Source organism: Aythya fuligula, chromosome 2, assembly GCF_009819795.1.
Source record: "Aythya fuligula isolate bAytFul2 chromosome 2, bAytFul2.pri, whole genome shotgun sequence".
NCBI lineage: Eukaryota > Metazoa > Chordata > Aves > Anseriformes > Anatidae > Aythya > Aythya fuligula.
The window spans coordinates 38,903,203-39,047,381 of NC_045560.1; the positions used below are offsets into that span (position 1 = coordinate 38,903,203).

Below are 144,179 nucleotides of genomic sequence, written 5' to 3' on the forward strand. Positions count from 1 at the left end.
GCTACGTGAATGTAATTTCTCAGTGAAATTATTCCTTCCTCTTCTTTCAGATAAGGTCTTATTTTTATTGTTTTAATTTCCATTTAGCTACTGGAATGAGGAGTGAGCTTTGAAAACATGTGCAATACCTCCAAGATTTACTATTTAGGTACCATAGAATTTGCCACCTAATCTACAGTATAATTTCAATTCACACCTGCATATACTTAAAATCTGAGGAATATGTATTTTCTATGCGTGTGACAAGCTATTTGGAAATCACAGGAACCTGGACCTAGAATATACAAGTTTTCTAGCTACTCCAAGATGCTCAGAGATACCACATGCATTTGGCAGAAGTCAACAAGAACATCTCTTAGCAAACTGGAAAACAAAGAAGACTGTTTTAACCTTTCCCTGTGCAGATTAACACTGGTCAAAGAAGCCAAAATCTTTCCTGCAGGTTTGCATAATCTGTGTTGGCATTTTCAAAAATTAATACAATTTTAAACAGTAATAAAGAAATGCACATCCTATCCCTACCACATTGCATTTAGTGGTTCTTTGCCATGCTCCAAATCCTACCCATCTGTTAGAGAAGCATTCTGGCCATTCAGCAAGGTAAAACCACACGGGCAGATGGTACCCAAGAATACACTGTCAAACATAAATAACCACTTTCTAAAGAAACACCTCCTAATGCAAAACACCAACTAATTAAGCCATACAAGTCATTACAAAAACATCCTACCTATTCACATTTGTTAGCAAGACGAAGACTTAAATTGTATTTCTGAGCACTTTGCCCTGATAACCAATTTTCTGCTTATAGAATACTTTAAAGTATTCAGAGAAAAAAAAAAAAAAAAAAAAAAAAAAAAGGCCTTTCACTCATGAAAATGAGTTCCAGGACTAGGAAATTTACTTAAGTCAGGTATATCACTGAAACTGGCAATCCTCAGTAATTTTACTTATGGGAGGAAAAAAAAACTTTGAAGTTTTTAATCCTTGTAAGACATATGTTACATAGTAATGGTATTGAGGCAAGAACTACACTTACTTGTAGATTTCTGTGAAACAGTGGATTGGATTTTCCAGCATACCAAACATGAGCCATTGCACAGTAGGATTTTTTCCATTAGACAACAATAAAGAGAATAATTGAGTCCAGCAGCTGCTTTAGATAGCAGAAGTCACTGCCAAATGCCACATTAACTGTAGGCTTATCTATGCTAATATTCACACTTAGAGATTAAAAGTCAGAAATATAAAAATAACAAATATTTTTGGCACATGCAAATCTTCAGCCTTATCTTTTACAGGTTAGTATTTTCCACTATTGAAAGTCAGTATTTCTGGCATGGGTTTTTAGGGAAAGAAATTGCTCTATAGAAGGAAAAACTCTCTGTCACTGGAAAACAACACATTTGCTCTAAAATAAGAATTCACTTGACAAAACCAATTAAAAATGCATTATTTATTAAATCTGCTGTTCTTTGAACTACTCTTTGGGGTTGACACATAGGTAAAATGAAAGGGGAAAGAGCATATTAACATCTGAATGTGCTGTGTATTTTAGCCAGTGCCTACTTTTAAGTAGGCACTCTTCTATGAACAAAATTTGGTCACACAGATTTTTTTATCCAAACATATATCTTTATCAGGATTTTCTGTTTACTTGTTATGTCTACAAAGTCAACATACATATAATCCCTGTGATTTTGTAATGTAGCTGTTAACAAAATAAATCGACCTGAGTGCTAAATTCGTGTGTTTGTTCTTAGAATGTGTGGTTTTTAAGTCATAGTGAAGGTTGTTTTGCTGACCATTTCCAGAAAACCTTGCCTTGGATACGACCCACAGTAACCACAAAGTCATGAACACAACTTGGTGCTTTAAAAGCTTATAAATGTATCTTTGAATTCATACACATTGTAAAGACAAAAATGAAATATAAGAATCTTCACCAAGTCTCTGTGCATAAAGCATTTAACAAAAGAAAACAAAAGGATTCAGGAACTCCACAGAATTAACTGGCTGTATCACAGAAATTAAATATTTCAGAGGTCTCATAAGCATGTAATGGAAAACAAGAACCTGTTAAGTAGAATTTACAGCTCTGTGCAGTGATTAAGCCTTTATTCTTCAAAAGAGTCAAGTTTAGGGGAACAGCACTTCAAGTTCATATAAAACACAAACTCAAAAGGAAACCTTTAGCATGCAGTTAGAAACGTAGTTGCAAAAAAAGCCCAAACTGGTCTTTTTTTTTATTATTATACATTTATTTAGCTGACTGCCCAAGAACAATGTTAAATCTGTTTCACTGACAAAGGAAAATATTCTACTGAAAGTAAAAAAATGAAAGTGGGTATTTTTACAGTAGATTCAAAAATATGGTATACAGTTTTTAGCTGCTGAACAAACACAAATCTCTTCTATGAATATTCACATCTGATTTTTTTCCCCATTTTTCTCTGAAGTAAGCTTAAACTTTTCACCCAAAATTTTCTGTTGAACAAGAACAGCAATATGTTCTTTAACAGTAATTCTGTTTGATGCTTTTGGAATTGGACCACATGAAGGTAAAAGTTTCTTTCCTCCCACCTTGTATGAGCAGAGGAGCTTTAGGGAATTGCACTGAGGTGGTTAAATCCTGACACAATAAATGCAATTTTAAATTAGCAGTACATTCATCTTTCTGTCATGATTTCACTTCATACCGTCAGTCTGCTTTCTGCACACTTCCCGGTGCATGCAGGGAGATCCAGAAGGCAAGGCAACAAAAGCACAGAACAACTTTCATTCACAGCAGGAAAGATTTCCACCAACTGCTCCCTGGTGCAGAAAGCACATTCTTTCTACTTGATGCAAGACAGCTACTATTAAAATGCTGCAATGATGATTAAAAAGATGAGTCACTGAACCCTTTGTTGCTAAAACCTCCGAATTACTTGACTCAGCATTTTCTGTTGTTACGTGATCCAGAAGGGAGATGTTTTTGTACAAACCAATAAATTACAAGCTCCTAGAAAGTCTGTGAAGGAGTAAGCTCAACAATCACAAGTGCCACGTGAAACAAAGCAACACAACTAAACTTTAAACTGACATTAGACATTCATTGTTAGTATTTAAAATAAATAGAACTTTTGCTTACATTTTAGAACTTGGTAACAATTTTGGCCACCAACATTCAATAATCCTTTAAATCTTGCTATTGTAACATATTGGAAGCACTGATAGGTGAGAAAGCAATATCATTCCTGAAATCCTGTATTCTACTATCATATTGGGCAAGGATTTTTCTTTTCAATTTTTTTTCAATTAAAAAGAAAAAAATTCTAAAAGCAATTATTCTCACTGCCAATACCAAACACTTTCCATTTGTTTCATACCAAACTCGGTAAAGTAGGTAAAGACTGAACAATTCAATTCACAGTTGCAGATTTTACTATTATTTACTTTCCATTGTTTATTCTTACTTTACTTCATAATATATTCATTGAGATTTCCACAGTGATTCACAAGGGTTTGTCTATGATCACTATTCCCAAGAAATTGCACTAGCCAAAGGTGAACAGTTAGCACTCTGAAAGACCTCCCAAACTTCTCTGACTACTTAGTCTGTATTTTTATGTAACATGCACATATTCTTCTAAAAGCCCATTCTTTTTTATTGTGAAAATTCAAAGCTAGTACCTAATAGCCATAAGCTGGGATATAGAATATGAGCCCTCTGCCACACAATTGGGCATTTATTTTTGCACTTAATAGATTGATTACTATGATGTCTGCTTCATGAGAATGCATTAGACCCCACACACACGACTAAGTATCTTACTGTAAAGCACTTTGTCGCATGGATTTTTAAAAGCATCAAATAGCACCCTAGTCAGTTCTCTGTTTGCTACCATTTTACTAACAAGGAGTTATAGAACATTAGAAACAAGGCTAGATATTTTTCTATGATAATTATCTTTAAGAGGTCTTGCAGAGAGAAAAAAAATCCTAAATGCACAAGTGTCCATTTCTAAAGTATTATGTAAAAAAAAATGATAGAATAAAGAACGTAAGATAAAAATTTGAATTCCTTTCACAAACATTGTACATGTATCCTCTTTTCTTCATATGGACATCGGTTCCTAGTAACTGCAACTAGGGCAGAAACATTTATATAAATTTGTGGTAAATACAGTATTCAGAAAGACAATAAACAGTGAACTCTAGTTATATAAAAACATCTTATTTTAAATCTTTATTGTATTCAGCACCAGAATTATGACTGATGTCAATTTAAATATATGCATCACATGCACACAAAACAATTGCTAATTCTAGTCTTCGGGCGTTGCGTTTATCTCATCCAGTATATTCCTGACATTTTGTACACAAACCTCTTCTTCCTGTTGTTTCATACAGGCTTGCTTCCATATCTCTTCAAATCTTTCATCTGAAATGTTCATACCACTGTTGCGGAGAATTTGTGCAACCTACAAAATAATACAACTCAAGTAATTCTGGTTTGCATTTTCTTTAAACTATAGAGTCCAGCTCTTACATATGTTGGCAATCTATTTGCCAAAGAATATTTTTCCTCTTTTAATTAAAACTACAGACCACATCCTGCATCCTTAAAAAAAAGAAGTTCCCCCAATTTAAGTGAAACAATCTTATTGGGATGAAAGCTGTACTATATACAAAACTGACTTCACTTAATAACATTGAAACAACTTCAACGTTGAAAAATCAAATATAGCTGACACCGTAGGGACCATAAAGAACTGCATGTTCTTGTAACTCATCATATTAAAATAGTATTCTGTCTTAGCTCATCAACAGCTGTAAAATAATCACTGACGATTGAGTTCACAGACAGGTTAATCTGGCCCTTACCTATTGTCAACATGATCATGTTGAATATAAATTACACGCTACTACTAAGTTAAATAACTTCTATTCTCTTAAATGATGAATTCCACTGAAGAAAATAGAAGGCCCTACCGACACCCTGACTATAAAGCACTCTTTAAGCACTCTGACTGTAGAGCATCTCTTCATAACACAAAAGAGAGTTCTCATTCATTTCTACAGGTCATTTCAAAAACTAATAGTATGACATGACTCCGGGTTTTCAAATACTTTAGTTAGCTATTACACATTTGAAAACATTAGGTTAGCTACTACACTTTTGAAAATATTAATATTCCATATCAAAATACTGCAGTGTCAGTGATAGTCTCTTGATTTAATCTATTTCACAAGTATTGGATGATTTAACACACTCAAAGATGGTTCAGTGCTGCACGCTGTATAGCCTATATAGCCTACAATAGAGTATGACATCTCAGGCCACATTATAACTTCAGAGAAGAGCTCTATCTAATGCTTGACAGGTATAATGGGCTTCTCAATGAAGCATGAATTCTATTTACTGTTAGCTATATTCTGCATGCATGGATTTCCTGCTTCAGAGCTGGGTTATAAAATGGTAAGTGTTCATGTTCACGACATTCTGACAAGCCATTTTACGGATATTTATAGAACATGACAATAGGCTTTTATACTTAGCACTTTTACTTCTCCAGCCACTAATTAGCAACACCTTTTTCTGTAAAACATACACACAAGTTTCAGACCCATTTTTTTTTGACTGAATCTTTATCTAATAAAGTGACTAATAGAGATGGAGAGGTTGTCACAGCTTCTTTTTTCATTTTAGATTGGAATTTATTTATTTATTTTTTTAGCATTGTCTCATAAGTCATATTTCAAATGATGAATCTTATAAATCTAATATCTCTTCAAATAATGATTAGTTTTTTTTCATTAAAAAAGCATAGAAATAAAGAAGCCAAACAGTAAACAATACTGAATAAGGAGAAAAACACCTTTCACTTATGATTGAAGAACTCTGAGCTGTGAGGTAAGAGTGGTAGCAACCCACAGAGATATCAGACATAAAAAATTTTAGTAATTTGCCATTAACAAAATGTGGGAGTTTGAGGGAAGACAGCCTGGGTAAAATTTTCCATTGAATATTCCTGTGTGATAGAAACTAGTTTTATACAGGTGTAAAATTCTTCCTTTGGGGCTTTTTTGTTTTGTTTTTTAAGACTATGTATTCTATCTACTTATAGAACCATACAATAATGTCTGTTGAAAGAGATTTCTGGAGTTAAATCTGTCTAACCATATTATCAAAGCAGGACTAACTTCACCATTAAACTATATTACCTAGGTCATTGCTCAGGAATTTGAATATATTCAAGGATGGAAATATCACAGCTGCTCTGTTCTTCTCACATTGCAGAAACTAGGAAGACAGGCTGCAAAGCCCTAGATTAATTACCAGCCCTCATTCAATACAGCATGTGAGCATGTGAGTAACAACTCAACATACTTCCTTCTATTACTTAAGGAAGTCAGATCTCAATAAAATGAAGATCAACCATCTTTATGAAGAACTTTGAATGTGAAGACTATATACTTTTCAAGTGTCTGAATGGGTATAAAGAAAGATGGCAATGTTGGAACAACGAATTTTACAACTAACTAAATAATACAGTTTTCCACTCCCACATATTACATTTGTCTTGGAAGAATGTTCCGAAGAAAAGTACCATACCTCTGCCCTTGGTCTTGTTTTAAAGAAGTCATTTTCATACACTCCCTTTTGACTGAAGACAGAAGGGAACAATAATGCATAAGCATTGGCCTCATCACCATAGTTAGTTCTGTCACTGATGCGGCGAATTCGAGGAGCAGGAATATCTGAACGAATAGTTGGAATGCCACACACTGGATAATCTGTGGAAATCAATCAATAGCTAATATGGAAAAGCCTATCTGTAAAAATACTGCAAGGGAGGATATAACATTTTGCATTAGATGAGAGCAAATTTGATTTTTTGTCTACACAGCTTCAAGAGTTTCCTCCCCTTCTCTTTTTTTCTTATTTTTAGAATTCCTATCCCAAACTACATCATGTAGCTTGAGAACAGGAAATACTGCAATAATATCGGAGTACTTCAGTGAGAAACATTTTTAGATGATTCCAAGATGATCTTATCCTAAAATTACCAGCTTAATTTCTCAAGAGCACAGAACCATGGAATGGTTTGAGTTGGAAAGGAGTTTAAAGATCATCTAATTCCACACATACACACCATGGGCAGAGGCACAATCTCCTAAATCAGGCTGCTCAAAACTTCATCCAACCTGGCCTTGAACACCTCCAGGGATGGGGCATCCACAATGTCTCCAGGCAGCCTGTTCCAATACTTCACCACCCTCATAGTAGAGAGTTTCTTCCTAATGTCTAATCTAAATCTACCCGCTTTTAGTTTAAAGCCATTACCCATTGTCCTATCACTACTCTCCCCATCTTTCTTATAGGCTAGCTTTGGGTAGTGGAAGGCTGCTATAAGATCTCCCCAGAGCCTTCTCTTCTCTAGGCTGAACACCCCCAGCTCCTTCAGCCTGTCTTCATGATCAGAGGGCTGGAGCACCTCTCCTATCTTTGTGACCGTCCTCTGGACTTGCTCATACAGGTCTTTGTCTTTCTTACATTGGGGGCCCCAGAACCGAACACAATACTCCAGGTGAGGTCTTATAAGAGCAGAGTAGAAGGGAAGAATCACTTCCCATGACCTAATGGCCACACTTCTGATGCGGCCCAATATACAGTTGGCTGCAAGCATACATTACCAGCTCACATTCAGTTTTTCAATCGTCAACACCCTTAAGTCCTTTTCTGCCAGGCTGCTCTCAACTCACTCATTGCCACGCCTGTTCTTGTGCTAGGGATTGCCCTGACCCAGGTGAAGTTCAAGAAGGCCAAGTAAAATGTCCTGCATAAGGTTCATATGGGCCCACTTCTCAAGCCTGTCAAAGCTCTAAATCCCACTGTCCTTGTCACCAACAAAGATGTTAAATAATACTGGTCCCAGTACTGATCCTTTAGGAACACTACGTGTCTCTGGTCTCCACCTGGACAGAGTTGTCGACTGCATCTCTTTGAATGTGACCACCTCAGCAATTTTTTATCCACTGAGCCTTCTATCCACCAAACCCATGTCTCTCCAACATACATGTAGAGACAAAGATGTCATGTGGGACAATGTCAAAGGTTTTGCATATCTAGACTAAATTTCAAATTTTGAATGGATTATCCATGCCAAACATACAGGCCATGGCAACTTCCAAGCCACTATCATAAACAAACCTAGATTAGATAAATTATTTCACTATTGTGCATTAGTAGTATCAGCACCAGTGTATTCTTCAAACCTGTTTCTGATTTTGACTTAAATAATGCTTAGAAGTGAGTGGTACAGTCCACTGTACTTACAGGTTGTTGGGAGACCACCTACTACAGCATTATACTGAGAAGAAGTTGTTTGATAATCTGCAAATACACTGTCTGTTGGTCTTGTAAGTGTTTTTGGTGTCTTTTCTGAGCTTCCTGGTTCTTTTAATACAAGATCTTCCTGCTTCAGCAGTGGTTCATCATCTGTATTTGTGCCAGACAGAGCAGGAACATTCATTTTTTTCCCTGTAAGCAAAAATTATGGAACAACCAGGATTTATTATCACCACATTATAAAGCAAGAGGTAAAAACAAACAAATAATAATAATAATAAAAAAAAAACATCATTGTTTGAATCCTTGAGAAACTATAAGGTAGGTGACATAGAATAATTAATCTGCATATTTTATAATGATTCTTCGAAATTTTTACTTTCTCCAAATGGAACAAAACTCCTGGGTTCTGAAATACATTTATATCTAAGGTTCTCCCATCTCCTGCTACCACTGGCTGGCAGGAAAGGACTCTCAACATCCTGTTCTTCTAAAGAAGCACCTACTCTGCTTCAGCAGGGTCCTTTCAATAGCTGTTGTAGGAACAAGATCATCCACACAGTTTTCCAGTATTAACTCACCTACCTTCTGTAATTATTTTTTCTTCAAATTCTTTAACAGCCATTTTGTCTTTCCAGTTAAGAAAGTTTGCAAACTCCAGATAACTGATCAGACCATCTTTATCCAAATCACAATAGTCAAATAAGGAATCCAAGAGCTCATCATCTAGGTTCAGATTAAGCTGAAAACAGGACTTCCGCAGGTCATCTTTGTCTATCATTCCATCAACATTCTATTATAAATAAAACAGTTGTTACAACAGCTATTATAAAAATGTACCAACATGTATATTCAGCTATATTAATTTAGAAGAATAACGTTGTTTTTTTTATATTGACACACTTTTTTTAAAATCTCAAATCACTATTTGCATTGAAAATTATTAACTATTCTTGTGTTCAGATTTTGAATTTAAATTTACTCATGGTTTCTTTTTGTGCTCAGCAATCTAATCATACATCTTGAGGCAAAACCAAGATTCCTTTTGAAAGTCATGCATCAACCATTCCATTATTACTATGTTTCTTCATGTCTGTATCTCCATGACACAGAAGAGCTAACATCAAACTTTTTTTTTTAAAGCACTAACCTTATCATAATGCCTAAATGCTTCTAGCAACATATCAAAATTTTCATAGTTAGCTTTCTTCAAACTTTGCCGAACTGCAGCTAGCACAGCTCTTTCTCTGTCTTTACCACGGAGGAACTCACTTGGAGCCCTACAGTGAAGAAGATCACCAACTCCTATAAAAAAATAAATACTTCATCAATTAGTTGCACACATACAGAAAATGGACATTTTAAAAAATGGCTTAGAGACCTGAGAAGAACTTCAGTTTCAAGATGCTGATTTTCAGCACTACTGAACGTTTGATATAGCCATCCAAAGATTAAATGGTCCACTTGATGATTTCACTACTCAAATGCAGTTAACATTGAACATTTTGAAACATTTTAATATAGCTTCACAAATCTATTCATTGCTTCCAGAAGTTTCTGAGAGAAATAAGAGTTATTCTATGTCCAGGTAGTTGAGAGCAAAAAAATATATATATTATTAATCTATCATTTCAAATCTGTCATGTTACAAGATACTTGCAGGAATCAATGGAATATTCAATGTAAATATTTCAAGTACCTTTATATCAGTGATTTCTAAAAAGACAAAGTACTATTTTTGTGTTATTCTTACCATTTCTTATGTATACTAACACTGTTAGGTAGGTTTCAAACACTTTGATACACTGATCTACAGTTTTCATTCAAGTCCTCACCATTACATTGAAGTCACTTTCTGGAGCACAAGAAGTTAATTCAGAGTCCAGTTATTATACAGTAGTAGTTCATCTAATCCCATGCAAACAGAAGCATGCATGCATAATTCTCTACTTGTTAAGAATGATTTATCTGTCATTCTGCCTTCTTTTAACTTTGTTTGACCAGTTCTTCTGAAGTTTCTTATAGGACAACCATACCTACACATTCAATATATTTAACTTTATTACCTTGCATAGTAAAGCATGTAGAATGCTTTATATCACGGGCTTATGTAGAATTTAAACAAAGTTCTCTGGTCTTGACCAATTAAATAATTTTGAGCCACTTACATAGTTTGCTTCTTAATTATTCACTGCATTTCCAAACCATTAGTAGTTACATTAAAATATCATCAATTCCAACAACTGCTATTTGAGTGGGGTAGCTTTCAAAATTTCACCATAATGAAAAGTTTTTATTGTTTTGTCTACCACCTTCAATAAATTCTTATTTTAATCATCTATTGCTTGTTATTTTTACTCTTTTTCTAGAAATACTAGAAAAATCATTATGAGGAAAGACACAATTTAACTTTGTCACTTAAATGTCAATATGAGCTTCCTGCCTTCTTCTTTGCTTCCTATTTCATTTCCATTCAGATACAGGGGCTTAAAAAGCAAAAATTGCCAAACCAAATTTTCTTTATTCTTTCTCAAATTGCCCCTCAAAAAAGTTAGTATTATCTCTAAGATTATAAGAAAATTATTCACTACACAATTAACAGTAACTACTTTAAATTCATTTCATCAACAAGATAGGATTTTATTCTGCTGCTACAAGACTTACCACATTCATCTGGACGGAGTAACATTCCAAACGTATGGCCTGGGGGAACATTCATAGTTTCTGCTATACTGCCAATATGCACATTTCTTTGTTAATTGTAAAGTAGTTTATTAACAGTAAAAATAAACCTTAAGCTATTAGTAAAGAAATGTGATCATCTGTCATATAATTAGGAATGACACATATAGTTAACCTGAAATTTTTCATCACTACTTGAAGTTGCAACTGCAGAAAAGCATCCCTTTATAAACCTACTTAGAACATTTGCTGCTAAACACAAACAAATGTAAACATTATTCATTAGAAATGTTTAAAAAGGTAAAAAGCAAAAACAAACAAAAAAAATTCTACTGCTAAAATAGTTTCTCTATGAAAATGACAGAAATAAGTGAGCAAAAACCCTTACAGTGCACCTGTCAGATAATAATAATGTTTAATTTTTGGACAAACCAGATCTCCAACTGAAGCAATGCCTCTGAATAAACTACTTTTGGCTACAGTGTGAAGGTTTAATCACATCTCTGCTTTTTCATAAGCAAGGCTGTATCTACAAAGAATAGTAACCAAGCCAATTTCCTCTAGAAAATTTGGCCCCATTTTTTTAAACAGAAAATTAAGATGATGTTGTTAACATTAAAAATTTATTCCTTAATTTGAAAAAGATTCAACATTAATTTTTCTGCATGTTTAATAATTAAAGCTTTGTTACATGAATCAGAAAACACCATCGAATTTGAAAAGAGTTTTTTGTTGTTTTTTTTTCCTAAGCAAGAAAAGAAAAATCCTACTGAGAGATGGAAGCACAGTAATCTAAATACTACTAGGTGCAATTTTCTCTAATCATTTTCCTATAACAAACAGGATTGGGATGATGTAAAATTCACAAAAGAAACTGAGCTTTGTTTCTAACTGGTAATATTAGTGCTGAATTTGAGCTTGCACTGCAACCTAGATTCCCTGACTAATTACACTGCCTCATGTTGCTCACAATCCAGATCTCCTTGACAGTAAGCACACCATGAAGGACACAGGAGAAAGTGACTCTCCCTACAGAAAGGAGAAACATTCACCAAGGGACATAGGTAGCAAGGGCATAGTCTCCAGAGTCACTTAAGCCTGTGATCTTGAGCTTAAAATTAAGTTTGGCTACCAAAGTCAATAATGTTGTTTGTGGGTCTCCAACTATACAGAAATACAACTGCAAAGACAGCCTTTGTATACATTCAGTATATATTCAGCAGTATGGATATAGACAGACAGTATACATTCAGGAACCTCAGACTTACAGCATTGCTGGATCCTGACCACTATTTGCCTTAAGACAACTGCAATGCTCCATAAACATTGTTTTGTGAACTTAAAAAACTGTTACAGATCACCAGTTCATGAAGCATTGTAATGCCTCAACTGAGATTAAGACATGCTGCTAGATAATGTTACAATTTAGTGTCATGTCCTTTTCTATATGAATACAGGTGATCTAAAACAAGACATTGGAGACTTGGCATATGGGAGTGAAATTTTGTTCTTGGAAGGTATCTTTGCTTACTTACGGATCAAGGACTTTTCCAACTTGAGGTTGAAATTTTTCCTTGAAATCATCACTTCTTTTAGATACAATTTTTGCTGCTTTTTTCCTATAAAATTTGAATATAATTCTCAAACAGTTGTTTAATAGTATTCAATAACTGCTCAATAACATTCAAAAATACTATATGCTAGAAGAAAACAGACACTCTTTCACATGAAAACCAAATTGAGTAATTGATAAGTTTTGCTATTTCAAAAATCAGAGGCCTTACCTTTAAAAAAAAAAAAAAAAAAAAAAAAAAAGTTAAAAAATTAATAAAGAGGCCCAACTTAAAAGTAATGTTGAAGAAATGCCAAGCATTGTGCTGCCATACTATGGTAGAACTGATTTGGATACATTATTCTGAAAAATACTTCTTGCATTTTCTATTCAGTTCAATAGGTCTAACAAGCCAAAGGACAGGATTGCAAGATGTAAAATTATATTCAAATATGAAGACTATTCTTTAAAACTCACGCCTTTAATTAGTTAACTCATGGCAACTTACCATTGCAGATCACAGAGCCAATTTAAGGATTTGGATACATTTCGTCCATCTTTGAAGTGAGGGGTTTCTATTCCATATGCAAAAGACTTGTTGAAGTTTGGTGAGTCATACTTTCTATTTATAGCTTCTCCTGCGGTGAGGGGAGGTGGGAAGGGAAACATTTTGATTTGTTTAAAATACTTCAGCAAGAGAAATATACTAACACACTAAAATAGGTACCTTCATTCATAAAACAGTAAATAAAAGCAAATAACTAATTAACAATTCTTTTCAAAGACATAAAATTTGTGTAACACATGCACTACTTATTAAGTAATTAAGATTAATTTCATTGTCAAAAGAGAGCACAAAAGGCAACAAAAAAGCCTCAAACTATCCAAGTTATAAAATAGCTGGATATCCTTTACCCTTTGTTCTGAAGTAAAAGAAGGGGTAAAGACAAGTCCAACAGAATTAATGAAAAAACACCAGATTGCTTAATCATGTAAACAAAAACACCTTATGTCTGTACTCAGGCAAAAACATACATCAAATACCATCAAATTTATTGTTAAAAAAAAATACTAAAAAGTAAAAAATATTTTGATCTGCTGCACTTTTAGATATACTCTTGCTATATTGATTTCAATAGGAATATTTCCACTGACTTCACAGTAAACAAGATGTTGCCCTACTTTTTATTACAGCTATTAATACAGCTTTGCCTGTAAAATGAAGTTTCACATACTAGAACGTCACATGCTTGTAGTTTGCTTACACAAAGTATTTATTTTTCCTGCACTTTCAATCACCTTTGGAAAAGAATTGCAATTAAAACTTTCAAAAAACATTGTTCATGCACGCTTTTTAAGAAAGGCTTCTTCTGTCTATATTTCAGCATGGAATTTTTGTGTTATTGTTCAAAACTGGAACACATAGTTGAGTTTTTTTATTCCTTCTACATAAACAGTCTTCTAGCTGCTCAGTTGGCTTGACCTCTCCATGATCTTGTGCATAGAAGTTATGAAAGAGACAGAAACAGATAATTCCACTAGAACACCTAATAAAGTTAGGGAGGAGGGGAAATAACATTACAAGTTTCACCAATTTAGAGCAATAGCACCATATTCTGCACAAGCAGAGTTTCTCAGTGAGAGAACAATGTACCATAATTTCACTTCTCCATAAGAGCATCCATATGAAGTTTACATTATTACAACTGAAATATTTGTATCACAGTTTCTTACAGGTTGGGCCTCCACCTTCAAAATTATTGGTAATAGCACAATGGGTAATTTTATTGTAATGCTAATTTTATAGACCAGCAACGTAAGTCTCACAGTGTAAGTGGAAAAAATAGAAGGGGCAGCAAAAGTAACACGTCCTGCATATTTGTCACTCTGTTACCATGATAAAGGGTAACCTACAGTGAGCAGACCACTTTAAGTAAGTATAGCCTCCAAAGTCTGAAGCAATTCTTCAGACTTTGTAAAGCCCACTGGAAGGGCAGAGACCAAGACTGCAGGACAGACGTGCAGGCACTGCAAGCTGAGGAACTTGCATTCCTGAGAGACAGGCAGCAGCCTGAAATTCCTTGATGTAAACAGAGCTTGATGTTGAGCTTCCTGTCAAGAAGTCTAGGTGACCTGAAATTTTGTTTAGATCCTAATAAAACACAAAGGTATAAAGTAATAGGGTGAGTTAGGCTTACAGTGTGTGATCTAAACCTGATTGCTCTCAAAGGCATAGACAATGGCAAACTCACTAACCAACTAGAGCACAGAGTTTTTTCCTTTTTGAAAGTAGCCTGCTTTTCAAATTGCACCCAAAAGAAATCAGTCTTTCAATTCCATTAATAATCTCTTACACTACCTACTACACCCATAACGAAGTGACCTACCATTATAGGTGTTATAATAAGTGTTCTTTCAGCTGTATATCTGATTTTTTTCACATCTTTACTTTTTAAAATAATATTAGTAATGAAGTAAATAATAGTAATATAGTAATAGTAAAGATGTAAAAAGAAGTAAAAGTAAAAAGTAATAGCTTATATCTAAAAAAAAAAAAAAAAAAGTAATTCCCAATAAGTTTTGAAGACACAAAGAGGTTCAATTAACATTATTCACATTAGGTCTTTTTATAGGACTTCTTACTAGCCTTGAACATACCTGCATAATAATCATTGTGCGACACAACGTACAGATCATGTCCTTTTCTGGTTTCTTCATCTACTTCCTCAAATGTTTTTGGTGGATTTATAAGCTCTCCAGCTGGTGCATCTGAAAAGCAAGGAACATATATATGGGTTTGCTTGTTTTTAAATTTTAAACAATATCCTGTTAGAGAAGATGCTAATAATGTGGAAGTACGATGCTTCCACCAAACTAGAAAAGCAGTATGAATCTCACAGCATGATAATACGGGACTAAGTCAGAGAAACTGAGATGAGCCTAATTGTTGCAAGTAGATTACATTGTCAACACATATGTTACTAGCTCCTATCTGTGGAGGATAGATTCACAGGTCAAGGTAATATCTTTTATTAGACCCTTAAAAAAAAAGCCCTAGTAGCTACAAAACGTTTCAGGAGCCTGTTTTTTCATCATTACTGAAAGATACTAGTATATTTTTATCCATTTCAATACCCATTATAATAAGTTTCCTATTAAACCAGAACTGTTGGAAGCATACAATATATGCTAAATGTTAAGTTACAGGTTATCTCATACTTAGGAGAACCATTTTTAACACTAAGTTTTCCTACCTTGGATGATTTTTGTTCCAAATGTGGTATTAGTTATATCTAAGCCCTGAGGTAACATAGGAGATTGATCATGTGATTTGCCCAAGGGTGCTTCACGGTTACTAAAGTAGATTGCTTCTTTTCTATCTTGTATTTTTTGTTGAAAATTAGTTTTAGGAAGTGGATTTATCAATGAAGCTGCCTAAAAAGGTCACAAACAACACAAAAGGCAGAAAAACAAACAAATTTTAATCATTCACACATCAATACGGCTACCTCCTCAAACACACACAAGAACAGCAGTTTGATGGTAAGAGTTGCAATGAGATCTTAGATGATCAGAGTGACCTAAGTTTATCTACCAAGTTGCAAAACACAACTGCATTGTGAGATAAGGTCACTAATAATAAATGGTATGTTAAATCTCCAGAAATAAAATACATATTATAAAACAGAACTTTTTAAATTTATGCAAGTTTTTTCCACTTGTTGATAAACAAAATTCCAGACTGCAGCCTCTCAGAACAAAACAACAACAAAAAAATGTTTAAAAATGTCAAAACAGGGAACTTTGATCTTCTCAAGTCATTTTATTTTTCAGACTACCCATCAAGGTAATCCAAAAGAGGGCTTTTTATTGACCTGCTGCCAAAATGAATGAGCAAACTGTATTTACTAAACAATTGTTATTTTTAGAGATGAATTATTTGAACAATAGTTATGAACAATAGTCATCAATGAGCTCTTTGGTTGTTTGATTACATCTTAGAAAAATAAGTTGTGAGGACTACACACAAAACAGGCTGCCATATCCAAAATAGCATTTTTTATCTAATAAAATCATTTTCAACTCAAAAGTTAGAGAATACAGAAAAATTATGCTGAGAATATGAGTATATTCTCAGATTATAGTTCTCTTGTTAAGAGCTCAACAAATTTTACTTCTGTTGTTAGGAAAGAGAAGAGCAGAAAAATTTGTGGGTAGAAGACAGTTAAATGTTGAAATGAAATGAATAATTCAGTAGTCATTGCAAAAGTTATTCAACAGAAGTGATTGAACTTCAACTACTTTCCAATTTCAATTATACTAACTAAATCTTATGAATTGACCTCAGACTTCACATAATTCACAGCAGCAGTGAAATGCCACAAAGCTATCACTCAGCTACAAACCTTTATCCCTGATCACGAAGAAATCAGTTGCTTTTACTAAGTACATTCTTAAGCAGTTCATTCTTAAACAAAAGGAAACAAAACACATCCTTACACCAAGTGAAGAACGTGACTGTATGCCATGTGTCAAGTGAGCTGCAATGTCAGGATCATCTGCTCTGCCATAGAATATTCTTTCAGCACCAGGAGCTGGATTTGTCGTATTTCGAAACTTTCGCACAATAGTTGGAGTAACAGGCTATATATAAGGCAAAGAAAAAACAGTTTTACGGCATTTTTCCATAAAATATTAATGAAAAGAAAACATACCACAGCCAATTCAGTGTGACTCCACAAATGTAAGAGCAAAATAGAAAGACATTTTAAGACAATAAAACATGCCTGCATTCCTGCAGATCTTAACGTTCTGAACGCAAGGCCTACACAGCCCAGCTTAAATTTAATCACACCACCAACAGAAGTCACGAGAGAATGCCTAGATTTCACATTTCTGGTTTAGGCTTTAAGATGAACTACAGCTTCTTTACGTGTGTTATGTTACAAGCTTCAGAAACATTCAGCATAATTCACAACAAGTCCCTCATCAGTGTGTCAGTTTCAGAAATGGCTTTAACCACCGTTTTGTTTATTAAGCACATTTAAAAGGATAGACGACACTGAGGGGATTCTTGCGTTTCAAAGGCCTCTGCCTCTTCAGGAACACCGGGAAGGGCCAGCAGGGATCACAACTCAAACAGGGCAGCCTCAATAAAGTAGAAGGTCCTCCATCAGAAGTCATAATAATCACTATAATTGTATCAACAGCAAAAAAACAGTAAAATAATTCTCTTTAATCCTGCCTAAGGAGGCATGTTGAATTTTGTAAAACACACAGATGGAAAAATAACTATCAGAAACATCTTGGAATCCTAGTAGCTTCTTTAGCTAGTAGCTTCTTTCCTTTAAATAAAAACTATTAATATCTAAAAAATTGAAGTTAGCAGTTTCTAAATAGATGGGAAAAAATTGCCAAGGTTTCACCAATTATTTATAAAAACGGCATGAACAGAAGTAACATATTTTGGGCCTGTCTATCATATAGGCACAATCAGTCATATGAAATTATCACAGAAGCTTAACAAGGAGCATCTGAAAACTCACCCTGGGTACAATCTCAGTGAGGCAACGCGCAGCCGTATCGCCGGTAGAAAGCAACTTCCCAGCCTATGCAACACAACCGAAAAATAAGGTGTAACCAAGTCAAACTGGTCAAACTGGGTTGTGACACCTCACACGAGGTGTTGTCGAACCGTCCACACGATGACACAACGGAGCCCACAGCTTTATTTTGGGGGCAAGGTGGGATCGCAGTGAGTGCAGCCCACCGGCTGCCCCCGCTGCAGCCTTTTCCCCCAGCCCACAGCCAGACCGCGGTGCTGGGAAGGTGCAGAAAGCGGGCGGGCAGCACCTAGGGTCCCCCCCAGCCCAGCGCTGGCACTCACGGCCGAGATGTGTGGGAACCTGTCTGTGAACCGCCCCTCGTACACCGGCCGCAGCGGCCCCGCCATGGCGGCGCGGGGCCCTCACCGCTGGCCTGGTAACGGCCGCGCCCCGGGCGGCACCGCCGGCTCCTGCCGAGCTTCCCTCACGGCCAGCGCCCGCCGGCGGCCTCCTGGCCGCAGCCCCTCGGGAGGAACACTAATGCGGGCGTTAATTTGCCTTGTGGAAACGGGCAGGGATTAGCTCAGAAAAGCAGCTTTGGTAAACCCGACCAACTTTCACTGCTGCTTACAAGCCCAGCTCCTTTCAGTAAGCCTAGCTCGCTCTCAGGTGACGCTTAGTGAACGCTCGCTTTCCTCCCAGCGAGACATCTAAATTTAATCGCATCCTGTTCCATTCTCCATCCATCCATGTTCCATTCTCCATCCTCCTTTGATGGCAAAGCTGATTTTTCGGTAAACATGCAGACCTTACCCATAATTAATTAACAAACATTGCCAGCTGTTGCTATTTTAGTCCCAGCTCTAACATTTGTTTGACAAGGATTTTACAGGAAGGTGGCTCAATGACTGCTGGGCTCTCTGGAGCCTGCCCTACAAGCTCAAGATTAGAGACCAGCAATGACTGCTCTCTGGTGAGCCCCCAGCCAGACATCAGGGACAGTTGACAACCTGCTCCGATGGTCAGGGACATCAGCATTACATGCCCGCAGTGTGATCAGCTTGCACATGTGAGAATAGTGTTATCTTCACCAGGTAACATACATTATCTTTGGCTCTTATTTAGCTCTGACCATTGCCGGTGCCCTTTTTCATGAATAGAAACCACTAACATAGAACATACGCAACCATTTGGGGAATAAGCTTTAGAAAATTCTTAAAACATTTCATTCATTTATACTTCCTTCAATCATTTTTGTTGCTACCTTTAAATTTAGAGTGCTTCTGCCAAATAATATAGTAATTATTTGTAATCCATTAAGTGAAAGAACGCGATTGGCTATGTCTTTGCTTGTGACCTGTTATTCTGTCCGGTACAATTCTGTCTTGGAAAGGCTAAATTGTTAGGTGAACAAAACTGCAGGTGATAGAAACCAGGCACAAATTTGATACGATTGAAAGGACTAATTTGGCATAGGCAAAGCTGCCAGTAAACTACTTCAGAGGAAGAGCAGTGTAATATTACAAAAAATATATGGCAAGGGGAGGGAATCAAATAAAGCTGAAGCCAGGACTTAAACTTTTATTGTCTTGTTTGTTGCATTTCTACCTAGCTATTTTCCTGTACTCAAGGTATACCACTTTGTACGTTGTTATTTGTGACTTTATTTTAGTGTTTTTCCCCAGTAGGTGGCCACACTTGCTAATTGAAAGAATCCACTCAGCCCTGCTGGAGTGGGTTGTATCAAAGTCAGAAAAACAGCACCTGGCAATATGAAAGCAGTAACAAGTAGAGCTTTTTCTGTTTTGTTCCCCTGTGTTTTTCAACAGAGATGAGGGTTTCTATGAATCAATTTGAAACCTACTAGCAATACACATGCTTCGCTGAGCTATCTTACCTGATCTTAAAAATGCTCTTGCTAGCCAATTTGTGGAAGAGGATGATGCCTCACTGACTGTTTTCCATAGAGATACAACCAGTTGCCAATGAAAGCAGGAAAACGTTTTTATCTGCAGGAGCTGCTTCTATCATAAATTATTAAAAAGTCAATACTATAGAAAACTTGCTTCTAAAAAGATAGAGATGAGTACATCCCTTTCACCTCCTACCACTAAAAGAAACTCCAACTATTAAGTTGAAATAAGTGCATAGATATTTTCATTCCCTGTTAGGAAACCTATTCAAGGTTCTTTAAAATGTGAACCTTGAGGTAACCAAAATAGTACTAGATGAATATGGAGACAGTTTGCTTTCATATGAAATTAACTCAAGATTCATCCTGGTAGAAGCCAGGTTGAGCGCATTCTCTGAATAATATGCTGTAAATTATGAGTAGATACACAATAGGAGAAAGATATTTAAGTGTGTTTTGTTTGTTTTTTAACCTGTATTTTCATTCATTATGCAGATACAAACCGTGAATTCAAAATTTATTCAGATGTATCCAATAAAAGGGGTGCCCCTTCTCCCTATAATTCTGCTTATTTTAGGAATCAGTGTCACATTCATACTTTCATAGATTGAAAGTTAATTGGTGTGTAGGAAGAACACTTGCAGGGTAGGAAAGATCTATAATTTTTAAAGACAAGCTAACAAATTAACAAACAAACAAAAAAAATGCTCCTTTTTAGGGAAAAAAGATTAAATCTTTCTTGAGTCAAATTAGTTTCAGTGTGAAGTTGTCATCTCCTGTGTTAAGGAAAAAAAAAAAATCTGATCTCCAGGGAACTGTTTTAAAAGAAAGTTGAAAAATATTCCTTTCTACAGAAGTACTATTTATCAAGAAGTGTTTGTCATCTGAACGTTACTGCTATGGATGTTTGGACGTTTGCTGACATCCAATACCCGCAGTACAGTGCCATCTTGCACTGGCTGAAACAAAGGAATGGAAACCACATAAAATGTGTATTTCACTTTCTTTATGAAGCACAAAGAGCCAAAGTTCTGCAACACAGTTCTCATTCTGTGCTCCTGATGGAGATGGCCATCACAGTACTCTAAGTTTGTAAATTCTTTGAAGTCTCTGAAGACCAGAGAATTTGATGTAAAATGCTTTAAGTTTTGTGAAACTCTTGATGGACACTAACTGTGCTGATATCCCTCACTGTTGTTAGTGCATGGTTACTTTCAGTTTATTTGCTTTTATTCAACTCATTTACAGATAGAAAAATATGGCTTTTTGTGTGCTGCACACATTCTATATGCTATGATATGGCCAAACCAATGGATGATATGATTAAAGAAAATGCACACAAATAGCGATAGAGGAAAGACAAAAAGGAGGATATTGGAACAGATGGATGCATGAAGGGAAAAAAAATGGAGAAGTGAAACCAAGAAGAAAATTCAAACAGAATAAAGAGATTATGCACATCTTCTAAAGACAGCCTCATTTATTATTACACATCTATATTTAGATTTAAATACAAAGAGATCGAACAGAACATATTATTAAATTCTATGAGAAATGCTGAAAAATACAGAACTCCATCTGGTGAAATCATGATCTACTTACATATTTTTTAACATCTCCCAAAGTTTCACTTTAGTTTAACAATGACATATGACCCTAGATGTCAAAAAATATGAAAACATGATCACTGGAATGGCTATCCTGGTGATTTCAGGCCTTTTGTTACATGGCTATTAATCCAGACTACAACAGAAGAAACTCATCTTCACTGCTAACATTCACGGACTCACTGAGCCTGAAATATGGTAAATGAAACTTACTCATTTAATTACTGCTGCATGCTCTCCTGCCTCTATTTCATACATTCACAGTGAACCTCTGCTGTTTTCTGACCAGCTGCTTGACAGCAATTCCTGCTGTCAGTTTCAACCAGCTGTGAGTGATCTGGAGTTTCATAGAGCAGGAGGGAGACTGTAGCTCTGTGTTACAGTCATAGGGTTATCCAGCAGGCACCTGCAGCCACATAAGTATTTGCTCTCTAAATTCTATTTAAGTTCACGTCATTCTAAAGATTTACTGTGTAATATTTTAATTTGTTTTCATCTAAAGATGTTTTTGTGCAAGCTGGATCCGGCTAGGATGGAAATAACCTTTTCTCATGTTGTTGAACTGAAGTGTATTTTAAGAGGACAACAGTATCAAATTTTGATTCAATATTCCAGCGATGGATTATCTAGACAACTTTCGTTTAATGATACTTAATCATGGGTACAATTTTTGATGTTAAACACCTTATGGATTCTGCTTTGAATTTCCTTCAAGATCTCATGGTTGGCTTTCGTTGAATATAGTTGATTGAGGAATATTTCTTGCTGCTGTTTTGCTTCTAACACGGACCACTTCTCGGTCCCACGCATGGCACCACGCCACCCACACCCTTCTCTTTTATGGGGTCAGCAGGTCTTCGCCTCTTCTGCTGTGAGGCAGGTCTTCCAGTCATTTTTGCCATTCCTACAGGCATCACCTCCTAACCTTTCCACATTCCTCTTGGTCTAGACACTGGACAGGCACGTGGGGCTGCCACGACGCCCCAGTGGCACGGAACGTGGATGACTGTGCCCAGTGCCTTGTAGAGCAGGGCGTGCCTGCTACTAGCAGGGGAGACGCGCTGCGTTGGCACTCGATACTGGGGCGATCTGTGAGGCTTTACTGCGGAGGGCTCAGTTTAGAGGAGCTGAATTCCCCGTTGGGCTGAGGGACGCCCCCGCTGGCAGGGAGGCAGGGCCGGGGCGTGCCCAGCCCCTGAGCGGGGAGGGGGCGAGAAAATGGAGGAAGGGGGGGGGGGGGAGAGAGAGGGGAGGGCGGGGCCACGGCACGCGCCGCGAGCCGGAAGCGCACGCGGCGTGCGGGCCGTGACGTGGAGGCGGCGGCGGAAATACGTGTGCGTGGTGTGTGTGCGTGCGGGTGTTTGGGTCGGGGCGCAGGAGGCGGCGGAAGTCGGCGGCGGCCTCTGGGTGAGGCCCGGCTGCGCCCCCGCCTCTCGCCCCCACCGCGGGGCCGCCTCCCCCTGCCCTCCTCGCGCCCTCCTCCTCCTCCTCCTCCTCCTCCTGCAGCCCGGCCGGACAGACAGAGGGACAGAGGGACGGGCGGACAGACGCCGTGTGTGGCCGGGTGAGGTGGGGCAGGCCGGGCTGGGCTGGGCTGGGCTGGACTCCGAGGGCGTCCCCCCACCCTCCCCCCCCCGCCGCCGTGAGGAGCCGCGGGGCGGCCGGGCCGCTGAGGTGCGGGCCTGCGGAGGCCGCTGTGTCGGAGGCGCCTCGCCGCCTCAAAATGGCGCCCCCGGTTCTCCCACTTCCCCTTATTCCCGTGCCTGGAAGGGAGCCGCGGGGGAGGGGAGGCGGCGGCAGGGCCCCGAGGGGCGGGGAGGGGGCTCCTCGGCCGCGGGCTGCCTGCCAGGGCAGGGTCGTGTCCCGCCAGGCCCTCGGGCGGTGTGCGGCGGGAGGTGGGGTGGTAGGGCCCTCGCTTTCCCTTTCGCTTGTGCATGGAGAAGGGGGCGATGGGTGAGGTGGGAAGGCGAAGACAGCGCGTCGCCATCCCGGGGACACCGGCGGGCCTGGTGTACGGCGTGTGCGCTGCCTGCGGCTTAGCTGGGGATGAAGGCATCGTGCCTCTGTCCTTATGCGTTTTCCAGGAGAGCTGAATTGTTTAAGGACTATCAAAATGTTGCTCCAAACAATAGGCCCGTAAAAGGCCATTATTCTCTCAACGTTTTCCATGTTTTTTTTTTTTTCCCTACCTTTGTCTCTTTCATGGTCTGTCTTCCATCCCCAGGCTGAACTGCTAGCTAAACTGAAATTACAGAGCTCCTTCCACACACTATTAAGACTGAATAAAAAGCATGGCATCTTCATTTTTTTTTCTAATTTGGTGGTGATTTCTCAGCGTTGCAGGCAGGATAGATGGCCTACCTAGATGGTATTTTTATCCTGTAATAAAAGATGTCAGTAAAAGGTAAATACTAGCTAAAGTAAGGTGACTAGAAACAATGATAGTACAGTCATCATTGCTTATGTTTCCTGTATGATAAACCAGTTTATCACAAAGCAATCAGTACTATCCTTCATTCATATGAGCTGATGAGATGGCTATTACATTTAATTGGAAAGCCATGATCTTCTTGCAGCGACTGTTGGTTCAGTTCTGTAACTTTACTGTCTCACTATGTTTCAATATAAACTGTTTTAAATACAACAAATATTTAGATAGTGACATGCACGGCTATCTTGAATGTTGCAGTAAGATGCCATGTTAATTCTGTCAACCCTGGAAGGGAATAATAGAAAACTTTATTAGTGTGAGTGCTTAATAAATAACTTGATCTAGATATTGTTTTTTTAAAACAGTGAAGGTAGTCATTATAAAGAAATTAGATAATGGCTGCAAACTCCCTGTTACACCAGTCTTCCTCTGTTCATGAATTAGAAATTACTACAATATTACTTATGATAAGAAATGTTATTTGCTTTGAAATGTGAAGTCTTTTCAAGTGGTTGAATGTTCCAGTTTTAAATCTATCATTTTTTTTCTTGTGGTCTTTGTGTTTGATTATGCACTTAATCGCATTCATTGTAGGAATGGTGTTAGCTGTCTTAATCCCTTTAGTAGGTTGGCTTTTGACACAAGTGTTATTTTGATACTTCTCTATTAGTCTCTATCAGCTTTCTTGTTGTTTAAAATAGGCACTGATCTGAACACTTAAATAGCTGTGAATTATTCCATTAAGTTGTGAGTTTGTAGATATTGGTTAGGACTGATGGAATTCTGCTCACAGACTCAAACATAAGAAATTTTATGGGAAGTTCTATGAATATAATTACGATTCTTCTCTCCTTCCAGTAAATAAAAATCATTAACAAGGAAGGATTACCTAGCAGAATAGAAATTTCTGAAGGGATGGGAGTACACAGCATCTGGTAAATTGCTTAGTAGGAATACTTGGTAACAGAAGTACGTTCCTAACCGTATGCTGTAAACTTTGTTATTCTGACATTTCATCACGGAGATGCTATCCCACTGGGGATATTCAGGAGAAGAGTGGAAGTTCCTACTCCCCAGAAGGAGCTATTTATTTGTAGTACCCATGACTGCAAAATGGTCCTTGCCTGATAGTATATGATGGAGTTCTCGCATTAAACTCCATACAAGTAGGACAATCTGTTCCATTTCTATTCATATGAGGATGTACACACTTAAAAATTTTCATAGTATTTTCCTCAGCAGATTCTTACATAAAAGTAACTTCACATCCATATGTACCAGTTTAAGAAGTTGGTTTAAGTGAAACTGTTGTATACTTCTTTTTGTGTAGATGAATGGAAATGTCTTAAGGTTGTCTTTTTTCAGGTATTCCAAACACATCAGTAGATGACAAAATTTACTCGGTACACAAAGCTAGCAGGGGCAGGGTTGAATGGGGGCAGTTTGGTGGGATCTGTTCTTGGAGACTTTGACTCAAGCTAAGAGTAAGAAATAGGTACAGCTGCCGAGCTCTTGAAGAAAGTGTTCAGAGTTGCCTTGAAAGCAATTTGTCAAAAAAGAATTAAACTTGTGTTTGTAGGGTACTGAAAGTAGTGTTCCTGTCTTCTGCTTGGTGCTTTTTTTTGGTTCTCAAAGCCAGTATTTTACAGATGACTTAAAGAACTGGAAAATAAGTGTGGCCTGAGGCTTGGAGCATATGTGGGGTCTGTAGTATTGAAGTCTACTTTTACATCCTATTTCCTAGTACATTCAGCACACCAGTCTAAAAAGAAAGTTCAACATCATTCTGTAATGGCTATGTCATACGTGGGCTGTGTCTCTTCAGATTAAGGAAGTATTCCTCATTTTTCACGTTTGTATGATGATTTTGAATTTACTGAACAATTTCAATATAATTTGAAACTTTAAAAGATGATGACTTCCATGCATTCCTATAGAAGATGATAGTGACTTTTATATATTGAAGGCAGTTGGGTATTCTCTGTCAGATTTTTAGTCTTTTTTTTTTTTTATCCTAAGTTCGTAAGAACTGTGTGGTACAACTGTGGTAGGTAGGTTTTATGGTTAAGTTGCTAGACACATGGATGCACCTATTGAATGAAGAATGTTTGCAGTATGTTTTCAGGACTCAATGGCCTTGGAAGTAGTGTGATGTCTGTCAGCTTGACAAGTGGTTATTTTTGCACAATACCTGAGTGTCCAGAATGATTTCTGATAAAGGAGGGAGAGGTGTGTGAACTTTGAAGATTTCTGGTTGAACATTCATAAAAATTCAGTATTTGCCTTGACAACTTCTTTCATCTCTAGGTCCTGAAAGAGTTTTGCAAGGGGTAGTAAAAACTGCTTTGTAAGTGTAAGATAAATAGTTAAATTAGATAAATAGTTAAAAGATAAATAGTTGGTCACTGGATTTAGCCCTTATGTCTTAATGCTCCAGAGTCTATAAAACATAAATTAAGAGTAAAGATTTAAAATTATTTCATAGTTACCTAAACATACTAGAATGCTACAGTGCAAACAGTTGTTGCATTTTTAAAACAGAAAATACTTAATTGTTTTCATCACTTTTCCAAAGGAAAGGATAAACAAATCACTAACAGGATTCTGGGCTACCTATTTGTTGGCCATGCCTTGCTGCTTCCTCTTGTACGTAATTTGGGAGAGATTAACTCCTTGTTACTGATCCACTTCTATCCAATGCTTTGATTTCTTACATAATGCTTGTGAAACTTGAGTATAAGGGAGTATTTAGTGGAGGATGGAGTTCTGCTAGAGCTGTGAAGCAGTCTGTTCAGAAATTGTCCTGAGTTTACAGAAGGAGAGTTAGGAAGGAGAATGAAGGCTTATTGTCTGAGGCAGGTGTATAGCAAACTGGAATCCTCAGCTGCCTGCTATATGATTATTTTAGCTGTCCTTGATGTTTTGAAATGGGAAGATAGCTAAGGCTACTACTTGGTTCAAATTGTAGTAGCTTTACCATAACAAAGAAAGAGCAAGACTTTTTTTGAAGGTAGTAAATTTGCTTAATTTTGCAGTATTAAAACCATTCTCTTCACTTGGAGAATATGCTCTAAACTAACTTGTTTGTATCCTAGATGCTAGAAAAACTGTATCTTCAACATGTGTATCTAATTCAAATATGTAACCATCTGCAGTAGGACAAAGTTGTAGGCCAAGGGGTTTTTAGGCTTGTAGGCCAAGCTTTTTTTTTTTTTTTTTTTTCCTGAGAGTTGAGTAACCATCACTTGGGTATTCTTCCTGCAGACTTGCTTGGAATTTTGTTTTGGGAAGTAAGAAGAAAGGGAATATAGAAAATATTATTCCAGTCTTTCATACGTTAAATCTTTTCACATGTAGACACTAATCTCCACTATTAAGTGTGTAAAACCGTGTGTGTTTGGCTTGGAAGTGAGAATAGCAGAGACTAAAGGCTTCTTTGTCCATATGAATAAACATTGTGATTTTTTTTTTTTTTTTTGAAGAAGAAGAAGCTTACAAGAAGAGTAGATATACCAAGGAATACACTGTTAACACATCTTCTTAACAAAGGTCTCTTATATGTATTGATTGGCTAGGATGTAGAAATTAGATCTGGAAATTTCAGTTTATTACCATTTGATAATTCTCTGGCTTGCACAAAGTGATCTGGATTTCTTAGTTGTCAAAAGACTAAATTTTTCTACATGTGAAAAGCTTTGTGGTTTTATTTCTAAAAGTACATTTTTAACTAGGAAAGGCATTAAAAAGTACAGATCTTGATGTACAAAGCATTATATAAGGAAACTGCATTTGTTATAAATTATAAATATGAATTGATAAAGTGTACTTGCAGAGAACTTGATGCGGTGATTGGGATTTCCATAAGTCTCCTCATTTTTTTTTTTTTGCATTCTTTATTGTTACTGACTTCTGAGTATTACTTAGCATTAGTAAAATAAATCATATGTAATCCATGGTGCATTGGTGAATTAGATTTTTCTTGCTTGCTAACACCACCCACTGTCTTTTCATAACCAGGCTGTTACCAGCAGAAGCACCCCTGAGTTCTGAATCCTGGACTTGCTTTCAAGAACTTGAAACAAAGGACTTCTTTCTAGTTTGGGCATGGCTAATCGAGGAGCAACAAGACCCAATGGGCCAAATGCTGGAAATAAAATTTGCCAATTCAAATTAGTACTTCTAGGAGAGTCTGCAGTTGGTAAATCAAGTTTGGTGCTTCGTTTTGTAAAAGGACAGTTTCATGAGTTTCAAGAAAGTACAATTGGAGGTGAGAAAATTTACCTTTTTTATTTATTTCACATTGAATTTATGTTCTTGGCATTGATAACCTTGAATGTGATGGCACTTTGAGAATGGGTCATTGACAGCAAGGATCAAATCTGAGCCCTACATCTCTCTATTTGAGAACTGTAACTTAGTAAGATGAAAACTGTAGTTGGCACGGGGCTGTAGGAAACATGTATGTCAAAGTGGAGAAAGTAAACATGCTTGAACTGCATAGTTCTGAGAAGTGGACTTCATGTTGAATTTTGTTTGTAGGTGTGTGTGTGTCTCTTTTAATCATGCTGTATGCATTTTTTTCACAGGGTTGTGGTGGTATTTATGCAGCCTGGCTCTGCTTTTGAACTGGGAGAACTTGCTATGTCTGCATGCACTTCCTTTGTCATTAATCATGAGATTTAATATACTATTTTTACGTTTTGTGACATGAGAAAAATTTTGTGTTGACTGTAAGAAGTCAAAAAAAAAATTCAGTTTAACTATGACACGTTTTCATTTTTCCCCCCGTTTTCTTCTGCTAGCTTGCGTATTGAAATTGTTTGTGCTTACTGAGCTTCCTTGAATAAACTTAAACACATTCTTAAAACAGTATAATGGCATACGGACTAAAACAAGATATGGATTGATTAGTATTGTCCTGTAGCCCCTTCTGCTGCTTGCATGAATCAGGTTGTTTCACTATATTTATGGCAAGCCCTTCTAGTCATCCATGTCTTTACATATGAACAGTTGACAAAACGTAAAAATCTACTAAGCTTACAAAAGTGAAGATAAGCCAAATCTCACTAGGTGTTAGATGTATTTATTTTGTATATCTGTCAGCATAAATGGAGAACCACTTTTTTCTCCTTTAACACCTTACTAATGCTCATTTTTGTCTTTGTACTTATTATAATGGTTTTGGGATAGGTGTTAGTGTCAAAGATTTATGTATTATTACATATGTTATGTGATAATATAGAGAACATTCCCAGTGATACATTGACAAGCTAATTCACTATAGCTGCTTTTTTAAAATGAAAAAATAAACAACACTAAATTCAGTGAAATTCATTGTTAAAGTTCAGTAATGTTTAATTCATTTAACCTCTTTTTTGTTTTCTCCTGTTTCAGAGTCTTGGTAGAATTAGAGAGAACTCAAATTCTATTTAACTGTTTAAAAGCTATACAAAGGTTAAAGAAGACTTAACTCCAAGCTGAAATATGTGCACGTTAATGTAATTTTATATTAATTTATTCCTCTTCTGTGCTAAACAGAAGCAAGGAAATGCTGTATAATACAGCTGAGAAATATAAAGTGCATCAACATTGGGATTCTGAAAGTTTTCTGTAGAGAAAGCTGTGCAACTGTAGCCTGTATTTGCTTTAGGCGTAGTTTTCTTTGTATACAGAAGGGGCTTCTAACAAAGGGAGGATTATGTGCATTGAGAGTCTGAATAAGAACTTCTGAAAGAGTGCAGTTCAAGGCAGACATGTTGGACGGTGGTCATGTTTGATAACTGGACTTCTCTACTTCAGACTAGTGCAGCAGTGCCTGTTAGTTGCTTAAGATAAAAGTATTGATGTTAATTATCTTGAAAGTCTATCATCCTTAACATGGTTGATTATCAATTAAGTATGGCCTTGCAATACAGAAGAAAGGTACCTTGTTTGCTGAAATTAATTTTTTTTGTTGTGGTTGAAAGCTTCCTTTCAACAAAAGCGAGAGGGTGGCCCAGAATAAAACCGTTGTTTTAATTCTCTTCCTGAATATATCCCTTCATTTATGGAGTGTAAGTACATTCTTATGTTGAAGAGAATATCTGTAAGAATGTCAAATTTCACTCATTTAGTATTCCTGTCTCTGTCTTGGAGAAATATAACCTTAAGCTGGTTGAGGAGGAAACCCTTAGTATGGTGCAGAGTGTTTTGTGTTTTTTTGGTCTGTCTTCTGGTTCTAGGCTGCTTGGGGAGCTACCAAGCGGAGCCTGTTTTACCAGTGCTTGGATATTTAGCCCTTAGAAACTTAGTGATTTAACATTGGAACATCAAAACCTTTCCCTTCTCCAACCTGCTTGCTCATCTCCAGTGGATGCTAATACCCCTGAAGCAGGAACATCTGACCACTGACAGGTCAGCTTCGCTATGGTAGTTACTGTGTCCTTTGTGGAGCAAGGTTGACTTGCTTTTGTTTTACTGTAATAAGTTAGTCAAAAGTTGCAGCAGTTCAGGAGTGGTTCATAGGCTACAATGTCTTGGAGTAATTAGGACAGGCTAACATCTGTTGGTCTGTGCCACTTCAGGTGTTTGGTTTAAACTGAGTTTGGTCACTGAGTCCACTGTTCCTGCCAACTAGGGGCTTCCCTTAGTGTTTTGTTGAGCTTAATTTTGTTAATGTGGTTTCTGTAGCATATGTGTATTCACCCTTGTATTTGTAATATGTAACTGTAATCTGAATGGAAAATACTGCTAGGAGTAACTGCTTGAAGAGTTGCTATCAATTACATAGTGTTTTCTGTAAATAGAAGATCATTATTTAGGGGCAATGATAGATCCAGCTTTTAGGTATGCAGATATATCCATTGCCACTACAGCTGAATATAAGTTTCCCTGAAACTGAAGGCTGTGAAAATTGTGCTTTGAAAGCAGTTCTTGAGGTGGCTTGGTGAAAAATGCACCTGTATGGCTGCTTTACGAACAAGGACTTCTGAGAAGTGATTTGTTTCCACAATCATTAGCAAAGGTGGAGTTGCCAGGAGCTGCAAATCAAGGCTTTAACATGCTATTCAAATAATGTAAATGGAGTGTAGAACTGTAAATATCTGAGCTGTTGGAGTATATCATGAAGGAGTGCTGTCTGTTGTATCAAGATGAAGTATTACTAGTAGATGTGAGAGAAGTCATGGTTACTCAGATTTGCTATTAGAAAAAAAATCTTTCCAATTATTGCTTTCTTATGTCTTTAATGTGTAGAAAGATTGGTTGTTTAAGGAACTGTTCTCTGTTGATCAGTTCCAATCTACCAGCTTCAGACCTGTTATATTTTAATAATAGGCTTGAACTGTCAAGGAAATCATGCCTGATGCATCTCTGTGAGTAATATAATTTCATATGAATATGTAGATAGAAGCAGGTTTCTGGTTTCAGCACCTCTATCTTTTTTGTAGCTGCTTTTCTAACACAGACTGTGTGTCTTGATGATACAACGGTAAAATTTGAAATTTGGGATACAGCTGGGCAAGAGCGGTATCACAGTTTAGCACCCATGTACTACAGAGGAGCACAAGCAGCTATAGTTGTATACGACATTACAAATGAGGTAAGTACAATATAAAGAGGTATGAGAGGGATCTGGAAGTTCAGTGGTCTTGAGTTTGTCTTTGTTTGTTTTTTTAACTGACTTGTCTGTATCAGTTGATCATGTAATGTTGGGCTATGTAATGTTAAATTGTGTCTGGAAATTTTTCTTGCCAAAAGACCATTTCTAGCATTTTTAAATTAAAAAAAAATCACTTGCAGAGGTTTTTAAACCCACTTTTACTTCACTTCATCTGACTCGAACTGTTACACTCACCACAATGCTAGTGACAATTTATTTGTGATGGTGGAAAAAGTTTTAATGTATTATTCTGGCAAGTAATATGTAAGGATTGGAAAGGCAGCACAAACCATTGAGACCATAACCTCACATTATTTGATTTCTTTTTATCTGGACTTAGATGAGATAAGCTTCATTTGCTTTTGGTAAAAAGAGACTTAAAAAAATGAAACCCTCAAAAACCTGGCATCCTTATGTTGTATTAGCCAGTGCTTATTAGTTAGAAAATATTTGAGACTCTTCAAATATATTCATAAACTTGATTCTTTCAGAGGAGGAATTAAAATTCCTATTTTCTGGCTTTCCTTACTTGGGCTACGTAAATCTTCCTATCTTTACTTACTTTTTCAGCATTGTCCCATCTAAGCATATTTTAGAACTAAGCTAGGAATGTATCTTTTTTAAAAAAAAAAAAGTGTTAGACTGTTGGCACATTGGAGTTTGCCAATTTGGACAAAGGTGGTAGCCTTGCATCAATTGGCATTTCACTGGAAGTAGAGATAACAGATTAGGATAATGGGTGAGTACAAAAGGATGATAATACTCAAGTTACATCATTTTGCAATCATTTACAGGAGTCCTTTGCCAGAGCGAAAAATTGGGTCAAGGAACTTCAGCGACAAGCAAGTCCTAACATTGTAATAGCTTTAGCAGGAAACAAAGCTGATCTAGCTAACAAAAGAGCTGTGGATTTTCAGGTATGTATGTAACTTCTGTTTATAGAAATAGCATTTTGTTGGAGTGGAAAGTAAATAAGTCTACTGAGAAGCTTATTTGCATAGGCTAGCTAGTTGTTACGGAGGTCATGCTGTTAAATATAAGCATCAGCTGAGACTAATTGAATTCTACATGCTATTGGAAAGTCTTATTTCTGTACGAGTGATATGTACCAATTCTTATTCTTATTTACTTATTTACTTATTCAGAAGAATAAGTAATAAAAATAAAGTTTAATTTTTGAGGAATAACTAATTTATCTACATATCTTTAAGGGGTAGTTGAATTTCTATTCTCCTGCCTTCTATCTAAAATCACCAGTAAATAGAGTGTCAATGGATGAGATTAGGAACAAACTCTATGTGCAAAACAATTCTCTGTGGCTTGTCAGCGGGGGAATTTTGATTATTGTATGATATAAAGGTGATTGACACACTTAACTTGTTTAAGGCATATCATTGAAGCAGTGTTTCAACTTCTAATTGTGCTTTCCATGGTATTCTTTTTTGTTATAGCTGTGCTCTCTTCCATATTTGTTTTCTAAAAAGTTTAACTAAGCCATCAGAAAATGGCTTCCAAAGCAAATAAAAACTCACTAGAGATGTTCTGTTTTATTCATGGCTGGTTGAATTTGAACCAATTTTCTTAAGATCATATTTATTACTCATTAATTCTCTTACTGTTTTAATCCTTATTTGGTGTCATTGTGTGAGATACTGCTGTGTACAGTAATGAATTGTTTCGTAACTTTAGAATTATTATTAATGAAGATTAGCAGCAATTTTAGTTTTGTTTTTTTGGCCAGAGTTTAACATTTAGGTTTTCTAATTTTATGCTTCCATGTCAATTGTACCATAAGACTAAATCATGAAAAAAAATCAGTGAAAAATTGTGGTATGTGTCGTGGTTTAACCCGGCTGGCAGCTAAATACCACGCAGCCGTTCGCTCACCCTCCCCCCTCCCTCTCTGGGACGGGGGAGAGAAATGGAAAGTGAAGCCCGTGAGTTGAGATAAAGACAGTTTAATAAGACAGGAAAATAATAATAACAAAATAATAATAACAATAATAACAATAATGTTACAATGGTGATAATAGGAAAATAATAATAATATGTACAAACAAGTGATGCACAATGCAATTGCTCACCACCCGCTGACTGATGCCCAGCTTAACCCCGAGCAGTCCGGCCCCCTCCCCCCGGCTAACCACCCCTATATATTGTTTAGCATGATGTCAGATGGTATGGAATACCCCTTTGGCTAGTTTGGGTCACCTGTCCTGGGTCTGTCCCCTCCCAGCTCTTACTGCACCCCCAGCCTGCCTGTTGGCAGGACAGAGCAAAAGGCTGAGATGTCCTCGGCTTGGTATAAGCACTGCTCTGCAACAATTAAAACATCGGGGTGTTATCAGCACTCTTCTCATCCTAAGCCAAAACACAGCATTCCACCAGCTACTAGGAAGAAAATTAATTCTGTTCTAACTGAAACCAGGACAGTATGTAACAAATCATATATGTGTACTGTCAAAAAAAAAAAACTAATCAAATTTAGTTACCAACATAGAACTACCTTTACTGTTTTTTGTTCTTACAGTTGCATTCTTAATGTTTTTTGAATGTTAGGGTTTTTTTGTTAACATGGATTCGTCGTCTTCTCATGGGCTTGATAGCCTTTTCTAACTGCATGACACAATGCAGATTTCTAGGTATTGGTCAATGTGTTACTTCAGATACAGCTACTTGTGTCTTAACAGATTTTACTTAATTGAATATAGAAGCCTGCAGATGTTTTTTTTCTTTTTTCTTCATAGGCATTCTAGTTTGGCTTTTTACAGATATCATGATGAATTCAAAGGCAATTACATAATGAAAAGACGCTAGGGATTCATAGTTGAACTGGCTAACAGGAAGTGGCAAAAATAGGGAACTGAAGTACAGAGTGAGTAGATGAAAATCAGACTAGAGAAAGAGATAACGTGGCAAGACACTTGACATTTCAAACTTGTTTTATTATAGTGAATTTCTGTCAGGTTAATGAAACTGTTCTGATCAATCTGCCTCAGCTGAAAGATTCAAGATGCTTCAGAAACTTATGTTTTTTTCTAGGGGTGGTAAGAGACTTCTAAGATGGGCCATCAAATGTGAAGAGCTTATTCATTCTTGCTATCACAGCTAGTTTCTTGAATCAGGGCTGTCTTTAATAAATACTTCTAGTATTATGTTTTGTGGTAGGTTTAGTCTGGGATATTTTTAAGACAAGTAGGGTTTTTTAAGATTGCATTTCTAAATGCTTAACTGCTTGATGGAGTCATAACTTCTTCGTAGCTAATGAATAAATTTGTCGTGTTTCAACAAACCTTCTTTCAAAACGGAATAGAAATTGTCCCTTATTAGAGGTAAAAGTACAGTGTAATAACTGAGTTTAGTTTTTCGTTTTTAAAATTAACTAATGCATTCTTTCTACATCCACTGATAAGGAAGTTGTGGCGAGTTGGGGGTCAGCCTTTTCTCGCAAATAACTAGTGTTAGGACAAGAGGGAATGTATTCAAACTGCACTGGGGGGAGGGGAGGGGTGTGCAGGCTGGAGATTAGGATAAATTTCTTCTCAGAGAGAGGTTGGAACAGGTTTCCCAGGGAGATGGTGGTGTCACCGTCCCTTGGGGTGTTCAAAGAAAGGGACGTGGTTTATGGTTTAGTGGGTAATATTGGTGGCAGGGGGACAGTTGGACCAGGATCTTGGAGGTCTTTTCCAAACTTAATTATTCTATGATTCTTATTTTATCTTTCAGGAAGCACAGGCTTATGCAGATGACAACAGTTTATTGTTCATGGAGACATCTGCCAAAACATCTATGAATGTAAATGAAATATTTATGGCAATTGGTGAGTTTATGAACATACTGAGAATTTAAGGGAATTGTTTTCTTGAGATTTGTATACTCACAAGCTCCTTCAGTTATCCATGTAAATAATTTTTTTGTGTTACTGAAGTTTCCTTAGTCCCCTTCAGCTCCTGCTGATATGTCAGAACAATTTACTTGAAGCATGTTTGCAGAGGTCTTCTGTCAAGCACCTAAACATTTGGATTAACTTGTAATAGCTAAGCAATGTTACAATAACTTTAATTCTGTCAGCAAGATTCATATAACTGTCTTGACTCCGCAGTTGATGGTACTGCTTCAAATTTGAGCAAAATTAAGATGTAGTTGCAACTGCAGACAAAAAAGGAAGCCAAGTATGCCTTTCTCGTGGTATACTTAACCACTGAAAGTTTCAAATACTTCATCTTAATCATAAAATGTACCTAGGATTTGTTTAACAAATTAGTATAGGAATGTAAGAGCGAATATATAAATGTGCCTTGTAATGTTACAGTTTGTGCAGATGCCTTGGGAAGGTGTGGAACTTAGAGTAACATATCTCTTATGAGACAGTGATAATTGAATCTGGAAGCTGGAATCTAATACTGCTGTGTTGTGAAGGCATTTTTCTACTGATGCCATGTCTGCATACTGTCTGTGCAGCTTAATATCACATGAACTTTTGCGTTCTGTCAACTGAGTTTATCTCACTTGATGTGCTATCTTTATTCTTGCTGCCCGTTCTTGTAGTTGTATTTCATTACTTTTAGGAAAAAGTTGTTCTTTAAAAAGCTGGCCACAGCCAAATTATAGAACAGGGATGGTGATTGGGTCCTGATAAATGGGGCTGTTTTGCCCATGTGAAGTCCTCTTAAGTAAAACTTAGCAATTTTCTGACAGAAAGCTAGAAAGACCTGCTGCTCATAAGGGTAGTGCTTGTCAGTGATACTTTCCATGACTAATCGGGAAGGTGCACTTGAGCTACAAGGACAGAAAAGAAGTTGGCACAGTCAACTGACTCCTAAGAACGGAAGATAGGGTACAGCTTGGGGGGGGGGGTGTATCAGGAGAAGAGGGAACATAACTTGGTCTAGTGCTGAGGATTACTTCTTACACTGTAAGCAATACTTACTCTGTCTAGTTATCTGGGCAGTAGGTTGACCAATTTCTGTCTGTTTTATCACTTTTCAGTCTTTCTGTATCTTTTAGCCCTAACATCCTGATCTTAAAGCAAGAGTCATTGTTTACTGGCATTGCATACCTGGGCAAATACTTTTTACTGCTCAAGGTACTAAAGCATTTCACTTCTAAATCTCAGATAAGGTAGTTAATCATTAAGAAGTTAAGTGTCTTAACTTCTTTTATTACCAAAATGCTGAATCAAATCAGATTTTATAGTGATTATATTGATATGCTTATAGAGTAATAAAGTGCTGATTATTTGTGTACTCAAGTGATTTAACATCAGAACAATCTCAGTTTTACCTATTATTTCTTGTTGATTTTATAGCAAAAAAATTGCCAAAGAATGAACCACAGAGTACAGGAGCCAACTCTGCCCGAGGAAGAGGAGTAGACCTTACTGAACCCACACAACAACCCAAGAGTCAATGTTGTAGTAACTAAAACATCAATTGCTTTAAACTGTTCTGAATATTCTTCTGCTTCCTAACTGTTAATAACCATGGAATTGGAGTGCTTAACCTGGCCCAATACAGCTTCCAAACAGCGAAGAGACTTACAATAATAGTCAAGTTTATGATACAGAATTTCCTTTTGACCTAAAATTTTAACATGCATGTATCTGCCACTGTCTGTAATGTTTCAGCAGTAGAGGAGTGATGGAAGCGGAATAAACTTCCTTCAGTTGAAAAGTTTTAAAAATCACTCACCAGTAGGGATATAGAAGAACTACTTTCGATGGACCTAATTGGCCAGTTCCTGTAGCTTCAATACTGATTACTGTTAAAATGAATAGAATTTGATCTTTTCATAATTCTCAATTGTGCTTTAAAACAGTTTTAGAAACAGGGTCTAAAAATTAAACTTATTCACAGTATTGATGCAACCAGTTGTTTCTGCAGGTATCTACTGTTTAGTTATACATTCCATAGTTTAATAATTTAATTACAAATACTTGCATTAACAATTTTAAGAACCCTATGCTTGCAGGAAAGTGGAGTTTTAGTTGGTACACTGTATGTAAATTATATCAACCCAGTTAGTTGTCTAAAGCGAATAGTGATAAATCAAGTTTAACTTCATTTCTAATCTGTTCAGAAGGTACAAACCAGTAAATTCAACTTTGCAACATAGGATTTTTTTTCCTTTGCAAACTGTAAAGAGCTCTTCAAGTAAAACCACAACAAACTTGGTGTCTGTGACTTCTTTCTTGTTTTGATCATTGCTGGCCATTACAGTTTTGTTTTTTCCCCTAAGGAAAAAATAGTGCACTAACAATTATGGACATTCAACTTGATTTTGAATTTGGATATTAATGTACTGTAAATAGGTACTCTGCATTGTAGTCTACATTTGTTTAATACTTTCTGTAATATTTAAGAGTTGCTTAAAGGTATACAGAATGTACAGTTACTTAAAGCTAACTTTTTTCCTCTCTAATCAAAGGGGGTTCTAAGTTCTTCCTTTACGGCTAGAACAGTAATAAATGATGCTCCTGTATCTGTAACATAAGTACTGCTGTCTGTCAGTAATGAACTTTGCAACTTTGTTTTCCAAAGTACATTTTATTTTGATCTGTCCAGTATATTGCACTAATTCTTTTAGTTATTTTCATTATATGAAATCTACCAAGTGTGTCAGAAGAGATGAATTAGTCTATTTAAATGTTGAACTGATAGCAGAAACTTACCTGTGCAGATTTTAAATTTGCAGTAATCTGGGTTTAGCAAGGAAAATGACAGTTCACCAGTGTTTAGTTTTATATTGAGGTGCTCAGGTTTGAATAAAGTGGTTAAAAAAGAAATTGTGATTACTCTCTTTTACCGTGAATTTCAGAAGCTTTTATTGCATTAGTAGAGTTTAAGAGAAGATGTCTGATTAACTTCCCTGGTCAGCAGTTAAAATGATTTTGTGTAACTTCGTGGCTCAGCTAAATGTAAGCTTGTGCTGTATGTACTGTGGAACTCCACTTACCGTATGATAAATTTTCAGATGTTGAGGTAGTTAGGGATCTTATCACATCCACTTAGAAGTACAATCAGAATAGTAATATTATCTCTTGAACCTGCAGCTAATGCAGTCTTTACCAGTTGTTCACTGATGTAGCTTGCTGCTTTCTCATAGAGCCTCTCAGAGGCGACCCAGCCTCTTCCTGCAGCTTGTGATTCACAATCAGACAGATACATTTTTGTGTCCTGTTCAAAATCTGTTGGGGCTTTACAATCCACTGGCAATGTGGTCTTCAACACTTGCTGGCTGGTATAACTTGCAGGTTTGTCACAGAGTATCTTGGAGTCCATTTTTTCTGCCAGGTGTGGGCATGAGTCAGATAGGTGTGCTTCTGTATCTTTCTGAGGCTGTTCCATGTCTGTAGATCCTATTGTCAGTGCATTCTTTTGCAGCTGTTCATGGATGTGGCTTGAACTGGTTGCACAAAAAGTGTCAGTGTCTGTTTCTTCTTGAGCTGCGTTCTGTGAACGTGGCTGAAAACTCTTATATTGACAAATTCTTCTGTCCTCTGACTGTGTCAGTTCTTCAGAGTCACCTTGTGTAATATCAGACTGTTTTATCCCTCTGTTCAGTTGACCTTTTTCATCGTTACTGAAGAGAGACAGCTCTGGATCAGCTTGGTTTTTGTGGTCATTTGTTTCCTTACGAACTTTGTCTTCACTTTGCAAATAGCTGCTCCTAGAACATTTTGGCTTGCTTTGTGTGAAGTTGCCTTTTGAGCCACTAGGAAAAATATTGGAGTACAGCATCTCTATTCCATCTTGCAGACCATTAGTAGCCTCTGAGTCGTTTAAGTCCTCTTCAGAGAGGGTCATCAAATACTGACATTTATACAGAGAGGCCCCATTTTGGTGAACGTTTTCATACATTCTCAAATAATGAGTGAATGTTGTTAATGTTACTGCACATACTTGACTGTAATCCAAAACCTCCCAAAGCCCATTAGAAGCTAAAACAAGAAATTGGCAAGTATTATCAATAGGGACAGAGATGCTGTGAGGTACAGGTATAACAGATTTTTTCAGTACTGGATCTCCATGGTGTCCAAGACCCCTTGTAGTTTTAAGGTGACCCTCTACTAATCCATCTAGTTCATTAGTGCTGATGTTTCCACCATTCCGAAGTATGCGTTTTCTCTCACGTACATTAGATGTGCTGTGATCTTCTGAGAGGCAATAACTCTTGCCATTTTTACATAAAACTGCATGCACATTCCCTAAAAGTGAAATAAATACTTTGAGTTATAGCACACCGTTTTTTTGATGCTGTTACATCAATGATTAGTATTTTGCTAAGGACTAGGGGAGGGAGGAAAAAAAAAAAAGCTGAGATTGTTCTATTTCCACAATCATAGGTAGCAATATGACTATCAATCCAGTTCCATTTTACAGCAAAGTTTTCTGTGGTATCTTTCTCCCAGTATCCATAAGACTATACCAGATCCTTGTATAAAGAGAGCTTGAGTGGGATGGTTGCTTTGCAGATGCTAGGCTGGCTACAGTGTGTTCATTTATATGGTGTAATTAATATTTTCTGACTAGAGTAGGGCACAGATCTACTTCGAAAAGTGTTTGTAAGTAGGCAGTGCTTAAACAGTTGCATTCTTTGGGAAGTATTGGTGTTATCTAGTGTAGGGGACAGCTCCAAGTATAGTTCATGTGAAGGCAGATTCTCTAGAAGGTGACTCACAGCATTGAACTGAAGAATATCTTTTTTATTGATTATATAATGTAAATATCTTAAGTTATCTGCAGCGTGAATGTATTCTTGTTCCCTCCCCCTTACTATGATTTCCATGGAGAGCGAGTTGATTGTCTAAAGCTTCCTTTGATCCCTCAGAATAAGACCCCCAGCTGAAACCCTAACAAAGGGTGTGATAAGTGAAACAGTTTGCAAGGAAGAGTAAAATCTAGTTTGCTTTTGTATGATGCAAGTTCATCTGCAAACCAGAGACAGGGCAGAAAAGTCAACAAGAACCAGCTGACCTATTTATATGGTATGAAATAAAGCAATGCTGCCATCTCCTGCTCTGCGTATCTGATCGTTCTCTTCAGTTCCTCATCTGTTTCTGAAGGAACATGTTTATGCTGCTGTAAGAACACATACCTGGGGTGAAAAATGAAGCTTATGCAAATCTTTTTTTCTTCAATGTAATGAATCAGGTGGGAAATTAATGTATTAGTTTAAATGAATATACATTTAGAAGTGGTTCAAAAAGGCTTGAAGCATCTCTGATCAATTTCATGCCTTACCTCATTTACAGGGCTTGAGCTTACAGCATCTTTAAATGAGGCCAGCATAAAATTTCACCTGGGAGGGCAGGATGCAGGCAGGTAATTACAGCTAGAAAACTTAAGTTGGGAAAATTCTCTAATAATTTTTCTTAATGTTTATCCTATGTCTCAAGCTTATTGAAAGAAAAAGGGGGGGGGGCAGGGAAGTGTCTTCCTTGGTATGAAAACATGCGTTTGTTAAATCTGAAAACATTACAACTTTTATCTGAGTTGCTGCTGTACTTGGTTAAAGGTAGGATTGCATCTCCTGCAAGAATGTGATCTGGCACTAGATTACAGTTTTATTACAAGTAACAGTGAAATGCAGGTGACAGCAAAAAATGCTTGTTGAAGGTAGAAAAAGTATGGATATAGCAACAAGTGGGAGAAATGAGGAGAGGAAAGGGGGGTCAACTGCAGTTACATATTTCAGTGTCAGTGCAGGTTCAAGTTGTTTTATAGCATTCCATAGATTTGTGGAGAATCGCGTATATTTGCTATATTTTTAAAATATGGGATCAGTTTTATCCAAACGTGGATTTTTTTGCCTCCTGAAGAAGAGACGCATCTCAAAACATTGTCACTTTCCTGTTAATCTTTGTGGCAAAATATAGTGGTGCTTAAGTCTGACTGAAAAGAACAGAAAACATTTTAAGCATGTTCCAGTGACATGAGGAATTTATCAGATCTAGAATAAAGTTTATGATTGCCTGCCCTTAAAATGATGACATCTTAGCCTCCTATTGACTTTAAATAAATAAAAGTCACTACTTTTACACAGATTACTTGCATAATATGCAGCATTTCCTAATTGTCTTTCCTGTTAGTAAATTTACCACCTTAACTAAAATATCGTCTTGAGGGTTCTCATCCAGTAAGGTTGGTACTTATTGTCTGATGCTGGTATCAATTACAAGGGAATTTATTGTGCCTCCTTCACACTGTCAAGTTAAAGCAATTGCAGCTTTGTATTTCCAAATCTTTACTGCCAGTAAGCCTCTGAATTAGCTTGTTTTTCTCTCTTTATTGGGTGGAGAAAAAAAATCCAATGTGAGATGTACATACCTATGTTAGCAATGTGCAGTAACCCAGCAACATCCTCAGCTGTCCTGGTTAATGGACTATGTGCTCTGGTTTCAAAGTGTGTTCTTTCTTCTTCATTACCATCTGTATTTTTGCTGTTGAGTCTTTCTATCAAACAGGTAACAGCTGAGCAGCCGCTCCAGCGAACTTTGGAAACTTCATTCCTTCCTAGTCGTAAAAGTCTGTCCATTCTCCAGAAGGACTTGGCGTATGCTTTGTGAATCCATTCGTAATTATTGGTCTTGTTGGTCTCATCGTTGTCCTGTTTATCAGAAAAAGTCATCTCCTTTTTCTTGTAGTCTGCCTCAATTACTGTGGCAAAAGAATTCAGAATTTGCTGTTCCTCCTCAGTCTTTTTGTAGGAAGAATCTGTTTGAGCAAGCTGATCAAGAAATAAAAGTGGAAGCTCTGCTGCAACCATTTCTGCAGCTGTCACACCATGACAGCCATCGACTAGCCCCAGAAAACACGTATCTGACCTATTTCCATAGTTGTCCACTACAAAAAATCTGTCTTCCATGTCTCCCTGCCACGTGGAATTTTTATCTTGGCAAACTGATAATGCTTTTATTGAAGGATTTTTTATTTTTTTAAGAATACCAGGACTGGTGTTGAGATCACAATATGATGTAGGAGTGTGATCATCGATAAGGAACTCAAATGAATAATCAATCTTCTGCCTATGTCTTTCAGAATATTTAGGAAGCTTGGTCAATTTTGAAATTAGCTTCTGTCTCTGAGCTAAAAGTGTTTCATTGTCCATCTCTGTTTGTGAGCTATTGTAGCCCAGCGAAGTTAGGGCTTTGTGTTTTTTATTATGGTAAAAAAGATGGTTTGGATATACTGCTTGTTGACATGCTGAGCAAAATACTGAAATGCACTCGGCATCCTCATTCTCAGGTGCAATTGTGACCTCCTCCAGATGATCTTCCTCATCTGTGCAAAGTTCAAAATGAGATGGGTTTGATTTGTCTTGTGATTTTTCTTCCATGTCATTCTATAAGAGTTCAATATGCAATGAATTTACACTCTGATATTAGGTCTTCTTTTCACTTTTTTATAAGCTCTAAACTACATCACTGTATACTGGGACCCCTGTTTATATATGAAATTACATAAAAGGTGTAAGAACTATGTTTAAAAATTAGTAATACAACAAATGCAAGAACTGAAAAGTTTTGAAATATAAAATGAGTAACAATTTAGATTTATACTTGCTCAGGTCTAGGTCAGTTCTTTGTTTCCTCCTTGTGACTTGATGCATAGCCCTGTGCCTTCGCACTGTTAAAAACTGCAAGTATGAAGTAGTACTTCATCAGCTTTTCTGTATCTATTCATCACTTTCCAGACACAGCAGTGTAGTGGCTCTGTATTTAATATATATATATATATATATATATATATATATATATTTGAGATTAGTATTAAAAAACTTCAAATTTTGCATGGGCCTGTAGCATTGGTATATCTCTTTAATCAATCACACTTATTGGCAGCAGTTTTGGTTGTGATGAATTTAGAAGTCAACTGGAAAAAGAAAGATTTTATAAGACAATAAAATATTGTCCACATATATGTAATTTGTTTTTCTCACAAGAGCAAGGCTTAGCAATGTTAATGTTCTTTTAATGTGGGATGCTCTTTGAAAGTGTCAGTTTCTACATTAAGAAAGCATAAGGAAGAGCAAAAATATCAAGTGGGCCAAGCAGTGTTTGAGATTTTAGATCTCTGGGTAACACACCTGCTCCTGGAGTTTGGTTATTTAGTTCAGTATTTACAGATGAAAAACAATAGGAAAAAATGTACTTGTTATAGGGTTTATCATAATCTCTTTATAGATTTCTGACTTTGTTAGGCTTTGTAAACTCCTGCTAATCCACCACCAGGACGAACAGTGGTAGTTTAGTGGTGGTGATTTCTGACAGCTGCATTGAAATGTGGCAAGTCCATCCTGCTTTGACCTTGTCCATTTTCTGAGACTCTGTCTTTAAACTTGATACAGACACACCTTAAAGCAGTTCCTCTGCAACTGTTGCCTCTTCAAGGACTTCAGCTGGGAAGGATGCTTCCTTCTTTCTCACTCCTTCTGTCCATTACCTGTGGGCTTTCAGAATCTTAAAGAATCCAAATACCTGTGAGCAGCTGAGGTAGAACAATATAAAATTATAAAGAGGAAAATCTCTTCTGTAGAGAGTGATACCTGCTGAAGTATTAGTAGAGCTATTTAAAAACAACAAAAAACACAACTTTTGATGCCATCCTATACATTGTCCTTACTGAGGTGGACTTGCAAGCAGCTACAGCTCTCAATCTGATGTAGGGCCAGTTTAGAGGAAAGTCCTTCTCTCAACTAGAGGCGAGCATCAGAAATCCTCCAGATGTGCTGCACCATTCAGTGGCGCAAAATAAGTAGGTGTATGGTTGAACTATCAGCAGAAGACAAGCTTGCACAGCTTGTCTCTCTTCCTTTATTTTGCAGTCTGAATCTGAGCACAAGCCTTTTCACTGCTGTCTTCGTAATGACACATTCATGTCTGAGAAGAGTTAGGGCTAATATATACAGAAAATCTGGCAAGCTGTTTTCAGTCAGCCTTTTAAATATAAACCCATTTTACATGTGGTGTGTATAAAAGCCCTTAGAATTACAGCCAGGAAGTTGAAAGTTTTCAACAAAATGTTAATTTGGCCTCAGGAAACTTAATTCTTAACACTTGCACACTCTGTAGATGTATATATATTTGTAAGTGGGTGTAAGTGTTAATAAATCACTATTTTGGAGGACAAAAATGGTCCTAGTTTATTACAACTTGTAAATAACCAGGATGATGTATATAATAATTCATGTAGAATAACAAGATATGCTACAACTCTTCAGTTGAAATCGTTTTGCTCATAATTGTTAAAAGGACAGCCTTGATGTTAGATTTGTGTATAGTATGCATTCATTATTTGTGCATACTTCATATATTTTACAAGCTGAAAACATGGTAAAAATGAAATTAAAAAAAAATCCCTTTGTTAATTTTTTATGAATTGAAAGATTAGTTTGTATTTCCTTCTCTCCTTGCATCTCCCTCATCAGGAACAAGTAAAGACTTGCAAGTGTTTTGCTGTAGGGTTTAAGGATAACAGTGAGATATTGCCATCACAATATAAGAAGCCAAAGCTCTCAGAAAGGGAAAGAGAAAATGCAGCTTTCTAGCTCACTGCAATTTCCTTGTGCCTATTTAGGGAGCCTAAACCTGGCACTGTTTAATGTTCTGAGTTAAAAATAGAGGTGCAGTGAGGAGAAAAAAAAAAGTTGGAGAAGAATGGGGAGGGAACCACCATTTGAGATTACGTGTGTTTTCAAGGGTAAAGAATCTTATTTACTCCTTGTATCCCAGCAAAGAGCTGTTTGGTCACCTCTCAACCTTGCTCCTATGGAAGAGAGGCTGCCTGGAAGGGAGGCTGCCCTGCTGTTCTGCTGTGCCCACCCGCTGCCCTACTTGTGAGAGCAGCACAACAGAGGCAGACCACAGGGCTGTGGGCCAGGGGCTGGTGTGGCTGAGAATACCATTATCTCAGTAAATCTTGTATCTCTGGCACTTGGTACTGCTTGCTGTTCATATAGCAAGGAGGGGTTATTTTCTGTTTCTGCAGTTTGTCTTTACAATATGTTTTTGTTTTGTTTTTTAAGTAGTGAAGATGCCACTCATGGAGTTTTAATGATCCAGGATTTGATTTGTGGCGAAACAGACGTCCCACATGCCTTCTTCTCCCTCTGACACATGCCATTCCTGTCTCCACCCAGAGCTTGCTTCTTCCTCTCTTACCTTTGTCAGTCAGCAATTAAATTGTACAATCTCAAGTCCAGAATACCTTCCTCCTTGAGCTTTGTATTATCAGTATTTGCTACATGTTAGTGGTCTCAGAAAACTCACTGTTTGAAATGCTGAGAACAGCACCAGGAAAGGTGCCCGCCTGCCTGAGGGTGACAGGAGGAGGCAGAGAAGGGCTGAGTGATGTAAAATGGAGGTCACAGTCTCACTGATCTTCCCATCACAATATTATCAGTTAATAGGCATGAACAGGCTGCACTACTGCAAATTCTTGCTGAACAAGCAAATGCGTCATACCTGTATACAGAAAAGGTGACAGGGACTCAGCGTTGCTGGCATTGCCCTTCCCTTAGTGTGATGTGCCTCGTGCTGCAGGTCCCTGCCAAGCAGCAGGCATGGGTGGCCAGTGCCTTCTACTGTTTTCTAGGAGTGCTGGGCCTCCCAACCCACCTGCAGAGAGGATGTTGCAGAAGGAGCTTGACATCTTCTCCCAGGTGAGTCAGCCTAGGTCAGCATAGCACCTGACTTACTGTATTCCCAGCAGCAACAACACAGCTGCAAGGAAGTCCTGTTGCGAAAGGTGTGGGAAGAGATACAGGTGAACCCGGTGAGTCACGAGCTGTGCCGGGGGCAGCGCCTGCCTCCAGGACTTAGGAACACTCCCAGCACTGGCCTGATAATAGGCAAGGAAGGAGGAACTGATTAATAATTAAAATAATTACAGAATAATTTAAGGTAATTAGCCTTCTCATTTATCTTCCTAAGCGTTGTTCAAAACTGGAATCATGAGATTCCTGGCCCATTGGTTTCATGTCATCTTGAAATCGTCTCTGTCATTAGGTCGTCTTAATCAGAACTGTAATTTGTGACACTGTCCACCTGAAAAGAGGCACAGCTCCTTAACCAAGAAGAAGCACTTGAACTGGGATATGGCAGCCAAAAAAAAAAAAAAAAAAGGCAAAATAAGTCTTCCTACATCATAACTATTTTGCACCTGGTGCCGGTTGCTGAGTCTGTGTGGTGGGGCAGAGGCACTGGTTTGGAACCCATCGAGGGCCTGTGTGGGGTGGTCATCTTACAGAAATAAAAGTTTTTTTGTTGTTGTTGTTTTTTTTTTTTTTTTTTTTTTTTTCCTGTGGCTTTATTTTCTAAATCGATGTGGTATCAAGCGTGTGGGTTGCCGATGGCTTGAGCACAGCTAGGAGGTGTGAGGCTTCTGGGCACCCACCTGCTGCCGCTGGGGCTGTGAAAAACCCTCCCTGTATGATTGAAGTATGCCGAGTGGGGTCCCAGAGAACTGTGGGGATGCAGATGTCAGAGGATGGAGTACAGAAACACTGGGGAGGCACAAGGAAGAGGAGGTAAGTGAGAAATAGGTGATATGTGCTATGTCTACATGAAGCAACGGAGAGCTCTCACCACCTCGAAACTACAGTGTAAGGCTGCACGGTGACTGCGGGTGAGTAAACAACATCAGCAAGCAGCTTCTGAACTTATTTCACGTGCTTTGTGTTGTATTGGTGAAGGCAGTAAAACGCCTCTGCTGCCTGAGTCCAGCCACCAGCTTCTCACTGGGTTTTGGTCCCCCAAAACTGTGACTGCAGTCATAATGAGCATGCTCAGGGGAAGAAATGAAAAAAATGGCAAATTGCTTTGGCACTTGCAAGACACTTGTGTTGCTACAACACTCTTGAGTGTTGCAATGACATTTTCTCTTTTTTTTTTTTTTTTTTTTTTCCTTTAAAAATGGGGTGACTGGAGTGTGAGATTCTCTGTAACAAAGGCCTCCCGGTAAGGTTTGCCATCTACATTACTAATATTCCATGTAAGCAGCATGGGAAACTAACAAGGTGCTAGAGAGAGCATAAGGAACAAAACTTTTGCGCTCTTAATACTTCCAGTGGTTCATAAAATATTGATAGCAGCTCTGAATGCCTGGTGGCCAAGAGGGAGGCCACTTAACCCACAAGGAATGTGCTAATGAAAGAACACAATGGGATTTTATACTTGGAGAAATTCCCCAGAGGGGGGAAGAGCTCTGCTTTCTCCATTTGCATTGAATGGCATGAATAAAAACAGGTGGGAGAGCAGGAAGAGTCCTGTCTTGAACAAAAGGAGAGGGAGAGAGGCGTGGGGTCGGACACAGAGCCCTGCCTGGGTTGAGAGATGGGGTCGGATGGGCTTGTGGAGCTGGGCACCAGGCAGGGAGGCTGCTCTCGGAGAGGCAGCGTTGTTCAGCGTCAGGCTGTTATTAGCTGAGTCACTCATTGTGTGGCCGAGATAGGCCCCAAGAGCTCCAGATGACAACTGGGTAATAAGCAGACACCAGACACACCCTAAATTGCATTTTAATTTTCCTCCTTTGTTGCATCAAGTGCAACTGCCTCCTTTGCTGGAATAATGTGCAGGTTTTTGCATTTAAGCTTGCCTGGTGTTTGGGGTGAATTCAGGCGATGGCAGCAAACCTGGACGTGGTGGCTTCTGGGAGCACCAGCTGCAAACAGCAGCCTCATCGAGGCCACCTGCAGCCTGAGAGAGACCTGAGAAGCACAGGAGCTGGCACGATGTCTCATGAGCTCCTGGCTGACTGTGAGGCAGATGAGAAGCCTTCCTGGGATCAGAGGCTGCTCACCTGAGCTCAGGAGCCAAGCAGCGGGGCAGGAGGCAGCTGGATTCACCCTCAGTGCTCACTAAGCACCACTTTCAGACTCAGTTCTTGTGCAAACCCAGTGACATGCCCCGAAGGACAGAAACTGAAAGATGTGGTGAGGGCTTTTCAGACAATGCGTTGAGTTTGATTCTAATTTAACATCTTCATAATGCATACTTAATGATGGAAAATGAGCACTGGAGTGATTCTGTTGTGCTCAAATTGAGTTATGCATGCATTACAATGAAAAAATGAATACAAGCTAGCTTGTAAATTCAGCCAAAAGAAAAACTCTGTTTAACTATATGAAGCTGAGAATGTCATCTACAGAGTCATATTTTTCTGCTTTCCTAATGTAGTACAACCTGTAATGGCCAAATTAAATTCACTGAAGCTACCACAAGTCAACACAACCCAAGTTATAGTCGTGAGTTTCTGGCCAGCAAATGAACTATTCCTTGTTTATTCTTGCCAAAAGTGCAAATGTGATATTTTAGCTGTCACTGGAGTGGTTTCAGACAAAGTAAATCCTTGGGATTTGTTTTGTTTTAAATGATAAAATAATACAAGTTGAAACAAGAACAATGATTTTAAACATGCTAAGAACATAAACATAAAAAAAAAATAAAATAAAATAAAAAAGAGAAAGTCTTACCTATCTTCAGGTTGAGTGATTTCTTTTTAAGTTGTTCCTCCGTGATAGCAGGCAGTACTGCATTTGGAGTGAAATTAGTGTTTATAAATGTTACTATAGTAACTGTATCCGTAGCCACAGGCTGGCAGAGTTACTGTTCTGGCTACCTAGTGAGCAGCAAGGTGAAAAGCAAAGAGAAGAGAGAGGATTGTAAGACAGCCACGATCTTGAGGCTTCTAGAGGGAAGTGTTGGAGAAGTGTTTTTTGCCTTTACAGTAACCAGCGTGCTGCTTTGTGCAATGGCAGTGGTTTTCACATTAGACCCTCATAAACACACCATGAAATGTTTTATTTTAGTGGAAGTAAAAACTTTTCAGGCTCTTAAGGACCTGGAAGAATAAGGTGGAAGAATAAGGTTGTTTGCCTAGAGCACAATCCTGTGAACTCTACCTGTGCAGTTGCAGACATAAAAGAGCACAGAGTGGCCCTAATAAACATCAGTGGGGTTACTTAGCCGTGTAAAAATAATAACAGTGTTTTCAGCACTGAAACTTGTAATTCGTTTGTATATAGGTGTGCAAGTGATGTGTGGTTAAATAGCATTAGCCTGCTGTTTAGAGGTAATTATTTACCTTTAAATAATTTACCTATTTGGGGCTGGTGATTTTATATATATATATATATATATATAGTGTCGATTTTCTTTATATATATATATAAAGAGAGAGAAAGAAAATCGACACAATAGGAGAACAGAATGGCTACAGGAGCTGCCAGCAAAGCCAGGAGCCTGTGCCCGAGATGGGACACCCTAGGAGCCCATACACTGTTGCAGATGAGCTATTCGCTGGTAACATTCGCTGCCGAAGCGGTGCGGTGGGAAAGCTAAAAGTGAAACCAAGTGATTACAGTTTCGTTTTCAGGTCCGGCAGGAAAGTGGAAGCCTCCCCGGCACAAAGCACTGCAAGCGCAGAGGTGCAGAGCATTATTCTTACACGGTGGTGGTTACCACACGGCGGCTATCTGCTGTTCCAAAGCGTCATCCTGCCACTTCCACGAATAATACCAAAGAGATCGCTAAGCAAATGTAAAGGAAACTCGATTATCCTATCCCCATGCCGTTAATTCTCGCACAGCCGGCGGCTGAGGCAGGGTTGTGCTCCCCGCCGCCTCCCAGGGCAGCGGCTCCTCCACCTTAACAGTCCGTCTTAAGGCACGGGGATGGCAGCAGCCATCTTATGGGTCACTGTCACAGCTGCTCGGGAGCCCTGCACCGGCCACAGCCTCCCTAGAGCCGGGGTCCCCGGGGGAGGCCGGGGATGGGGCGGGGGCAGGTGCTGTGCCCCCCCCCCCCCCTTCATGTTTTCCTAAAGCAGATGAGGGAACGGGATGGCCCCCATCAATCTTTTGTTGATTTTAAAAGCTCAGCCACTAATAATGATGATTTAAGAATCCCCCTTTCCCACAATAAATACCCCAGTGTTTCATTCTGAAAGGGAGCTTGGTGTGTCCTCCAGGTTTTGTTGTTTATTTTTTTGTCTTCCCGCATTTAACAAAAACGTCACCTCACCATATAACCTAATGCATGAGAATATCACCAGTAGCTGGGGAAATGGGGGCAAGGGAAGAAGGAGAACACAGGGAAAGCGTTTTCTCACTCCTCCTCTCCCTTATGTACCCCCATATATAACTCTCTTAACTTTGCAGAAGTCCGGAGTCATTTTTGGCTGCCCTGTGCAAGGCGCCGAGGCCTTGCTGCTGCAGGAGCTCCTCATGCCCTGGGATTCCCCTCACTCTTCATATTGCTGCCTCGGCTTTACACATCAAAGCGCTGCGGATCCCACACGAACGCCCAACCTCTTAAAGCGTGGTGCCCTCCTATAGAACTGCCATTTGTGGTTTCTCACAGCTCGGCCGCATTTTTACATGTGTGCAGCAGAGCGCAGCTTCCCCCGAGCCGCACATCCACCGGGCTGCTGCGCTGGGACCATTGGCTTCAATTTGTGCCCTGGGCTAGAAGGCGACCCCTGCGAGACACAAACCGACTGCTGCCACCACTCGCTCCGGGACGAGGTGAAGGATCGAGCAGCCTCCCCACGAGTTACCCCGTATTTAAATCTGACATTTTTACACTGCCTCCACCAGAAACCACCTAAAAAACCCCGAGCCGTTCTGGCACCCCCTGTCCCCCTCACAGCCCGGCTGCCTCCCGCGGGCGCTCAGGGCGCCGCCCGCACCGCTTCGCCCCCCTCACCCGGCGCGGGCGGGCGGGCGGGCGGGAGGGAGGCGGGTGCCGGCTCCCCCCCTGCCGGCGGGGCCGGAGCCGCCCGCGGAGCGCCGGGGCCCTCCTCCCGCCTCCCCCCCCGGGGAGCAGCCGGCGGCGGCGGCGCGGCGGAGGGGAGGGCCTAGGGCCGGGCGCAGGGCGCCGGCCGGCCGGACGGGCGGCTGCCGCCGCGCCGCGGGCATGGCGGAGCCTGGCGGCGGCGGCGCCGGACCCGGAGCCGGAGCCGGGGCCGGGCCCGGGGCGGCGGGGGGCGGCCCGCAGCAGGGCTCCCCGGCCGCCGGGGGGGTGGCGGCCGCCGCGGGTCCGGCCCGTACCGCCGCCGACAGCCCCGCGGGGCCCGGCTCGGCGCGCACGGCCGGGAAGAAGGCGCAGCTGCGCGCCGCGCCGCGGGCCAAGAAGCTGGAGAAGCTGGGCGTCTACTCCGCCTGCAAGGTACCCGGCCGCGGCGCCCACCCGCCCACGGAGGGTGGGGATTGACGGCGGCGAGGGGAAGGGCCGTGCCGGGGCGAACCGAGCCGAGCCGGGCCGGGAGGGGAAGGGGAAAGGGAAGGGAGGGCGGCCCGGTGCTCCCCGCGGAAGTGGCGGCTCCTTTCCCCCCTCCCCGGGGCTCTCCAGCCGCGGGTCGCGGGGATAAACCCTGAGCCTGCCGATGGACGGGGCGCCCCCACCCCCGGTGTCGCCCCCTGCGGTGCCCGCGGCACGGCGGCAGCCCCGGCTGGCAGCAGCCGCCCCGGCGGGGCGCGGCCTCCGGGCTCCGGCAAGCCCCGGCCTCGCCGGTCACGTAGCTGTGACTGCCTGCCTCGCCCTGCCCCGGGCATCCCTCCCTCTGCACGCTCCTGCCCCGGGCATCCCTCCTTTTCCACGCTCCTGCCCTCCACCTGCAGCTCGCCGCCGGGTGGGATGCTCAGGGCTCGCCCCCGGTGGATTTGGAGGTGGAGGGAGCGCGGTCAGGGCGGCTGCTCCTGCCCTCGGGGGCTGGTGACAGGCGCAGGTGTCGTCCGTGCGTGTCCACGTGCGGGGCAGGGTGCATGTGGTCAGAGTTTGGGACACGCTCCTGCAGCTGCCTGGGTGACTCCTGGATGCACGGGGAGACCGACAGGTTCAGGCTGGCAGCGCTGAGTAAAACCCTCTAGCAACGCTCTCGGCGTTGGAAATAACTGGGCTGTTTGTGAGAAAAGTGGTTTTTATTCCCTCTGTTCCCTTACTTTGGAACCCCCAAAAAGGCACACTTTGGGTCCAAGTTGGAACTAAAAGCTCACACACGTGAGGAGGCATCCTAGTTTGGGTCCGTAGCCCTTTCTGGTGATGTGAGGAGCTTGAACTGTCTGCTGAAGGCATGTCGCAATGCCGTCATGTGAGGGCAAGTTAAGGAAGCTGCACGCTTCAGTTTCCTTGCTGTTTACAAATGTGCAGGCATCTCTGTTTCAGCTTTGTTGCACTTGTGGGATGTGCAAGCTTACACAAGTGTCAGGAAGATAAAAGAGCAGCTAGTGCACATGAAGCTGGTGGCTCTTGTTGAAGGCTGCGTGATGAGGTTTTAAGCTTTCCTAGTGCTGATTCCACTTTGCATCCCCAATATTTTATTGCTACTAAGACATGCTGTTAAATGATGCTGGATGTGGGGCGTGTGAAGTCTTCACGGATGTGCCTGTGTGTATGAATCACTTTTTTCTTCCCTGTTTAGTTCTTTTTCCTTCCCTTGACGTACCTCCAGCTGATCTTCACGAGGGTTGAAGCCTTTTCTTCAGGTGCTTTGCCCCGCAGAGGTGGCCGCACCACGAAGGAGCACAGGCAGCCTTGTCTCTACAGAACCACTCTGCTTTTTTGGGGACTTGGCAGTCCCAGACATGCACTGGCATGGGTGCTTGGTGGCAGGGAGGTGAGAGCCGTGAGGGAGGGGAGGCAGCCTGCCGCTAGCCCTTCTGTCCCTCCCGCAGGACTCCGGTGGTGGGGCGCAGCATGGTGACAGCTCGTGCTGCCTGTGCCCTGCTGGGGTGTCCTTGTCGGCCCTCGAGGTCCTGCTCTTCTGCAGGGAGTCCCAGCTGGCTGTGTCCCTTTTGGCACTCCAGTCTGATGGAGTCAGACATATGGCTGGGGGCACCGCGGGGCTTCATCCTCCTTCCCCGCTGGGAGCAAGACGCAGCCACCGCACTCAGTGCTGCTCCACGTGCAGATTACAATGCAAAACTAACCTTTTTTACCTGATTTTTCTTAAGTAATTCAGTGGCAGGCAGCATTCTTTCAGGTCTCAAAACATCACCAAGTGGACATCCTTGTAAGCTAATCAAGTGCTGTCTCCTGTGGGGTACGGCGGAAGGATGCAGCTGGGTGGAAGGATGTGCTATACTTCTTCCTGAGCACCTGGCAGGAGCTCCAAAACTACGCTGCTTGGGTCGGAACATTAGCAGTGTGCAAGGAGCTGTAGCAGTGCAGAGAACTTTGAACTTTTTCTTACTCTGGGTTGCAACTTCTGTGCCATTTGTTTTGTGTGTGTGAGTGCGAGAGCTCAAACACTTGCACCGTCTCCGAAGGGGGCTTCTGTTTTCATTCAAGTGGCAGCCATATGTTAATCTTGTGTAGATCCACATAGAGCTGTACAAGTTGGAGTGCAGAAAATACGTGACGACATCCTGCAGTGCTGATAACTTTTTCCCATATAAAATTCACCGCAAAATCCTACTGCTTCAGCACACAGACCTTATTGGAAACTTAACCTCAGAGATGCTGGGAGTAGTAGAGGCAGAGAGCAGGGGTTTGCTAGGGCTGAAGAGCAGAAGTCAGAGGCTGTGTAGACTGCAGGTCCATCTGGTGACAGCAAAAATATGCTGTGCTGGAGAGGACACTGCTGAGCAGAAAGGGGTGTGAGGCACTGCTCTGCGGTAGGACACCCAGTCCCCAAGAGGGAACACTCTGGTCCTTTTTCAGCCCTCCCTCTGCTTCACCCCTTGGGAAATACAGGCACAGATGTCTTCAGTGTGCACATATTGTAAGCAGGATGAGAGCTGAGTTTAGGGAGCTCTTGCCCTGGCCTGGGACTAAAGAAATACATGTACTTGTGTTTTTTAATGGTTTGGTTTTGTTTTTCTGGTAGAGAATTGAGGCAGAAGACTTGTCACTCTAGACCTACAACACTTGGCTATTTCTCCTATTAAATAAAAAAGGGGTGGAAGGGCAAGAGCAGGCTCTTCTGCTTAAAACAGCCTTTTAAACTCCTGGGTTTGTGTGTGGGGAATGCACGTTCTGAACAATAAGATATATATTAGGAGCTGGCGCAGTTTTCACGATTTTCAGAAGTACACAGTAATGCTGTATTTGTGTAGTGTTTTGTTTTTGGCACTTACAGTTGTGTGTGTATGAATGGCTGCATACATCGTTTTGGTTTTGTCCAGTGTGAAATTGAGCATTAGGCACATGAGCGTGCCGCACTTCAATATAAAAGCAGCACTGTGTGACTTCATCCTCCATCTTCATTAAATACATTTATGTGTGTAAGTCTTCTAGGCTTTTTTTTTTTCTCCCCACTGATTTACAGTATGTGAAAATACAACTCTCTCTCCAGCCCATAGGGAGTTCTTCTTAAAAATTATGTTGAAATGTGTACTATTTTAGTACACTAATTTTTCCATAAAATTGCTTGTTTCTAACTGTATGTGTTACAGTAATGCCTGGATGCCTGTAAATGTAATTTGAGCCCTGTAGCTTAAGGCATTTGCACAAGTAGTGGAGAATAACACCTCCTCGAAGACCCCATGCTTTAAATAACCAAAACAAACATCGTGAGCAGGGCTAGATGAGAAGGTTTGGCTGAGACCCCGCGGCAGGTGAGTGGCAGAGTCTGAAGTAAAATCTGGGTCTCCCAGGCTGCAGAGCAGCTGCTGACCCTTGGTACAGGCATTTTCCCCCACATCTGATCCAGCAGTGAACCCTGTAGTGTTTTCCTGCTCCCACACATTAAAAATAGTTTGTGGTAAGATTATGTACTGTGGTTTTCATAATTACTTTTTTTTTTCCCCCCTGACTTTTATAAGGCAGATTAAGATGAGGCAGACTTGACTGCATTACTTGTCTAAATTCTGTATTGTAGGATTACAGCTCCTTGAAGCTCCACTGAAAATGTATGAATGTTTTCTGGAGAAATTGAGGAGGTATATAGGAGTCATACAGGACATTAAACCTTTCTTATGATCATTTTCATAGTGGGGTGAATCTGTTATGCTATGTATTGCAGGTCTAATTAAGACATCTTTCTTTAAATTTAATAAGAAATCTACCATTAACCTCACAAGGTGGGAATGCGATCCCTGCTTTTAATAACAAATATTATACAGTATCCTACATCTATTCTGTAGTTGAGAGAAACCTGGGGGTGGGGTGGGGTAGGGGAAATACAATACTTGGATTGACTAACAAAGGAAGAACATGTCCTTTGAGCTGAACATTAAATTGATTTCATATTGTTAAAGACAAATGATCCCTTCCTGGTACATATGGGTAGATCTCCAAGCAGCATCTGACTGCCTGGTTGCTGGGTACTGGGTGTTTGAGTAGGAAAAACATGCATTTTAAATTCATCAATGTTTTTGTTATGCTTTGTTTGATGTTCTTTGTTAAAAGCATCATTTTGAGATTATTGCTTGCAGGAGAAAGCTTTACAGTAGGGTATTTTACTTGGCTTTTCTGTTGGGAGGGAAAGTAATTTTTCTGGAGTAATTACACTTGTTGGAAACAAGACCTGTGGTGCTGTGTGTCTATAATCTGTTGAGTCTGCTTGGCATTGCAGTTATGAGACAGGGCAGACTGTATGGCTTTGAGTTGAAAAGAGCCCAGTACAGCAGCTGTTCTGAAACTCAGCTTTAAGTTTGTTTTGGTCTTTTGCTTTGTAATCAAGTTGGGTTGAAACTTACCTGTTCCTATGCCTATTTCACCACCAGAAAGGGGAAGGAATGGTTTAGGCAGTATAACATTGTAACAATATTTACTTAGCCATTATAATTTAGACCTGAAACCCACTTAAGTGGCATAAATATAAATAAAAATGTATGTTAAAATGTGCTGTTATTATACGGTAGTACCCTACATGTAATACATGGAAGGTGCCAAAAATTTGATCAAAAATATATCATGCGGTGCAGATTGTATGTAATTTTTGCATTGTTTTTGAGGGGAGACTAGGCATTGGTGTGTAATTGTTGTTTGATTACATTACACTCATCAGTTTTATTAAAAAAAAACATCCTTTAAGATACAATGTCTGTGATCCTTGGGCCTGGAAAGATGGCATTTGTGGCTTTGCAGGGTTCAATAAAGCAGAAGTCCCCAGCTTTCTGCAGTGGCTTTATCAAACCTCCACAGATGTCCCAGAAAACAAGACCCCAAGGACTGGATGTGCTAGTTTAAATGCTTCTTTTCCTTCCTCCCCTCCAAACTGTTTTGAACTTAAACTAAGTTTTTGTGGAGGTGAAGTCATATTTTATTTTCTAATGAAAAGCAGATGACTGACATTTAAAAAAAAAAAAAAAAAAGAAAAGGAAAGAAAGAAAGAAAGGAAAAAGCTGAAGATGGCCAAGGAAAGGACTGAATGAACAAAACAAAGACAGTGGAAGACTTGTAACAAGTAGGCAATTTAAGGCACTGAGTAATGCACATTGCACATTCAGCACAAAATACTTGCACTATCAACATCGACAATGAAAGCTTAGTTTTGAAGCCCTTTTCGGGCTGTGTTTCCCCTCGGTTAACAGAACTTTTGTGCTGATTCTGGTGTTTTATAGAAAGAATTAAAAAAAAAAAAAAAAATAGGCCCACCCTTGATAGTTGCTTGAGAAAGGTCTCTAGAATATTACGAACAATACAAATTAACATCTGCTTCAAAAAGATCTGGCAAGCAAGTACTACCGAGGGCTGACAAAAATCTGCCACTGAACACACTGTTTTTATTCTGCTGTGGGTGGGTTGATATTTATTTTTGGCAGTTGAACCGAGCTGTTATCACAATTCATACATCTGTTTGTTTGCATCTTTGCTGTTAATTATTGTGTGACACGAAAGTTTGTGTAGTTACTCACTGTTTATAGCTTTTTAGGCTTGATCGTAAACATTGTGTGGTGAGCTTCTGTGAAATGCTGGTTCCACTCAGAGAAAAATATTCTCTAAATGCTTTTGGCCTAGTTTATTTTATTTTATTTATTTATTTTTTGTCATTTTCCACTGTGGTATGATTTAAGGCAATTAATAAGAAGCATTATGTTATGTCAGTAATTTACAAAGTTGAACATTTGTCCAGACGACTGAGTGGGAAGAATCAGACCCTGATTCCCTAACCTTATAGTCAGTTATTTTCTTGCTGTTGCTGTTCAAGAACTTCTTTACGATTCTGTCTTGAATTTTCTTTGGCAATAATCTCATTTTCTGACAGTCTCTTCTTGTTTTAACTGCAAAAGCTCTCATGGCAACATTCTCTCTTCTATGAAGCAATTGTGAATAGCTTATTTGGCGTTGTTTTTGTCTAGCTTGAGGTCAAATTGTCTTGCAGATGTCCGCAGTCTTCACAACAGGGCAGTCCTTGGTTCGTAGGTGCCACTAATCACTGGCTTCTCTTTCTAGTCAACAAACCTTAGTAGGTCCTGTAGGTTTGGATAACAAACAAAAATAAAACTGGCTCAATGCCTGTGAAATTGTAAGAGACAGTTTCTACTGCAAAATAATATCGGGCCTGCTTGACTTCTCTGCCAGTCATATTACTCATAGAAAACATGATAGAAAAATGTAGATAGAAAGATGAAATTCACTGTAAGTCCCTCCGGGTTGCATTTTCTGAGACTGTATATATATAAATCTTCCCCAGATTTCCCATGTTTCATATAGAAATCTACCTGGTGCTACCCTACAGACACATGTTGTGGTATACACCCTCAGCATAGCGGCCTACACCCACACGGTGCGTGGAGACCCGGTGGGCCCAGGGGATGCAGCTGGCCCCCTTCCCAAGGGAAGTGCACATGGAAGTGGTTTTGCTGGGAGCTTGCAGGTGGGTTTCTGAGTCATCCTGGTGGTTTTGGCTGCTGAAAACACCACTTGTCCCTTCCAGCATGCCAGACTGCCCTGAATGCCGCCTGACCCCATGGCCGGGAGTCCAGCTGGATAAACACTTCAGCAGAAGAGATGGTAAAAGCATCATGTGGCGCTCAGCAAAATGCAGGCAGCAGTTGTCGCAGTGCTCAGGTTGCTGAATATTGAAATTAGAGTGGAAGAACAATTTACCATCAATCTACGAAGCTGTCAATCATAGGCACTGTCAAGCTGTGATCTTTTCTGCCTCTCTTGGGTGCTTCTTCCGTAGGTGAGATGAGATTTGGAAACATAAAAGGAAAATGAAATAGGTTCCTGAAATAGATTGCATTAAATATATTCAGAATCAGTTTGAAAAAAATGACACATTAGTGCTGGATATATTAACACCACATTTTTCCTACTAAGGTTGTTTCTGTCGTAAATATTATGCAGCAGTTGGCATACTTTCCTCACAGAGGTCCTGGCACTGCAAATTCATGAGTATCTCATTACCGCCCAGTGCACAGATATCTCTGAATAGCAGAAAAGTACGCTTTTCTTCTAACAGCATTCATATTCTCATTTGAAGATCTAATCAGAACTTTGCCATCAAAATAACAGAACTTATGGATGTGCAGAAAAAAATCTCCCTCCTATAAAGCTGTTCTTTGGATAACTGGAACTGGTACTTTGAACTTCTAAATGATTTGAAATTGGATTACCTGGGTCACCACCTCCCCCTTCATGGTCATCCCTGTTAACTGTAAACCATTGGTTTGTTTCTCTGTCAGTGACTATAACTACATTTTCCATGCTATGTGACAGGTTTCTGTTGGCAGGGTCGCTGTCTTTGGCATTCACTGCTGTTGGTGATGTGGCCAAGCCTTGCTTTGGACAACTTTCTTGACCAATGCAGTTACTGTTTGCTTATTTCAGTGTTTGGTTAACCCCGCTTGGCTGGACGTGTGCTTATTTTTAGTTGCGTGATTTCTTGTTGCAAGTGTAGCTGATAAGGTAGTGATAAACACATTGCCCATTAGATGGCCTGTTTGTGTTTAAATCATTAAAACTGTCTTGGTGGATCTGTACGTGTTGATAGGACCTGTATGTCTTGATATAAATGTCTGAATGCTTCTTTCATACAGGACCTACAGCTTTCTGTAAAAGAATTAGCCAGACTTTGTGTATTTATTTTTTTCTGAGCACAGCTTGCATACCAGAACCAGGATAATCTTTCTATTTGCAGTATTATTCTATTTCTGATCATATCTAGAAAATAAGCTCTAGCGGTGTGGTAGATTTAAAAATAAACAAATAAAAATCAACCGCTTGTTAATAATACTACTTCTTATTGCCTTTGAAATATGGCAGATTCAGTAAATTGCTGTGGCTTTGTTGGTTGTTGTTCACGCTACTGATTGATATTCTTTTACTTTGGTTTCAGGCTGAGGAATCTTGTAAATGCAATGGCTGGAAGAACCCCAACCCACCTCCCACTCCCCCTCGGGCAGATCTGCAGCAGACAGTTGTCAGCCTTACTGAACCATGCCGCAGCTGCAGCCATACACTAGGTAAGATTTTAGCTTTCTCCTAGAATCCACGTGCTTATACCCAGAAGTCTGCACTCTTGCAAGATGAAATTCAAGATGCTATGCTAGAAATGGTGTTACAGTCAGACATAAATGTCAGTTAACTTAGATGAAAATATGTTAGAAGTTCCCCAAAATGAATTTCAAAGGAATTGAATGAGGCACGACTTCTAATAATCTAGACATTTTATTTTGTTAAAATACAAAAGCATTTTTAAACTACCCATAATAATTTTAATACTTTATATAACATATGAATTAATATCACATTGTTTTATCTTTCAGCAGCCTTAGCTATAACATGAATGAGACTTTCTTACAATTAAATAAGCTGTAAAGTATTCTTGAACATAGTTAAAGTGGAAAATCTTTCCTACAAAAATAACCTTGCCTTCTGACACACAAAATACTGGAGCTGTACATCTGATATATAGCTCATGTGTATATATATATATATAAAAAATCCAATGTTAAATATTTTTTTTCTGCAAATAGATAATTATTTTTTACACACACCTCCTGAAAAAAGGCATGAAGCACTAACTTTTATTTAAAAAATTATGCTTATCCAAACTGAAAGCCGGATAATAAAAAATGATCTATAATAAAGTTCAGAACAAACTAAAAAAAAAGGAGTTGTTTTTAAATTTTGGTTGGTGTGATGCATAACAGAGAAAATTGTAATATAAAAAAGGAAATCTAAAACCTTCACAATTAATCATTTATTTATTTTTGGGAATAATATAGTACTTTGTATGGAACACTTTTTTTTTGGGGGGGTGGGGGGTGGCGGCGGCATATTTTTTTTTTCTGCTCCCTTTTTATATCTTCGTTACTCTGATCTATTTCTAGGCTTTCCAACATATTCCTTTCCTGATACCCCCAATCTCTGGTTTTATTTGCAGGAGAAGTTTAGCATGGTATCACAGAACTTTTGGTCTCCTTAGCCAAGTTAGTTTCAACCTTTCATCATCCTGCTTATTTGTGCCAACTTTGGTTATGCAGCCAGGGTAGCTTATGTTACCCATCCCTTTCATTCCACCTGGAGAAAGAGGCTTTTCATTTTTTTTAATTTTTTTTGAATCTTTTGAGATGTTGTGCCTGTCAGTTCCCTATTCTTCACTGGAATTTGTGGAAGCTATGTATTTTGTAGAAAAACTCAGCTCTTGCAAAGGCTGAGCTTGATTTTGGTCTTTTAAAAATCTTAAATTGCTCATTAACTAGGGAGCCAGGGAAAACTGTAAAACCAGTACCAGTGACAGGTACTTTATGAAATTAAGTATATTTTTATTTATTACTGTTTTTAGAAAAGGTAAAGTTTTTTTTTCTTTTTCTTTTTTTTTTTTTTCTGCTAGCTGCAGCTAATGAGGACAATGTTTCATTTGAAATAACTGAAATGAGTTGCTGTCTGCTTCCCCAGACCACTAGTCAAAATCTGTCTTTCAATGGTGTTTTCCAAGATAATTTTCCTATTCATCTCCTCTAAATTAGCGTGTTCTTGCTGAATGCCTTTAAAACCAGACTGACCACAAGATGTGCAGGCTTCAGATTATCATCTGCCTTGCATTTTCTTTTCCTCAGGGAGCTGTTGAAATAGCAATGTATAAATTGCTCTGTTGGTTAAAGACATACCTGATCTAAGATACATTTTTTATTTATTATGTTTTTTTTTTTTTTTTTTTTTTTTTTTTTTTTTTTTTTTCCATTTTCTTTCTTTCAGAAGATTATCCTAGGCATTAGGATAATCTTCTATGTTTCAGGCTTTTTTTTTTTTTTTTTTTTTTTTTTTGGAGGGGTGGGGTGAAGTGTGTGTGTGTGGGGGAGGGTATTCAGTCTTTAAACCAGTGCAGATTTTGGTGCACAATCTGTTTGACAGTAAGTGGTTTAATTTATGGTTATTTCTATCTATTTACCTACAGCATGTATTTTTTTTTGTTTTCACTGAAGCAGCTAAAATGGTTTAGATGTACATCTCTTGTTGCATTGTCCACAAGTACCAGTCCTACTTCTGACTTAGGGCTTCAAATTTGTCATGGCATCAAAATATTTTGGCTGCTGATTTGCCATTGTGCTGTTGTTCTTCACCTTGTCTGACTCACCCTGACCCTCATCTACACTTTTTGCTTTGGTGTGCCATGGTTTGCCACCAGCCACTCTGCTTCTCATTTCCCTTTATTCAGGGTTGGAACTGGCTCAGCCACTCAGCTTGGCTCATGCCTGGATTTTTAATGAATATTTCTTTTGTTTGGGCAATGTGTTGGGTCACTGATGTAGAACTGTGAACTCGTGACTGAATTGTGTGCCAGGAGACTTCACTGTCCACCAGCTTCAAGAGCAGGTGTTATGTAGTCAGATACTCTCTTCTCTTTTAAACTTAATTGGTTTCTCCCATGTAACAGTGTATTTTCCTGTTGGTAAACATTTTGTGTCTTGAGAGTAATGCACTTTTAAAACTGATTAAATAATGTGTTAGTACACTATATACACAATCAGGAACCCTTTTTTCCCAGTCTTGTCTTTATTTCCTTCTATTTACCATAATGTATTTGGATATTTCTTGGTTTGCCTGTCTTATATACATCACTTGTGTTTTTAGATAAACATTGATTTTGAGATAGACTGTAAACATATTCCTTCTTAGTCTGTTTTCTGACAGCTTCTAATTCATACACTTGTGTATTTTCTTAATGAATTTGCACAACTAATTTAATTAACTTGTTATTTTTCACATCTTCAAATCATTGAAATCATTACATTGGCCTTGTTCTTTCTGTTTGCTTTCTTCTCATGTGCTGTAGCATCATATAGTCATGATGTTTTTTCTTTTTTTTTGTAAGCATAATAGCAACTGAGGTACCAGTAGGGTAATGCAAATGAATGGGACTATAAAACTCTAGTCAGGAGAAACACAGAATTTGGTGTCAGTGTACTAAAGCTTTGATTTTTAAACTATTTTAAAACTATTTTTACTATTGGCCACAAGAATTTGTGAACAGGCTGTTGAACATCCAGACTGTTGGCTGGATTGATGTACAAACATTGGATGATTCTGTAGTAAATGATATACTACAGTAAATACAATCCGAAGTTCCTTTTTAAGTTCAATGTATGGGTAATAGTTCTGTAATATAATAACATTTTCAAATCCTAAGTAGTCAATAAGACTTTTGGTACTGTCCCTGAAAATAGGTGGAAATGGCTTCTTATGCTGATTTTCTTTATTCTGTTTAGTAGTTGAGCCTGAAGTTTCTTTATTCAGTTATCAATTTCTAATACAGTGCTCATCTAGGAGAGAACTTGTTTCTTTTACAAGATCAGAACAGACATCTGCAAATACCATACTATTGCATCTGGCTCAAGGACAGAAATGAAATCCCTTTATTCTACCTAGGTTGCTGAATGTTGTTCCTTGGAGAAACCCTGTGGTGGCCACCTCACCTTTAGTTAGACTTTGCTCAGAACTTAAGACACTCTATTATAAATGTTCATTTAAGTGGAAATGAATGCTGGCATCTTTTAAATGTTCTGAGCCAAGGTGTCCTTTTTACTTGAAGCTGCACAAATTTGTTGAATTTAAATGTTTTGACAGCTGTCATACTGAACTACAACTTTGCTTGGTGGCCAATAAATATGATCGGTTTTGAGTCAAGTGCTATTTCTGCCCACTTCCTCTCTCCTTAAGGTATTGGATTTACGTTCAGAATTTCCTACCAGTCCGATAAGTAAATATTGATGAAAGTTACTAAAAGGCTAAAAAATATGCTCAACATTTCAAATGGTTTTCTTTTTCTTTTGAAAGATATCTTCTTGTCCTTTCAGAGTAAAGGATATGCATACCTTTCAGGTACATTGGCCTGGAGTCAGCTAAGATTGTTGCTTTTTGTAATGCAAATACCTTCTGTTTGGGGAATCGACTTTTTGTTTTAAATTGCCTTCTCTCTTCCTGGAGCCAGTTGTTTAAACCTGCTTTACATGATTGTCTCACTTTACACATACAAACCTCCAGCTTTTGAAAATTACAAATGTGGAACTATATTTACCTTTGGAGCTGATAAAGGAATTTTGTCACTTGAAGATTATGATGTTGAAAGGTGTCTTTTTGTACACTTCTGAACAAATGAGCATATACAATCTGCAAAAGCTTTGTTAATATAGTGCACGCAAAACAGCTTGAATTTACTTGATATAAAGTTATGAGACTTGACCAGTAATATGCAGTTTAAAACAAACAAACAAACAAAAAAAAAACTATTTATGGAGCCGATACCTTTTTATCTTCACAAAATAAGGTGCTATCTGTATCAACACCTGATTAGCTAATTTAAGGATATTTTCTCATGAAACTTTCTCAAAAGTACAGTTCTTGGACAAAAATGTATGTAATACTTCTATATTGCAACATATTAATACAGACAGACAGGACTTGTGTGGTCTGTTTTAAGTACTAACACAGACTGATTCCACACAGCTGTCTTCCCTTTGCTTGTGGGAATTGCCAGTGGGGGGCTCCGATGTGGCCTATATTTCAGTAAGCTCTGATAAGAGGTTCTGTTTAAATAAGGTTATTGCAGGATCTTTGCCTTCACAAGCAAAGCGTAGTTTGAGACATCTTGGGGAGTACTTTTGCTGTCTCTCGATAGGCTTTTCACAGGTTTGGATTTTTATTTCATTTAGCTGCTCATGTTTCTCACCTGGAGAATGTGTCTGAAGAAGAAATGAATAGGCTACTGGGGATTGTACTGGATGTGGAGTATCTGTTCACCTGTGTCCACAAAGAAGAAGATGCAGACACCAAGCAAGTTTATTTCTACTTGTTCAAAGTAAGCTGAATTTATGTAGGATTTTGTCTTTTTTTTTTTTTTTCACTCTCACACAAGCCAGTTTCATTGTTTAAAATGCTACTCACGCATGTATTGACTTTACCTGGTGAGAAGTTTTCTGTTTTTTTTTTTTGGCATGATGCATTACAGGCCAACTGTGCTAGAATCTGCAGTGCTTACAGTGTATCATGTCTTATTCCAAAAGTCATCTAGATGATTCAGGAGCTGAGCCCAACTCCCATCTATAAACTGCTTCCACCTGCAATTCTAACAGTCTTCACTTACACATTGGGAAAAGGCAGCTGACATAAATACTAACTACACATAGTTCTCTGCCTACACATAGTCAGAGAAGCTTTTTATGTGTGTTTCAAAGAAGATATGAAGCAATTCACAGTGAAGTTAAGTAGCTATAAATTTAGATGACTGAGTAAGCACATACACAGCCAGGGGATTTTCAACACTGCTTGCACCGTTTTGTGTTCCAGTGAGTTCCATTGACACTATGTAAATATGCAAATTTATTAATTTCCTTAAATTTATGTTTTAACAGCTTTTGAGGAAGTGCATATTACAGATGGGAAAACCTGTAGTAGAAGGATCTTTGGAAAGTCCCCCATTTGAGAAACCTAGCATTGAACAGGTAAACAATCAACTGTTTATTTTATTTTATTTCTTTTGTAAACACAGACACTTCTTTGAAACTCTGGCATTTCAGGCAGTTTACAAATGCTTCTGTGTATTACTTTAGGAGAAGGACTGAATCTGTAGGAGACTTCTGCAGCTTCTTCTCCTTTAGCATTGGTATAATAGCTACATTATTTAACTTCTCTCATCATTCATCTTATGCTTTACTGAAACTGACAGTTTTTTTGTGGGTTTAGAGAATGAAACTTAAAATACTACTTTTATGTGTGGCAGTTCTAATCTTTCTCTGTCTTGAGTGATGAAAAATACTGTCAAAGTTTTGAAATCCAATATTAAAATGACTTTTGTCTTCAGTAAATCAATGAAAATGTTACGATCCAATTCAGTGAGATCATAGTCTTCTCTTTCAAAGGGCACACTACAAAAAACAGCCCAAAACAAAGAATAACTGAGGCTTTTGTAATTCTTAGTGGATAAAGAACATATGACAAATTCAGATTTTGGTTTAGCAAGCTCCTCAGAATGAACTTTTGGCACAAAAGTGGGCCCATTAACTCCAGTGAGACTATGCAGAAGCTTACATACCTCACTCAATCAGGAGCTGAATGTGTTCCCACTGGTGGATGAATGGCTGCTCTATTGTTAAACAGGACATTTTAAATGTGAAGAGCATTATGTGAAGTAAGTATTTCCTTACAACTCTTGCTTTTTACAGTTTAGTAAAGTCAGAGTTCTTTATTGTTGAATTTCTTGGAAGACTTCACCTTAGGTTCTCCTTTAGTTTGAATATAAACAAGAATAAGCATATGTAAGATGCATACACTACTAGACCTTTAAGTAAGCTACTAAAAAGGTTTTGTACAATGTATTTTTTTCGCATTCTTCGTACTATTCAATTTGCTTAAGAAGGTAAAGCACAGTAACTCTTTTTCCAGCTTATTTTGAAAGAACTTTCCCTTAAAATAGACCAATAATTTCACCTTTTTGTTCCTAGCAGTGCAGCTCAATCACACAATTTGTTCCTAGCAGTTCAGCTCAATCACACAATTATTTGCTAAACAACAGTATTATAATTGATTTTTAGTATATATGTATTGCAGCAGTTATAGTCGCACATTTTGACTATTCTCAGTATATTTTTTAAAAAGTAGACAGGTATACAAAGTGCACTGAAGTGACACATGTGAAATGCTGACATTTCTTGAAGAAACAATATGCCATGTAGACAAAAACTTGAATAGAAGTCCTCAAGCCCAATTTTACTATTTTAGGTGATGAAGAAATACATACTTTTTTATAGAGGAAATACATAAATCATGCAATATGGTTATCAGCAGAATTGTGCATGTATTAAGAAATAGAAGAAAGCTCTCTTGATCTTTCTCTGTTCCCTGACTTTTTCTTTTTTCTTTTTTTTTTTTAACTTTGAAAAACAAGGAAAAAATAAATTTCCTTGTCTCCTTCTAAGTCAACAAGTCAGCTGCTGTAGAGCAATAGAATAAAAACACTTGGATGTACCTGATTCTTTGCACAGGAGAATCAGTTTGTGACATGTGACTTGCAAGGAGTTCATGGTCTCTGGTATTTGTTTTCTTTCCTGTATCTTTTCTCTTGTCCATGGTTAACAAACTTGAAGTGATAAGTGTTCCAGGACAATTCTACAAAAAAAAAAAAACCAAAACATAAAAGGGTAAATAATTAAACATTCTTCTCCTGTTTCAAGGGTGTGAATAATTTTGTGCAGTACAAATTTAGCCACTTACCTTCAAAAGAAAGGCAGACAATAGTGGAACTGGCTAAAATGTTTCTGAACCGCATTAACTACTGGCACCTGGAGACGCCTTCTCAGCGGAGACTACGATCACCCAATGATGATATTGCAGGATATAAAGTGAATTACACCAGGTAATTGTGCTTTTGTTTGTTTAATGACTTGCTTGCAAAAACATCATGTACACACAGCATATGTACATCGTAGGTGCACCATTCCTGCAGTCTAAGCTTATTGAAAACATGATGACTTTAGAGAAATCATATCAGAGTTGCATACACATCATTGTGTTTAGAAAGGAGTGCTTTATCAGCCAAGAACAGGGATTAGTGACCTCTGAGCAGATATATCTAACAACCCTTTTACAACTCTTGTATTTGCAAAGTTGCTCTCAGTCTGATTAAGATAAGAGCCTTCTATAAGTTCCTTATTTTGTGTACTAAAAATTCAGGCAAATTGTTATTCAGCTTTTTTTTTTTTTTTTTTTTTTTCCCTGAAAAACCTCAGCTCCATAAAAGAGAAGAGTAAAAACCCATGTAAGTTCAGACTGTGGCTGGTGATGCTGCTCCGTGTCTTACTGTGATGCTTTCACATGACAAGTCCTGAGATCGTGTGAGGCAGGGCACTGATCCATATGCTGTCCCTCTGCCAGTTCACACCTCTTCCACAAAAATGGAAGGGTTTTAATTGTTTACTAGCAGGTGTTATGTCACAACTGGTAGACCCTAACCTGACATAAAGCCTGTCCATAAAGAGTTATCTCGTCAAGATTTGTCCATGCACTGCAACATGAAGTTGCCTTCCATTTAGTAGCACAGCATCCTGGTTGGTTTGACTGAGACATTATTTTGCCCAGATCGCACCTGTGCCACTGGGAGACTTGGCAATTTACAGACTTGTCTCCTTGAATGACTACCTAAAGTCATAAAGCAGAGGAGCTGATGATCCATGGGGCTCTTCATTTGGCACATCTTCACCCTCAGTTTGTGTCTGATAAAGATGTAGTAACCATGGTTGGCTGGAGTCAACATTTTCAGGAATCAATATCTAGCATTGGCTCTGGTTGGTGACTTGTGTTGTTAATCGTTTTGTTAACTGCAGTTTCTCAACCCTTCCTGTCCACAGTCCCTAAGGCTTTCTCAGACCAAAAGTGATGCCTCTTTCCATCTAGTTCCAACTTCTCAGATTAAGCTTCTTCCTTCCTCTCGGCTCACTCCCTGCCCTGTCACTAGAGACAGTGCTATGGGTGCTGAGCAAGTAGAACCTGTACACCAAAGGCACACAGTGTGAATTCCTGCACTGAATTGAAACCTGGATGATTTTAGTGTACCTTTATAAGTTTTACACGTCCTTGTGCTTTGAGAAGAGTGCTTTATCAGCCATGGGCATAGAGCAGAGGCATGTGGACAACTCTATCTAACAACGCTTTTGCATCTCTTATGTTTGCAAACTTATTCTCAGTCTGACTAAGATATGAGATCTTGGCAGAGGGTTTTGCAAGAAGCTGTACTTTAGAGAATGAGACAAGCAGTGTAGAAGCCAGCGCAATGTATTTATGTCCATATATCCAGTTCTTGACTTTTCTGTTTTTGTTGTTGGAGTTTTCATAATGGTTGTGGTCTGATTCTCTTAAAGGTACAGATACAACTGGCTCTGCTCACTTACACGCGGATACTGAAACCTTAATCATAAAATTAAAATTATAAAATCATGACCTACATAGTGGATGTGCTCCTGAATTACCTTTTCAGTACCATAATCCCTTTTTCCAAGAACAGTAACATGACAAGCTATATTTTAGTACGTAGTTCTTAACACAAAACTCTTTATGAAGAGAGTTACTGGTAAATGAGAGCATTGAGTCAGGGCTAGTGCAAAGAAGCCAGCTGGTGGGAGACCAGGATGCAAGTGCAGTTGGTTTGGGGTGGAACTGGTTAGAAATGTCACTTCTTTTGTGTATATGTAGGGAAATGTAGAAGTTTAAAGAAGGGAAAATGGGACAGGGTAGCGGTGAAATCTTTGGACTCACAGGCAAGAGATGCAAGAGGTTTCATTAATGACTCATGGAGAGAATCCCTGACATCAACACAAATTTTATGTGATATATGGGTATTGTCTGGCACAAGCACTTTGTGGAAACTGGGGCACAGACAAAAAGAATATATGGAGACTTAAAAGGACTTGCTTGCCATTTTTCTTAAATAAAAAAGGAAAAAAAGAAAAAAGAAAAAGAAAAGGCAATATAAATGCCACTTAACTCTGTCCAGACTTGATTTGGAACTGATTGGTACTTTCATATAGCTCTCAGATGCATTATAAATGATGTAGGTAGTGCTTTTATTGCATTAAGTTATTAATTCATATGTTAGATGGTGGTAATTATCTGTCTTTTTCCCCCTCACAGGTGGCTTTGTTATTGCAATGTCCCTCAGTTCTGTGACAGTCTACCTCGGTATGAAACCACACAGGTTTTTGGTAGGACGTTGCTTCGCTCCGTTTTTACTGTAATGAGACGGCAGCTGCTGGAGCAGGCCAGGCAAGAAAAAGACAAGCTTCCTCAAGAGAAACGAACACTAATCCTCACCCATTTCCCAAAGTAAGGGGTCATAATTTAACTGTGTTCAAGGCTAACTGCTAGCATGCAACTTTGACATGGAAATGGAAAAGTTTGAATAGGTTTCTTATCTGCAGCTTAAAATCATTCATTCTTTTATTCAGTAACAAATAGATACTGCAGCTTTTTTTCTGCCATAGCTCAAACTAGTGTATTTTATTTACACAACAATTTGCTTTAGTTTGTTCGTGGGCTTTTCTTTTTAAGTAGGATTATTCATCTAGCCAGGGGACTGAAATGTATTAGAATTTATTATTGGTCACTTACCTTATTTTCTGTAGACCTTGGAAACAACATAGGTCAAGCTCTCCAAAAACACATGCTTGCCTCTGCTTTTGTGATGGAGCAGAAAAAAAATGGGGTGTGGCACTGGAGTTTATTTACAGTTAAGCATTTCGGTTTAATGCAAGATAGTAGCAGGGAAGAAAGTAGTCACCCCACCTTCAGAAGAGATGAAAAGATAAATGATGAAATATTAAAAAAAAAAAAAAAAAAAAAAAGCAGATGGTAGTCAATGTGAAGCTGCATCAGTGAATCTTAAACTCATAAATTTAATATTGATCACTTGATCACTTGTTCCTGTACTGGAGTATTGATGATAATCTCTTATAATTAAACAACAATTGGATTTAGGTGTATGTGGGAGAATGAGTTTTCCTGAAGCACGCTCAACTTTGCTAGTCCTTTTTTGGTCCGTTTCAAATGAGCTTTTTAGTCCATTTGAGAAGTTTTACTGGTGGTTAAGGGTGGTGGTTTCTGGATCATTCATTGTATGCTTCCTGATAAAATAATGTATCACTTTAAAATCATCCTTATTCTACCAAGGTTGGCTTGGATCTGCATCCCATATTTGAAAATCGTGTCCTTCCTTTTACAAGAAAGAAGCTGAATATACCAGCAGGCTGGTGACACTGATGGTGTGCAGGCTACTGTCTGGGGCTTAAGAAGTTTAGTGCTCAGGGGAATGAAAAACAACATGAGCTTTCCAAACCTGGGTAGATCCATTTTTTTTTTGGCCCCTACTATTTTTAGTAGTGCCTTTTACTGCTCTGAAGAGTGTAAATTGTCTCTGGGTTAGACTGTTACAGGAGTGCTTGGGTACATTTGAGAATAAGCTCATGATCTGGCCCTGAAATAGGTGTAAAAAGGATTTAACACCACATTGGTACAAGGAGAAGATATATGGAGAAGAATGCTGTGCTTACAGCCCTACATTTCCACTGCCTTCTGCAGCCTAGAAAAGTAATTTGGACAGCATTATTATTCACTTTATTTCCTCTTAATATTCAGCTCTGAAAAAGAAGGAAGAAAAACACTGTTTACTGATGGCCTGTGTGAAACACAAATAGTGTTTTAAATTTTTTACAGGCTGTACTTATCTCAAGCATTTGTCTCTCCGATGGCTGATGTTATGCAGAATGGAGCACCTCCAAAGTGTCTTCCTTGCTTGCCGGAAAGTTGAGCAGCTGGGGTTCAAAATAAATATTTTTAGGAACTTGTGTTATGACACAGCTGTAAGTGTGCAGGTAACCAGCAGCCAATAAATAAGAATGAGAAATGTTAACTGAGGAGGCTTTCCAGGACTGCAGTTTTCTGAGTCCCTTTGGCACAATGCTGATGTGAGCACACGCAGGCTGTGTCTGTATGAGCCTAGGAAACAGTCAATACAGGGGCTGAGTGCAGAGTTGCTGTGCTCCTTGTAAATGCAACTTTTGCTGAAGTGTAATTTGTGCTTCTGCTCTGTCACGGATGGTCAAGTAGCTTTTTAGCCATTATCAGCTGTATAGATAGCAGCTAGCACCATATATTGCTGTGCTTAGATATAAATGTGCTACATATAAGACACATCAGCAGGATTTGAAACTGAAAATCCTCACTCTGTTCAAGAAAGTCTTACTCAGCAGTCCTGTTGCTTTCAGCTGGACAGTTTCTTTATATGCAGAGAGTAAAAAAGTGTCAGGTAAACTTCTGGTCTGAAAACCATTTTGTGCAAGATAGGATAAGTGGCTATCTTGCTTCAGAAAGGGAATTGATGTATCAGCTACGTGAAGGCAGGATTACTGGGTACTCTGCTCTGTGGAATTTTTTCTCTTGCAGTAGTACTGAGAGAGGTTTGAAGTTGCATCATTTCTATAAGCATACTGAAGTAAGATCAAAAATACTGTTATGAAAGCACAAACGTGCAATTAAATGTTTCAGTAACACACTTAGAGAAATGGAAATGTCTTCCTAAAAGCATTGTTAGTAATTAACACTGGGATTTTTATAAATCTGTATGAGGCAGGAGGTAAGTGCTTCTGCGAAACACCAGTTTATCAAGCTAGGCATAGTTTGTCATCACTGTATAACATCAGTATCTTAGAATCTATCTACTTATTTTTTTATTAGTGCTTAATTTTGTTCTGGAAAAATAGTTTCCTCCTGTTTCATTCTGCATTTTCAAATTATATGCATATTATTTATAATTAAACATAAATTTTCATAGGTAAAATCTCTCTAATGGATTAAGATACTTAATGTCTGTTATGGTTTGTGACTGTGTGTGTGGTTTAAAGGAGTTGGCCAATATTTTCTTACAGAATCATTAAATACTTTTAATTTTAAAAAGTTGCAAATGCTTATTCTGAAAAGTAACGTGTTTTGAATGCTCCTATTAACTTAATATTTTGTCTGTTTTTGTGCCTAGGTTTCTGTCAATGCTGGAAGAAGAAGTATATAGCCCAAATTCGCCTATTTGGGATCAGGATTTCATTGTGTCTACTTCCAGAACTGGCCAACTGGGAATCCAGACAGGTAAGATGCATTTAGTGATGGGATTAGGCAGCACCTGGTATAAAGTACAATATACTCGTGCAAGCGATGAATTCTAAAGAGTCATAATTAGATATGCAGTTTTATCAATAGCAGGCTATACCAAAATCAGTCTGCCTTGAGTAAGCACAGGTGTTTGACACTCTCGTGCTTCTTCATATAAATATCCCATCCTGATGATGGAATCTGGCTAGTCCAAGGTGCCTGTGGAGCAGACTGGCTGCTGAGGCATTATCTCCTGGGTATGCAAGTGGCAGAAGTGCTCTCATGATGAGTGAGTATGAATGGTCTGTGGGTAAATGGCTGCAGGACAGCTGTCCGCTTGCATGAGGACCCTGCACCAGTCCTCTGGCTCCTTAGCAATATCTTACCTACTGCATCAGATGTCCCATTGCCTTTGCACATATACCCATGATTTTCAGGGTTTTGTATAGCTTTTCCTTGCTTTGTTTCCTTTTAATGTGGCCAATCAGCTGTTCTGCAGCTTTATGCACTTATTTTCTGTTAGGGTGCCTCAGAGGTCCCTTAAAATTGCAGGAAGACATTGACAGTTTTCTTTCCCTTTCCCTTTCTCCCACTCCTTTCTGCTCAACACTATTTAAAATCTGTTTATGCAGTTTAGGGGTTGATTTGAATTTTCAGTTTTTTAGGAAGTGAAGACTGGAGTTATTTAATTCAGTATTTTGTAACCATTGCTGATTATCAGTTGATGAGACCATCGTGTTACCAGAATCTGATAATGAATTTCTGAGAGTAATAGGGAAAATTCCACTGTGACAGAGGCAGATTTTTTATTTTTATTTTTTTTTCTGGTCAGAAATTCCTAGTTTGCTTCATGAACTGGAGAATTATGCCTTAGGCACAAGTTCATTACAAACCTAAAATCGTCTTGCTCTCAGAGTTCATTCTGTCATGTACATTTCTGCAGTGCTTCGTTTTAATTTGCACCTCTTAAGCACTGGATTCTTGGCATGAATATGGCACAAAAGAGCTGTTGCTGGTGATGACACCAGGATAAAGGCATGCAGAGAGAGAGACTGCAGGTGTCCAGACTATGAGCTGGCACCTCATTCCCCCTTCCCCCTCCCTTGTTGGCTTTTCTGCCAAAAATCCTGACACAGATGAACGTTGAGTGATTTGACACGGATGCTTTTTTTTTTTGTTGTTGTTGGCTGTGGTATTTTTTATTTTTATATTTCATTTAGAGAGAGGTTAGTCTGTGGCTTTCTGAAAGAGTGGTTTCATTCTCTAAACTGGTGCAACAAGTTCTCCCTTCACTGAGTTTGATTTGTCCAACCAGCCTTTGAATGCTGTTAGAGTGGACAGCTGAAGTTGAATGATGAGTTTTTACTTTTCAATAGACCCCTACAAAAAGCCTTTTCATGAGGCTGAATGCCAGCAGCCTTGGCAGGTATGTGAAGGAAGCTTGTTTTCTTAACTCGTGCTCAGCACTGCGGAATAATAAAGCCTGATATTTGCAGTGAAGTAAAACTAATGCTGTCATCCAGCATTGATACAGTTCCTCATTAAGGAGAAGTTTAGAAAAATATGTTGAGGTAAAGTTCTAACGCCTCTGCTTGCCCACCAGTGTCATTGGTCTTTTGCATGTTGCTAGTGTTATTTTGCAGGTAGGTCACTGTGAAGCTGGGTCTGGCATCATGACAGTCATTTGGTCAGCACCATAATGAATTTATGTCCTGATGTCCTGATTTATTTTTTTATTTGTGTGTGCATATGTTTGTGTCTTTTATACCATTGCAGTTATTAATCCTCCTCCTGTTGCAAGATCTGTTTCGTACAGTGCAAGTCCTTCATCTCTGGAGCAACCCAACAGTGGAAATATGAGTCCTGCTTGCAAAGTTTCTTCTGTCCTTGACCCAAACCTAGGTAATGAAGAGGGAGACTCGCTTTTTTTCTTTCACTGATGTTATCAATAGTTGTAGTAGATGATGACCATCCTGCAATAGTGAACTTGAGGTGTTATTACTAAAAGACACATACATGCAGACACACAAAGTTTTTCTCCACTATGGTAATGTTTAACTAGCAGAAATTGCAATTGTATTTGGAAAACAAACAACAACAACAATCTGTATGTTTAAATTCTATTCAAAATTAGAAGAGTTCTATAGGTGACGGAGGTTGTTGAAAATACTTGGCTTTACTTGGAGTACGTGTATTACAACCCATTAAGAAAGGTTTTATTTAAACAGAAAAAGCAGAGTAGAAGGGGCCACTGCTTTTTCATTATTTATTTATTTATTTGTTTCTTTCTTTTCTTTGATCTTTCAAGGTACTGAAATAGCAAATGAGTGCTAAAATAAAGAACACACACACACAAGGTTAAACACAAGACCTGAATGAGGTCAGATTAGAAAAATTTTTCTGAGGGGGGAAAAAAAATAAAAGATGATGAATGCATAAATTCTCCTTTTTCAAACACCTCAGGATTAATGAGCCTGTCAAGAGTTTGTAGGTCAGAGGGATGATCGTGAGCTCATGTAAAGTAAGTCCTTAAGGAAGCTGAAGAAGCTAAATGAATTGTTAGCCTCAGTGTTTGCTACAGAGGAACTTAAAGAGGCTCCTGAACTGCAGCTTCCTTTCTGAAGGACAAGTTGGGAAATGGCCTTAAAAGTGGGAATGAGAAGATTTTTCTATTACAGATCAGTAAAATGAGTAGTAAGTAGTCACCTGAAAAAGAATAATATATTTATATATATATATTATTTTCATTTTGTGAAATGAAATATGCAATTAGCAAACAAATTAAATTGTGCAGCTGAACTGTCATTTGATTTGCCCTCAGTACTACAGAATTGAAACACCACAGATGCAAAATTGTTTTTTTAAAGACCTTCCAAGAGAATGCAGGAAACTGTAAATTGTAAAACTCCTATTTCAAACAGTTAGAAGAGATGATCATATGTGAGTAATATGATGTGGAAATTCAGTATGCATTTTGCAGAACTCACGAATTGTACGTATCTGTGAAGGAATTGGTGAGCATTTGGAAAGTGTTTTGAATGACCCTGTGAACCTGGATTTCCAGAAAGCTTTTGCTGAATTACTTAAAATAAATAAATCTGATAATCTGATTTGAGACAATAAATTAATCTGTTAGGAAAATTAAGAGAAGTTCATTCAAATGAATAATTGTTTAAAAAGTAGGAAATTATAGGAATTAAAGTTTCCACAATGAAAGGCGGTTAACGGTAAAATTATATCACTAAGAAAATACTGCTTGAAAGTGAAAAGGGGAGTGAAAAACCTGATCCTCATGGACTTAAAGCACTATACCTGTTGCAAAACAGTCTGTACAATATCTGAAAAATAGTGGGCCCTAAATTATCTGGCTGTTTCAGAAAGGAGATCTCAACATTATTTTGGATTTTGCTTAGGAGAAAACTACAAAATAGCTCATGAAGTGCTGTTCACAAACTCAAAATTACGTGTTCTGGCTCTGACAAGGACCAGTAGCAGATCTTTAGGGGAAAAAAATGAGGAAAAAGGTAACCTTGTAAAGTGATACTCCTGTTTGCTTGCTTTTCTAATACTTGATGGTCTGCTGCTTGGGTAAATCTTGAGCTAGTAGATGTCTTTTTCAGTATTATTGTATTAATTATTCCTTGGTGGATGTTTTTTCACAAATTTGTTTAGTTAGTTGCTTTTGCTATATTACATGTTGGTTTGCAGTTTGTAGTGCAGTTAATAGTTAACACAGTATATTTTGATTTGGAATCTTCATATGGATTTTCTAAGTCAAACATGTATGACATGTCAGACTGTATATGCTGCTTGTTTTACAAAAATGATGAAAAAACCCCCTATAATGGATATTTAATTCCAGTGAATCACAAAATGGGATTTTGTATTATCTGAAAGTACGTGCTGTATTATGTATTGATCCATGATCTTCCAATGCTAATTTTGCCTGATAGACTATGTTATGCATGTGTGGAGTTCAAAGTGTTATCAGTAGCTAGTTATATATTATAACGCTCAAGGTAACAGTAGAAGGATGACACTTTATTAATATAGGGCAGTTTGATGGAAAGGCAAAGGCTTTCTGTATTGTGTGTGCAGCAGTAACATTGATCTTGTGCCAGCATTCATCACAACAAAGAAATGGAGTCTGAAATAACTTATGTATTGCTTAGCCCAGTACTTCTTCACCCATGATGCTTGCCTTGTTTAAGACTTTGAACACCCAATGCTGTTCAGGTGTTCTGCAGATACATACTAGCATATTAGTATTTAAGATGCAAATTTCTCTCCTACCCATAAAAAAGAACTGTAAATCCTAGCTCCTTATCAGAAAACAATTAATTAGGAAAGCAATTAACCTTCTACTTATATCTGAGAACATCTAAACTGGTCCACAGTTGTGCTCTGCTTCCTCATTGCTGGTTTCACGAACACAATGATTAAGCTGTCTGTGACAGTTTGGTCATTTCTAATTTGTCCTGGTTTTGTTTTATAGGGGAAAAAAGAAAAAATAATGAACCTTATTCTCTGGAGGATTCAAAAAGACCAAGAATTGTAGGAGATATTCCTATTGAGTTAATCAATGAAGTCATGTCAACTATTACAGATCCAGCAGCAATGCTTGGGCCAGAGGTGAGGAATGCAGAGATCTGGTCTGTCTGTAAATGGTCTTTCTTTAATAAAGGTTCAATGTGAATAAAACATGAAAAGCTAAAAGTCCACAAAACTTACCATGGTGTCAGTAAGAAAAATACAGACTTTGAGAGGATATGTTTAGGTAAGAAAGAAGTATTGATGAAATGTATCATTAACATGAAGAATAATTCTACATTTTTGTAATGCTTTGTCACTGTTTTTAAAGAGACTTGGAAACTAGTGATAATGAGCAAGCTGATCCCAGTTTATTCTGTAAGGTACTTTTGTTGCAGGACAATTCTAGAATATGCTTTTTGTTGTTAATCATAGATGTAGCTCATCAGACAAGGTAAGTTAGGTTCAAATCTTGCAGAAGAATGAAAGACACCAATTTAAATCTGCTGTTTAGTGTGGGAGAGCCAAGTGAAACAGTTCTTTGCTCTTTCTTCCACAGTTGCTCTTTTTTTCTGCTGGAAGAGAAAAACAGAATTGCGCCATGTACAGAATTGCTTGCTTTTTTTTTTTTTTTTTTTTTTTGGCTGGCTTTTCCTCCTTCTGTTCCCTTTGCCAGACTGTTTTGCCAGCAGCTCTTATTTGCCAAGGTTTAGCTAGAGTGTGATGAAGATTTGGATCCACCTACATTTCTTGCTCAAACTATATACCGTGACTTATGGCTCTGCATATTTACAAGTGCTATGCCAGTCTGGATGTTGAGACTGGCAGTGACTAGAAACCCAGCAGACAAACTTTGCTCTAAAAAGTAAACAGTATGTGCATGCGGAGATGTTTTGGCATTCTAAAAGGATCTTGAAAAAAATGTTAAATAAATTGTCTGTATGAATCTAATCTCCATGCAAATATACATATGTAATTGCCAAATATGTTACAACAAGATCAGTAGGAATGAAAATGTTCCTTTTTGTTGTTGTTGTTCTTATGACAGTGGTGTAGGTAGTGGAAAGCTCTGCTAAAATGAAAAGGTAATACTGTGCCTGCACTGCTGTTAAAATCTGTGATTTGCAATATGTGTAGGCAAGTCCATTACTACTTCTGTCCAAGCTAACTAGGCTAAAGAAAATGTGAAGACATAGTAGCATAGGCTTCAACTAGATGAGTTCTCTCACCCATCAAGTTTTGGAACTTGTTGAGATATAACCATCACTTTTGCTACATAATCTTGAAAAGAAGCTTAAATAAGCCTTTGTATACTGTAGTGAAGACTTTATATCACACTTATTTGGTGGTGTTACTTCTGCTGCTAAAAAAAAAGGAAAAGAAAAAGTACTCGTTGGCAGCTCTATTTTTGTAAAAAGATGGCTTGGGAAAAGAGGGGCTTTGTTTGTTCCTTAAGGCTAGTCCACGAGAGGATGTGAAATCTACAAAATGTGATTGTGTTCCTCTTTCATGTCGTATAGACCAACTTCCTCTCAGCACATTCGGCCCGGGATGAGGCAGCGAGACTGGAGGAGCGCAGGGGAGTGATAGAGTTCCACGTGGTTGGGAACTCCCTGAACCAGAAGCCAAACAAGAAGATCATGATGTGGCTGGTTGGTTTGCAGAATGTATTTTCCCATCAGCTGCCTCGAATGCCGAAGGAGTACATCACGCGCTTGGTCTTTGATCCGTGAGTAGCACTGGAGAGGAGTTTTGTGGTTGAGATGGAGAGAGCACAGTGTTTGTTGCAGGCAGCAATGTAGGAACAGGCCAGTCTAGGTGATGTGGATCTCTTGCCCTATTACATTTTTCCCACCTCTTCAAGCCACCATAAATGGCCAGTCTAGTTGATCCCTAAATACCATTTTGGTGGCTGTATTAATGACAAGCGGTGTGTCATGGAAAGTGGACTCCTACATATGTTGTGCTTATGAACATTAGAACTGAAAGTCAGAAAATAATTATGGTGTTCATTAGTGGTTTCTGAGTCCATACTAATTTGCCAGACTCTCCATCCTCTGTCTTTCGAGATTGTGAACCAAATGACAGAGAGATTGAAGGCTTTTCAATGAGAAGAATTTAAGGGATTTATGAAAAACATCATTTATGTCAACATGGGAGAAAGATTAGAATCACTTCTCACAAAAGTGGTTTGCTTTTCTATTTATTAGTGCAAGCTTCCCGTCTTGCTTTGGGTACAGCTCTACACCACAGGCACTTGAAAAGAGATGCATTGGCTGTAGCAGTATCCACAGGTTGCACGTGGTCCTTCACCCACCCCAGTGTCCTGATGAATTGTGCTCAAGCAGGAATGGGAAGATTTGCCTCGTGGTTTTTTTTTGTTTTTTTTTTTCTTTCTTCTGTTTACAACATCCTTTTGCTATTGATTTTAACCGTTTGTAGTCTCAGGACTGTCAGGTATCAATCCTCTTCTTTTTGCTCAACACACTGAGGATCTTTCTTGCCCTGCTGTTTACTTCATCTTCTCTTCACAAGTATCCACTTTTTCACTATTGTGTTTCTTGGAGAGCCTACGACTACTTACTCCCAGCCAGTTTGTTTTCTCAAGATTTCTGAGTGTGAGTTATCCATGTCCAACAATAGCTAAGGTGCCTGCTGTGCTGACTGCAGCACTTTGCACCGGAGCATGCCTGTAGGCTCATTGTTGTATGTCGGCAGACACCTCAAGAGGAGCTCTGCCTGAGCTGATCTCAGCCAGCTGCCCAGCCTGGTTGGTGGTAGAGCCAGCCACCAGTGATATCAGATGCTCTCTCTGTGCCCAATATTGTAGCTGCAGCAGTTATGAAAACATTTCTGGAACCATTTTTTCTACTTTTAGGCTTGATAGCATTTCCCTCTGCATTACTCTCTCAATGCCAACAAACTGCTGCTGCAGGCTCCATGCAGTCCTTGAAGCCTAGTGCTGGGGACTGTTGGCCAGGACTTCAGTCTCCAAGCACAGAAGGGCCTTCTGGGCTCTTCAGACAGAAACAGCATAGTCCTTGTGAGGGCCAGCACCAATCTTTTCCCCTCTCCTATGTTGGGGTAAGTGTTGCTCAGCTGTGAGGCAGAGACAGCACTGGGATCTTAGTTTAGGAATCTTATTAGCACCGGGATCTTGAGCAGAGGCAACTGGTCGAAGACGACAGGTTTCCCAATAACTAAATATCAAGACAAATTGTGAAGTAGTGTTGTTGAGCCATGACCTTCCCCCATGTTTCTCTATCTCTTTTATTGGGAAAGACTCTTCCCGTAGGCTGAGATGAACTACTGGCAATTAAAGTGCTCTTCAGTACAGATATGTCTGGAGAGCAGTCTGTGCTTGAGAAAGAGGGCATTTTCTTGCTTTAGCAATATCCATATGTGCCTTTGCTGAACAGTTGACCCAAAGGAAGCAAAGCACATAGCCTGGACACCTTGGAAACCCATTATCTTCCAAGATGTTCAGGGACACATGTTGGAGACCTACACTAAGTAGTGGGTACACACAAACCTGCATCAGGTAGGAGGTAGTGGAGTCCAGCAGTTCTCTTCCCAATTTAATGTGCTTATTATTTATTACCTATTATTTATTAGTTACTTCTAATTACTTAATTACTGCATTTATTACTGTATCTTCTTATTTATTACTTATTATATATTTTGTTACATACTATTATACTATTATATATTATAATAATTATATTTTATTATCAGTTGTTAGTGTACTTACTATTGCCTTTGTTCTTATTTCTAAAGTGGCCATCCTTACTGAATCTTACTACATAAAAATTAAAACAGGAAGAAACTAAATTAAAAGCACAAGCCACTATATTGCTGCTTTCATTCCACAGATAAAAAGCACTAAATAAGTACAAAAAGAATGTCTACAGTGTATAAAATCTACTTCAACAGTGGCATAATGTTGAAAATATAACTACTTTTTAGACTACTGTTTTTTGCTGCCAACATCCCCCCCCCCCCCAAGATGTCTTCTCTAAATTTGCTGTATTGATTATATAATTTATATGATACTGTGTACTGTGTCTTGAATAAGCTAGATAACAGGTGCCATGTAAATCTTTCCAGACCTTAAAGATGACACTAAAATTCTTGACCCTTGACATAAGAGTTCAGATTGCACGTTGTATCTTTCCTGGTAGTAAGTGTAAGTGCAACAGAAATGGATATTTATTCTGGTCTTGATTCCACTAGGAATGGGTGATTAGAAAAATGAAATATAATTTCTTGCTTGATTAGCTGTGTTAGAAACTGATAGCTTGGCTATACAGACTTCATGCAAGGAAATAAGAATCCCTTAGAAAGGACTTACTGTCCTGTAACTCCATTAATTTCTAATTTAGTCAGGCTAAAAATCATCCTGAGAACAGCTCAATGGCACAACTGTCAGGAATAGAGTCAATGAAAGCAATGCAACTCATATTTATTGGCATTATCCTAGTACCTAGCAGTACTTGGCAAGGCTAGGGGACCTTGCTACATGAATGATGAATTTTATGGTAAATTCAAAGTGTGATATTAAAATAGAAATTCTTTTTTAGATACAAACAGCTAACCTAAAGGTGGCATATACAATTACAGTATCATCATGGAAAGAAGTGAATCAAGTGTCTGAAAAAAAAGGAGTGTAATGGCACATGATGTACTATGTACATGAATTAAAGAGACTGTTATTTTTGTCTACTCAGGAAACACAAGACCCTTGCATTAATAAAAGATGGTCGTGTTATTGGTGGTATCTGCTTCCGAATGTTCCCCTCCCAAGGATTTACAGAGATCGTTTTCTGTGCTGTGACTTCCAATGAACAAGTTAAGGTAATAATAACTCTCCACTACAGTTTATTAAATACATTTGAGTTCCATTCACCACTGCATATTCTCTGAATTTTGCTAGTCACATTGGATATACTGAGCTACCAAACAGAAGTAGGATTTGAAAGATATAGTGATTTTGAATATACTATGGAAAACCTAAACCAACATGCAGATTTAGAATCATTACAATAATAGTAGGATTATTTGCTAAGAAATAATACAAATAAAATCTTCCTCAAAACAGAAATAGCGTTAGTCCAAGAATGGGAGAAAAATTATTCACTCCTTTGTCTTCAGCAATTGTCTCTCAGTGTAGAATAACACTTATGGTTGGCTGAAATAAGTATGGTTTGTATGTGGTTGTAATTTATGTTCAGTCACTTTGTTGTGTTACACAACTTCAATGAAAATGTGATATATCAAAGAAATTAGGTATAGTTATGCATCTCAAAATAAAACCACACTATTCTGTAGGCCCTTTTTTGAGTCAATTTTACAAAATATTCTCAGAGCTGAGCATTTGCTGTTACGTTGAAAGAATGTAGAACACTATAAATATATAAGAGATTAAACTCCCTTTCCCTAGGGCTACAGGTAGATCTACTGTAAGTATCTAATTGAGGATTTTGCCTTTAGATGGTGCTGTAGCTACATGTTTTTCAGTTGAAACTGTTACAGCTGAGATGTGGATTAATTTAGAGTTTGTAGCACTTGAAAAGGTGGAAACTGTGCAAGCCTGTGACAACTTTTAGTTCTTGGGTTATATATGATTTTATACAACCCTAGTGTTAGAAAGGAACATTCCCATGTACATAGCAGTCACCTGTCATAAAAATATTTGAAGTGTTTTAGCAAATATGAACAATAACAGATCTTGCTTTAGGTGTGTTTATTCAATGCTTAAATAATTTGTAAAAGGTATTTTCATTAAATTTAAACAACTAAACATGCTACACAAGTTAAGCTGCCAAAGCTATATTTTGATTCTCAAGGGCTAACTTATCAGATTTTTTGTTCCATTATATTCTGAATCCTCAGAGCGCCTGACTAGGTTGCAGATGCACACATAATGCACAATTTCTTCTGTTACCTTTTGGGTGCCTCATCGTTTGTGAAGTTCAGTTGATTACTTCTGAATTGGCCTTCCTACATTCCTTCCTGAGCAAGACAACCCCCGCCAGCAGAAAACAGGAAAGAACAACAAAACAAATAAAAGTGTTCATCCATGGGTGTCACTGCAAACTCTTGGGAAAAATAAACTCAATTTATTTTGAGTCTGGAGCAAGAAATACAGATAAAGTTTTGCTTTATATGTGATCATTAAAAGTCAAATTGGTTTTGAGAAAGTCTGATATTATGTTATAAAATTGTTTTAAATTTTACTGTACCTGACTTAGTTTCCCTTTAGAATTCTTAGATTTTTGGCAAGCATTTGTGAGAATGAATAAATCCTGGGAAGGCTGTGGAAATAATAGATCAGCTGAAAATATTTGAGTTAATTGTCATTGTAATTGCTGGAATTTCTTAGAGGTAAAAATATGACGTTTGCTGTTAGAGCTTAGCTGTCTTAGAATTATTGAAATAAATTGCAATGGCTCAGGTGTAAATAAAATGTCAGTCTCATACACTGTTCCTTTCATACTGTTGATGAGAAGGGAAGTGAAATGCTTGGATGGTTCAGGTACTTGCATTTAAGGAAAACATTTTTCATTAATTTTTTTCATTCAGACTTCGTCCTCTTTGAGTTCTCAAATTTGCAATTAGAAAGCCTCTTCATTGTTTTGAGCACTTCTGAGTTCTAAGAAATGCTATGCCATTTAACATGTCGTCAGTCATCAAAACACCTCTTTGTATTTGATGCATGATGTCTGCCACTTTAACAAATGAGCATATGACTGTAAGAACTTCCTCAAATTCAGAAGAACTTATTTTTACACACACAAGGCTTCATTTTGAATATGAGGTCTGAATACCACACCTTCCAGACACTACCTGGATTAACGCACTAATTTTGTACCAAGAGTTAAGCTTTTCAAGAACATGTCATTATGAAATTTTTGTACTGATCTTCAGCATTTAACTAACTTGCTTTTATCTGGCGGTTTCCATGTTTGAGGCTATTAAATTATTATTTGGAAGCATGTATTTTCTAATTTATTTTTCCTGTTTTACATACAGAAATAAAAATTTCTTCAAGAACGGAGTACACCAAAACATTCCATGTATATTTGTATAAATATCCAGTCGTTCTCCATGATGTTAAAATTTGAATATATGCAAGAACAACACATTTTTATGCATTTTCCTGTCTGTTTTACATTTCTTAACACACAACAGAAGGGCAAGACTATAGCTTACTTGGAACTGTGAATAAAAGGAACCTTTTGTTTACTTTGGGTTGAATGAAAACGGAAGTTATTCTTGTGTACAGTCAGAAGGCATAGCTATTTATTTGATTGGGGACTCAGTAATTTTCTGCTGCTTATTATGGTAATAACTTTTTCACAATTTCATTTTATACCCTATGATCCAATCAGATGATGAAATCTTTGAGGCAGAAGCTTTTTCTGCAGGTGCACAGAACTCAGAAAAATAGAGGCCTCATGTCAGAATGGGTTCCCCTAAAAGGAGCCATTCTGACAGTCCCACTGCTTTGCAAATTTGAAGTGATGTGGCAAAGAAAGAATGCCTTGTTATTACAACATACACAGTCTTGTTATTGGTGAAATACGTCTATTAGTAGATGATAACTAACTAAGGAAAAAATTATGCACCTTGAGTTGTACCTCCCAGGACAACGTATTGCTTTAGATGCACACTTTACCCCTAGAGAGCGTCTAGGTTTTGGTCTCTCTTATATTAAAAGTGAATCAGGCAGTAGAAGCTGTGATATTTTGTTCCTTGTTGGGTCACAAAGATACGTTTACAAGGCTGAAAACAGTTTGATCTTGAGTATAGCTTACCATGTTACTTATGATGAAATCTTTAAAACAGGATCTAGAGGAAGTACTGCATTTTGAAAACCAGTCTGTAATAACTCTTGGTCCACGCTTTCTAATATGTGCAGTCTTCAAAGGCTTCATAATGGCTTTTTGCTCATATGTTTCACATAGGGTTATGGAACTCACTTAATGAACCATCTGAAGGAGTACCACATCAAACATAACATCCTCAACTTCCTCACATATGCAGATGAATATGCTATTGGCTACTTCAAAAAACAAGTAAGTAGGTCTAAGAAATTACTTGGCACAAGAAGTCAACATCTATCAGTGATTGAACTGAACAAATAGATATAGTAAAGTAGTTGATTAAAAATGCATTGTGTGGTTTTAAATGTATATTTTAAATCTGTAAAATGTACTTTGTGTTCATTTTTTATAATGATATTGGTATTTAATGCACTTTATTTTGAAGGAATCATCTGAATATAAGAGTATTATATCACTACATAATGTAGCCTACCATTTGTCAAGTCTTAAAAACAGTCAGATACAGATTAGCTGCTTCTGGACTTCATTCACTTTCTTCACTGATTCTAGAAGTATAAAGAAGGACCATACATACTCTCAACAAACTAGGATTTACCTGAACTCATGCTCATAGCTGCTTCTGCTGAAATGAAGCATGATGTTCAAGATGTTTATGATGTGCAAGAAAGATTGTGATGTCTAATCTGTCAAATAGTTTTGATAGATAACTAAGCATCAACTATCTAGTCAGAGGATAAAGCAAAGTTGGAGTAAGATTTTTCTCAGAGAGAAAATCTTACAGCAATAGGACTAGAGGCAACAGACACAAGATGGATCGTGGGAAATTCCAACTAGAAATAAGGATTTTTATCCTTACCTTTTATACCATGAGGATGGTGAAATGGAAAATGCTGCCTAGAGAGGTTGTGGAACTTCCATTCTTGGGAAGTTTTCAAAACTGAACACAGACCTGAGCAAGCAAATCTGATGAGACCTGCTCTGACCAGGAGCGGGGCTAGATGACCTCCACAAGTCCCTTCCAGTCTGAGCAATTCTATGATTTTATTCACAAAACTGGTACAATTCATTCTTTACACATTCAACATAAATTAAAGGTTGAGTTTGTAATTCTATTATCATACCTGTGCAGACAGACTCCTTTTCACTTCTGAAATGTACCTTCAGAAATTTGAAGTTACATAGTCTCTGAGTAAGTCTGAAGCCTCTGATTATAAATGATGAGGCAGAAATCCTGTTTGTGTTCCTGTTTATTATTATGATTGTTATATTATTATCATTATTGTTATATTATCATTATTGTTATTATTATTACGAATGAAGGTTTCATAGGTATCACTGCAACAGAAGAATAAAAGTGAGAGTCTTACCCTGTATTTTAGTGTCTTGATTAATACTTGTCAGTTTCTTATCCTTTCAACTTAGAATTGTATGAAGACTATAATGTAACTTTGGAATTTTTAATAGGATATATTGTTTTTTTCCATTTGAAATAGTGGAAGTGAAATGTATATATATATACATTATATACTTTTTTATATTTTTGTCTGACACTCTGAAGTTACTGTAATCTTTGGACAAAGGTTTCATTGACTTCAACACTGACTTTTCTTGCTTAATGACTTACAGGACTGTCATACTTTAATATTAAAATGCCAAACTTTTGAAAATGTGTCTGCAGTAAAAAACTTTTCCTCCGTCTCCCATACCTCCCTCTTCTTCTTATATATATGTGTATATATATAAGCAATTAACTGTTCTTGTATAAAGTAACTTCCATAAGAAGGTGTTTGCAGCACTGTGAGCCTTGATCTGTAACTCTTTCCATTGTATTATCTGTATTTTATTTTAACGTTATGATGAATTTAGTTCTAAATCATCATAGCTTTCTAATTAAAAAAAAAAAAAAGAAAGAAAGAAAAAAAAAAGAAAATGGCATAATAATAACTTAAGTTTATTTCTTCTTTAGGGTTTCTCCAAAGATATTAAAGTACCAAAAGCAAAATATGTTGGCTACATCAAGGATTATGAAGGTGCCACATTAATGGGATGTGAACTAAATCCAAGGATCCCCTACACAGAATTTTCTGTTATTATTAAAAAGCAAAAGGAGGTAAAGGCTGAAATGAAACACTGAACATAATAATCTGTTTAGATGTTTAGAACTATTGTTTAGAAACAGTTTAGCTAGCATCAAGTTTTCTCTGTTCTTCTCTTAGGTGCTTTAAATATTGGAGTGCATATTTTAAATTTGAGAAATACTTTTAATCAAGTCTCAGTGCCATAATTTTGTAGTTTAGGAATTAAATTCTACCTTACTAGCTTGGGGTAAGAAATGTTGAAAAGTAATGATATTTTGAGTAGTATTTAATAGCTAATTTTATTAGTTTCAGATAACAGATTTTTTCTGAGACTTAATTTGTTTTGCAGCTTTCTGATATTGTTGACTTCTTCCTGTCCACTGACCCTCTGAATCACAGCTAATGTGGGCTGTCTTTTAGTTATTCTATCATAATTTTTCATATAATAACACAGTTTTTTCTAGCAAAATAATTAATACATTTCCAGTTGTGTTTAGATACCTTCCTATTTAGATACCTTCTTGGATATTTAAAGAAATTTGAAATTACAAGTTTAACTTTATTCTTTCAAAGGTTATTAAAATTCATATTTTTTTTTTCTTTCCTGTTAAAATGCTAATTTTAGTCATGGTCCAGTAGAACTACTCAACCCATGCTAGCACAAAAAAAGTATCTGAGGGCTAGGACCCAATGGAATGGCATGAAGCTGTATCTGTGGAAGTTCACACTGGATATTAGGACAAGATCCTTCATTGAGAAGGTGGTCAGGCATTGGAACAGGCTTTCTAGGGAAGTGATCATGGCACTGAGCTTGCCAGAGTTCAAACAGTGTTTGGACAGTGCTCTTAGAAATATGGTTTAATGTTAAGGTTGTCCTGTGTTGAGCCAGGAGTTGGACTTGATGATCTTGATGTGTCCCTTTCAACTCAGGATGTTCAATGATTTTAGTTTACAAGTGTTTTTTTTTAAACTCCACTTATTAGGAAGGCTTTAAAACTAAAGCCCATATAGCACAGATCATGATTTTAGCCAATTTTTACCTCTCATTTCTGCTTGGTTGGGTTACTCTTCAGATCCCAGTCATCTTACAGATCTATCACCTTCCCTTCAGGGATAGGATGCTGTTGGGGTGGGCATGTAGTGGACTATTAGTCTTCTAAAGTGGCTTGTCTGAGGCACACCTAGTGGCAGTGGAAGCATGTAGCTTCCAAAAGTTAGTTTTGAAGTTACAACACATTCTTCACTCTCTTATTTGGTGTGCATTCCATGTTGTCCCAATCAGTTGGAGACATTCTCCTTGGAGATGAAGTGCCTTGAACCTCTGGACATCCCATGTCTACCATTATCAGAAAGCAAGCTGTTATTATACAGTGGTCTATTACTGCCATTGTATCTTCTCTGAGAATAAATATACAGTCCTGTGAATTGTATTTTAGAATTGCTTGTTTGATACTCAAAATACAGATGAGGCTTTATTATTCTTTCTGTTCCAAGGAAACTTAGAAATAGCCCTCATAGTCTGCAGTTTTCTCAATGTTCGCCTTTCTGGTCATATCAAAAGCAATGAAGATGGTTTGTGGACATACGTAAAGTTTTTAATGTTCCCAATCTGGATTATAGATTGATTTGTTTGGTTGCTGGTATTGGCCAGTACTGGACATTGGACTTTATTAGTCATGTCTATTTTAAAAATCAAACTTTTAATGGGTTCTAAGCTTTTATTTAAAGAATTAGAGTATATGCCTATGGCTGCTATGGCTGCCATTGGTAAGTCTGCCCTGTCTGATTTGTAGCTAATTTACATTCGTTCTGAAAAATATGAAAAATCCCTTTACACAAAGCTTTGTGACCTGCTGACTTTTAAATAATTAATGTTACTGACTGAACAGCTCATTTTAATCAGGAAGAGCCAGGAGTTCTTAAATTATAAAATGAGTTTAAGATGCATTTCACAACTAGTTTGAAGGTATTTTTGTGTTATGCTAGAATGTGGCCATGGTGCTGCTGTATACTGTAGGCCCTTAATCTGGTACTTCTATTGAAAGTCTGATTTTTTCTTTTCATCTTCTTTGAGAGAATATACTATGTGTATACAGGTAAAGGTGCTTAACAATAAAAAATACATCCATCTTTACTATTTTCAAAGAAAGAATTCTCTTAGACTCTATGGTGGTCTAGACAATTTTGCATTTGTTTACCCAGTTTTAAAGTAAGCAATATTGAAAATGACGTATTCAGGATACACAAAACTTAGGTAGATGTCTTATTGTATATCAAAAGCACCACCTCAAATTGCTTAAAATTGAGGTAAAGAGATTGCAGAGCCGAACAGAGTTTACCTCAGGACTGGGGAAGCCTTTTCTGTCATTTACAACTAGAGTAGAATATTGGTTACAAAGAGTGGCATCAGTTTTGACTTTCTAAAGATAAAATCTTCAGTAAGAGCATCTCTGACCGATATCTAAACAGCTCCTACAGTTATATGGAGGCTTTGAAACCAACAGGTATTTCTAAAACTTCACAATATGAGCATATATTTATTGAAATATGTGCATTTAGTATGTACCTTGAAACTTCTGACCAGGAGGTGCAGAAGCAGTCCAAAAGTATCAGCTGTTGCAATTAAAGCCAGTTCCCCGAATTGCTTTCAGGAAATTTCCTTCCCTACATCTGCTGGCACCTGCAGCTTGTGATCAGTACAGCAAGCCATGACTCCTTTTCTTCCTGATCTGTGCCTACCTAGGGAGACTTGCTAACCTCACCTACAGAATTGGTGTTTGGCCAGGTGGTTTGCCCCTGTTACCAGCTTGGTATTTATAAGGGACCATAAGTTTGGGATGCGAATGTTTTCCATAAGAGTTTTGTTTTAATCCTCTGAGTTGCTTCTGAACAAATCAACTCCTTTGTGTTTTCTCTGCTGCTTTATTACAGATCATTAAAAAGCTCATAGAAAGGAAACAAGCTCAGATTCGAAAAGTTTATCCTGGCCTTTCTTGCTTCAAAGATGGAGTACGACAGATTCCTATAGAAAGCATTCCTGGAATAAGTATGTATCAACCTCTTTTAATGTAGAACAGAAGCAGAACAATCCAAGAAAGGTTAAAAATAGAAATACTAATATAGTCATTCATTTATTTTTGATTAATATGTAGTTGTTTTTTAGTCTGTTAATTTGATACTTATGAAGATTGTTGCATTTCCATCACAAGTACTGTCTTCAGTACTCCTCTAGGCATCCCAGGGTGATGATTCTTTATGTACATGTGTTGAATTTTATTTACATCAGATCCCTCTTTGATTTGTATCACAATATAGTCATCAATTTCCCTCTGTCACCACTGATGTGCAGCACTCCTGTACAAGGATGTGCTAAACATGGACGTAGAACAGGACAAAACAGAATTAGAACATCTAAGTATCTTTTTTTTTCTTTTTTTTTTTTTTTTTTCCCCTCAGCTGTGTTTTTCTGCAGTTTATTCTGTGTCCCTAGGGAATCAAATAGAATAACAGAATAACTTTGCCATCTTTATTCTTTATAGAGGTTGTGGTACAATACATGTTGAATTACTTTTAAAAATGGGTGTTTCATATAATAATATTTTAGAAACTTTTCTGCAGTCTGGAGGGAGGGTCATGCAGGAAATTGAATGGGGCTGTAAGCTAGATTGTAGTGTTTTTTATTAGGAATAGCTTTTATGAAAACAAACCCATTTTACTTTGTCAATGCTGAAATGGCTTGTATTTTTAGAGCTGCTATAACTCAGTTAGTGTTTTGGCCTACTGTAGTTCTCATGTAATCTCTCATGCTGTTGGTATACAGGAGAGACTGGCTGGAAACCAAGTGGAAAAGAAAGAGGGTAAGTGCTGAACAGTGAAAAATGGTGAAGCGGACTTGAGATTCTTTTGAGAAAAGTTGTTAAACAAAGTCATATGAAATTTCCTTCCATCTGTTGGAAAATAGATATTCAGTCTGCCATGGATGTGTTCTTAAGTGTTTTGTTTATTTCATTTTTTTTTTTCCATGAAATGCTTGAGTTATGGAATTGCTTTTAGTTAAGATGTATTTCACAGGAATGAAGATGAGGGGTTCAAGCTAATCTTTTTGTATTAATATTTTCTTTCAAGTAAAGAGCCCAAGGATCCTGACCAACTTTACAGCACATTAAAAACTATCCTGCAACAAGTGAAGGTGAGTGTTCTGGTTTATCTTCTGTAAAGATTTTAAAATGATTTCTAATATAGAGTTTCCATATTAGATACCTTACTTTTTTCTTTACCAAAGAGCCATCAAAGCGCTTGGCCCTTCATGGAACCCGTGAAGAGAACAGAAGCTCCTGGATATTATGAAGTTATAAGGTTTCCCATGGGTAATTGCATTAACATTTTTTAAGTATAGAGTTTAAAAATCTTTATAACTAGAGACATAGCAGTCAAATTGTAGTCTCATTGTTTTATGTTAAAAGATATATTACTTGCAGCTGGGTAGCTTGCAGCTCTGAAGTGGAAGAGTACAATGCTGTCGTTTGAAAATTTATGACTAGTGACCTTTGTGAAGCGTTCTTGGTGTATACATGTGAAATCTCAGTATACCCTAGGAAGTGAGCTCTTAAATGATGTGGTCAGCTCAAACCCTCTGGTATTTAGCTGGTTTATGAGTTGTATGAATATGTGTGGTAACCGGTGATTGCATTAACTACTGGTATGTTAAAAAGTCTCTTGGCAAACTTTCAGGAACATGTGAGTGTTTGAATTGCTTTGAAAAATAGATTAAAACTTTCTAAATCACATAAAGGAGACCTTTTCAAAAGTACCAGGATTTTCTATTTAACCCTTAACAAAGGTCTTGCTTCAATTTAACTTTAGGAAGAATATTTTATTCAACAGATTATACGAATCATTTCTTGTAACTTTTATCTTTGTATTTTAGATATGCCAAAGTTGTCTGTATTGTTTTTTTTTTCTTTTTTTTTTCATACAGCTATTTTTTTATGCAAGGTTACTTGCTAAGGGAGGTACACAAATGCTGATAGCGTTTTTCTTTGCTTTTGATGTCTGTCATGTAATTTCTATAACAATTCAGTGCTGTTCTGAACAGATACTTGTTTTAATTGGTATTGCAGCAGATTTAAAACTGAATCCTGGTGCACCTGCATTGTTTATAAAATACCTCCATCTTTCTGATTGCTTTAAATGTTATTAAAGAAGGAAACACAAGTTCATTGCTGACTTCTGTCAACCTATTTTGTGAAGGAGTGTTCACGTTGCTTTGTATAGACTCCTACCCTGCATATGCCAATTTATGTACTTCATAAAATAGCAGTTGGCTTCCTGTATCCCTGACACAAAAGTATTTTCTAGCAATGAAGAAAAAAAATGTTGATTACCATCCCTTGGCAGAGTTTTCTTTCTCTGCTTTCCTGAGCAGAGACTAGATCTAGATGGCAATTTAATCTGAATGTATCTTTCAGTAACCACTGGAAAAAATACAAAAAAAATGCTGCCTGGGTTGATAAATTTGAAGTAGGAATGCTATCTATCCTATTCTGGCTCAAATTTATTACATTGGCTGTGGGGGAAGCAGGTCTCATTTTAGAATTAAGTTGAGGTCTTTGGGTTTAGTTTTCCTTTGTTTCTTTTCCAGCAAAGGAACCCAGCACAACCTGCATTTTGATTGATGATCAACTTCTGCTTTCTTTTTGCTCTCACTGCCAGCATACAGATATTATGTAAAAATCACAGACATAATTTCAAATACAAAAACAAACAAACAAAAAACACACTGTATTTAAGTGTTCTTTTGACTGCTTATTTTCAATAAGTACTGTTTTTTGTTTTTTTTTTTTGTTTGTTTGTTTTTACTTGTCCATCTGCACATCTGCAATACCAAAATTGTATGATTGATTTAAGAGGAGGAGCCATACTTTTACTGTAGAGGAGAGTGGTGTAACTGATCAGCCAGGCAATGTCTGCTTTAGGGTGGACTGACCAGCCTTTTTGGTTCAAGACTATGGGCATACAGTTTAGATGTAGGCACCTACATTTCAGACTTAATGGCAGCTGATTAAACCCTTGCTTTTGCAAAAAAAAAAAAAACCCTTGCTTTTGCATCACTAGTAAGTGGCAAGTTACATATCATTTAAAGAGCTATCTGAAAGCATTCAGCAAACTTTTTTATAAAAACTCTTTTGTCAGAGGTATTGGAGAGCATCCAGCAAGCTCTTTTGTCAGTATGACAGGGTTTTCTCTATTTTACCAAAGTGAAATCTCTTTTTAAAAAAAACAAAACCACACCTCACGGGAAATAAACAGGATGTCACAATAACTCAATAGACCGCTTTTGTAACTGTAGTAAGTTGTAAGGTCCTTTGCACTGGAGGTCTTTAGTCTCTGCTTCTTAGCAGTACTCGTTGGCAGAAATTCTCTGTTTCAGCTGTTTCTGTACTGCTTGTAGTACAGACAGATGTCTGTTCTCTCCTATGTTCACACAGAAATAAGAGTTTTAAGTTAACACATGTTTTGTGATGTCTAAATTCTTAGCTCATATATTCTTCAGGCCTCCTCCAGCAGAGTTCACAGCAGCTTTGCCTCACAAAGCAGTTAGAGGAGAGTTAGGGACACCTGATACCCACAGGAAACTCAAGACAAATATGAGAACAGAAGAGAATGAGTCTTTTCATCTTTTAAAGAAGGAAAAATGAGCTCTACACAAAATCATTTTTACAGTAAAATATTACTTAGTTCCAGGGGCCCAACTGATGTTTTTGAAGCTAAACCAGTGACTAAAGCATTAAAGCAATTAGAAATTCTAAACCATGGCTTTGCCATTTTATGTCAAATGACAAATCAATATAAAGGGATATTGCATACAAGAGTATTTGAATCAAACATTGTTAATCTATTTTTTTCCTGTACAGATCTCAAAACAATGAGTGAGCGACTCAAGAATAGGTACTACGTGTCTAAGAAATTATTCATGGCAGACTTGCAGCGAGTCTTTACAAATTGCAGAGAGTACAACCCCCCCGAGAGTGAATACTACAAATGTGCCAATATACTGGAGAAATTCTTCTATACAAAAATTAAAGAAGCTGGATTAATTGACAAGTGACACTGTTTTTTTTTTTTTTTTTTTTTTTTTTTTACAACTAATCAGTGTGCCTACATCATGGGCAGAGGAAACCATTATATGTCAGTTGTGGGACTATAACGTTTCAAAAAACTTCTGTTCAATAATTAGCACTTTTAAAAACCCTTTCAGTTTTGCAAACATGTACTATACTGAAGTTACAAAAATTATTTTATTAAAATGCTTTTTAATGTATTTAATTTTTGATTTTTTTTGTGTTCCCATTATCATATGTTCATATGTTTACCAGCCACAGCCTCAGAAAAAAAACCCAAAGTATGGGAAATTGCACGTTTGGAAATATGAAGAAAATTCCAGGCAATTAATGTTATAGCCTACCTAATGCAGTACCTATTTGAAAAGTTTTATTTTTTTTTTCCAGTAAAAAGAAAACAGTCAGAAAGAACAACAGTGGGGGGAGGGGAGGGAGCATCTGAAACACTCTTTTCATTATAGAGTCTTTTTATAATATATTATTTTTTAAAATAAAATACTCAGCTGGTTGAGAAGCTGTGAGATAAAAGCAGCCAGTTCTGAAAAAAATAACCTTTGATAGATGCAAGTTTTTCTATTTCTTTTTTTTTCTTTTTTGATAAATATATAACCTGCAAATTGTAATCTCATAACCACTATTTAAAAAAGTAAAAATATCTGGCTAGATATGTAATGTCATAATGACTTGGCTTATGCAGGACATAAGTACGCAAAATAACTTCAGAGACTCCAATTTAATTATACTAGATTTGATTTTAATTGGTTTAATAAGATTTAGATTTTGATGCACTTCATGATCCACCCCATTTACTACTCTTCACTGAGAAATTCTGTAGGTTATTCAACAGAGATAAGACTATTGTACACAAAAGTCAACATATGACAGCTTCTATCCTATATACTTGCTTCTGTGGTAAACTGGATTTTCTACCAAGCTTTATTGTAAATACTTATTAACTGTGATTATTTAGACCCAGGAGCATATTAACATTTTACAATTCACGTTAGCATATCTTCAAATTGGGCACATTATATATATATATATATGTAATATATATATTTTGCTGCTTACACTACATTTTAAGAGGTACACCTAACTTCCTAATGAAGATCATCAGTATAGGCCAAAAAGTTGTCACTTGACGTTTTCTAATTAGAGTTTGTAACTATAACCTATAACTGTTTTTGTGAAAAACAAATTCAATTCTCATTCTTGGTGTTTTATATTTACAGATGATACACTGGTAAAACTCAATAGTTATAAGGCTGAAAAACAGAACATCCTATGCTGCATCAAGGAATTTATTCCTGCAAAAGGCCTGTGCAATGTTAAGTCATAAATCAATACAGTGAGTAGATGTCGGAAACTACCTGGAAGTAGTAAATGTGGTATATAAGGTATTCAAAAATATTAACACTAGAACTTCAAGTGTTTCACATGAGATTAGTCTGACCTACATTTGGATCTATAACTAAGGTACAGTGAGTTTATTCCTTTTTTAATAGCCAGTACCAGATGCTATGATCCTTTTTTTGTAGATTGGGCCTACAGATGCACCTGTTAAGCTTGGTATCCTGTGAAATTTTGTTATTTTCAGAGTAGATTTTCTTATTGTCTTTCAATCAGATTGTCTCTTCTATATTGAAACATGTTTTCTAATTTAAGAATTAATATTTTCATAGATACTGTGCAATAAAGTTACAGTAGGATATGTGGTTTTGCAAATGCTTTAACAGCTGATGAATTTTACATTTGTAAAATTAATATATTGTATTGGTACAGAATAGTTTTAAATTATATATGTACAAAACCCTACCTTATTTTGGTCTCTTTTTTTTTTTCCCCATTAGTTCTTCCATTATACACTCAAATAATTTCACAATGGAGCACAACCAAGCTGTAAGACTGCAATCAATGCATTTTCCACGCACCGTTGAAATTATTCCATAAGTTCATTGGGAGCATTTAACTGACTATGGTGTACCACACTGAGCTGGCAAAGTAGGGAAAGCTGTGAAGATTCCAAACATTGCAAGCAGTCCCATCTTCATGTTAATTGAGCTACAGTGCTGTTTTTCCAGTCTCCTTAACAACTCAAGCAATTCAGGGATTTATCTGTTCAAAAACTTTTTTCCCCCAAAGTCTGAATGCCCTTTGCTTAGTTTTTATCCACTAGAGCCTTTTATTACCAACATACAGTACACACAAAAGCAAACAGTCTGTTTTGAACTTGTACTTACCTACTGAGATCATTAGTTTAATCAGAGGGTATAATTTTGCATATTGTAATTAAAACCTGCACCTGTCTACAATTTGACAAACAATTAGAAAATGATTTTTTTTCTATCCAGTAAGATTTAGTCCTGTGCCATGTCAAAAAGTGTACGGTCCAGAGGGCAGAAAGTAGCATTCAAAAAAGGCATAATCTTTTTCTTAGGGACTTCCAGGAGTATTAGTTAACAGATTGGAGCTAGACTCAGAATCCTTCCTACAGTTGTGATTCCTCAAACTTACCCAAAAATAAATGTGTTTGCTTTGGGCTGTTCAGCCTATCACTTTTTTAATGCCTGATAAACAGCTGTTGCAGACATTTGCTAAAAAATAAAACAAAAAAACAAACAACACCTGACATTATTATTCTGCTTAAGTTTCGATAATGGCAATTTCAGAATGTCAATGGTAATGCCAAGAACTAGAATTTTAGAGTATCAGTAGGAGGTTAAATTTTAATTCTAGCCTCCAAAGGCTGTTTATTACTGGATGTTCTCAAAGTGGAAGTAGATGCAGCTTTTTTTTTTTTTTTTTAGAACTACTGTACCAGTCACCTAAAGTTACCAGTAAACCATTACGTTTTTATTATAGAAAAGAGCTCTTACACTTATTGAAGTAGGACAGGTGAGACAGGCAGTCTTGCAAAACAAATGAGCAACCTCTGTTTCTGTACTTCCCCATTTATTGTGAATGCAGTTTTCCTCTTTCTATGCATCCATTAACACTTCTGTTTCTGAAGTGAAATACAAAGTGTCAGTTTAAGTGCTATGCAACCTTGAAATCTTATTGGAGGGTTTCTAATAGTGTTTTTTCTAGCTCACTGCCAACTGTTTTGTACTAAGTGGTATCAGATGTGGCAGGTATTCCTCTTGTAAAGGCACTTGCACATTAAGTCCAGAATTATGAAGCCCCTAACAGCAAAGAGGTCAAGAACTGTTTGCAGTTTACTTCCTCAGTCCCCACAACTGAGCAATCTTTACACCATTCACAGATAAGTTAACTAGATAGGAGCAAAGCAAGTTAAGTTTATGCTCATAGCTATGCCAGCCAACCCTAATTGATACTTTTGAGAGTCCTAGCTACATAATCAGATTACAACTGACAATCTTGCTTCTAATCACGCTTATACTGTGTAAGATGAGTAGTACCTTGGCTCACAGCATGCCCAAGCTGACTCTACTACCAACTATGGAAACCCTGCAAGAACAGCCAATTCTGACTTTCCAATAGAAATGCATTTATTATGAGCTTCAATATGAAACTACAACCATTACATAAATAAGATCTGTACAAACGCGCTTATTAAAAAAAAAAGTTAGATCTTCAGTGCCTGAAGTTCACCTGTGCCAGCCAGTCAGATGAAGCCTATAAGTCATAAAATTTCACTCACCCATCTTTTTCGTCATGTTTCTGATAAAATCATAAATTTAGGATGTAGGAATGTTTCCTCCCCAAAGAGTTTACCTGGGGTAACTGAGGTGATTCCATTTAATGTCATGTCTCGTATGTCATTAAAAACAAAGTTATTGGATTAAAACCAAAAAACACTTTGTTCTATACTCTCACTAGATAACTAGGCATAATTGCATAGTATAATAGTTTCTTGGATGAAAGACTTCCTTTGTTCATAATTCTGTGAGCATGACAAGAAATCTCAACAACCAACAAATTTCTCATTGTATTTTGATAGAGATCTCTTCCTAATAGAGCATCTTCTAGAATCTTTTTTCTGCTTGAAAATTGGAGAATTCAGGAAATACACATCTGTAAATGGATCTCCTCTTCTAAGTTTCCTGTAAAAAAAAAAAAAAAAAAAGCACATAACTTCCCTCCTTTATTAAAAACATTATCTTCTAAGTAGTAAATTCAATGTTTCAATGTCACACAAACTATTTCACTATTACTAATCAGGACTTCTCTTTTAACGTTTTAATAAGAACTTACTTCCAATATTTAAGTAATTCTTTCAAACCCCTCATTTGATCATAAACTTGATATCATACTAGAAAGTAAGACACCTACCCTGAAATACTTGGTTCTTTATAGCTCCTAATAAGAGTACAGCTACGCTTGTGTTTTGGAGATGGTGGTCTTTCACCTTCAGGGATAATAGGTGCACTCCCAGTGCTAGGGAGCGATGAAGCAGTATTGGTAACATCACAGAGATGAGCACGAGACAGCTCAGAAGATTGCTCTGGAAAAAAAAAAAAAAAAAAAAAAAGTGAGGCATACTATATCAATAGTTGCTCAAGACAACTCAGACAAACATGTCCTAAAAGGGAATGTCAATGAATGTACTAGATATGAAGCAACTCTCAGCTATAATTATTATCTCCATCCTTTTCATTTCTTTCAAATTATACTTTTGATCTTGCTTCCTCCCCCAGCTTCAATACATCTTGAAACACATCTGAAATACAGTATTGGCTAATTGTTGAGCAGTTTCTTAAAATAAATCTTTAATTCCTGCTTCAGTTGTGAGGAAAAAAAAGGTAGAATGAACCAAACAAATTTTTTAATACATAGAAACAGCATAATGTTGCAAAAAGAAAAATGAAGAAAGCCTACCCCCCTACCAAAAAAAAAAAAAAGACACCACAATGATTTATATAAATGAAATAATTACAGAACACTTTCCATACTTACTAACAGACTTGTCACTTGATTTATTGCTTTCAGTCTCTTTTTCATTGTAGAGTTTCTGATCACGCTGTACCAAACATCTTTTAGACCTTGGCCTTACAGGGACTGGTGACATATCTGTCTTGTCCATTGAGCTTTTCCTTTTTTTGGATTTTTTATAAGGTACATAAAGGCTATCATCTAAATCTTCTTCACTATCACTTGACTTGATGGTATTAGTTTCAGATGAATTTTCTTTGTTATCCACAACATCATCTGTGTCATTGACCTTATTTTGTCGAAAAGGTGTAACATGGACACTCTCTTCAAAATTGAAGTCATAAGCATCATTGGAGCCACCCAAGAAATCCAGTTTTACTTTGGAATTCTCTTTACCCTGTCTTTTCTTTTGTCTTGGTCTGGAAGTATTTTTAGTCCCTTCCACTTTTACCTTCTGATGCTTCTCTCTTACTAGTTGAGAGGCTTCTCTGCTTTTATATTTATGTTGCTTAAGATCAGCACCGTTGTCTGAATTGACTTTTGCAGTTTCAGAATCCAACTGCCTTAACACCAGCTCAGAATCTACCTCATTTACGTGAGAAATATCTGAATTTATGTTTTCTACAGTACATGTATACAGACTTTCAAGTCCAATTTCATCCTGTTTAGAAGGCATTCTTGTTGAATCAAGTGCTTCCAAGCAGCCCAAGACACCCATGCGAAGTTCATCTTGATTTCTCATCTTTGAACAGCGACGCCTGGTGGACACATTTTTTGTTAACATGGTACTAAATCCATCTCCATTTGAAGAATCACTTTCCAGCTCTGACACTATGTTGTCCACATCAAAATCAGATGTTTGCCCTTGTAATTGAAAGGGAAACCATATTAATAACGAGTAATAATAATTTGTAGAATTTTTCCAAGTTCTAAATGTGCCAAAAATTAAGACCATCTTAGAATTTTCTCCAGAGATTTGATAAGTGATGTTTACTACAGCCTCCAGACAGAAAGCAGTTATACTACACTACACCAGGATTTTCCTTTAAACTGTTTTGTTTGGAGAGGTTATCCCCAGGTCATTTATTTTAAATGTTTTAATCTGTTAACAGTTGTTAATTTCTTAAATAACGCATGACTCAAGATTAATTTACCCCGATTAACAATTTGGTAGATAAATGAAATTAGATTGCATTACATTTTCAAATTGCTCCCCTATTGTTAGGAGTCTTCATTCAAAAGATTTGCCAATTGCCAATATTAATACCTAAGCTTTACAACAAACGAAAATGATTTCACAATTACTTCAAAAGCAGTAATTCTGCTTTAAACTTACGTTTACACAATTTTCCCCTTTTTCTGAATAAAATAACATCAGATGCTTTCATCTAATTACCTTTGTCTAGAGTTATTTTGACTGAAGAAATGGCATTGTCAGGTAACTGACGAGTATCTGTCACAGAATGAGCCGGCTCATTTGTTTCACTATCAGCCATCATTCTACTTGGAAGTACTTGATCATCTCCGTCAGCACACTGTGGAAGCTCTCTAAAGAAAATACCAAAGGTGGTATTTACTGAATAGCAATATACTTTATAACAATATGAACTACTTCTATTATACTGTATTTGTGTAATAAGTTTACTGTAACAGGATTTTCAAATATAAATACATATCTGCAAAAGATACTTACACAGAACTTATTTTTCTTATGACACTGGAATTATTTTCAAGCACTGAAGAAAGCACTCTCTGGTTCTGTCAAGAAAATAAGTCTTACTGTAACTAAACAGCTGAAACAAGCTTGACCCATACCCACATCTTAGACAATAGACCAGTTACACACAGAAGGGCCAGAGAGACCCTTTGCTGCTTTTATTTGTTTTGTGGCTGGCTAACACAAAATGCGGTGAAATCTCACATGCTCAGCTCCATCAAAACAGTAACAACTACCCCAATCATACAAATAGAGAGCAAGAGGTACTTACTACACCACCTATGGCACAGAAGTCCTTTGCTGGGCCAAGGAGATCAACTGACTCCAGTAAGTTCTTAGAAACTTTTGAGATTATCTCACTCAAGGCTGACAGTTTAGTCTAATGAACAACAACAAAAAAAAAGCCCACAACATCGTTGCTGTTAAATTTAGGTATTAACTACCAACGTAATATACTCTCACCAATATTATGAATAACTATAGATAACTGTATCAGAAGACACTTCTACTAGGTATCTTCAGCTTTGATTAAAAAAAAAGTTAATTTTTATGAAACACTTAAGTTCTTAAAGATATCATTGGAATATCTGGTGCAAATTCTAATGGTCAGCTTCACAGAATTATAAAATACTATTAAAAATACCTCAACAAGTTCTTGTGCTTGCTTGAAGTAAAGATTTCTTTGCAAGGCAAACATTCGAAACTTCAGATCTTGATACTCTTTCCTTAAATGAAGAATGGTAGTTTGGGCATCCCTCAGTTTGAGCTTTTCCTCTTGCAAAGCCTGAGCCAGAGCTTTGTTGTTTGCTTGGATGCTCTTCATTTGCACAGAGCTGTTGGCTACAAGGGAACAGTGTGTATTTCAACTTGGTTAAAAAAAATAAATAAATAAAAGAGAAAAACTATGAATTAGGATATTCAAGCATCTTACTTGGTCTTTTGCACTTTATAGTCGTGATCTGGCTAGTTTTACCCAACCTTATCCATTTCTGATTTCTCTTCTCTTTCATTCGTTCTTTTATGTCGCTCAGGCTGTCTTTGAAGGGCTTTTTCAAGCGTTCAGCCATCTTCTACCTTTAAAAACATAAAGGGCAACGAGCTCGCTCATTAAGCTAGTGCTCCGCAGCGCTCCCCAACGCCAACAGAAAAGGAACAGAGAAATACGAGTAAAACTTGAGGCGTTTTTAATCAGCACGGACACATAAGAGCCCCACAGTTGCGAAGGGCACCCAGAAGTGCCCCTTTGCCACCCGCTTTGGGCTGCGTGCCCACCGCCACGACGCCCCTCCGGCCTGGGAGCCGCACGATGCCCGCTCTGAGGCCGGCTGCGGGGAGCCTCAGCGCCTCAGAACCGGCCCCAGGGGGACGGGACGGGGGCCGAGGGGCCGCCTCCCCCCACAGAGGTGCCGGGCAGGGACCCCACACGCTCCCCCCATTCCCTCCAGCGGAGGCCGCGCCCCACTTGCCTGAGCCCGGCGCCAGCCGCCGCCGCCGCCCGCCCGCTGGGTGACGGGAGCAGCCCCGCGCGCGACCCGACCGTTAACGCCGCGTCCTCGGCGTTCAAACTGCAGCGCCGCGCTCTCCCATTGGCCGACGAGGCCGCTCGAAGCTCCGCCCCCTCCCTCCCGCGGCTCCCGCGGCTCGCGCAGCCGTTGCGGCCGTTGGCGCTGTGGTGGCTCGCGCCCGCTGTGGCCGCTGGGGGGCGCTCGGCGCTGAGGCGGCGGGCGGCGGGCGGTGGCGCTGCCCCGTGGGGTTGGGCTTCAACGGGGGCGGAACGCGAGGTGTTTAATAAACAGCCAAGCCAGGGGGGAAAGCTAGCGTTAGAGCTGTGCGTTTTACTTAAAGAAACTGTCTCTTGCACGTATTTTGCGCTCGCTGTTGAGGTGAGCCCTTCCCAGGCTTTCTGGGTCATGGTCCCCATCCCGGACACCACAGCTCGAAATGAAAGTACCGTAAGGGCTGCTGAGGAAAACCTCTTCTCAAAGACTTGTTTTATGAAAGGAACTGTTCAAAAAGAGCATCGATAAGATGGAAACCACCATAACATGAGATTTATGTGGGGAGAGGCCATTAAACGTAGCACAAAGTCTGCCCTAGGCTAGCAGCCTGACCCGGATAGCAGCCTTCGCTAGGGAGCATCAGGCTTGAAGCCAGGTACGGGGATATATCACTTCTCCTGATCCACCTGATCAGAGGAGCATTTTCCTCAGCTGTGTCATTTTGCATAGACTGCACTGGCTGATTATACGCTTAAGTTCATTGAACATGGACTGCTGAACTTTGATTAAACTCACTCTATTATAGGAGAAAAATAAATCAGCTAAGCTGCAGCTTATTAACAGTGAAATAATTGGTGTTCTTGTATCTGAGAAATGAGCATTTCATACCTCCTGCACTTTTTAAAAACAGCCATTCTTGCCTACTTGATTTTATTCATTACTGTTTAGATGTAGTGTGGCAAGCTGATTTCAAACTGGAAAAATTCTCATAGATTATGTCAAACCATAGTCCATGATGCACACACATAGCCTTTCCTACATCTTGGAAGATTTTATATTTTTTGTTTCTCCCACCTCATCTATGTAGTTTTTATATTAATGTAAATAAACTTTGCTCACCTTCCTCTCTTATTTCATCAATAGATACCAATAGAGTTGTGTTCGCATTTCCTGTCAGGAAAGAAGTTCCCCCTTTTGAGACAAAAGACTCATAATTTCTTTAGGAGTTAGCGTGAGAAGTTATTAGCAGGCTAAATGCCTTAGGCCCTCTTTTTGAGTTCATGGGGTCACACAAGGTCAGAACAATACAATTTTAGCTTCTCTTTACAATGTTTTTCTCCTTTCTTTCTGCTTGCTTAGTCTACCAAATACTTATTGACCTGTCCTTCCAGCCCCCAAGCAAACCTCCCAAAATTAAACAAAAACTGTCATAGGCTTGGGGGAGAAATGTATCAAATATTGAAAATCACATAATAGAAATACTGGTTTTCTGATATTGTGCAATTAATCCCTCATCTATTTCCTACAGGCCTCTCACAGTTTTATGGGCAATAATTAGGCATACCTGCTCAACAGTGGCTAACAGCCTTATCAGGACCCTTGCAAGCAGCTCTCTCCAAGTGTTGGATGGAATTATCTAATTGAACTCAGCTTCCATTTTTTTTTTTTGTTGTTATTTGTTTGTTTTTCATATCAGCACCAACTAGTCTAACCAAAAGTAATTCCTTTTCCTACAAGCTTTGCTTCATGTATAGCTAAACCCTGTTTTGCATTTGCCCAACCAGCAATGCAAAGTGGTTTCCAACAATACTGGTAAGGTCTTTTAACCATTAGTCATTCATCTGCTTGGCACAAATACACTGACTGTGATTAAATGAACCATGCTTTGATTGAAAAAGAATGCTTTCCTCATTGCTATCTACGTTTGTTACTCTTGATTACTTATTCTTTTTTTTTTTTTCCTTGAGTATGCCTGTATCAAAATTAAAGAACCTCTCATCACTTCTTTTTTTTCCCTATTGCATTTAATGTTACTTAAGCTTTTTACATTTATTTCAGAAACACTTAGAGATGTTTCTCCAGGTTCTCTCTTTTTATTTTTATTTATTTATTTATTTTAATGCCCAAATTACATATCCTGATAATCTGCTTTTAACTACTGCCAACGTATACTTATTTCTATATTATTCTCCAGTAATGTCTATTTTTATGAGATTATTGGCAGGTTGCACCCTCCATGTTTATTTCATAGTATTAATAGCATCAGTAGTGAATTTATGACACTCTAGTAGAGATTATTTTCTTGCTCAACTGATTCTTCTTGCTCTAAACAATTTCCTCTATGAAGACTGATGCTATGATTGATGTCAGCGATGCACTAGATTAGTTTAATTCTAGCGGATGTACTTATGTGGCAAAACAGCTGCTACTGTTACTAAAGTTGGTGCAAAATTAAAAGATGTTCTTTCATCTTAGCTTTACTGACTTACACTAAAAGGAAAGACTTATCTCATATATTTACAGCAAATTAAAGGAATCAGAGCTGTGATTCTGGCAGTGTTCTTGATGCATGTTGTCAGAGCTCAACTCTGAGTGTAGTGTTATATCCTGTCACACAAGACTTTTGTTAGTGATCTATGTAAAGGGCTCATACATAGTTGTCTTTACCATCTGAACAAGCAATTGGACATGAAATATCTTATACAATGTTAATTAGTTGCTTTTATTGCTACCTACATCGAAGTCTTCAAATAAAAGGAATCTTAACATTGTTAGTGGGTGCTTATGAGAGGTATAGATTATCCAGCCCTTGCTGGAAAACATCTTCAAAACTCCTATTGATTTCAGTAACAAGATAAAATGTATGTCTCTATAAGGACAGATGATTAGACTCCTCTTTTTGAGTCATTTTTAACTCAAAAATGACTCAACATCATTCTAATTGGTCATGTTGGGAATGACTGGAACTGAACAGCAGCCATGTTCTGTTGAGTGACAGCGAGATTTTGGAATGGAAACTACAATGTATGCAACACAGTACTGACTGGGAAGACAAAATATATATACAGTATGTTCTGATGTGTAACATAACATTGATTAACACTGCAGTGTTCTCTGTTAAGACAACCTTTGAAGTGGCTCTCACATAGTGCTAGTACTTCCCTCCTTCAGATGGAGGGTGAAACCGATCAGAGGCACACAGCACTGTCATGCTTTCCATTACCTGTGGAGTTGTGGAGGATCATTTTAGCACCACTGGCTTCCTGACTCAGCTGTGTCCTCAAGTCTTGTGACTGGCACACTTCACCCATTCTTCTTCCCAGCGCTTTTTTCCTTGATTGTCAGATGACTTCTTTGTGAAACGCCTTCACACTGTTCAGGTCTAATCAGTTTTGAGTAGGACATGTGTAGATATCATCAGCTTGAAAGTGTCGTGTAAGGAGTCTATTTAGTACGTGAGAGCTACACACACCCACTGCTTCCCAAATCAGAATAAGCAGCAAACATTTTTTGAAGAAGCTGGCACAGACATATCTGAGCAAAAATTGTTATACTAAGAAGCTAGTTGTACTAACTTGACCAAGTTTGGGTGGAAATCCCATAGAAATAATGAGCCAAAATAATCTTGATGGCCAGCCATTTGATATTTGTCCTTCAACAAGAATGAAAAGAATTACGTGTCATCCACGTCTTTTTTTTTTTTTTTTTTTTCTTTTTTAATATGTGTCCTAGTGTTCTATTCTTTTCACATTTTAGAAGGATTTATCAAATTAGGCCCATACGGTGCTAAAATTCAAACCAATTATATTTTGGAATATGTTGTTAGTAGTATATTCCTGATTCTGTCCAAAATATCCCTAACCATTTCCTAGTAAGAATTCTTGTATCTTTTTCTTTCTCTAAAATACTTTGCCCTACTTACATTTAAAACAGCATACAGTATGAGGAAAACAAGCATGAGTTAACTGAAGAGTAAGACAACATGTGTTTCATTAAGCTAAAATTAAGAAGCTATAAATCATCGTAGCTGTATTAATTATGTCAATGTCTTTTTGATGTACATATATATTCTAAAATGTTTTCAATTACTCATCAGTTTAATATAAATTAGGATGTGAAAGCTTAATAAGGATCTCAATCCATTTATGAGAGAGATTCCAGAGATGAAAATATATGCAATGATTATTATATGGGTCAGATACAACTGTCCCTTTTACTACAGACATAATTTGTATAAAAAAACTGTAATATATACTGGCCTGATTTGCCACAAAATCTTTACTTTCAGTGCCAGGGAAAATCCAGACTCCCAGATGGATGTCTTAATCCTGTTACAACAATGTAAGTAACAGCCTGAAATCTTGAAGCACATTATATAATGAGCAAAGGAGGAATTACGAGGCAATAAGGTGTTCATCAACATTTAACATTTTCTCAATATTTCCTTTGAATATATGTCTTAATTTCATTTTGCCACCTGTCAGTTGACTAGAACCCTGACTTTCTCTAGCATGCAGCAGTTGCAGAGCATGCAATCAGAAACAACCACTCCCACCACAATTTCTCTACCCCCAAAACTTGTACCAATATCTGCCTGACATGAATGAAGCAAGACTTAGCACTGGTTCTGAGTTTCCAGGTATTTTTCAGGAAGTAAGCTTTTAAAAATGCTTTCAAAGTTTTTTTTTTTTTTTTTTTTTTTGGTATATGTTGAATGGAATATTGACTGACAAAACTGGTTTTCTTTATAGTGTTTGTATAAATATGTTGCTTTCCACTAATTATGACCCTTTTTTCCTTACCTGATGAATGATTAAATAGCTTAGATACACTAGTAGAATGGTGACACAAAAAGACAAAGGCAAAAATTTGCTCTTATATGCAATTTGCATCTTGATTATGATGATGCTGTCTAACATAATGGAAAGAAACTCATTCCTGGATACAATAGAGTACCTTGGTGTAGCTTTTTTAATGCTAACACACTTGTCATAATCAGAGGTGAGTAATGTGTGCAGAACCCCTGGGTGCTGGTGAAGCAGAGTACCACCAGCAGCCTGCTGCTGTATGCCTCTATCCCCTCCCTGGACTGTGATGTCAGTGGAAAGGATCTGGATTTATATGGGCAAACCTCGGATTAAAATTGATCTCTTTTAGCTTTCTCTTTAAACATGACTACTCTAGTAGACATCAAATGCAAGTATTTTTTTGAGGTCTGTAGCAATAGGTACTGTACAATCCTAAAGCCACTGAAAAACAAAATGAAGGACAAAAATAATTAAAAACATCACTGCATGTGCATTGACTACAGCACACTGTCATCAGGCGGGGAAAAATGTGTGGACAATCAGCTCTGTTTCTAGATCAGAATACTCAGTTAAGGAAGATTTTTATGAAGTGTGGAAAAGCAATTTTCCTTCCTGCTGGGGTTGTGTTGCTGCAGTCAGCTCTCAGAGGTTTGGTCATGGGTGAACGGTTTTCAAAGAGCAAATCATTGTTCGTAGGTAGAAGACATAGATATAGATTGACACTTTGTTCTCTCACAACAGGTCCCACACAAGCACTTTTTAATGACTTCCCTCCACCACAGAGAATAATGGGGAAAAGATTAGGCATAGTTTATAACTAAGGACATACAAGGAAGCAAATGTTGTTACCCAGTCAGTTCAGGCCTGCTCTAGGTACTCTGCCCATATTAACATAAGAAGGTTTGTTTGTTTATTTATTATTTATTTATTTGTTTAAATTACTTAAGCAAATTTCTAGGAAATGCTGTGGGTAATATAAAACCAAAAGTAGAGGTGAAAAATTAATGGTCAGTGCTATAAACAAGCAATATACCCTAACCTTCATTTGGAGCTTCTGTTGATAATGTATCTCAGCCCATGCTAAGACTTTTTTTTTTTTTTTTTTTTTTGTAAAAATAAGGGACTTGAAAGACTAGCACTTGTGAGGTTGTGAGGATAAACATGAGTAATAACTATATGGCCAAAAGGACTTTACAAAGTTTTGCATTAAAATAGCTTATAAGTGTTGGGGCTGTTTTGGTTCTGCAGCTTAGCCTGCCAGTAACACTCTGATCTTTATTTAAAAGTTAAAGCAAATCTGTCACCAGAGAAAGCTGTAAGTGGCATGGCAGTGGTAAAGAGATGTGGAAAGGCAGCTGAACTGCAGCTGATGTGGACTTCAAACATGACATGATTTTTGACTGACAGAAAAGCTGAACAGTGGCAGAATTCTCCAAGCTCTCTTATCTTTGCACTTCTTTCTACTTCTGCCAATTTTAACCTCTCTACTTCTCTATCATTCTCTTACTTTGCAACTGTATTGTAGAGACCTGTATAACTGTATTATAGAGACCTGTAGAACTGTATTATTACAGTTTTTAATTCCCTGCAATGTCTTTTGTTGCTGTTGCTGTTATTTTTTCAGTATATTCTCTCCACTCAACTAAAAGAGAGGAGATGTTAGGAGAAAATTATTCACTCGGTGGTGAGGCATTGGCACAGGTTGCCCAGAGAAGCTGTGGATGCCCCATCCCTGGAGGTGTTCAGGGCCAGGTTGGGTGAGGCCCTGGGTAACCTGACCTAGTGGGTGTCATCCCTGCCCATGGCAGAGGGTTTGGAACTGGCTGATCTTTAAGGTCCCTTACCACTTTAGCCATTCTATGCGTCTATGATTCTATGAATATCAATATTGTTATTTTATATTTATATGCAGATATGCTAGTAGGAACTAGAGATTACATTAAGAAAGAGGAAGCATAGAAGCAGCATACTGAAAAAGAGCGTGTGCTTTAAAGTTTGTTTCATGGTTCTTTTGGTTCATTTTGTGTGACTTGAGAAGTATTTTAAAATTTAGGAACATTTGAAAAATTAGATATTTTGACCAAATTTGATTTGATCTTAATATTCAACTGGAATGGAGCATAGCATTTGACATTACAAAATCATTGTGAAATATTTAAATATTAATACAAAGAATAATTAAATAATTAAAATAATTAATTAAAAATAATTAAAAAGAATACAAATAATTAAATATTAATACAAAATTTAATTAACCTATTTTGCCACAAATTTGGATGTAATGAATGTTCACAGTTTTTTACTGCAGGTGAGCCAACAATTTCTGGTATAAACAGGCTGGAAGATCTATTAGAAAACTTTCAAAATGCTGCAATACAGAGCAATGTTATAGAAATATTGTGAAATTAATTAGAATTGAGTAATTGTTTGCTGAGAAACAAACACAAAACTATTTAAACTGAGTTTCTAAGATGACAGTTTTCTGTGTCTGTGGTGCAGAGAAAATGAAAATGCAGAGACTGGGTCCACTCAGTGTTCTGTCACCTCCCTACATTTCTCTACTGTCATTTTTGTTTTCGAAACAGTAGGTGCAACCTGCCACAGGAGAGTCTGTCTAGTTTCTTATTATATTCATTTAGGTAAAACTACTTATTTCCGGCTTTCCTGGTTTCATTCCTATGGATACTGTCTCTCTTGCATCAGATATGCTGGCTGCTGCTCCTCCAATCAGAAATGGAAAGAAAGATGCACACACTTTTTGTCAACTTACACTAGCTGAGAAATGATGGCTAAAGTGGGCCATTTTGGGCAAAACAGGTGAAATACAGAAGTCCCAGATGTAGGAGAATGGTACTTTTACAAAAAATATAGAAGCTTAATGTGCACATCATGTTTTATATGCTTGCCTGTAGGCTGAACTACTATATTTTACCCATCTGCCAACCCATTTTTAATGTTATTTTTATTTAATGTATCAAATTATTCATTTTTTGATAGTAAAAAGGCTCAGGTCTTACTCAGTTGTCTTCTGTAGATAAGCAGGAAGTATTTATTATCGAGCAAGTAGAGATAGAGACTGAATTTGCCTCAGTCCTTTGCTAAGGATGTTTTCTCTGCTGTGGTATTGGTTATTCCCCAAACATTTCAACTCACTATTTCTTTCTTTCAGTGTGACTTTCAGGACAGGTTTTACTGGTGTACTTTACACTTTCTTTTTATTTGTACCGTGTTCTACCTGCCTATTCTCTTCCTTTCTGCTGCCTGATTAAGCTGCTCTTTGCTCAATAGTCATCGTATAGTTTGGGATAAACAGGATTTTAACCCTGGAATTGGTGTTCTCTTATGTGCCATTGATACACATATATAAATGGTAATTAAGTATGTAACTCCAAAGGAATAAAATCTGAGAAAGCCAAGGACATAATTTTGGAGAAAAAAAGTAAATAAATTATATATATATATATATATATATATATATATATATTTCCTGATCTTCAACAAGGAGAGTAAGATTCATTCTTTCTTTTTACTTTTTATTTATATTCAATGACAGATTAACACAAGATGACAAAGAATATATACAAAAGTACTTCAATCTGTTCTTCAAAAGGAATCAGTTCATACCCAAAGGTGATTTTCCCTGTTATTTTATTCACAGCCTGCTGTCCTTCTTCAGAATAATACTAGGATTGAGGACACTAACAGCTTCTATTGGTCTGCAAGTTTGTCTGTTCCCTCCTGTGACAAGATACAGAGTCTAGTACAGCTTTGATGTGGAAATGCCTCAGACTTTAATCTTATAATGAGCTCTCCCAAAAGACCAAAAAAAAAATCTAAACCAAAAAGAAGCCATGCTTAATTTAAATAAAAAGTTGCATTTTTACTTAAGATAATTTAAGGCAATTTGAGATGACAGGGCAGAAATAAGATCTGTGTACTGTTCCCTTCTCACCCACCATGACTTTGTAGGCTGTTCCTGGATTTCTGCTGCTGTGTAGCCACAGTCTCAGTGTAGTCCTATCTAGGAATTTCTTTCCATTCTTTCTGGACACAGGCTGTTTGTTCTTTGTTGCGAATCTCCTGTCTATTCCTTCCTGTGATTTCTCTAATGTTCTCGCCTGTGACAGTGCTTCTGGGTTCTTCCTCCTCCTCTGGTCTTCTCAAACGAACACAAGTAAAACAAATACTATCTGTGTTACCCCATATCCTGTATACTCCGCTATAGAGAGAAACAGTGGCAGAGAGAACTGTAATGCCAAAGATACTAATTTTATTTCAAATAGTTTATGTTCTCTGGGTATGTGCCTATCTGTGTGCATGGGTTCATGATAGTTTCCAATAGCTGCTGACTCACTTTATTGGTGTTTCTGGCAATAATTGATTGAAGTAGAACTTTTAACTAGGCAAAAGAAAACTTGTTCAGTCTTTCAATAGTCTCTCTCAGCAAAACAAAACAAAACAAAATCACACACACACACAAACCTGCGAGTAGTAATAATAATAAAGGAAATCTGAAATATAGCAAATACCATAGGTAGTTTCAGGTTTAAGCAGTTCTACTTTTTCATGTTCCTGTGAGCTTGCAAAAGCTAAGTCCAGGATCTCTGTGTGGGCACGCAGAACTGATGCAGACAGCATCCGAAGCAATCTCAGTTTCATTGTCTGTGTGTGGCTTGTTCCTGGCCTTCAGCCTCCTCATTCTGGAGTGCTTTAAAAATGTTTCCTTTCAGAATATCCTGTCATTTCAAAATAGTATACACAAATAGCCTTCCTTAAAACTGTGATTTTCAGCACTTTGTTTTGAGCCTTCCAAAGCATCTCCTTTCAGACCTTTATATTAAAGTCTGTATAGTAAACTCATTTACACACATTCCTCATATTCCAGGAGCCTTTCTCTTTTATCTACCTGTCCAGCATCCAGAAGACTGTGGAATGAATGAATTTCAACAAGATAATTTGCTCTCCTGCCTTGTTTCTACCCTACTACGATTATTCTCATAAGTGTTAGTGTTGCAGTTACTAATAGTGTGGACACTTGTAAAACCAGATTTCAACATAATCCAGTATAAATGGGGCAAATAAATTCTTTCCATTGTTTCAGTGTTTTCAATTATCATCTACAGTGCATCAACCTAATCTGCTTAAAATGCAGACTTTACTAGTGTTGAAAGCTCTCCAACAAAATCCTGACATTACCAGATTAATATTTAGCACCCACTTGTGTAATTTTAGGTCCAGTTGTAGACTAGCAATAACAGCAGTTGTCACTTGGTGGAGCCAGATCACTCTACAAATTGAACATGCTTTACAAATAGCTTGCATAAAAGGTCTCAAAGGCAGGATTTATAAATAGTGCATTGGAGAAAGATAATCAAAAATTGCAGGATTTCAATAAATCCTTGGAGGAATCAGAAGTTTTACAGCTTTGCTGTTAATTACTCTAGCACAGGAGAAATAAAGGACTTGCTGGCTGAAGCAAAGATTACATGTATCTCCTTTTGTTGGAATAAAATGGAAACGCACAGTAGATACATTTGGTAATGTATGTGCAAATGTGTGAGGATCAGGTGATAGCTGTCATTCTTTTATTGGTACAATTTAAATAAATTCAGATTGTTAATGCTAATCTTGTTAACAGTTTACGATTTTTTTTCTTTATTTTTGTTTTTTGCTACCAATATTTTTAATTCATGCCATTTTAGTATCTAACTTTTAAATATTCTATGTAAAATCCAGAAGGACACACATTTAATTTCTAGTGTAGTGTATAGAACATCCTAAGAGGAAAAAAAAGGGGGAGGACACAAAATTATAAACAACTTCTCTATATTCTGCTGAGAATATTCTTCACAATTTGTTTCTTTTCTTTTCTATCCAGACATAAGAGACACTATTTAGAGAAATGTCAGTGGCAGAAGCTCCCACTGATTCTGCATTGTATTTGTTGAGCACACTGCAACAAAGGAATCAAAGAATTTAGGGCTCTTTCTGCCATCTTGATATTCAGTGATCAAATAATAGAATATATATATATATATATATATATATATATATATATATATATATATATATATATTTTTTTTTCCTGTGGCTTAGTATTTCTTTTCATTGAATCGCTTCAAGACAGAGCGGTAAGGATAGATATTTTTGAAGAGGTGAAAGGATTAGCACATGAATGAAGTCTTATACTTTGCATATATTCTTAATACTAAATGAGAATTTATTGGTAAAGGATTCAGTCAGATGGGCTCCACCCTTATATTTTTATTCTTAATATATTTTTATATATAATGTATATACACGGTGGAGAAAGCTCTTTGCTGGTTGGTGACCCCCTGCGCCAGAAGAAGCTGGTTGGCCCAATCAGACAGCTGTTGACAGATTATTAATAAGGGTTGTAGAATAGGGAGGAGACAGAAAATCAAGGGAGTGTAGCTTAGGATTTGCCAGGTAGAGAGGTTTGTTCTTGAAAAAACAGCTTAGAAGACAAAATGCCCAGTGGCATAATAGCATCCTAGTTCCAAATGCCTTGATTCACAACTCTCTCATGTCCATTGAGAAGTGCATCTTTCATGCCCTCGAGGTACTGGCAAACCTGACACAGAGTCTACTTGAAACTGTTCCTCTTCTGTTATATGGAAAAAGTGAGGAAGAACAGGAAATTCTGGTGCATCTGGGATTCTGCATATAAAAGCATATTAAGGACATTGCTCAAAACTACTAAGATATCGTAAACAATTACATTTCCCCAATTATTTCTCTGTAGGACCCATTCTTTCCAACTGAATAAAAACATAAATCATGAAAGCAAATTATATTTGTAGAACATCTTGATTTATTACTTTGTACAGCAATAAGATTTGTATATTAGTTAGAATTTAAAAGTACAGTATTATTCCCTTGCAAGAGAGGGAAAAAAAAAAAGGAATATATTAAACCTGCATGTAAAGAACAGATCACAGTTTATAGAAAGACATGAAAGGAATTACTGGTAAATAAGAACAAAAAGAGATCTTGATGAGACCACATGAAATAAATAAATGATTTTCACACATGAAGAAAGACACTATGGACTCTCTTAATATTGTTGGAAAATACAGTAGGGGCAGGATGAAAATAAAGCATAGGTTCTGTATACCCTGAATAGCTGGGAAGAGGCCCTGCGTTGGCCTATTTCTGGATGATTGTCCTGAACTACTGTTGTTCAGCCGAAATGATTATAAGGGTTAAGTGTGGGATTATTTTATTATACTATTATTTATATTCTAGACAGTGAAGGCTGCTTGAGTGCTTTTTTTATTTTTTATTTTTATTGTAGATATGTAGATGGCTTTATTGTTTTATTTTATTTTATTTTATTTTATTTTATTTTATTTTATTTTATTTTATTTTATTTTATTTTATTTTATTTTATTTTATTTTATTTTATTTTATACTTTCATTGGCACTCTGGAAATTTGCATTGGGTTACATCCCTTTTTCTCATGATAAGCAGTACTTTAGTTACCTCAGGTCATATAGGACATTTGACCTGCATGAACAGGGGACACCAATATTTACTCTCTTCCTTTTTATGATTCTGATTTCCTTAGCTTTTTTTCTGTGATGCCATTTGAACAACTGTATCCAACTCTGACAACAATGGAGAGGTGTTCTTAGCTGAAGGGTTTAAAAAGTTTATTAATTTAATTAATTCTGCCTCTGCAAAGGAGACTTGCGTCATAATTAAAACAGCAGTTCTTGCTTGTTTGTTGTTGTTTTGTTGTCGTTGTTGTTTGTTTGTTTGTTTGTTTTCAAGTTGGAGATTTACAGATAAAATCCCCAATTTAATGTACTTTCTAACTGGTATGCCTAGTTTCTCTCTTTCTGTATAAGCTACCTGATTTTATGTGCCCTTATTTCTGCTCAATGCATTGTTCTTCTCTTTTTTACTATTATCCCTGTGGTTTTGTATCATCAGGAAATTTCACTTCTTACTGAATGCATCTTCTTCCATGTTAAAAGGGAGAGACAGTCAATCAGTCAGTAAATCCCTACTCTCTGACAACATAGTCAGCACCAGCTGTAGCTCAATTAAATTCAACACTTGAATAGTTCACAAGAGAACCCGCACTTGTATACACACATTAATCAAATAAATCCATTTTCATCTTTAGATGTATTCCAAATTTTCATTTAATAGCTTGGACGATAAAGTGTGGGTTAGAGATATGTAATGGAAAAAGCAGATAATTAAATCTTCTCAGCATAGCGCTTAAACTTATGGTGTCCTTACTGACATGCACACTGAACAACGTAGGCTGAAGGAACCTAAAATCCGTGTTCTTTACATATTTCAGTGTTGACAAGCATTTCTGCTGAGTAATATAAGCAATTCAGCTGTTCAGAATTGTTTGATATGTTCCTATTTTGAAAATATATATAAAAACAAAAACAAAAATAAAAAAAAAAAACAACCAAGTTTTAGCTTTTGTTTTTTTCCTCCAGGATGGGAAATGGACCAGCATGCAAAAATAGTGTAACTTCTATACATGTTCCCAAATCAGCTTTAAAACATTGAAGATAAATTGATATATACATTATTGGGACTAAAGCCCCATGGAACATCTGTTTGCATTTCTGAATTCTACTCATATTAAAAGTAACTCCCAAGGAACACTGAGGTCTTTATCCATACTTAGAACAACTGGTACGTAACAATATGTGCTTAAGTACTACTCATTTCTTGTTAAAGACACAATTAAGGGCTGCTTTGATCATGGGGCTATGGGCATTAGACCCCTACTAAAAAGCATTTCAGATTAAAAAAATTGTCTGTGGAGAATACAGGCCATGTAAGTCTGTGGGACTTGAATATTCCTCTATTTGAATAAAGCAGGGTGTGTGTGTGATTCCAGAATGACTTCGGATTATGCACAGCTAATTGAAATTATGTAAGAAGTTTATTCTAGTAAACTCAATGGGAGTTGTAAATAGTTTGGGGGAAGAGGTATTTCATCCACTGACCCTGTCACAGAATAGTTGAAATTCTTACTACATAAATCTGTGTTTTTGTTTGTTTGTTTGTTTGTTTGTTTGTTTTTCTTAATGAGTAATTTTAAATGAAGTCATTCTGGAAGCAGGTAGGGAAAGCAAAAAAAAAAAAAGAACTTTTATTGCAAATTTTACCCATTTATTTTTTTTTTCAAATGTTTCAAAAGTTGGTCAGAAGAGGGAAAACATTTGGTAGTTTTCTGGCTTTCTAATATTGTGTTAATTAAAACTCTTCCTAGCAGATTCCAAACAAGGTCAACTTGACATGCTGAATTCTGTGTAGAAACTGTTCCAAAAGAAGCATTTTTGCCACTGATTGGGAATTACTAAAACTACTTTAGTCATAAAACAACTAGTTTTCAAACTGAAGTACATTGAGCTTAGTTTGGGACAGTTATGTTGGCCCCACACAGAAGAACCATAAAGATGGACAAATAGTTCTAGTCCCAAACCAGAACAATTATAATTCATAAACTCTACTGGTATCAAGTCCTACCTGGAGTGAAATGTTTGAGTGTTTGTAGCTAGCATACATGTGTAACAGCTTTAATGTTGGAGAATAAAATCCACCCTAACATGGATACACTAGAAAAAGGCCTAGTCTTACATCCCTTGTTTAGACCAGGTTGTAGAACGTGCTGAACCTGATCAGGGAATGCCAGGGAAAGCATGCTTTCTCTTTGTGAAAACTTTCAGGGTACTCCACACCACCAAGGAGTGAAAAATGTTTGAAAACTAGAATTACACTGGATGCAAAAATACTTTTTCATTGCTGTAGTTGAAATAGATTGTTCTCTGCAGTGATAGGGAACATTTTGATGGTAGACTAGTACAGACACAGTTGAGAAAATGTTCTGCTTGTCACAGGCCATCAGCAATGATCCTTCCTCTGGCTGACAGCAATGATATGCACAGACCACTTCCCTCACCCTTTGTAGTAATTGAATTAGATTGCTTGAAATGAAATCATGTGCTGTTTCGCCAGCTGTTTCACCTAGCACCCAAACTTTCTCAGTTCCAAGAAGGAAAGGTTCAAACCTGGGAAGCTATCATTACCCTTTGGTAATGATGCCACCGTTTCTTCTTCTGTCTCATAATCTGAGTGTACTGGCTTTAAGAGACACAGAAATTTGCTCCACATATTACTTCTATCAGTGGGATTTTTTATATTGTCTTTAATGTCTATAGACCAAGTCCTTGTAGAACTCTGGAAAGAAAACCTTATTGCTTTATAAAACATTATTCATTTGGTGATGAAAAGATTGGGCATATAATTGGGAAATTACAGGAAAAATTCCAATACTATCTTAAAATCTTTACCTTACTGATACTTTGCTAGGTGCTCCTCCTAGCTCCAAAATAATGCCTATATTGCCTTGTAGCATCTCATATATTTGCTTTAGGTTTTGAAATCACCAGTGTATTCTTTTGGGCACTCCTGTATATCTGCTTGCATTTGAAAGAGAGAGTTCTTAACACTGATTAAGGCATGATTTATGATCTGAAAAGCTTGAGCATCCTTTGGTGTACAGGAAAACTTTATAAAATCTGCCTTCCAAAGCCGTAGCTCCAGTCCTGAAAATTTAATAGTTATATTACTCATGTTTATTCAATTTAACCCTAAATAGGAGCATTGAAAACAATGCCATAGGCTACAGGGTGGCATTGCTTTGGGGTGGCAGTGAAATAACTTGTGGATATTTAGAAGTGCTCAACAGAGCATAAATTACAACAAGGATTGGAAGACAGGAAAAACTCAGATGCCTACAAATAACTGAATGTTTCCCTAGGGCATAAACATTAATGACTTTAATTAGATTATAATTGCTCATGGAAGCATAGCTTGCACAAGATAAAAATACCTGACATTGAATTTGCTACTAGGCAACTACATCAGAAGCACAAGTAGGTTTAATGTTAAATACAAGTTATTTATTAAATATAAGGTATCTGATATAAACAGCGCATAGTCTGTTCTCAGGATATACAAATGTATTTGTAAGATGGCAGCAGTGCTTTATAATTTCTAGATCTGATACTGAGTTGCAGTGTTGGAGGTGAAGGGTTGAATTAACAGAAAGGATGACAGAATGAATGTTTACATTTAAGTAAATATATGCAATTAATTGAAAGATCCCCGTGTGTTCTTCTGTTTTCATCTTTAGAGTTCTGAAAAGACACCACAGCAAGGATATTTTGAATCCTTGTGTTGAGTGAGACTCTCAAGTCCCCAATACAGAGGATCTAGATATTCAAACAATATTTATAGCTCCACAAATTAAAAGCCAGATTTAGATTCACTAATTGCATTTCAGCTAAACCAGTCACGTCACATTCCAGGAAATTTGATACATAGGGTTATCAGGCATGGGTGCTACTTGGACATATGATGAATATGTCTTTAAGAAAGTACTGTTGGTAGCCATATGCTGCTGGGTGATGGACCACGGCAGCAGAGTGCAACCTGTTCTAGAAGCTGTTTGGTTGCCACCCTGTAAAGGTCATACTGGGAAAATATGAGGTGAGTTAAAAAAAGTGAATCTATTCTCAGTAGGAGAACTGGCAATCCAGCTAATTAAATAGACAAAGTAATCCCTAAGTGAGAAACTTTAACCCTTAGCAAGAGTTTTGCTGAAACATTGCCACAAGGAATCTTTGTTCTCTGCTGCACAGTGGTGCAACCACACCAAGAGTGCAGAATATCTCCTTTCCCCTTGAGTAACCTGTAGGCAAGTGACTACATTTCCTGGCAATGCGAGTCTTAATCCCCTAAGGTAAAAGAAAACTGCATCCCACTCTCCTCCTCCCTGAAAGAAAAATAGGGCCATAATAAAACCACTTAAACTGAAAAGAGGCAGCTGCTATGTGTTGATGCAACATCCTGTGCAGTAAGACCTCTCAGTGAATCCCTGCTAAAGCAAGTCACACAGGGAAGATATATGCCAAGTTTCCTACCCCAAGTTTCTCATGTGACAGACTGATCTGCTCAGCAATGTTTGCTCTGCTAAAGATAGAAGCATTCACTACTATTAGTATCTGTTCACACTATTAACAAGATGATTTTGTGTGTGTGTATGTGTTGACTTTCACAGGAAGTAGTTACTTGTCAGGATGACATTAAATTAGGCAAAAATATAAAAACTGTTAAAAATATATCATTTATTTTTATTGGCTATAAGAACATTCAGGGAAAAAAAGTAAGAATGTATATAATGTCATAAAAAGACTAATATTGTACCTGATTTTAAATTGTCTGAAACATAGTCTGAGGCAGCACGTATATATACACATTGAGAAACGTTTCATGATTGACTAACAATTAGCTCTATATCATACAGACTGAGATCATGACCAAGTTCAACTATAACATGAATGGTTACAAAAGCATTTGGATGCTGTTATGCGGAAACAACCTATGCTGTGGTCAGGTTCAATAGATCTGTGAGCAGACCTATATGGAAAGCTCAGCTAACACTGCTTGTAATGTAAATATAGAGCTGTTGAACACTTGAATATTTAATGCAGCTGAGCACATGCAACTCAAATAAACAAAGGAAACATAAAAGAATAAATGTAGGTGATAATGCACCATTGGACATACAGATCCCATGATGTTCATTCTACAGAGACTTTTCTGTGTTACTACTTAAGCTAAAAAATTATTGTAGAGGTTGTGAGTCTTATTTTCACATTTTAATCTTCAACTTTAAAAGCAACAAGATCATTTCTCTATCAAGATCATTAACTTTCATATCTTTGCTTTCTGGATTAGGTTAGTGGCATTGACCACCTGGTCTCAAGAGTAGCTGCAGGTGTTTTCAAGTAGGACAAACACTGCTACAATTAATTTACTTCTGCAAGTCTTTGACCTTGCTGGTATGGCAAATAAAGTGTTTCAAGCAATTCTAAGAACGTTAATTAGACTTAATGAGAACAGTATTGACTACTACTACCCAGATGCTTTACCTTTCTAACCTAAAGCTGTAGCTTGCTAGTGATAATGTGAAAAATAGGTCAGATGAAAATGCTAGAGGCCAAATCCAGAGATATATGCTTCATTTTTATAAAATTCTTGCTCCATTTGCTCCTTGATCCTAGATGGATCAAGCTTTCATCAGAGAGATTGGTTAGGAAACTGGGAGAGAAAAATGACCTTTAGCTCTATACTCTCCACTGATTTGTATTTTATGTAGTGGTATTTCCTTGAAAGAGTGTTGATTTTCTAACCTCCTATTATATACTCCACCATACGTATTTTCATGTGCTTCATCTAATTATTTTTTAACATACTTTTATTTTTATACTTTGGCTGCTTTAACACAATACCAGCCATAACTCTTGACTTTACCTCCAGCCTTTAAACAAAGTACATCCAGGAGGACAGGATGGGCACTGTCACACACTGAACAATCCACTTATGCAATAAGTCCTTTTCCCTTGCTTGCAGTTATCTTCAAAGATAAAAGGTCTCAAAGCAAGACTTTTCTTCCATTTGTTTCTATGGAGTCCTAGGGAAACTTTGGCTCCTGCATTGTATAAGCAAATGTCAACTTACTGTGAAAGGGAGGGGGGTCGAAAGCTGCTTTCTCCTCCTTCCTCCCTAATCAGTGACTCCTGAGCTTGGTGTACCCTGACTGGTAGGTAAGTCGGTCCTTTTGTGTGAATGTTTAGACCTTCTTCCTCTCTCCCTGTGAAGATGGGGCCTATAACCATCCCTGATATGTCGTAAGTAAAGTCATTTTTCTGTTTTGGCCACTGTATTATTTCTGTATATTGTATGCAAGCTGACAATTTAAACAACAGGAAAAAAAAGTAGTACTTTGAGATTCACACAGTGCAGGAAAATGAGTGTAAGTACTGTATGTTTTGAATAACAGAGCTCATACTGGAAGAAGAACCATATTTTGGGGGAAACCTTGCTTCATTAACGTTTTGTCAGTGTTATTTATTGTATTTTTTTAAAGAAAAATATTTAAAAAATATGATGCAACCACACTTTAATTGTATGCTGAAACAGACTTCACCAAGGAAGCATTACTGGTAATTGATTAGTTCTAAACTCAAACACTTTTAACTCTCTCCTTATTTCAGGAAAAATTTAGACAAATGTGTGACTTTAAATGCTCATAAGTTTACAATTACTGAACCATTTTTCATTAGCCATGAATAATTTTTCCTTCCTCTAAGAGGATTTATAAAACAACCTGGACCGATGTGTGGAGAATTAGCCATTTTTAAGATTTCCATGCTTGAAAATTTCAATCAGGACATATGGTGAAAGTGCAGTTTATTTTTCATGCTAGTTTAACTCAAGTGACTGCATTGGTATTACTCATGCTTTCCAAAATAATTCAGCACTGGGCTGAAAACAATCACAGACATTTTTGGCTTGATAGATTTTTCTGAGAAAGTTAGGAGGCACCGAAGAAGGGGAGGGTTGACCAAAGGTTGGAATTTCTCTTTACTGTCAGTGGTCACTACCAGCTGGATCCCAACGAAGCTCACACTCCACACTCAAGTGAGCAATAATGGAGAATTCCAGTAGAAAATTAATAGACTAACAAATGCTTGTTTTTTTTTTTTTTTTTTTTTTTTTTTTTTTTTTTTTTTTTTAATGCCTGATAAACTGTAATTGCATAGGAAGGCCAAATGCTAATGGTAGAACTTAGCCTAACAAAAAAGATTTATGACATGACCAGGGGATTATTATTTGACTATCTTCTCGAAGCAACAATTATTATTTGAAAAAAAAGCCTCTGACAATCCCTACCAAATAAAGGTAACAATGATGAAAAAGTAACCACTGCCCATGCCCTCTTCTGCTTTTTGTTCCAGTGTAGTAAGCTACAAATAGAAAATTGCAACCAATAAAAGTCAAGCAAGTAAAACATTAGGAGATTCATTTCTGGACAGAATTCAGTCATGCAATTCTACCCTGAAACAGTACACAACCCAATACATCAATAACTCATATTTAAAGAAAGGAATATTCTTGGCCTATCTATGTTTAATGTCTGCTCTTGTTCTGTCCTTTATATAGTTTGACAGAGGTGTGATGGTTTTCCTGTTGGATAAGTTAGCCAAGTCAGATTTTGGCATGTTCTGTGGAAAGTTTGTTATACAAAAAGAAACTAGGGATATGTCAGCAGATCCCAGAAATAGCAGAATGCAACAGTCCATCACAGTGGTGTGCAGACAGAACAGTACTGATCTTAAAGGCAGTGTTAGTGCTAGCTCAAGGGTTCTCATCATTGTGGGCTAAATTTAATTCTGTCATCTGAAGGCTAAGATGAAATGGCTAAGTTGCTGTCACTACAGAAAGGCTGGCCAGAGGAGGGGAAAATAGAGGAAGAGCCAGACTCATCTAACTTACTAGCCCAACCAATAGTCCACATGTTCCAATATTTCCCTCAGAAAAAGTTATTAGCTTGGTTTTCCAGATGCCTGACATAAAAAAGTAAGCATAGTATTACACCTGTTCTGTAACTCTCAATATCTGCCTACTTTGCCAAGGATCAGAGTTTGTCTTGAGGCAGCACGGGTATGTTAGCTGAATTCCTGGGCTAATGAGCAGTGTTTCTCAGCAGGGCTAATTGCCTCAGCAGCAATACAATCTTGATGCAGTTATATTGTTTGTGGTCAGCTGTTGCCAAGATAGTGATTTCTGCATCTCAGTAAACCTTGTATTGTAGTTCACTAGAATAAAAAATGACTGGAGATAAAACTTGTGAGTTTAGATACATCATAGAAAAATAAAATAAAAAATAAAGGAAAAAGAGTGATAAGTGCTAACATTAATATAAAGGCACATGAATAAAATCTGCCCAGAAAGAAAAGGAGGGATGAAGCTTATAAATGCCTATGACAGTGAGGCAAGCACAACTCTATAGGGGCCTTGAAGTGGAACTCTCAAGGTTAAAAAAGAAACTGTATGATACTATCTATGAGCCTAAGCATCTAGACTTTAAGGATCCCTTCCAGAAAACCTCCCTAACTTTGTACCTCCATTTGTAATATTTCTCTAAATATAGGTAAGGCAAGCAGTTGCAACTCAGACTTTTTTGCTGTTGTTGCTTGCCAACTCTTAATGCTTCTTTCTTTCTCTAGCTGATAAGTGTTCAGAGTTTTACTTAATTCTTTCTTATCTTCTTTAAGAGCAGTTAATTCAGTTTCATAACTTCTGCTTGTTTGTTTAGGAAATAAAGCAACCCTCTTGTTATTTTGTGCTAAAGAAAAATCTCGCTGAATTTCAGTTAATGAACTGATTCATTGAAAACTGTTCACCATTCACTGAAACAAAGTTATCACTGGAAAAGATATGGCCAGTTCTAAGAAATCACCTTGGACACTGAATAGAGTGGAAACTCTCTTTTCTGAAGAATTCTGGATTCAGCCCTTAGATACATCATTGTTATGGGATAGAAAAATTAGAGGAAACTGAAAAATGAGCAATATAGATGAAGTACATTGTTCTTCTGGGGTTATGAATTGTTCTTCTATATCCTGTCTTTTTCTTTGCTAATCCACCATAAATGTGCAAAGCTGTATGAAACACCCTTTTTTCCTTTTCTGAGAACAGCGAAGCCTGCTTGAGTTAATAAATGAATCAAAGGTAAATGAACTCTGAAGATGAATAATGAGTAAAATCTCTGTATAGCAAACCTTTTTATATGCCTATCAAGAGGACCAGCAAACTTTAAATGAATTATCTTTAAATTAATACAATGTATCAAAGAAATCTTAAAATCTACTTTATTCCTTAAAACATTTTAGTGTCTCATTAATGCACATCAGATTAGCTAGGTTGTTAAGTGTCCATCACTAAATAATGACAGAGTGCAAGAAAGTGCCTTCTCTTTCAGCAAGTGTCACCTGAATGTAGTTAGAAACCCACATGTTAAGATTATATTGGTAAGATAGAAATCGTGCTTTTATTAAATGCTATTAATTTTTATTCTTCTGAGCCCTATAAATTGCTTATCTGGTTAATATTACTCAGATTAGATGTCCACAACATTGTTTATGTATTTCCCTCTCTGGTCCGAAAGAAAATCTGGCATTTTCAGAAACATTCTTAAAACATGATTTGTTCATGTTTTGCACACAGTAATCAGACATGCAAGTTTTGGTTGGCTTCCAAACACCACAGCAAGCTGAGTGTTTTGATCTTGTCTATACAAACAGGATCAAAACAAGTTATGCTGCCACATGGACTGCTATGTTAACAACACTTTCTTCTGAGCCGATGAAATAGCCTGTTGGGTTAGGCTCACAAACTCTGCCTGAACTACCAACAAGTGGTTTGTTCCAACTCACAGTAAGAGTGCAATTGAATCAGTGCATAGCATGTTTTATTTTCAAGGTTGCTGGCCAGGAGTTTTTGGCAACATATTTGAAACTGGAGCTTAAGTTTGAAATTCCATCTGAATCACATGCTTGAAGAACTAGGCAGATTTTAGTGTTTGTAGAATTCATCACCTCACAGAAAGGAAGAGTTTTATGATGACTTGTAACTTAAAATAATTTCTGCACTGTGTAAATTGTGTTTTAATTGGTGTAAACAAGATATTTCGATACAGAATTAAATGCTGATAATTTTTGTGAGGTTGAGATGTACTCAGGTGATTCCTAAACATCATTCTGTTCTGTCTGGTCACTTCTTTCTTAAATACCCTGTATATTTTTTATTTATTTATTTATTTATTTTTTAAATTAGGGAATGGCTCTTTCAGCTCCACTGACAACAGCTGGGCATTTCAGAATCTGCATGTAGTTTTTTTTCCATGAGATTTGTTAGTAATTCTGCACTTCTCTATGCTTCTACTTATAGTCCTTCAATTTCAAGAGTCTTATGTTCTTTTAGTTATGGTAAATACTTGTTTTAGATAGCTGATTGTCTAGCTAGGTAGTTTATTTTTTAATGCAAGCTTTTCTTCAATTAGTTTTTACCAGTATTAGTAGTCTGTAACTTCACAAAGTGATTCTTGGATCACACTACTTGCTATTGTAAGAAACAGGACTTAAATTAGAAGTAGTGTGTTAATGCTTGTGGGGTTTGTGGGCAGAATGTTGTCCAAGAAGGTGACAAATAGGTGATTTCATATTGGTATGGGTGGGTTTGTACTAATCTTGAATGTGAGTAGAAACATACCTAAAGAGAACGGGGGGTGGGGGGGGGGAGCAAAGGGTTGGCTAGTCTCTGATGCTTGGTTACTCTGCTTACAAAATCAGATTCTGAAAATTATTTTACAATTCTCTTCTGTTAAATGAACTTTCCTCTTCTTATGCCTGATGATTTGCAACAATGTCCATTTTAATTGACTTGATGAAATATTTAGTATTAATTATACTGACCTGTGAGGCTTTTGATCTTTGCTGTGTTCCCACTCTGTTTCACTGTTATGAGGACCATGGCTCTGATGGGTGGGTGGACAACCAGACAAACAAAAAACCTGCAGTAGCACTTTATAGTAAAAGTATCCAGATTTAAATCTTTGGTGAAGAGGATTGAAGTGTTAATTTGCATCTTCTGCTCCCTGGCCATAGTATGGAGTACAAAAGCAACATTTAGAGGCTGCTTGGTTCTCCTAGCTGCTTCCATCCTCTGCAGACAAATTGCTGTCAGACACCATCCTGGGATGAAGGTGTTCCTTGATGTGACAGCAGAAACTTTTTTCTTTTTTGATGCTTTTTTCCCCCCCAATTATGCCAGGACTATATTCATGTTTATAGACAATTACACAGATTGAATTAGAAAATAGAAAAATGATGAAAATGGAACTAGAACTAAGACATTTAAATTAACCATACAGTGGCATTCTGAAGCCTGCAGACTTACCAGGAACAGTTTAATTCATCTAATTATGCTTTATGAAAGGACTGCTGAAATTGAACTTCTCAGACAGATATTATACAAGTATCATCAGCATAGTGGTTACTGATGATCATGCATGAAGATGAGTATGTGGTCTGTTTTACTAATAGTGTCAGAATCGATCTTTCTTGGATCCTCTCACTTTTTTTCAAATTCTAGGATAAGGATCTAGGGACTACTAATTGGCCTATTACACAGAAATCTCTTAGGAGGCCTCTGATGGCACTTGATGTGCTCAGGACTTATATAATTATATCTTAATTAGAGAGTGGCATACTTGCTCTCACAAAAAGAGAGCAGCTTCCATTCCTCAGTGTTTACCTACTTCTAAAGTAAAGTTTGTACTTCTAGAGGATATATGGAGGTTATATTCCTAAGGGCTAGCTGCCTTAGCACAACAAGATCCTTGTAATTTGTATGTCTAAATATTGAGGCAGTTTGAGGAGTAATTAAAGCAAGAGCCAGAGCAGAAGGATAAATGGCACTTTCCCAGACGCCCAGTCCAAGCAGGGAGAATGGAATCCATTAGGCACAGTTTGGTAGCAATACAAGCCACCATCTCCTCAGTCAGGTACTGTCAGTGTTGAGCTTGCTGCATACTTTGAACAGATCGAGTTTGAGCTCTCTCTGACTAGATGCTGTTTAAATGCATGAGGTAGAAACATGTCAAATCCTTTCTCAAAAGAAGAGCTTCATCACTGCCTTCATCATCCTTCTCCACCTGGACCAATTGGTATACCCTTGTGAGGGTATCCACACAGACCCATCTCTAACCAGGAAACTTGAAATAAATGGAGGAATCAGCTTGGAAAGATGTATAAAAGAAGCATGAAAAATAAAGTATGAGAGGGGTGAGAAGAGTGTACTGAGAGCAGAGCAGCAGACAAAACCTAGTTTGATACTGCCACAAGTCATTGACTGGCATCATGACCATTGTCCAGGCCTAACAGAGCATCCTCCCTGTCAGAGGCCATGAACAGCCTGTGGTCTGTGCATCAGACTCACGGGACAGGGTACAAAAGTAAAGACGTGAATGTGAACTCATGGGATTGTTTCTCAACCACAAGCGCATTTGTAGATGGCAGCATGGGTTCACAAAAAGCTGGAGCACCTGCATTTCCAGCAAGATGTGTGTGCAAGGAGGAGAATCTGTACTCCCAGAGGAGAGTGGTGAGGGCTTGTAACCCTCAAACCCTGTAAGAGGATGGTGTATGCAGCTGTGAGTGTGTGTGTGTGAGGGTGTTGGGGGGTGGAAATCTGAGATTACTAATAGATACACGGTTAGAAACTTGTTGGTATTAATATTCTGGAAGTGTCTAATATTGTGGTTTATGTGCTGTATTGCTGATCTTGAATGTTTAGTTGTTATTTAGATGTTAGTTAGATGTTAAGCCATTAATAAATCAATGGACTGCTTTCTTCCTGGTTTGATTAAAACCATGAAAATTGATCAGTTTCTCCAAAATTGATCAGTTTCACCTTAAGAAGACATCTACTGTGCAGCTGGGAGAAAGGTGTTCCTTACTCACTGCCTTCAGCAGGCTGTTGCCGTGGGGTATCTCAATTTGTTCAGGTTCTGAAGAAAAAGACAAGTCCTTTTGTTGTCTACTTGTTATCAGTCTTCAATTTACATGTGAACAGAATACAAGATATTCCACACAAATTGTTGTTTGGGCTCTTCGTACAATTGTCTTGTTTGGGATTTTAGTCTTCCAGATCATCTTCTCCTTCAAGGAGACTGGAAGAGCAAATAAAGTAGCTTTTAAAAGCAATAATCTTAGCTAAGTAGACTTAAAACAAAACAAAAGCTCCCTATGTAATATGGCTTCCTCTAAAACTTGCAGAACAGAAAGTTCAAATTTATCTTCTATGACACAAAATATTATGTTATTTCTATCTTTGTTGCTTTTAGACTTATTTGAAGGCAATTAAAATTGGTGTTTGTTTGTTTGTTTTTGTTTGTTTTGTAAACCTCTTGCAAAATCTCTTTCCACAGTAAACAAGTGCAGGAAGTTTGTAGGGGGTGTGTACTTATAGGTTTGAGTAGGCATGAAATGGGAAACAAAGAAGAATGTAAGCCATTGTCCCTGCTTGGTTTTGTGGTTTTCCACTTGGTATACTCTCTAAACTGATGTCTGGGTTTCAGTATAGTCTCTGGCAGAACAATCAAATATATGGATCATAACTGTAATAGCAGGTGGAGGACATCTAATTAAAATAAGCCAGGCAGGCCATGTGATAGTCTCTATTTTCAGGCCTACTATTAACACTAGATGAATAGTCTAATTACATGCTCCCTACTGTCCTCCAAAAATACTGTGCCATCCTACACAACAGCGTAGTTGCAGATAACTCCTTTTTAAAAGAGGTAAATACAAATAATCTTTGGAAAAAAAATGATCTCTGGAGGAATCATTGCCTTGCCACTTAGCATGCTGCAAAGCTTGATTAGGAAGACTCAATACCCTCAGAAAGCTTGTTTGCCAGCTGCTGATTTTATCCAAATCCATGTGCCTTAATGTGGATAAGAGGTCTCACAGGCAGGGAGGAAATATATGAATGAAACTGATTTCTTATGGTACCAGTGCCACATGTGATGAGTGGGGAAAATATTTACAAGGGAAAACCTGAATCACGGAGCATATTTTTGTTCTGTCAACTTTCAGCAAGCCTAGTAATTAATCAACACATACTTAATGTTTACACTCCATTAAGTGTAGCAGTAGTCAGTGCTTTTGTTTCGTGTAGACCCTGACATATCATTTGGTAGAAGTCTAATGTAACTCACTTCATGGCTCTTTTCTTTTCCTTTTTAAATTTCCAATGGAATTTCTAGTGAATAAATTAGTAAATTTATCATTTTCTCTATAATAGTGTCACATGGACAGTTTGATGAAATAGCTCATTACAGTCAATGAAGTGAAATATGAGTTCCATCAGCACATTTTCATCAAACAGAGTTATAGAAATTAGTTTGCTGTTATCAAGGACTGTGGAATACAAAAATAAAATTAACCAAGCTATTAAAGGATAGATTTAGGGGGGTCCCAATTGAGTTGGAACACAACTGCCACAGTGGAAAACAGAGGACTGCTGTATGCTTAAATGAATTGTGAAGCATCAGTATTAATTGTTAATTATGTACATTAGGGACAAAATTAAATTTGGAACCACCTGAGTGTACACGAATACTGCACACCACTCAACCAGGAAAGAATAAAACCAAGAACTTGCATTTCTCCAATCAGTATCAAAGTCTGAAACTGCACTAAACTGTCTCCAGCATTATTACTTCTATGACCCCATAACAGAATACAAATTGAAGTAAATCCTCTACCATTAAAGTTATTCTTTTCTCGCAGTACTTTCCAAAGTCAGAACTGAGAAAATCAACCTCTGTCGTGCTCAGCCCAGGAGAAGCAAGTACTCAAATCACGCCCTCTCATAGTGGGGCATAGCTATCTCCTGCCAAACTGAGAAGCTGTTGACAGAGACCACTTCAATTCCTTCAGGATTATTTTTTATTTCAGCAACAGTCAATAATCCTGTGATTAAGCACAATGTACTTTAGCCTTGGATCTTCAACTGACATTTAACATTTTGTTTTAATAAATTATTATTAGACTTTATTTGCTGTGTGCAAAGGGAATTACTTCAGCTGTTTCTACTTATTCATGATATTTTTGCATGTGGTCTCTTTCTAAATTTACTCCTTAACTAGATTGGGAATTAATTCTTCGCATCTTGGTACTGACATCACACAAACTAAACATGCCAGGCAGCCAAATACCAATTTCACGTTACATTTCTGCAGGTATCACGTGTGGTAAAGTTCTTATATATGAAAGTAGAAGAGGCAGCCTAAATCCTGCCAGGCAGAAACTTTAAGGAATTACCACAGTTATTAAACCTTGGAGGCTGCCTGACTTTGTGCTGAGATGAGAACTGGCTCACTGTCATACTTATTTTTACTTGAAGGTTATTGTCCTAAGTAAATTCAGTTTCACAACCATGACTCAGACTCTAATGAATTCTAATAGACTAAACTGCCCGCCCCATTTAGAAGTTTGCATGTGTAACATTCTCTCCTCTACTGAGTCATAGGACTTGCCTAATTTTGGAGACTAAAATTAAGTTTAATTTGGGGATGGCATTTCCCAAAAGGGAGATGAAGCTATAAATAATGAAAAACTGTAACCAGTAAAAACTGTTTGCGTTTTGATTGCTCTGTCATTTCTATTATATAATAGTTTCAAAGTGCTGGAACTCAGGCTTTATTCTGATTGGGGAATATTGTATAGTCTATCAATAGACAGAATTTATCCATAACTGTGAAGTCACTTGCTTCACAAACGTAGGATGGTATTCTGCAGTTTTTGCAGTTTTTCCACAGAATGCATAGGCACAGCCATTTCTCAAATGTCATTCTATACTAATAATGGACAGGAAAAGCAAGAGAGGATGCAAGAGATGTGATATCAGTGGTGTTCTTCCCCTGCCACCCTCCTCCCACATCAAAGGAAATGGCACTATCCATTTCAAAGAAGTCTCTTTCTATACTGGAAGGAAAGTATGAAAGGAGTCAAGATAGAGAGGGATTAAGATAAGCAGTCCTTCGGTTCAGGCATAATTCAACATGAGATCCAAATATTTCTACATGTAGAAACTCCTTTTCCATCCAATTTCATGCCAAATTTTTAGAAACAGCTTAAATGTTGTCAAGTTCCAACTCTTCAAGATGTTAAAAGTCTGTTGCAAGCATACAAGTGTAGTAAACAGATACTCATTTTTTCTTGACACAAACATCATTAGTACAGAAAACTATAGGACTGGGCATGAGGTGCAGGTAGCCTCAAGAAGAGAAGAAATTTGTCCTGCAGTAGCAAAGTGTGACTTGTAGGTATAGGTCAGCATCTGAATTATTTTTTCTGTTGTCACAGTCACCTCTTCAGAACCTGGAGATGGGCACAGAAAAGTCTTCCACCCCAGCCTGCTAATATATAGATATGTATGTATGTATGTGTATATATATATATATATATATATAAATATATACATTTGTCAGTCTCCAGCATGACAAAAAGATAATAACTTTCTGTGTAAAGAGATATAAAGAGCATATACTTAGTGTCTGTAAGCAAAATGCAATTTAGTGTTGAAAAAATCTGAGAATATCTGTCAAATTCATATTCTTGTCCCTATTAAAGCTGCCAGTGTCAAGGATCTGCATTATAATTCCCTGAAGGTTACTGTAATGAACAAATCTAGATTCAATTATTCAAAAGTGCTGGAATTCTGCCTGTACAATTTTCATTTTACTAATGGGCTGGACAGATCCTGATTTTTCTCGAACAGTTCAAATGAAGCTTAACATCATGTTGTTAACTGCTTTTATTACATTTCCCATACATGAAGCAAAATATAAATTTTCAGTGCAGGAAAATGAGAAAACAGAACAAATGCAAGCCTGAGGTTTTGCTCAAAATATTCTAGTGTCATCTCTGACATTTTTTTTTAATCTCAGTTTAAGTCATTTTAACAAGTTTGCATTTATGTCTAGCTATATGACTGGCAGGCTAGAAGAATGCAGCTAGGAATTGATCTGATTTACTTTCATTTCTTTCAGTTACCTGAGCTCTGGTTAATGAATCATACGTGATCGTGGAGACAGACAAAAAAGCAGAAGCTGTGATTCTTGACTAAATTGTATCTCACATTGCTACCTATGTCAAAACATAGCGTGCATGAAGAGACTACATCATATCAGTATAATTTTACACTCTTATCTCATGGGTATTAATGGCTTTAGAGACTTGAATACAGAATAGGGCCCAAGTGTCAGGCTCTGTGCCACAGCCATGTACACAGTACTCAGTCTCTCTTTTTTTTCCAGCTCTAACTCCCCACCAGGTCAGGGGAACTTTAAATATCTAAAGAGGGATATCTGAACTTGTATTCCATTTACATAGCCTCAATTTACAGTCTCATTCTTGTGTCTTTCAGACCAACTGTTCAACTTTCCTCCTCTATGACAGACGATATTCGAAAACCTGTCACTGCACTGAAATTGTAATGGACCTTAAACTTTGATCCTGCAAATGCTGCAGTATGTGATTTGAGTTCACTAAGACCTCTTTTGGATAAATTAACTTAGCTGCTGTAGTAATATATCAGGACCTGGGGCAAGTTGTCGAGGCAAGTGCTTCCTAATGTGTCAAGTGCGTAAGGCCCTAGTAAAACTAAAGAGTAACCTTTTAAAGAGCTGCAGTAAATTGTTTGTCTTGCTGGCTTAATTCCTCAAGTATTAGGCAAACAGTTACGAATTAGAACTCGAGGAGGAATCTGAACATACTGAAGGTTAGAGAAAATGTTCATAAAGTTAGAATATTTCAATTAGGATGATAAAACAAATCCAAACAATTAAGTAGGGTGATTAAGCAGTAAGAACTCATTTTCTCTTCTGCTATTCCAATAAAGCATCTAAAGCTATGTTCACTTTAATGACATTCTTATATCTTTATGGGTTGTAGAGAGTTCTTTACGTCTTTCTGTTGATGATAAGAAGTTAAGGGTATGCAGCAGAATTTTAAATGACAGTACGATAAATGGAAGCATGTCTAGATCTGTTGGACTGGTGATACATGAGGGGCCTGGGGCGTGAAGCTGTGTTTCTAGAGCCCACTGCTGGAGGATGACAGGCAGGTCAGGAACATCGCTGCTCTTCTCCTGCAGTCTCTGGTTCTGAGAAATAGGGTTACTGCAGGATTGCACCAAATGGTAATTCAAATTGTGAGATCGTCATTTACAGGATCTTGTCCTTCCCTTGGCCTGTAGAGTGAATATGGTATCCATCAATCAAGTATGGTGCCTAGGACTGAGTGATAGAAATGCCTTTTTTGAGGGAGATATGACTGTAATTCCAGTGGGGGCTGTAAAGTTTTGGAGAGCCCAGTCACTATTCTCATTTACCACACTTGAGGAAAACTTAAAGGTCATTATACTTGCCAGTCATGTGCAGTAATCTCTGGGGGAAGACCTGTTAGGGTGTTTGTATTGCACATGGTTAAAGGAAGCCACAGTGTTTTTGTGATGAGGAATTCATGATGCAGTCATGTGAGACTGGTTTACAACTTTCATGGATTTCCTGATCTATCATTACAAAACAATCCTTAAGAAAAGTCTATAAAATATTGTTAATGACAGGACTGAATATCATCTGGTACAGTTTAGGAACTCTGTTTTAAAATAGAGGTTTCAGTCTGGTTTGCAGGCTCAGGATTATCTTTGGGTTTCTGTTTCAGTACAGTCAATCTCCCTGAACAGAAGACTTCTTTTCCATCATTCTATAAAATGTTGCCTTGGTCTTATTCTAATTTGGACATGTAATTTGGTCCTGAGCATTCTTTCTTATCCAATTTTTTTGTGTCTCTAAATATAGCTGTACACACTTTACCCATGCATTCCAATGCCAGAAGCGCTAATAAGATCTTCAGACTACTGAAGACATTTACTGTGCCTTTCCTAAATCTTATCTGTTCTTTAAAATAAGTATGTTATGCGGCTGTTCATCTTATTGAAAAGGGTAATATGACTCTGATACTTAAATTGCTCAAATTTTCCTCCTATAATTTCAAGACCTAGTTGCAATTTTATTTCCTTTAAATCCTCCTTGAACACTTAAACTGTTCTATTTATACATATTTATAACAATACGTTTAATAACTTAAACATGTTAATTCAACAGCATGGTTTTTCAACCTGTTAATTTGGTAGTGCAGTTATCCAAAGAAAGTGTTATAGCCAGAGAAATAGCCAAGGACTAATCCAGTATCATGGATGGGATTCTCAGTTTTTTCTTGACAATTGTGGCTGACACTCCACCCCCAATTACGGTTGGCAATATTTGCTTACAGAAATCTTGCTATTTTTTCAGGCTTTCTGAGAATTGTCCTCAGAATATTAACATCACTGAGAAATATTTGACAAAGCACCACAAAAAAGAGGGGAAATGATTGAGTAATGAGGATCTATTGAGCAGAGATTGGTATGAGTTGGGGAGGAGGGCATAAAAGGATGTTAAGGGAATGAAATATACATACCTCCTACCTATAAAAAGCTATAAGGTGAATGAAGGACTTACTATCTTTTTTTCCTTAAAGTTAGGAAAACTACTGTTTGGGAAGACAGTTGTGGTGGAATGTCCCTGAGGATCTATGGAAAACCTGCTAGATTTCATTAGCAGGTCTGGATCTTACATTCATAGCATCTTCAGTATTTTTGAAGTGAGACATCTCGAAAATCTCTTGAGAGAAACTTGATGAAACAGAAGTTGGCTGATTAATGCCTTATACTGATACTTATAACTATTATACATATACTATATACTACTCTAAATACTCATAACTACTGATTCCTCCAAGAAAACTCTTCCTTTATACCTGAGATAATACTGGCTTTTTTGTTAGTCTGGGGCAGGCACATGCCATTCTGGCAAGGAATCCCCTTGGCTTTGCTGAACTTTGCTTGCTGTTTTAGCAAACCCAGAGTTTCGTTTTCCTAACGTAGCCAGAAACCAAGTAAACATTGTTTTCTGATTTGGTATTTCCTTAAGAAAGGTCCTCAAATTTCTAAACAGCCAGGTGGGACTTTGGCCTAGAGCAGATATAATTAGGCATTTATGCATGTTTGGCTGGTGGACTTCCTTACAAGTTAGGAGATAGCAAATATCAGTTTCCACCAGAAACAGAGTTAAAATCACAGCAGATCATTTGAAAAAAAATCTGATCAATACAAAAAGTATGCAGACTTTGAATTGCCTAGTTTATGGTTAATGCTCTCTCATGACCACTCATGAATTTTTACTCTGTTTTTTTTTGTATTTGGATGGTCTTACTTTAGAAATATGCATACAAAAATAAATCAAAATCTCACAAAACAGAGAGAGAACTGTTTATATATGACACTGGAAATTGTTAACATTCTTTGGGACTAGGTATGAAGACAGGTTTTCAGGAGCTTTGGCTTCAGCTCTCCCCTTTTCCTAATTTCATGTTTAAGTATTTGAACCAAGTATGATAATTGTTCACCTGAATTTGATTTCTCCATGTCCATGTAATGCTGTTCTGCTCTGCATGAATTATTGAGCACTCACTGTGTCAGAAACAGTGAGGGTGATGGGTAGCACATTCCTTCAGTGGAGATACAAATATTGCTCTTCTATTTACATTTGATATTAGCTAATGTTAAGTGTAACACCTTCAACAGAACAGAATGGACACTCTGGGTCAGACTGTTCTCATGGTTTGGTAATTAGGCCACTCCAATTGTACGTATGGGTGCTTTGAATCAGATACTTGCTGTAAATTGGGCAGAGGAGAAATGAGACTTAAATATAATCTCTGAGCAAAAAACTATTCTAATAACTAAGTTATAGGATCTTGGGGGGAGGGCAGGGGCAAGAGGAAGGGGTAGAAAATGCATAAATATATTCACCATGTAAATATATAACTTATCTGAAAGCCTTTGCTAGCACCTATGCAAATCTATGAATAATGTCAGGTCAACTGAATAAGCACTTTTGGAAAAAACATTACTAAAAAAATAAAGTTGCTCCAGTGCACAAAACAGACTTCAAGTTAGATGACAGCACTGTCACCAGACTGGTCTTGTTCTATATATAAAGCTGCCTTTTCAGAAAATCTTAAGCAAGTTTATACCCACACTCTCAACTGATCTCCCTGTTTTATATCTTATGTGTGTGGTTATCACTATTATAGAGAAGTATTTTTAAGCACCTCGTGACAAGGCTCCACAACTAAACACCAAATATTATGGGTTTTAGTTAAGTGTCAGTAAGCATATCAGAAAGAATTAGGAAAGGTCATAATTCTTAACAAAAGCCTCATAACCAGAGGCTTTGATCTCTTGCTGTTTGCTATATTTTTACAAAGAGTCTTTTGGGATAGTGTGCAAGACATTTGTGCAAAAAGAGAGTGAAATGATGGATGATTTATGAAACATTTGTTTACTGTGCCTATAGCTATGCAGATTTGAACAGCATTATGTGAGGTTCTGTACAGATCTTTAGTGAGCAATAATCTTTGTCTTAAATCCTAATGAAAGTGTGACATTTACATTTTTAGGTTCCAGCTTTATATTTAATTATGCCTGAAATATGCCCGTGTACATTGCTATGCTGTATGTGAAAAATAAATTAGAAATAATGGTAACATACAGTAACCTTTTTACAAATATATATTTTCACAATTAAGAATCTCGGAATGATGGAAAAATCTAGGTTGGAAGGGTCTTCTGGAGATCACCTGTACAAATTCCTGTTAAAAGCAGGGCATTGGACTTGGTTATCCAGGGCCCTGTCAAGGCAAATCTTGAATGTCTTCATCAAGGGAGATTCCACCTTTTCACTGAGAAACCTATTCCAATGATTAACTGTTCTCATAGTAAAGAAATTTTATGGAATTTCCCAGGTTGTGTCTGTTGCTTCTTGCTCTATCACTGTGCTTCCTTCTAGAGAGAGTACCTCTATCTCCTCTATAAGTACCTTTTAGGTAGAGGAAGGCTAGTTCATACTGGTACTGCGCAAGTCCCATTTCAGCTGTTGACTTTTTAATATTTTGTTTAAACATCTAGCATATTTTAATTTAACCTAAATACGACAGATTCCATTGTTCACTAAAAACAGAACTATTAAATAGAGGGGAGAGTTAGTGACCCCTCATTATATATGGGAATAATTAATTTCCTGTGGTAGGGAGTAAAACTTCAAGCAAGCATAAAGATATGCTGCACTGCAGCATCTGCTTTCCAGAGAGAAAAGGAAAAGTTCACTGTAAGTAACATGTCCTTCCATCTCTGAATTTAAGAGAAAATCTAGTTCATAGAGATTATTCTTGCAGACACAACAGCATGACAAGTGACTCTGGGTTAGTGCTGCCCATGTCACTTTGCATTAGGAAATACAGCGTGACTGACATGAATAATATAAAATGTCAAATAAGACACTTGTCAAAAATGGTACTTTTTCTGTTTAAATGTAGTAAAAGAAACGGTGGCTTAAAAACAAACCAGGTGGCTTGGGCTTTAAGTGTCATCTGCCCTACTCCCTCTCTCCCCCCCCACCTTTTTTTTTTTTTTTTTTTTAAAGGTAGGCTGTGAATATTTACTTCTAAATGGTAAGGTTTTCCAAAAAGGTATTTTCTGAAAACGTACACTGACAAGTTTTTCTAGTGGTCATGAGAAGCAGTCTTCCCAGAATGGCAATTAGAAAGGCGACCTTCACTTTTGCTCTGTGTATCCCTGAAATCCCATTCCTCTGCCCTGAAGGCATGCTAGTGAGGTACGCTTTACCCCTGTAGAAGGACTGTGTCCTAGACTTCTCATATATAACTTATGTCTAACAAATAAATGACAAAACTAAGTTAAAATTATAGTTACCAAACACTAATAGCAGAATAGATTTAAAGTGATTAACAAATAAGTTTTAATATCTTGAAAATACTTATTAGCTAAACAACATCCCTTTTGTTGTTGACTTTGGGGAAGATAGAACATGGCACAACGTACATCTATAGAGAACTTTGTTTAGATACGCTGGAAAAGAGCTCTCCATTATTGCTCCTGCTCTGCATTGAAGATGCATTCTTCAGTGCATCCTGTGGTTCCATCCTAGTTTGCTCTTAGAGATCGAACCCAGACACACTTCTTCTTCCATAAACCTGCATTTTGGTGGATGTATGGACACACTGGTTGAGTTCCAAAGCAGCAGCAGAAATGGTTACCACATATTAGGTCACATGCACTCCTCTTCACACAAAAGTGCATCTTACCATTTTAATTTGTGAATAATTTTTATACTGTATAAAACAGAAAATAGATCTTGAATATCTTTGTTAGATGAGTTAAAAAAAAAAATAAAAATCTACAAAGCTTTTCCCCCAGTGCTTATGAACACAAATACAACCAGATTTGTTGAATTGGGTTGAATTGCAATTATTTTTTTTTTTTAGACAAACAATGAGAAATTTTATAGCTAATTCATAGAAAAGAAATATTTCTTTAAAATTAAAGTTAGTTTCTGGAATGCTTTCCAGATAATAAGGTCTTTATGCGCTGTGATATGGCTATATAGAATCATATAAGAAATTTATGAGGAAGAAAGGTGATCTGTTATAGTAGGGCTTTTATGTGGCACTTGAATGGTTCTGGTGTACAGCTGATAACCAGTCAACCACAGAGAAGACTTACAGATCTCGACTCTCCCTTTAATGTTTCCCTGATCAAGACACTTCTCAGGAAATAATGGGAAGCCAGATTTTCTCAAAATCAGTAAATAAGGGCATGTATTAATCAGACTGTCAGCTAATAGCTTATTACTAGCACAATGTAGGCAGGCTTACTATACTCAAAAGCAAAATGGACAAAATGGAAGAGGATCAGGGCAACTATGGTTTAAATTAGGCAGAACTGTTTCAGCAGTGAAATTTAAGTTGTTCATTACAAAAGGACTGTTTATTTCTGGCTCATAATGAAAACAAATCTTGGGGGAGGGAGGAGGTTTTGGCAATGAAAACACTACTACCTTCTCCATTTGGGCTGGCAGATGTTGACTGACATGGACATCCTTAAATATTTCACACTACTATACTTCAAAGCTTGGCTCTTTTATTTGCAGCTTCTTTTTTGTGCCTCTTACCTCCTGGATATCATTTTCAGTAAGCTTTCACTTGTCTTTTTTGCTCTTCCCCACTTCCTCTGAGCAGGGATTTTTTTTATAGGTCAAACAACATAATGTATTGTGGTGCTTCAGCAAACCCAGCTGTGGCTCCATGTGTTACATAGTCTAAATAAAACATGTAAGGCAAGTGCTTAGGTCATCTAGTTGAATATCTGCAATCAATCTTTACCAAGCTGGGGAGTATCAGTCATATATAATATTACAGACCATGGTAATAGCCAGCATGTTTCAGCAAGGATTACATGGCAAGAGTAATAAAATGAAGAAATACATAATTTTTACTTCTTGCCACAAACACATAAATCTTTTAAGGGAAACAGCATAACATTCACACAACTTGATGTATGGAGTAACTTGTAAGATACGGTATTTAAGGAGGAAAAATAAATTATTTTTCTGTTAACATGTGAATGGATGCTGTTGCTAATAACTTTATAGAGAGATTACAAATCTGTTCAGTGCTGGAGCAAAAAAGACCCAGCATTCTGGGCTGCAAGATCTTCATTCTACATGAATGCCTTTTGCAAGAAGAGATTGTGGGATGGTGAAAGGGGTGGCAGTGAAAAGATTATTTAGGGAAAGGGGAGGAAAAAGTGAATAATTTACATTCTGTTGTAGAATAAGCTTGTCTCTAAATCCTACATTACAAACAGCTGTTTGTCAGCTAGAGCAGTTCAAGAAATTAAAAAGTGCTCATGCAATCAGATTCATCACCTAACTATAACTGTTCACTAACCATGAGCAAAGAAGAGAAAGATAGCTGATGAAAAACATCAATTCCTCAGTCATTACAGATGTTGAATAATCATATGTTTTTGCAACATATGTTCCTGTGACCTTTGCAGAATAGATTGAAGAATATTTTCAGAGGATGTAAGAGTGCTCTCATAAAAGAAGAAGTAGCATATTTCCAACCTGCCCCACCTTCTGAGTTAGGAAGTAGTATATCATTGTATAGGTAACAACACAAGGTACACCCTATCCATAACAGAAATACAAATCCTATTTGTCGTGAGCCTCTTTCTCACAGAAAATAGATCTTCCTTAAATATTTGGAATAGGGTTCTGTAGAGCTAGTTTTATCCTTGATTCTGCACCTGACTTAGTCTTTGTCTTTCAGCAACTCATTCTATTTCTCTTCAGAAGTCTACAGCCATGCTGTTCGGTCATCCCTCAATATCCCACTAACCTGTGGCCATCTGCTGTATGCTGAGGACCTAGCACAGTGTGTTCCTGATTTTGTTTGGGTCATACACATGCTACTGCAACAGTTAACATTATTATTTCTGTATATGTCTTTGCTTAAAAGGACAGGCATTGGTTGTAGGCATAAATATTAAGCTTATGTGAAAAAAGGTAGGGCTTCTTTCATAGATCTCAAAATAATTATTCAATTATATGTGAAAGATGAGGAAGATACAGGAGAATGAACAAAGGAGGAAGGAGTTTGAAGGCTCAGACTGATGAGCTATACTTCAGTTCATCCAGTACTGCTGCACCAGCTGAGTTTCGGTTGTTGGCCACAGTCATGCACTTGGCTTTTAGACACTGGAGTGATGAATACATCTTTTGGGTTATAGGATTCTAAAAATACCATGCAGTTTCATGTGATCAATAACTTTGAAGAAGTAGAAATATTTTACTCAGAACCTGAAACAGCAAAGAAGAATAAAAATACCTTCATTCATTTAGGTTAAAATTAAGGACTCTACTAGAAATTGTGTTTTAAATTTAAATAACCTATTCATTAGGAAAGCTTATCATGCCAGTAAAGAAAATAAGGAATGTGTATACATTGGAAGAATAAAGCAAGCAATTTTGACCTAGACTGGACAAATACAATTTTTGCTTTTACATAATGCTTTTATGGAAACAGGAGGTATTTAGTAGTTTGCTTCTGACAGTAACTTCAGCAACTTCAACCTGAGCAAATATAAATTATGCTTGTGCCTTTGGTCAGGCCAACAGTAATTGATGATCAATACACTTATGTCACATGCAGGAAGACACGAGTCTACTTCTTTGCTTTGAAAAGTAAGGGCTGACCATCTGAAAGGAAACTCTCCTCACAATTCTATTTTGCTCATGTTTTCCTCTGACTTTTCTGTGTTATTTATTTATTTAGTTATTTATTTATTTAATGGTACAATGTTTTCTTTAATTTTGTAATAATAGAAATAAAAAGAAAAAAAAAAAAAAGGAAAAAAATGTATAAGGAAAATGTTTAGCTTTGTAAATTCCTAGAAGAAATTATTTCTATCTCAGTTGTATGCACTTTGTGACTAAATGAGCAATGTTCTCTACAGAACCATGTGTAACATCTAAAAAGGTGTAAAGCAACTTGCTGTTTGCTAGTGAGATATGCTGCTGTGTACTTTTTCATATAGTAACAATGTGGTGATTTTACCCAGCTGGGCAACTGAGCTCCACAACAACCATTCTCTCACTTCCCCTCCTCAAAGGAAGAAGGCGAGAAAATACGATGAAAGGGGCTCAAGGGTTGAGATAAGGACAGAGAGATCACTCAATGATTATCATCATGGGCAAAGCAAACTCAGCTCCCCACAGACCCCATGCTCCTGCATGGGCTACTCTCCACAGGCTGCAGCTCCAGCCCAGGGCCTGCTCCTGCGGGCGCTCTCCATGGGCCGCAGCCTCCTCCAGGCCACATCCATCTGCTCCACAGGGGGCTCCTCCACCCTTGGGGGGGCTGCAGCGTGGAGATCTGCTCCATGTGGGACCCACGGGCTGCAGGGGGACCGGCAGCTCCACCAGGGGCCTCTCCACAGATGAACTTCTGCTGCATGCTTGGAGCACCTCCTGTTCTCCTGCTGCACTGACCTGGAGAGCTGCAAGGCTGCTTCTCACTACCCTCTCCCAGCTGCTGTTGCACAGCAGTTCTTCCCTTTCTTAAATCTGCTCTCCCAGAGGCCCAAACAGAGTTGCTCCCGGCTCAGCTCTTGCCAGGGGCAGGTCCCAGTGGAGTTGGATGGAGCTGGCTCTGATCTGACATGGGGCAGCTTCTGGATTCCTCTCACAGAGGCAACCTCTGCAGCCCCCCTGCTACCAAAACCTTGCCACGTAAACCCAATGCAAACATATTTGTAAGAGACTTAACCGAGTTATTTCCATATTATCACTGATTTTGTTAATTTGGATTATTTTGGTATCAAATGTAATTGAAGTGCACACAATGGACAATGTTTGGTTAAAAAAAAAATCAAGATAGTAAATTGTGACTGTTTCTTCAGCTGCTTTCAGCAGAGTAGCTGAAATGCTCTCCAGTAAATGTAGATACATTTTCAGAGAAAATTCTGATTTTTATTTTATTTTATTTTATTTTATTTTATTTTATTTTATTTTATTTTATTTTATTTTATTTTATTTTATTTTATTTTATTTTATTTTATTTTATTTTATTTTATTTTATTTTATTTTATTTTATTTTATTTTCCATCATAATGGACAAGACAAGAAACTGATTTGGTGATGAGGCTGTTTTTCCTTCTTAGTGTTATGACAGCTTATTCTAGACTTTTGCCCATATCTGTGGGTAAACTACGTAAGCTTCAAATGGGTGGGAAAATTTCTCAATCACCTGAAAGTTAGTCAAAAGCTAAACAAGCTTCAAATTCATTTTGGAGATATAAGTATGCAGTGTTTCACTCAGCAAATATATAGCAATATATATTGCTATATGTTTTTTTTCAACACTGTTTCCAAATTATCAAATGAGTAATCTTAAATGTTGCTGGACTTGCTTTGAAATTAGATAAAAGCTTGTAAAAACAGTGTGAAATTGCATTGTTGGTCACTTTTGTAAATGAGAATGTTCGAACAATTGTCAAGCTGAATACCAAAGCTAATTTCAATGTTTTAATCCTGGTCTTATTCTTATGCTGGACTCTAATAGTACTATCTTCTGTAGTTGCTTTCTTTCTAAGTCAGGTGGATTTGTTTTTCCAGTTAACATCTAGGGAACAGGTGTTCCTTTTCTTTTCTTCTTTTTAATTCTTTTATGGCAGTATGATCTCACTGGAAGACTGGCTGAGGGTTGGAGTCCAGCGGTACCTTTGCTGTGTTACCTTCCAAGGAAATGTGATTTCTGATTAAAATGGTGCATACTGTTTTACTGGAAACTCAGAGGCATCAAGAAAAAATCACTTTAGCAGACAATTTCTCAAGCTGCGAGTAGGCTTGTAGATGTATTTTACAGTTAGTCAGAGAGAAACTATCACTGTATATGAGAGCTTCTAGGACTGTCCGAAGAAGTAAGAGACTTTGTTTTTCTGGAATAAATAAAGTTAAATCTCTGACTAGTTTGAAGCTGGGTGGAACATAAGGTCACAATATATTTGGCTTTCTCAGTGTCTGACTTGCAATTTTCATGCAAGCCTGGGACACTGAGAGACACTTTGTGCCAATACCAAAAAACAGATCTGTGAATGAGAGGAATTTATGCCCAGTAAGGAGTGACTAGTTTCTGCAGTCGTTCCAAGATTAATTTCACACTTCATAATTTCTTGTGGAAGAGTTGTCCAGAAAAGGTTGACTCAATGCAGTGGGAATAGGCTGTTAGCTTGAATAGGAACTCTGTTCTTACTCTGGACCCAAACAAACCAGCATTCACTTTGCTGTAGTCTTGCTGAATTCTGCAATGGTCTGTGTAACTTCCCATGAAATTAAATTGGGCCGAAGCTGACCCTGTGGGGTTTTTGTTTAGAGGGTTTGCACCTTCTCATATTTAAAAAAAATAGGCATGAGTCTACCAGCTGAACCCTTGGCATTGACTGGTTGTTACCTTACTTCAAAATAAAATGTCTACTAAAAAAAAAGGTAGTACCTTGTGCACTAACACAGGAGTAAAGTATTTTCAATATTAAAACCGCATGAAAGACATCTGCGTTCCTTTTATTACCAGCCTGACAATCTGATCCACAATTCATGCCCTCCAACCCTTCTCCCCCACTATCATTTTGCCATGGTTTTCGTAGCTAGCACACCTGGCTAAAGCTGTGATTTCTCTTAGAAGATTAATCATGGGGAGAGACCAGGAAATAGTTGGCAAACAGGTCTGGCACAATTAGTCTGGTGCTTCTTGATGCCCATATTCAACTTCTGACAACAGCAGTCACATCAAAAGGCTACTCTCTATTTGTCTGGGTAGTAGAGTAGGAGGGCAATAGATAAAACAGGTTTTGAAAGTGTGCCCGAATCAGCCATTAAGGAGAGTGCTGGAGTAAGGAGCAGAGAGTGGTGCCATGGAGCCCAAAGATTTTTCTGTTTTCAAAGTCT

The 144,179-nt window shown here is 37.6% G+C and overlaps 5 protein-coding genes across 5 annotated transcripts; 2 read left to right on the plus strand and 3 right to left on the minus strand.

Annotated features, from left to right (window-relative positions):
- Positions 1–4,197: 4,197 nt before the first annotated feature.
- EFHB (EF-hand domain family member B) lies at positions 4,198–18,525 on the minus strand. The gene is made up of 13 exons (XM_032180679.1): positions 18,460–18,525; positions 18,119–18,181; positions 17,073–17,216; positions 15,827–16,007; positions 15,231–15,341; positions 13,081–13,210; positions 12,556–12,639; positions 11,003–11,070; positions 9,489–9,643; positions 8,924–9,131; positions 8,327–8,530; positions 6,602–6,783; positions 4,198–4,466 (listed from the first exon to the last, which is right to left on the minus strand). Exons 1-13 carry the CDS (start codon positions 18,523–18,525, stop codon positions 4,311–4,313), a joined length of 1,752 nt encoding a protein of 583 aa, XP_032036570.1. The 3' UTR covers positions 4,198–4,310.
- A 4,441-nt stretch (positions 18,526–22,966) lies between these two features.
- Positions 22,967–37,285, plus strand: RAB5A (RAB5A, member RAS oncogene family). Its single transcript, XM_032181498.1, has 6 exons — positions 22,967–23,201; positions 28,086–28,335; positions 31,496–31,647; positions 32,502–32,624; positions 35,434–35,527; positions 37,016–37,285. Exons 2-6 carry the CDS (start codon positions 28,173–28,175, stop codon positions 37,129–37,131), a joined length of 648 nt encoding a protein of 215 aa, XP_032037389.1. The 5' UTR covers positions 22,967–23,201; positions 28,086–28,172; the 3' UTR covers positions 37,132–37,285.
- A 1,390-nt stretch (positions 37,286–38,675) lies between these two features.
- On the minus strand, positions 38,676–43,044 carry PP2D1 (protein phosphatase 2C like domain containing 1). Its single transcript, XM_032180681.1, has 3 exons — positions 42,036–43,044; positions 39,098–39,913; positions 38,676–39,046 (listed from the first exon to the last, which is right to left on the minus strand). Exons 1-3 carry the CDS (start codon positions 43,042–43,044, stop codon positions 38,676–38,678), a joined length of 2,196 nt encoding a protein of 731 aa, XP_032036572.1.
- An 8,647-nt stretch (positions 43,045–51,691) lies between these two features.
- KAT2B (lysine acetyltransferase 2B) lies at positions 51,692–94,293 on the plus strand (the record flags this gene model as incomplete). Its single annotated transcript, XM_032180682.1, has 18 exons — positions 51,692–51,874; positions 59,937–60,063; positions 64,756–64,901; positions 65,455–65,544; positions 67,273–67,454; positions 69,725–69,916; positions 72,621–72,727; positions 74,507–74,632; positions 77,226–77,362; positions 78,781–78,989; positions 81,988–82,114; positions 85,228–85,338; positions 87,074–87,217; positions 90,117–90,231; positions 91,006–91,042; positions 91,311–91,374; positions 91,468–91,552; positions 94,100–94,293. Coding segments are annotated over 18 exons (2,376 nt in total), but the record flags the coding sequence as incomplete, so codon positions are not given.
- A 3,503-nt stretch (positions 94,294–97,796) lies between these two features.
- SGO1 (shugoshin 1) lies at positions 97,797–102,059 on the minus strand. Its single transcript, XM_032183337.1, has 8 exons — positions 101,848–102,059; positions 101,560–101,756; positions 101,188–101,295; positions 100,893–100,957; positions 100,596–100,747; positions 99,224–100,063; positions 98,600–98,771; positions 97,797–98,370 (listed from the first exon to the last, which is right to left on the minus strand). The coding sequence occupies exons 1-8, from the start codon at positions 101,981–101,983 to the stop codon at positions 98,232–98,234; spliced, it is 1,809 nt and encodes a 602-aa protein (XP_032039228.1). The 5' UTR covers positions 101,984–102,059; the 3' UTR covers positions 97,797–98,231.
- Between the last annotated feature and the right edge of the window lie 42,120 nt (positions 102,060–144,179).

Coding starts and splice junctions, on each gene's coding strand:
- EFHB (XM_032180679.1), bottom strand. CDS start 18,525: ATGGCGGGGCCGCTGCGGCCGGTGTACGAGGGGCGGTTCACAGACAGG. Junction 16,008..17,072: donor AGTCACGTTCTTCACTTGGT/GTAAGGATGTGT, acceptor TGACCTTTTTAG/GCAGCTTCATTGATAAATCC. Junction 13,211..15,230: donor GCACAATGATTATTATGCAG/GTATGTTCAAGG, acceptor CCCTCACCGCAG/GAGAAGCTATAAATAGAAAG.
- RAB5A (XM_032181498.1), top strand. CDS start 28,173: ATGGCTAATCGAGGAGCAACAAGACCCAATGGGCCAAATGCTGGAAAT. Junction 32,625..35,433: donor AAAGAGCTGTGGATTTTCAG/GTATGTATGTAA, acceptor TTTATCTTTCAG/GAAGCACAGGCTTATGCAGA. Junction 35,528..37,015: donor TGAAATATTTATGGCAATTG/GTGAGTTTATGA, acceptor TTGATTTTATAG/CAAAAAAATTGCCAAAGAAT.
- PP2D1 (XM_032180681.1), bottom strand. CDS start 43,044: ATGGAAGAAAAATCACAAGACAAATCAAACCCATCTCATTTTGAACTT. Junction 39,914..42,035: donor ACTGCACATTGCTAACATAG/GTATGTACATCT, acceptor TTTCACTTTTAG/GGAATGTGCATGCAGTTTTA. Junction 39,047..39,097: donor AACCAGTTCAAGCCACATCC/ATGAACAGCTGC, acceptor CAGACATGGAAC/AGCCTCAGAAAGATACAGAA.
- SGO1 (XM_032183337.1), bottom strand. CDS start 101,983: ATGGCTGAACGCTTGAAAAAGCCCTTCAAAGACAGCCTGAGCGACATA. Junction 101,296..101,559: donor AAGCACAAGAACTTGTTGAG/GTATTTTTAATA, acceptor GTTGTTCATTAG/ACTAAACTGTCAGCCTTGAG. Junction 100,958..101,187: donor TCTGTGCCATAGGTGGTGTA/GTAAGTACCTCT, acceptor TTTTCTTGACAG/AACCAGAGAGTGCTTTCTTC.